The sequence below is a fragment of the Pristiophorus japonicus genome, chromosome Y (assembly GCF_044704955.1).
Source record: "Pristiophorus japonicus isolate sPriJap1 chromosome Y, sPriJap1.hap1, whole genome shotgun sequence".
Taxonomy (NCBI): domain Eukaryota; kingdom Metazoa; phylum Chordata; class Chondrichthyes; family Pristiophoridae; genus Pristiophorus; species Pristiophorus japonicus.
Window position 1 is genome coordinate 25,573,447 of NC_092011.1, and position 144,179 is coordinate 25,717,625.

Below are 144,179 nucleotides of genomic sequence, written 5' to 3' on the forward strand. Positions count from 1 at the left end.
CACTGTGAAACTCTTTCCACATTCCATACATTTATATGGCCTCTCTCTTGTGTGGATCCGCTGGTGTCTATGGAGGCTCCCTGAATCTGTGAAACTCTTTCCACATTCTGTATCTTTATACGGCCTCTCTCCTGTGTGGATCCGCTGGTGTCTATGGAGGGTCCCTGCCCGTGTGAAACTCTTTCCTCATTCCGTACATTTATACGGCCTCTCTCCTGTGTGGATCTGCTGATGTCGGTGAAGATGCTGAGTTTTTTATATTCTCTGCTTTGGACAGATTGTGTAAACGATCGCTGCCCACTTTCCCGTTGCAAAAGATATTTTGTGCTCGGTGGAGAAGATTGTCCGGCTGAAATCTGCCCACCGGATTCAGGATGTCTTCTGATGTGCTTCTGGAGAAAATGTTCAGAAGTAAATGCAACATTGCAATGAGGTCAAGGATGGCACTCATCTCTGTGCACTTGTTGCCCTGCAGGAGAAGGAAGACAGAGAAATTGTCAGTGTATTGAAACATCTAGAAATTTCTTTTGGAAGTACAAATGCTGATTATTTCAGTATTAAAAGCAGGGCTCTTAAGATGTTAATTTTTTGAATTAAGAGCCACCTCCTGTAGAAGAAGTGGTGGAGGATCATCAATAGGGCGTGTCCATTTAAAGATTACTGTCTAATGTTTCACGGTTCATACATTCAGTCTGTGAAATCCTCCAAGGAACAAGGTGTACATCAATACCTTTTTAAGTATTTTTATAAACCAGTGTGCAAATCAGCTTTGTTAAAACAGTGGAAAGAAAATTAAACAGCAAATATTGAATAAAAGAGCAGGGGAGATGGTTGGAAGTTGCCAGTGACCCCAACAGTGCAATGATGCTCATTGTATCTTTATAAATGCTCAATTATTCAGCTTTCTGCTAACATCAATATTTAAAAAATATTTATATTTACAAAACCCATAAAATGGATAGTAACTATATAATAAGTAGTCGATTTTCCCTGGCATTGGGCAGTCTCAGGTCAAGCAAGGTTAGAGAATGGGGGAATGACAGGACCAAGGTGTGGAAGGGAGAATGAGCGAGAGGGACAGATACAGAAAATGCTGCAAACACTCAGCAGGCCAGGCAGCATCTGTGGTGAGAGAAACAGTTTACGTTTCAGGCCTGAGACCCTTTGTCAGAACTGGAAATGTCAGAGATGTAACAGGTTTGAAGCAGGTGCAGAGGCAGCGAAAGGGGGGAGGGAAGGAATGAAAAAAAGGGACGGTCTGTGATCGGGTGGAAGGCAGGAACGATTAAATGTTGCAAATGGGGATGGCAGAATCATAAACAGCTGCCTCCTGAAACAATAGGGGCAGAAGTTTCAGACATTTGCAACATTTGCTGTACTGAGGGAGTGCGGCACTGTCAGAGATGTTATCTTTCAAACCGTGCTAAACTTTGACCTTGTGTCCTGGCCAATATTTATCCCTCAATCACATAACAAAAACAGATTATCTGGTCATTATCACATTGCTGTTTGTGGGAGCTTGCTGTGCGCAAGTGCGGCGGCCACATTACAGCAGTGACTAAACTCCAAAATAATTCATTGGCTGAAAAGTGCTTTGAGATGTCTGCTGGTCGTGAAAGGCACTATATAAATGAAAGTCTTTCTTTTTTGTCTGCCTGTTAAATTGGACAAGAACAATCCCATCACCAGACCATTTATCTCATTGCTGTTTGTTGGATCTTGCTGTGTGCCAACTGTGCTGCTGAATTTGCCTACATAACCAGTGATTGAACTTCTAAATTCATTGCCTTGAAAGAACTTTGGGATATCCCGAGCACATCAAAAGGGTGATATTATGCAATTGTTTCTTAAGCTGAAAAGTAGCAGGATGACATTTAAGGGAGCAGTTCCTGACCTCAGTGCCTATTCTCTGGGAACAACCTTTGTCTCAGAGCGGCAGTTGCTGAGAGGCGGGAGCAGCGTTGGAGCGGCCTATAAAAGCCTACCAGTGCAGCTGCAGCAGGAGAGAAAGCAAAAAAGAAGTAGAAAGTAATCAAAAGGTGACGTCACAGCCAAGGGGGTAAGTGATTGGCTGGTGATTGGTGATTAGCTTTTCTTTTTATTTTTTATATCAGTAAATAAACTGTAACATTGTTGTTACCAATTTAAGGGTATCTAAGGGTTAAGTCATGGCAGGAGAGTCGGTCACGTGATATGCTCCTCCTGTACCATGTGGGAACTCAGGGACACTTCCGGTGTCCCTGGCGACGACGTGTGCGGGAAGTGAATCCTCCTCCAGGGGCGTCAGTATCTTGTGTTGTCTGCTGTCTGCTGACCAATGAAGTTTGGACTTGGCTCTCTGCACGTATAAACGGGGAAATGCTTTGTTGCAGAGACACCTCATTGTCATTGTGGAGAAAGCCATGGCCGAGCAGCCAAGAGAAACAGCAAGTAGATTTTCTGAGGCTGCTGGTTCGGTTGCAGGAGGCGGCAGAGTTCTGTGACCACCTCCTCGGTGAAGCCAAGCCTCCTAATACTCTGCTCCTGCCGAAGCGCAGGTAGGAGGAGTGCTCTTTGACAACTCTAAGTGGGTAAGGGGGTGTTAATGCGAGCGTTAGAGTTTAGCTTCTGGGTGCGTAGCTTTTAGTGCCCCGACGGGGGCACAAACCATTAGTGCCTGGCTGCTGACGATCACTCCGATCATGCCATATTCTTGGTACAACATGCATGCTTGCACCCCAATCAGTAAATTCAGTCACTGAGTGCCCGGCAATAACAATGTCTGGAAAAACAGTCGGTACAGTCTTGCAGAGTCGTTAACTGGTGGCTACTTAAACGGATGAACATAAGAACATAAGAGCTAGGAACAGGAGTAGGCCATCGAGCCCCTCAAGCCTGCTCAGCCATTCAACAAGATCATGGCTGATCTGGCCGTGGACTTAGCTCCACTTACCCGCCCGCTCCTCGTAACGCTTAATTCCCTTATTGGTTAAAAATCTATCTGCGCTTCCCTCAGAAGACACAGTCAGTGCAAAGTTTACACAAAGCATGGTGCATGAGGCTTGTTATTTGCTGCAGCTCAGAAATATAATGGTCGAGGTTGAAACTAAGTAATTATGAAAATTTAATGGGTGCATTACTGCGCCGTGCCTTTAGGGATCGTCTTTTCCTAGGATCTGATTTGCAGTTCTGCGCTTGCGCATTGGGTCTGCAAGATGTATGGTCCAAACTTTTGTTTTCGGCCTCCGAGCTCTGGTATGCAACGGCTGATTTATCGCCCCTGTCAGCTCGGGAATGATTCTGTCGAATTTCTGGGCGAGAGACACAAACTTTTTCTAGGCGTTAAAAGTACCGCAAAAGAGGCGTTTCCGATTTCTCCCCCTTGTCTAATGTTTATCTCCATAAGTTCTTGTAGCATATATCTGAAACAAAGCTACCCGACTATCCATTGGAGAAAAGCAGTCGCTCCCCAGTGTAGGACTGAGTAACACGTATCAGAAAGTTTCCATGTTTGATACAGGACTTCTGTGTTGAGTTCTCTGATCTTATCTTCTTAAAAACAGTGGAGTTTGATAGAGACTTGGGAGTTCAGGTAAATACATTATTAATTTGTCATGAACAGTCACAGAAAATAATTAAAAAGGCAAATTGAATCCTGGCCTTTATCTCGAGGACTAGAATTCTAAGGGGGTAGAAGTTACGTTGCAGCTATACAGAACCCTGGTTAAATCATATCTGGATTGCAGTGAGCAGTTCTGTGCAAGACACCTCAGGAAGGATATATTGGCCTTGGAAGCAGTGTAGTGTAGGTTTACCAAAATGATATCCGGACTTCAAGGGTTAAGTTGCAAGGAGAGATTACACAAATTAGGTTTGTATTCCCTCGAATTTAAAGGTTAAGGGGTGATACGATCGATATTTTCAAGGTATTAAGGGGAAGAGATCAGGTAGATAGAGAGAAACTAGGATTCTGGGATCGGGGTGCATCGTCTAAAGGTACAGCAGTTATAATGAGTGACTTTAATATGCACATAGATTGGGCTAGCCAAACGGGAAGCAATACAGTGGAGGAGGATTTCCTGGATTGCATAAGGGTTGGTTTTCCAGACCAATATATCGAGGAAGCAACTAGGGGGAGGCCATCTTAGACTGGGTGTTGTGTAATGAGAGAGGATTAATTAGCAATCTCGTTGTGCGAGGCCCCTTGGGGAAGAGTGACCATAATATGGTGGAATTCTGCATTATGATGGAGAATGAAAGTTAATTCAGAGACCATGGTCCAGAAATTAAAGAAGGGTAACTTTGAAGGTATGAGGCGTGAATTTGCTTGGATAGATTGGCGAATGATACTTAAGGGGTTGACTGTGGATGGGCAATGGCAGACATTTAGAGACCGCATGGATGAACTACAACAATTGTACATTCCTGTCTGTCGTAAATATAAAAAAGGGAAGGTGGCTCAACCGTGGCTATCAAGGGAAATCAGGGATAGTATTAAAGCCAAGAAAGTGGCATACAAATTGGGCACAAATAGCAGCGAACCTGAGGACTGGGAGAAATTTAGAACTCAGCAGAGGAGGACAAAGGGTTTGATTAGGGCAAGGAAAATGGAGTACGAGAAGAAGCTTGCAGGGAACATTAAGGCGGATTGCAAAAGTTTCGATAGATATGTAAAGAGAAAAAGGTTAGTAAAGACAAACGTAGGTCCCCTGCAGTCAGAATCAGGAGAAGTCATAACGGGGAACAAAGAAATGGCAGACCAATTGAAAAAGTAATTTGGTTTGGTATTCACTAAGGAGGAAACAAACAACCTTCCGGATATAAACGGGGTCAGAGGGTCTAGTAAGGAGGAGGAACTGATTAAAATCTTTATTAGTCGGGAAATTGTGTTGAGGAAATTGATGGGATTGAAGGCCGATAAATCCCCAGGGCCTGATGGACTGCATCCCAGAGTACTTAAGGAGATGGCCTTGGAAATAGCGGATGCATTGACAGTCATTTTCCAACATTCCATTGACTCTGGATCAGTTCCTATCGAGTGGAGGGTAGCCAATGTAACTCCACTTTTTAAAAAAGTAGGGAGAGAAAACAAGGAATTACAGACTGGTCAGCCTGATCTCAGTAGTGGGTAAAATGATGGAATCAATTATTAAGGATTTCAAAGCAACGCATTTGGAAAGAGGTGACATGATAGCTCGAAGTCAGCATGGATTTGTGACAGGGAAATCATGCTTGACAAATCTTCTGAAATTTTTTGAGGTTATTTCCAGTCAAGTGGACAAGGGAGAACCATTTGGTGTGGTATATTTGGACTTTCAGAAGGCTTTCGACAAGGTCCCACACAAGAGATTAATGTGCAAATTTAAAGCACATGGGATTGGGGGTAGTGTGCTGCCGTGGATTGAGAACTGGTTGTCAGACATGAAGCAAAGAGCAGGAGTAAATGGGTACATTTCAGAATGGCAGGTAATGGCCAGTGGGTTAACGCAAAGTTCTGTGCTGGGGCCCCAGCTATTTACATTGTACATTAATGTTTTAGACGAGGGGATTAAATGTAGTATCTCCAAATTTGCGGATGACACTAAGTTGGTTGGCAGTGTGAGCTGCGAGGAGGATTCTATGAGGCTGCAGAGTGACGTGGATAGATAAGATGAGTGGGCAAATGCATTGCAGATGAAGTATAATGTGGATAAATGTGAGGTTATCCACTTTGGTGGTAAAAACAGAGAGACAGACTATTATCTGAATGGTGACAGATTAGGAAAAGGGAAGGTGCAACGAGACCTGGGTGTCATGGTACATCAGTCATTAAGGTTGGCATGCAGGTACAGCAGGCGGTTAAGAAAGCAAATGGCAAGTTGGCCTTCATAGCGAGGGAATTTAAGTACAGGGGCAGGGAGGTGTTGCGACAGTTGTACAGGGCCTTGGTGAGGCCACACCTGGAGTATTGTGTACAGTTTTGGTCTCCTAACTTGAGGAAGGACATTCTTGCTTTTGAGGGAGTGCAGTGAAGATTCACCAGACTGATTCCCGGGATGGTGGGACTGACCTATCAAGAAAGATTGGATCAACTGGGCTTGTATTCACTGGAGTTCAGAAGAGTGAGAGGGGACCTCATAGAAATGTTTAAAATTCTGACGGGTTTAGACAGATTAGATGGAGGAAGAATGTTCCCAATGTTGGGGAAGTCCAGAACCAGGGGTCACAGTCGAAGGATAAGGGGTAAGCCATTTAGCACCGAGGTGAGGAGAAACTTCTTCACCCAGAGAGTGGTGAACCTGTGGAATTCTCTACCACAGAAAGTAGTTGAGGCCAATTCACTAAATATATTCAAAAGGGAGTTAGATGAAGTCCTTACTACTAGGGGGATCAACGGGTATGGCGAGAAAGCAGAAAGGGGCTACTGAAGTTACATGTTCAGCCATGAACTTATTGAAGGGCAGTGCAGGCTAGAAGGGCCGAATCGCCTACTCCTGCACCTATTTTCTATGTTTCTATGTTTCTCTGTTTCTAAAATTAGAGTCAGACCTTTCAGGAGTGAAATTAGGAAAGACACTACACACAAAGGGTGGTAGAAGTTTGGAGCTCTCTTCCGCAAAGGGCTATTGATGCGAGATCAGTTGTTAACTTTGCATTAGAGTTTGCTGGCATTTTGTAAGTTAAAGGTATTAAGGGATCGCGGCCAAAAGACTGGTATACGGAGACAGGTCGTATAGCAGCCAAGGTCTCATTGAATGGAGGAACACTCTTGCTCCGATATTGCCAAACAATTATATACGGTGCCCACAAAGCTACGTGCATGCAGTCGATGGCACCCTGCGCCATGGGGAAATCCACTCTTGTGGCAAAGTCACATGCACACTTCGTCTGCTTCTCTCTGGTCAGTGAGTTGTTTACCTATGTAATTCCCGACCGCAGAGAGCTGTTGATGCCAGTTCATTGGATATATTCAAGAGGGAGTTAGATATGGCCCTTAAGGCTAAGGGGATCAGGGCTATGGAGAGAAAGCAGGAAAGGGATACTGAAGGAAATATCAGCCATGATCTTATCGAATGGCGGTGCAGGCTCAAAGGGCCGAATGGCCTACTCCTGCACCTATTTTCTATGTTTCTATGTTTAAGACAATGAAGTCCCCTTTCCTGCCATTAAGAGCTTCTGTCACCTCTCTTATGCAGCAGTGGACAGCGAACTGTGACATGTTAAAGATGTTACCTGCTCAAGCCTGGGAGGTTCCTGACACTAAAAGTGAGGGCCATGGTCACCTGCACATCAACTGGTAGCACTATCTTTGCCCTGGAGTGAGGCTGCAGCTCTAGTTGTAAGAGGTGGAAGAGTTCTGTGAGAATCTCCTTTGTAAACTGTAGATGCAATTGACACTGCTCCTGGCTCAGGTTGAGGTAAGAGAATTTCAGTCGGAAGGCCCTAAGTGGGTACAGCCACCTGCTGAGAGCTCTCCCTCTGTGAGCAGCTTGTTCTCTTCTTCACTGCCTCTGCTCCATCTCACTGTCATGTGGCAGGGGGATGACAATTACAGCAAGCATGACTGGGAGAAAGTGGTCTGACCAGCACCCATGATTTCAGAAGCAAGGCCTTCTCCAATTGCAACTCAACAACTTTGAAAAATGCTCCCAACAGTTCTCCAAACTTACACCAGGCAGCAGAAATCAAAAAGCTAGTTACCTAAAAATTGTTGATGATCCTTTTAAATATTGCTGGTGGGGGATCCTTCCTGCTGCTGAACACATGTTTAGCTGTGCGAGGTTAAGAGAGGGAGAATGCTTCAGTGAAGATGATGAAAATGGCAGCGTGGCATCACATCAGCGTCACATGGCGCGTCCTCCTCAGTTTCGGCTGCCCCAAAAAGTTTGTCACCATCGTCCTCCTGCTCCAGGACAACATGCTAGCTGTGATCCTGATCAATGGATCCACTACAGACCCAATCAATTTCCGGACCAGGGTCAAGCAGGGCTGCGTCATTGTGCCAACGCTCTTCTCGATCTTCCTTGCTGCAATAATCCATCTCATGCTCAATAAGCTCCCCGCTGGAGTGGAACTAAACTATGGAACCAATGGGAACCTGTTCAACCTTGGTCACCTCCAGGCTAGATCCAAGGTCGTCCCATCCTCAGTCATCGGACTACAGTAAGCAGACGACGCTTGCGTCTGCGCACATTCAGAGGCTGAACACCAAGCCATTGCCAACAGCTCCAGCGAGGCGTACGAAAGCATGGGCCTTACACTAAACATCCATGAGAGAAAGGTCCTCCGCCAACCTGACCCTGCCACAGAGCACTGTCCCTCGGTCATCAAAATCGATAGCGTGTCCTTGCACAATGTGGACCATTTTCCATACCTCGGAAACCGAATATCAGCAAGGTCAGACATAGACAACGAGGTCCAACACCGCCTCCAGTGTGCCAGTGCAGCCTTCGGTCGCCTGAGGAAGCGAGTATTCCAAACCAGCACCTCAAATCTGGCACCAGGCTTAAGGTCTACAGGGCTGAAGTGATACCCATCCACAGAGATGTGGACCATGTGCAGTTGATACCTCGAAGTGCTGGAGAAATATCACCAGGCTGCTTGCACAAGATCCTGCAAATCCACTGGGAAGATAGATGCATCAATGTCAGTGTTCTCGATCAGACCAACATCCCCAGCATTGAAGCACTGACCACATTCGAACAGCTCCATTGGGTGGGCCACACCATCCACATGCCCGGCACGAGATTCCCAAAGCAAGCGCTCTATTCGGAACTCCGACACAGCAGATGAGCCCGAGGTGGGCAGAGGAAACGTTTTAGGGACACCCTCAAAGCCTCCTTGATAAAGTGTAACATCCCCACCGAAACCTGTGAATCCCTGGCCCAAGTCCACCCTAAGTGGAATAAGAGAATCTGGAAGGGCGCTGAGCACCTCGAGTCTCGTCGCAGAGAGCATGCAGAAAACAAGTGCAGACAGCAGAAGGAGCGTGTGGCAAACCAGACTCACCACCCACCCTTTCATTCAACGACTGTCTGTCCCACCTGTGACAGAGACAGTAATTCCGTATTGGACTGTGCAGTCACCTGAGAACTCACTTTTAGAGTGGAAGCAAGTGTTCCTCGACTTCGAGGGACTGCCTATGAGGATGAGAATATCTACCAGTTTGTTACCATCTCGACATATTAGTCTGATAGTTTATATTCACACTGAATTACCTTTCTGGTAATCTCTTTCTTAGGCTTCTTGGCATCTTCATTCTTCAAGGAAGGCTTAAGCATTCTCACCGCTTTAAAAAAAAGTAATAAGTCAGTGCCTATTTAGATAATCTCAGAATTGAGTTTATTTATTATCTTAACAGAATGACAACTTTAAAAATATCGAGCGTATTCCAGGCTAAAGAAGAATCAACACATTATGCTGATGAAATTTAAAAAAAGAAATCTTCCATTAAATATATATTCCACTCAGGAAAATATCAAACAATTTACTTTTTTATCCAGCTCTCCAAAATTTCAAAGTAACTGCTTACTGACAGCAAATATGTACTAATTGCTGGGCAAACTTGTTGTAATCTGGATTTTAAAACACATTTAATATTTTAACAAAGAAAACACTATCAATTTACGTGGTGGGTTTTTCACAAGAACTATAGGCGTCCAGTCCTCATCTGAATCACTTAATTCATACACACAGGGTTGACGTCCCCTGCTACATCTCGACATGAATGCTGGTTTTGGTACATTCAATCCTGTGAAAATTAAAATATTGCAATTATCTGCAGCTGATCATTGCTTATTTCATTTGGCTTAACTTCCTGAGCAATACAGAGGCTTTTCTTCCATCTGTCGATCCTGAACTTAGTCAGCCCAGACTAATCAGATGAAAAGGAGCTTTTATGTTTTGCTGGGGTGTTGGGAGCACAGCACTCAGGCCCAGGATTTCGAAGAGTCTTCTTCTCACAGTTTTTCTTTAGTAGTATGTCACTGATCCCTATTGCATCCATTGGAAAGTCCAAAGGAAGGAGATTTAAATTTGTGACAGCTGATGATCACTTTGAGGACCAAGGGAACGGCAGGCTAGTGATGGCCTCTGAGATCCTGAATTTACTTCCCTTATCTAATATTCATTGCTTTTATTCATGATTTAATATTTAATGATAATAATTTGGTGGTTTAGCACAACGAATGGGGGGAAAGCCACAATGGATAGCGACCAGTCAAGATTTTTAAAGGGAACAAAAATGCAATCACTATTTTCCTTCCAGTTTCATTCATTTCTACATAAAGTAAAATAGAACAGTACCTTTCTCTCCACCGCTGTTGGTTTAACACAATAACTCTGTTTTTGCTAACTTCAGTGACAGTGTCACTTTGTACAATGATATTGTAAATACATTGAACATCAATGTGCTTATGATGCCACTGCATAGAGCAAACTTTTTTTTTCATTGACGGGATGTGGGTGTCGCTGACAATGCCCGCCTGTTTTGCCCTTCAGAAGGTGGGGGTGAGTTAGCATTTCAGAGGGCAATTAAGAGTCAACCACGTTGCTGTGGGTCTGGAATCACATATCGGCCAGACCAGGTAAGGATGGCAGATTTCCTTCCCTGAAGAACATTAATGAACCAGATGGGTGTTTATAACAATCTGGTAGATTCATGGTCACTGTTACTGACACTATCTTTTTAATCCAGATTTATTTAATGAACTGAATTTAAATTCCACAGCTACCAATGTGTGATTTGAAATCATGTGTCTGAATCATTAGTCCAGGCCTCTCGATTACTGCTCCAGTAACAGAACCGCGATGCTATCATTACCCTAACCAGGTCAATCCTTCCCTTTGTGTATGGGAGCATTGAGTTGTCGATCCAGGGTCCGAAATTCAGAGTCTCAGAGACCTGTTAATGACTGTTTGCGATGGCCATTCCTAAAAATCGAATGTCTGCTGCTTTGGGGTCAACAGGCTGCCCCAATCAAAATTAAGGTCGGGATTTGTTTTCCTGGACCCCATTCTGCCCAAGCAGATGAACCTCCCAATTAAAATCTGATACTCACCGATCCATTTTAGCTCGCTCCAGTGATTCGCCGCCGCACGGTGCCCCGCTGCCCCCAACAGGTTTATCTGGGCAGCGTGGCTGCCCTTAAATGGAGGAGCCAATGCCACAGCCGCAATGGAAGATATTTGCTGGTCGATTTGCCAATCGGCTGATAAAATACTGGCCTGGTTTCAACCAACGGGCAAGCTTGGCACCCCCTCTTGGGTGTCAGGCCACTGGTCCGGCGGAGAACCCTTCCTCGTGAACCAGTGGCCAAAGTTAAAAAACAATTGAAACTCTCCCCTTTAACAGACGGGGGAGAGCGTGGTGACACACATGCTCCAAATAGCTTATTTGGTAAAATGTACAATCTAACAAAGGAACAGGATCATACAGACCAGAAAGACCCATACCGATGACTGGTCTGTGCAGTTAGCTCATCTCAGCCACAGTGACAACAGAAATGTTGTAACTCGTCTCATTCAAGTTACCAAGAGGTAAAAATATCGGTCAACAATTTCACTCTTGGTCACTATCCAGTCTTTTTGCTGAAAAATACTCATGTTCATCAGATAAAGGCAGGTTCAGGACCAGCTCCGCTGTCCACATCGCAAGCCTACTAACACTCAGACAGGATTTTTTGCTTTATCACTCCTGACCCTCACAAGCAGCGCATATTGGGAAATTCTGAACCTCAGCCTGTAACTTCACAGCCATTCATTTAATCTTCCGAGTATCACAGCCGAAGGATACTGACGTTCCTGATATGCATTCCTAATGTGTGCCAGGTGGTGAAATGGAAAATCCAGCCCAAATGTCTGACCTCATATGAGAATATCCACTTGAGTGTAATATTGGAAGCAATGTATGCCAGTACGTACCAAAGGTTTCAAGAGAGGAAGGGAAAATGTAGAAGGGATGAAATAAAATGATTTTGTACAAACCTATTGCAAGCATGGCTTCATAGTTCCGCTTCATATTCTTATAGCGGATCTTTTCCCATTCACATAGCTCTGCCCATTCATCTTTGGAAGAATGAATGGTAGTGTCTTAAAACACGTCTGTCATCTGAAAAACAAATGAATGTGATTCCTGATACATCTAGGCATTAACATATGTCATCTTTACAATCTACAGTTCTACAAATATTGGATTAACTACTTTATCAGATCTGCCATTCTTTATAGGAATATCCTCTATGTGACGAGAATTGGCTGATACTAATCGCTGGTTGAAAATTATATAAAAGACAGCCTCACTACAAAACACTTCAATGTCATGATGGTGTGATTGTTGTCCATATGATCTTTGTACTATAGCGCACTAAAAGTAAAGCTGGACTAGCACAAATGTTGACTTGTTTTACCAAGAAAACTACCTGGTACAGAAGAATATTCTATGCTTCTTTCATGCAAGTCCCTGAGAAAATATCTGAGTAGAGGCTGTCTCATAGACGAACAGGACTCTTCAGTAGTCATCATCTAAAGGGAAGCATCTGTTACCAGCTATATTTGAGAAGGAAGTAGCTATCGCAGAAATCATGAGAGAAGATTTTGTTCCTCCAACGAACTCCAATTCAAGAGCAGAGGCTGAACACATCTCTACCAGTTGGAACTTTGGAGAGACCACTGGCAACACAGGTTCTGGTGAAGGGGTATCACAACAAGAACAAAAACCTGTATTTAAATCGTTTCTTTAACGTAGTAAGATATCCCAAGGAGAGGAGCAACATGAATCAACATTTTACACCGAGCCCCATGAGCAGATATGAAAGACAGGAAGACAGACTTGGCTTTATGTCGTGCCTTTCACGTCGATCGGATGGCTCAAAGCGCTTTACAGCCAATGAAGTATTTTTGGAGTGTAGTCACTGTTGTAATGGGGGCAGAACTCAGTCAAAGAGATAGGTTTTAAGGAGTGTATTAAAGGAGGAAAGAGAATTAGAGAAGTGGAGAGGGTTAGGAAAGGAATTCCAGAGCTCAGGGTCTTGGCAGCTGAAAGAACGACCGCCAATGGAAGTATCATGTATCCCACACGGTTACTGCTTGTACTATTACTATGTGTGCCACCAGAGGGCACCACAGTGGAAGACTTGCAGGGTACCTGTACAGGTGTGCCAGGCCTAGTGTAAAAGGCCGGCCACCAGGTGTGATCCTCACTCTGGAGTTATCAATAAAGGACTTAGGTCACGACAGTTCAAGTGCAACACATTGCCTCGTGGAGTCATTATCAGAGCATCCAATGACATAACAATTAGTGATGAGATTACGAACCGCCATGTGAAAATGGCTAACCTTGGTACGTTGCAGCAGTTCGCCGATGGTGTTGATTAGAACGCCTTGGTGGAGAGGCTCGACCATTTCTTCATAGCAAATGACCTGGCAAGCAACAGTCCGGCCACACTGGCAGCTGAGCGCAGAGTTATCCTGGTAACCACTGTCTACGGCCTCGTCAGGGACTTACTGGCACCAGCGAAGACAATGACCAAGACATGCGAGGAGCTTGTAACACTAATCGAAGAACAATTCAAGCCCAAAGAGAGCATTCTCATAACCAGACACTGGTTTTACACACACCGATGGCCGAAAGACTAGGGAATTGCGAAATATGCTTCAGACCTCAATATGCTGCGGCACCGTATGATTTCAGCGATCACCTCACCGAAGCGCTCCGGGATATCTTTGTCATTGGAATCGGCCATTAGGGCCTTCTTCATGAGCTACTGTCTGTGGATACACAGTCACACAGCAGAAGGCCATCTCCGTGAGCCAGGCATTCATGACCTCGATCTGCAGCTCTAGGCAGATGACTCATCCTTCTGACTCAAGCCCGGCAAGTAATGTGCACAGAGTGGCACCTTTTAGAGGCTGGACTGTAGAATGTGACCCTTCTCAGGGAAGAGGGAATAGGCCCCCGAGTCCCTTAACTCAAGAGTCCGCCGAGGGGGGCAGATGAACCGAGGCCGGGGCGATGCTCCAAAGTTGGAAATAGGCGGTCTTAGTGATAAAGTGGATATTTGGGAGGAACCTTATCTCGGGGTCAAATATGACTCATGATTGTTAACAGTCTGATTCAGCCTCAGGCAATTGCCAGTTTTCGGGCTGGAGTAGATGGCTCGAGAATGGAGTTTGTTGTGTGGACTGAAGATAATGGTTTTGGTTTTCCTAATATTTAGTTGCAGGAAAGTTCTGCTCATCTGGCACTGGATGTTGGATGAGCAATCTGACAAGTTAGACAATGGAGGGGTTGAGAAAGGTTGTGGTGAGGTAGAGCAGGGTGTCGTCAAACTACATGTGGAACCTGACATTGTGACTTTGGATGATGTCGCACAGCAGCAGCTTGCAGATGAGAAATCGGAGTTGGCCAAGGCTGAATCCTTTGGGAACCCCAGAGGTAATGTTGTCAGAGCAGGAAGAGAAGTCATTGCATGCGATTCTCTAGCTACGATTAGATATATACGAGTGGAACCAGGCAAGTGCAGTCCCACCCAGTTGGACGATGGTGGAGAGGCACCGGAGGAGGATAGTATGGTCAACTGTGTCAAAGGCTGGAAACACGTCTGGAAAAACGATTTGAGATAGTTTACTTTTGTCATAGTCAGACAGAATGTCACAAATAACAAAGTACTTAGAATGACAAACAGAACACCTTCAGTCCAAGATCACAAATGGGAACCCTGGTGTAATCTGAGTCGCTTCATGCAAATGGAACATTAGTGTCTAAGGAACTGGTAGTTATCGAGACAATAACTTTCCTGGGGCTGTCCGCTACAAGGCACCTAGAAATGTTAAGGTCGGTTTTAGTTCGAAGGTGTTTCATAATTAATAGGGACTCAGAAATTCTTGGAACCTGTTCATAATGTGAAGATAACCCATTGACAAATTGCAGCTAAGAGCCACAGCTTTATAAGGACTACAGCCAGACCCTCATTTCACACATGCATAGCCAAGTAAAGGCAAAAACATGGCATTGTGTACTGGTATCTTGGACCCTTAAAACTAACGCTGAGGTAGCTGTAACTGGCAAAGCGAAATGGTATTCAAATTAATGCTTTAGACCAACAGTGTCTCCACCTGCATTATAAATCTGCTCCCTAAAGATGTCCTTCATAAGTTGAAGATGTAAGATTGGGCAGAAAAATTCTGGGGCTCCTTTTTATGGTAGGGAGTAAGGGGAGGGCGTAACAATGTGACTGAGTCGAGCCCACTTGCTTCTTGATTGAGCAAACCTCCTCGATTTCACAGTTGACGGAAGACTGTAACTTGGCCAGTAGTATTGTCATAGCAAATGCTCCCTCAGAGAGGTTTGAAATTAGTTCAGAATTGGAACAAGGTTAAAAATCCTTGCTGCACTCAAACGTGTTGATAGAATAAATTACCCCACCAATCAAAATCTGCTCCCGTTATTTAGAACATAATATGAGAGCACTCAATTACCCCCAGACTCTCGATCAAGAAAGCACAGATGCCCCTCAGCAGTCGCAAAGAGCAGACTGATTAAAAAGTGCCCACAAAATGGCAACACAAGACACAGAAAGGAAGTAAGCTTGTGAAGATCCTGCACTGCAACCGTAGAAGAAACCAGTCTGTAGGGTCTGAGAGTTGAACTGGATGTGCTTCCAAGTCACAAGCTTTTACTGGGATCCAATGACCCAACATTGGTCAGTTTGCCAATGTGGAGCCCTCTAAGGGCAATCAAAGGCCCCACCTTCAATATCTATGGCACCGGGAAGAATTGTTTTGAGTCAAGACTTGCAGATATGGCCTCCTCAGGATGAAAGTAAAATGTGATGGTTTATTTAAGGCATCTGTCTTGATGGAAGATCTACTGGGGTCGAAGTCCTTGTTCACTTCTTTCATTCTTTGAGCCTGGTTCCTGAAGACATCATTAACAACAAATCCACTAGTCTATTTGGTCCAGTGAAGAAAATGACATTTGCTGAGGGCATAGCCAGCCTTTATTAGGAGCAGAGTAATCGTTATTCTGGCACTATGATGTTGAAATATCTTGAAGGGAAGTTGTCTTACAAGACCTTATGTAAACAGTTTTGATGTTAACATGATCCAGAGGATGTCTCGAGAGGTGAAACAAAATGGCTAAAAATGGTTTTACTCACCACTACATTTAAACCATTCTTTCTCTCCTTCTTCATATGTGCACACACATTGCATAGGCAATTGTGATTAAATAACCCATAGCAGGATTTTTGTACTTCTCTTTTTGAGCGAGTTCAAGGACACCCATCGTGAATGCCTGCGATTCCTCACAGCTCAGTCTGACATTATTCACACTCACCTGAATGTCACGGTGAAGATCAGTCTGGTTCCTTCAAGGAACACTGGAACAGGAATAGGTCATGGAGCTATTCACATTATTCATATTCTGGCACTTTAATTATTCACTTAATTTCCATACAACCTAATATCGATCCCCTTTTAAATACCTGAATTAAAGTTACATCAATGACTTCCTGTGGTAATGAATTTCACATTCCTACAGCATTTTGCAATAAGAATGTTTTCCTCGTTAACTGTAGAACTGCTTTGTTTCAATTTTAAATTGATGTCCCTTTATTAGAGATTCTTCAATGAGAAAATGAGTCTTGGAAATCGTTTCCCTGTTGAATTTTACTCAGGACCATCTTTAATGTCCATCCATACTTGCCTAGAGAAGATGGTGCTGGACCTTTTTAAACACCTGGATCAGATCACTCCTCATGTTTTGGGACGTTTGCTCAGTCTCTGATCAGACCTAAGGTACTAAATGGAACAGGATAGGCAAATCCACATCAGCACTTTAAGATCAATTGTAACTACAAGACCAGGATAAACCTGGGAAAAGATAAGTTCAGAATTAAGGTCACAGAATGAATGAACAGTTCCTGAAATGGTCGCCTGGGGAGGGGAGTAGAGGCAAAAAGACAATTGAATGAATTTGAACAGTTAGATATTGTGAAAGGGAATCTTAAGTTTCTACTGGAGGATAAGTTCTCGGTTTCCATTTCAAACGTCCCAGCACCTTGCCTCCGATTTGCTCTTCTCAGACATGGCCTTGCCCTCTTCAGTACCTTCCCTGTCACTCTTAGTTTGCCCTCCCTTCCTGAGCTTGGCCACCTTATTCACTCAACTTTGCCCCCAATGTTTGTGCCCTTGTCGAGCCCTGAGTCTGTTCAATGGTTGTGCCCCAGGTCTGTTATTTGTGACTTTTGTGTGAGGTGCCGGACTAAAGTGAAGCGCAATGTGAGTGAAATCATTTGCTCTTAGCAGCAGTGTTTAGTTTGGATGCACGAATATGTGAAGTGCTCTTTTGTTGTGACTTTCCCTCAGACTAAGACGACCCGAGTCTGTGACTAAATGTAACCCTGCCAGCTCCTGTCTCTCCTCAGGATATTTTCATTTTCTTGTCAGAAATAAATTATTGACCCAATGTCTAAACTATGAAATACAATTTATGAACTGAATTTCCCTCATACGGTTGACAATCCGTGCAGCCTTGCTCCTCGCACCTCGCGCCTCCTTCCCCCTCCTGCAGCCTCTCGCTTTCTGCCCATTGCCCGGCGACGCCGCCTCTATTTATAGCGCCCGCCTCCCCCCCGGGGCGGGGCCGTTGGAAGGGCGACACGTGAGCGGCGCGGCGGCAGATCAGAGCGCTGCAGCTGAGTGTTCAGCGGGGCCCCATCCCCCGCGAGCGTCGGGGGGAGGAGCCAGCCCACATCACGCGCCCAGGGAGGCAGAGCGCGAGCCCTTTGAAACAAGGTGCCAAAGTGGCGCGTGTACCCCAAGGAGCGGGGCCACAAGAGGTTCAACGGCAAAAGATGGAGACAGGCTGCACAGCACTCTGGGAGCTCCCTGCCCGCCCGGAAATATAGCTCGCGTGGCCGCGCGTGTGTCTCTTTCTGTGTACATTTTGGTAGATAGATATCGAGATATATATATATAGAGAGAGAGGTGTGTGTGTGTGTGTATAGCGGGAGGGGGAGGGGAGTGTGTGGGGTGTGTGTGTCTCTTTACGCCTGGTAAAAGCAAGCGCTTCTATGCTGTGTTTTGGTGATTTAGGGTTTTTTCTCATTGATAGTGATGGGATCCCGCACAAATGGAGTTCCCATTCCAGGAGGACTCTGGTTGGGGCAATGTCATGCAGTGACTGTGGAGTAGGGTTGGGACAATGTCATGCAGTGACTGTGGAGTAGGGTTGGGAAAATGTCATGCAGTGACTGTGGAGTAGGGTTGGGACAGAGTCATGCAGTGACTGTGGAGTAGGGTTGGGACAATGTGATGCAGTGACTGTGGAGTAGGGTTGGGACAATGTCAATGCAGTTTATGTGGAGTAAGTTTGGGACAATGTCAAGCACTATATGTGGAGTAGGGTTGGGACAATATGATGCAGTCTCTGTGGAGTAGGATTGGGACAATGTCAAGCAGTGTATGTGGAGTAGGGTTGGGACAATGTCATGCAGTGTATGTGGAGTAGGGTGGGGACAATGTCATGCAGTGTATGTGGAGTAGGGTGTGGACAATGTCATGCAGTGTATGTGGAGTTGGGTTGGGACAATGTGAGGCAGTCTCTGTGGAGTACTGTTGGGACAATGTCATGCAGTGCATGTGGAGTAGGGTTGGGACAATGTGATGCAGTACATGTGGAGTAGAGTTGGGACAATGTGATGCAATGACTGTGGAGTAGGGTTGGGACAATGTGACGCAGTGACTGTGGAGTATGGTTCGGACAATGTCATGCAGTGTATGTGGAGTAAGGTTGGGACAATGTGATGCAGTGTATGTGGAGTAAGTTTGGGACAATGTGATGCAGTGACTGGAGTAGGGTTGAGACAATGTCATGCAGTGCATGTGGAGTAGAGTTGGGACAATGTCATGCAGTGACTGTGGAGTAGGTTTGGGACAATGTGATGCAGTGACTGTCGAGTAGGGTTGGTACAATATGATGCAGTGACTGTGGAGTAGGGTTGGGACAATGTCATGCAGTCTCTGTGGAGTAGGGTTGGGTAACTTTGAAGGTATGAGGCATGAATTGGCTAAGATAGATTGGCTAATGATACTTAAGGGGTTGACTGTGGATGGGCAATGGCAGACATTTAGAGACCGCATGGATGAATTACAACAATTGTACATTCCTGTCTGGCGTAAAAATAAAAAAGGGAAAGTGGCTCAACCGTGGCTATCTAGGGAAATCAGCGATAGTATTAAAGCCAAGGAAATGGCATACAAATTGGCCAGAAATAGCAGCGAACCTGGGGACTGGGAGAAATTTAGAACTCAGCAGAGGAGTACAAAGGGTTTGATTAGGGCAGGGAAAATGGAGTACAACAAGAAGCTTGCAGGGAACATTAAGGTGGATTGCAAAAGTTTCTATAGGTATGTAAAGAGAAAAAGATTAGTAAAGACAAACGTAGGTCCCCTGCAGTCAGAATCAGGGGAAGTCATAACGGGGAACAAAGAAATGGCAGACCAATTGAACAAGTACTTTGGTCAGTATTCACTAAGGAGGACACAAACAACGTTCCGGATATAAAAGTAGTCAGAGGGTCTATTAAGGAGGAGGAACTGAGAGAAATCTTTATTAGTCGGGAAATTGTGTTGGGGAAATTGATGGGATTGAAGGCCGATAAATCCCCAGGGCCTGATGGACTGCATCCCAGAGTACTTAAGGAGGTGGCCTTGGAAATAGCGGATGCATTGACAGTCATTTTCCAACATTCCATTGACTCTGGATCAGTGGAGGGTAGCCAATGTAACCCCACTTTTTAAAAAAGGAGGGAGACAGAAAGCAGGGAATTATAGACCGGTCAGCCTGACCTCAGTAGTGGGTAAAATGATGGAATCAATTATTAATGATGTCATAGCAGCGCATTTGGAAAATGGTGACATGATAGGTCCAAGTCAGCATGGATTTGTGAAAGTGAGATCATGCTTGACAAATCTTCTGGAATTTTTTGAGGATGTTTCCAATAAAGTGCACACAGGAGTACCAGTTGATGAGGTATATTTGGACTTTCAGAAGGCTTTCGACAAGCTCCCACACAGAAGATTAATGTGCAAAGTTAAAGCACATGAGATTGGGGGTAGTGTGCTGACGTGGATTGAGAACTGGTTGTCAGACAGGAAGCAAAGAGTAGGAGTAAATGGGTACTTTTCGGAATGGCAGGCAGTGACTTGTGGGGTACCGCAGGGTTATGTGCTGGGGCCCCAGCTGTTTACATTGTACATTAATGATTTAGACGAGTGGATTAAATGTAGTATCTCCAAATTTGCGGATGACACTAAGTTGGGTGGCAGTGTGAGCTGCGAGGAGGATGCTATGAGGCTACAGAGTGACTTGGATAGGTTAGGTGAGTGGGCAAATGCGTGGCAGATGAAGTATAATGTGGATAAATGTGAGGTTATCCACTTTGGTGGTAAAAACAGAGAGACAGACTATTATCTGAATGGTGACAGATTAGGAAAAGGGAAGGTGCAACGAGACCTGGGTGTCATGGTACATCAGTCATTGAAGGTTGGCATGCAGGTACAGCATGCAGTTAAGAAAGCAAATGGCATGTTGGCCTTCATAGCGAGGGGATTTGAGTACAGGAGCAGGGAGGTGTTGCTACAGTTGTACAGGGCCTTGGTGAGGCCACACCTGGAGTATTGTGTACAGTTTTGGTCTCCTAACTTGAGGAAGGACATTCTTGCTATTGAGGGAGTGCAGCGAAGATTCACCAGACTGATTCCCGGGATGGTGGGACTGACCTATCAAGAAAGACTGGATCAACTGGGCTTGTATTCACTGGAGTTCAGAAGAGTGAGAGGGGACCTCATAGAAACGTTTAAAATTCTGACGGGTTTGGACAGGTTGGATGCAGGAAGAATGTTCCCAATGTTGGGGAAGTCCAGAACCAGGGGTCACAGTCTAAGGATAAGGGGTAAGCCATTTAGGACCGAGATAAGGAGAAACTTCTTCACCCAGAGAGTGATGAACCTGTGGAATTCTCTACCACAGAAAGTAGTTGAGGCCAATTCACTAAATATATTCAAAAGGGAGTTAGATGAAGTCCTTACTACTCGGGGGATCAAGGGGTATGGCGTGAAAGCAGGAAGTGGGTACTTAAGTTTCATGTTCAGCCATGAACTCATTGAATGGCGGTGCAGGCTAGAAGGGCTGAATGGCCTGCTCCTGCACCTATTTTCTATGTTTCTATGCAGTGACTGGGGAGTAGGGTTGGGGCAAAGTCATGCAGTTTCTGTGCAGTAGTATTGGGGCAATGTCATGCAGTGTCTGTGGACGAGATATAATGGAGCAGCGGCAGTCCTTCAAATGAGCCTGTGTTATGTGACCTTCCTCATGTTACCCTGCCCCCTCCCCTGCTGCTAACCACTCGTCTGTTGCTTTCTACTTCTAGATAACCAGCCAGAGGCTCAGCAACCCTCAGATCAACCCTCCATGTCAGGCCATCATGTGGAGGAGTGGGAGGAAGAGGAGTTAACAGATCAACTGACTCCGAGGGGGCAGATGCACTCTACTTTTTTAAAGATGTTTTATTCATTATGCTATATTTTGGTGGTTTTGGGTTTTTTCTCATTGATAGTAATGGGAGCCTGTAAAAACTGAGTTCCCATTTTTATCAGTGACAATATTGCATCGTGATTGGTGGTCCAGACTCATGTGACTCCAGCATGTACTTACGTGAAAGACATTTCTCCGTGCACTGCAAAGCGAATCTTGGTCTCCAACCAGAATATTCTACTTTCCTCCAGATCCACCAGGTACTTTCATAGATTTTTTTCAGGTTGGAGGCGTTCGTATGAAGGAAGCCTCCAACCACAATTCCTCCCCCCCGCCTCACCCCCCATCCTCCACCTCCGGCCGTTGTGTTTTCTTTGTTGGAACATTCAAAGTTCCTTTTTTAAACCCTGGTTATAAACAGTTTCTCTTCTATTCATATTACTGATTTGCTTGCTTGTCCTATTTGAATTTGGTTGCCTGCAGATTTAGAAAGGGCTCTTCTTAGTGCTGTTGGTGGATCAATCCTCCATCAGCATCCCAAACTCTGAATATCAGCAACTTGCAATCTCTGCTAATTCAACAGATAATGGATTAATGTTATATGTTGCATAGAAACGTAGCAAATAGGTGCAGGAGTAGGCCATTTGGCCCTTCAAGCCTGCACCGCCATTCAATAAGATCATGGCTGATCATCCCTTCAGGACCACTTTCCTGCTTTCTCTCCATACCCCTTGATCCCCTTAACCGCAAGAGCCATATCTAACTCCCTCTTGAATATGTCCAATGAACTGGCATCACCAACTCTCTGCGGCAGAGAATTCCAAAGGTTCACAACTCTCGAAGTGAAGAAGTTTCTCCTCACCTCAGTCCTTATCCTAAGACTATGTCCCCTGGTTCTAGACTTCCCCAACATGGGGAACATTCTTCCCGCATCTAATCTGTCCAGTCCCGTCAGAATCTTACATGTTTTTAGGAGATCCCCTCTCATCCTTCTAAACTCCAGTGAATAAAGGCCCAGTTGATCCCGTCTATCCTCATATGAAAGCCCAGCTATCCCTGGAATCTGTCTGCTGAACCTTCGCTGCACTCACTCAATAGCAAGAATGTCCTTCCTCAGACTCGGAGACCAAAAGAAAACAATATTCCAGGTGAGGCCTCACTGAGGCCCTGTACAACTGCATTAGGACCTCCCTGCTCCTATCTTCAAATCCCTTAGCTATGAAGGCCAATATACCATTTGCCTTCTTTACCACCTGCTGTACCTGCGTGACCACTTTCAGTGACTGTGAACCATGACACCCAAGTCTCGTTGCACCTCCCCTTTTCCTAATGTGCTACCATTCAGCTAATATTCTGCCTTTTTGTTTTTGCCCCCAAAATGTATAACTTCACATTTATCCACATTATACTGCATCTGCCATGCATTTGCCCACTCACCTAACCTGTCCAAGTCACCCTGCAGCCTCTTAGCGTCCCCGCCGCCCAGTTTAGTGTCATCCGCAAACTTGGAGATATTACATTCTCTTCCTTCATCTAAATGTATACTGTAAAGAGCTGGGGTCCCAGCACTGAGCCCTGTGGCACTCCACCAGTCACTGCCTGCCATTCTGAAAAGGACCAGTTTATCCGACTCTCTGCTTCCTGTCTGCGAACCAGTTCTTTATCCACGCCATTACATTACCCCCAATAACATGCACTTTCATTTTGCACACCAATCTCTTGTGCGGGATATTGTCAACACCCATAATATGGATCTAGTGGGTTCACATAGACAAAACTCTTTGGGCACTGCTGATTAAGATCTCAAGGTTCCAAGATGTCCCTGTAGTTATAGTCACGAATTTCAATTCTCATGTTCGAGACTGGACGTAGAAGAATAATTGAATCATAGAATGTTTACAGCACAGGAGGAGGCTATTCGGCCCCTGAAAGCCATGCCGGCTCTCTGCCCGAGCACTTCAGCTAGTCCCACACCCCACCCTTACCCCATAGCCCTGCAAAAATCTTTCTTTCAGGCATTTAACCAATTCTCTTTTGAAAGCCACAATTGAATCTGCCTCCACCATCCTCTCAGGCAGTGCATTCCAGATCCTAACTACCCGCTGTGGAAAAAGGATTTTCCTCATGTCACCTTTCGTTCTGCCAATCACCTTAAATCTGTGTCCTCTGGTTCTTGACCCTTCCACCAATAGGAACAGTTTCTCTCTATCTACTGTGTCCAGACCCCTCATGATTTTGAACACCTCTATCAAGTCTCCTCTTAAGTTTCTCTGCTCTCAGGAGAACAACCCCAGCTTCTTTAGTCTATCCACAGAACTGAAGTCCATCATCCCTGGAACCATTCTTGTAAATCTTTTCTGCATCCTCTCTAAGGCCTCACATCCTTCCTAAAATGTGCCCAGAATTGGATCCAATACTCCAGTTGAAGTCGCATTAGTGTTTTATAAAGGTTCATCATAACTTCCGTGCTTTTGTACACAATGCCTCGATGAAGACCAGGATCCTGTATGCTTTTTTACCCACTTTCTCAACCTGTCCTGCCACCTTCAATGATTTTTGCACATATACCCCCAGGACTCACTGTTCCTGCACACGCTTTACAATTGTACCCTTTTGTTTATATTGCCTCTCCTTACACTTCCTACCAAAATGTATCACTTTGCTCTTTTCTGCATTAAATTTCATCTGCAACATCCCTGCCTATTTCACCAGCCTGTCTTTGACCTCTTGAAGTCTATCACTATCTTCCTCATTGTTCAGTATACTTCCAAGTTTGGTGTCATCTGCAAATTTTGAAATTGTGCCCTGTACAACCAAATGTAAGTCATTAATATATCTGAGGGTGAGAATTTTAAATGACCTGGGCTGAAGAAAGATTCATTCTAATTTTAGTCACACACAAGGTAGATACATTAAAGGAAATTGTATCTGCTTCTTGATCCTCCATTTATTTCCTCTCGTGGCTCTCGTCCCTGACCAACCTCCCAGAGCTATGATGCTTCATGAATGAACAGTTAGCTTTTACTTTTATTCTGTGCAAAGAGGCCTCACAGGCTGGAGATCTGTAATAAAGGACTACGGTCATACCTTACTTTGAGCTTGCAGTATTTAGTCTGACTCTTTATTCAAGACATAACAACTGGCGACGAGATACAGATGACGAACCCCACCACAACAATGCAGAGAACCATGGGCTTCCTGGAGAAGTTTTCGGAGGGAGATTATTGGGAAACCTTCGTGGAGCGACTCGACCAACACTTCGTAGCCAACGAGCTGGAAAGAGCAGCGAATGCCAAACAAAAGGCGATCCTCCTCACCATTTGCGGGGCACCAAGAAATGGCCTCATGGAAATCTGCTCGTTCCAGTGAAACCCACAGCCAAGTCGTACGATAAATTGTGCACACTGGTCCGGGTGCATCTAAACCCGAAGGAAAGCGTTCTGATGGCGAGGTATCGGTTCTGCATGTGCAAGACGTCTGAAGGCCAGGAAGTGGCAAGCTACGTTGCCGAGCTAAGGTACCTTGCAGGACATTGTGAATTGGAAGGATACTTGGAGCACATGGACTTCTTTGTACTTGGCAGTGGCCATGAAGTAATACTTCGCAAACTTTTGACTACTGTAGAGACCCCAACCTTGAGTAAAGTCATAGCGATAGCCCAGGCATTTATCGCCACCAGTGACCATACCAAACAAATTTCTCAGCATACTAGTGATGCTGCAAGTAATGAACAAAGTAACATTGTTTTCGAATCGAAATGTGCAGCTGCATGTCTGCAGATGACTGAGTCCACCATCAAGGGTGGTGAATACACGGCCATTATCACCTGGTTGGTGCTGCGGGGGTGATCATCGTTTCCATTCATGCCGCTTCAAAGGTTACATTTGTAAGGTCTGTGGAACAATTGGACACCTACAATGCATGTGCAGATGAGCTGCAAACCCTGCTAATCCTGCAAACCACCATGTTGCAGAGGAGGACAGATCCACGGTGGATAACGACGAACCGGAGCCTCAGACCGAGGAGGCAGAGGTATATGGGTGCACACATTTACCACAACGTTTCCTCTGATAGTGCTGAAGGTTGAATTGAATAGACTCCCGTTGTCCATGGATCTGAGAGTCAGGACTGGCCACGAGGCCTTGCTACACCACAATTTATTGAAAGTATTTTTGCTCATTATGGAATTGAAAGTATTTTTGCTCATTATGGACTGTCAGTCCATAATGAGCAAAAATACTTTCAATAAATTGTGGTGTAGCAAGGCCTCGTGGCCAGTCCTGACTCTCATTCGTACTAAACTGAGAACGTGCACAAAGGAACTGATTCCCGTAATCGGCAGTGCTACTGCAAAGGTCTCCTACAATGGAGTGGTGCATGAGTTACCACTCTGGGTGGTGCCGGGCGATGGCCCCATGCTGTTCAACAGGAGCTGGCTGGGAACGATATGCTGGAACTGGGACGACGTCCGAGCGCTTTCGTCCATCGACGACACCTCATGTGCCCAGGTTGCAAACAATTTCCCCTCACTGTTCGACCCAGGCATTGGGATGTTCCAAGGAGCAAAAATACCGATCCATTTGATTTCGGGGGCACGATCCATCCATCACAAGGTGAGAGCGGTACTGTACATGATGAGAGAGAGGGTGGAGATCAAGCTGGACAGGCTGCAACATGCGGGCATCATTTCGTCGATCGAATACAATGAGTGGGCCAGTCCGATTGTTCCAGTCTACAAGGGAGACGGCACCGTCAGAATCTCTGGTGATTACAAAATAACTATCAGTTGTTTCTCACTGCAGGATCTGTGATGTATGTAGCACACAAATCACTGACTCCACACGGTCTGTGTTGTCGTAACTGCTGTGACCTCGGTCCTTTATTGTGTAACTCCAGAATGCCCCTCAGGTGTGGTGGGCAGCCGTTTATACTCTGTCTTGCAGTTACTGTCAGGTCTCCCACCACAGGTGTGGTGGGCAGCCTTTTATACTCTGTCTTGCAGTTACTGTCAGGTCTCCCACCACAGCACCCTCTGTGATGCACCATTGTACGTATACATTTAATGTACCTGGACAATACATAACATCTCAGTCCGCCCACCCACCCCGCAGTTCCAAAAGCCATTGCCGGTAACCTCGGCGTTTTTCGTCCTGGTTGGTTTGTGAGTTTGAGTCCATGACCATCCACTTCCCTCTTTCCCCCGCTCCCCCGCCCCCCCCACCATGCAGAGATTTTGCTTGCGCTCCAGTTCAAGCATGTGGTATTTGCAGTCCTTGCATGGGTGATGAAGTACATGAGTATAACCTCCAACAGAAAACAGGTATACATAGACAATACATTTGTATGGTAGATAACATCTGTGCCATATATTATATGTCAAAAGGTTGCAGGTGCACTGAACAGTTATTTAATCCCAGCTCCACTGGGTGAGGTACGGTTGTGGTATACTGCCTCTTTTTTGCCCAAGGTAATGGGCTGCACTTATAGAGGGTATCGCAACTAGTGCATTGCATCTGTTCGCAGTAGTCTCCTTAGCAGCTCATCTGAAGCCGCTGAACCATTGCCTGAATCACATAAAATCGAAAATCGCATTGGGCCCTTAGGCATGTTAGTCACGGATCCATTTACCCTTTTACTTGTACCTCGTGGTATTGACTCTTTTTTCGTAAATCATTTATATACATCATTTTAAACACAGTAACCATTCAGCATTGTCAATCATTCACATCCCTCATTTTAAACACAGGATATTTTGATGCTGAATGTTTACTATCAGGTCACCATACAAATCGCATTACTCATTTAGACTCGCTCTTGCCTTACAAAAGTCTCTTTGTGGGAACCGCCAACAGTGTAAGGCCCTTTTTTTCGGCGCCCGGGTGCATTTCACTTTTAAGACGTCATCTTATGGTTCCCACCAGGCTTCCCTTGGGCGCCGGCATTTTAGGTGTTCTGCTTGCCTTTCTCTGCAGCCACGAGGCTCACCACCATCCCGATGCCCGCCGGTCCGACTCTCCGCTCTCCTCGTGCAGATGTGGATGGAGTCCAAAAAAAGGGACAGAAGGAACAGAGAAGAAAAACAAGGAGAACAACGGCCAAGAACGACCTGGTCAAACATAGTTCCTGTGGCCTCCGTACTTGCCGTGATTGCTGCCGTATTCGCCGCTCTGGCTCCTGCATCCTCCCAAGCAGCCGCCATGCTCTCCCGAGACACGCCGGCCGCCGCGCTAGCCTCCTCTGCTGCGGTTGCCTCCTCTGCTGCTGTACCAGTAACTGCCGCCTCTCCTGTAGCCGCCACCGTAGCCACGACCGCCGCCTGACTTTTACTCCGCGTGGGCCCCCCCTGATTTGTCGGCCGTCGATGTGTTTCCCGTTCAATGCCTGCTCTTCCAGGGTCTGCTCGTCTGTGTGGGGATTCAGACTGCTGATGAACAGCTTCTTTCTTCTCCTCCTGCTCTGTTGGCGCTGCTCTTTCGGTACCCTGGGGACAGCGGTCTTTGGAGGAATGAAGTGTTCCCAGCTCCCACGGACCTTCCCCATCCATCTTCTGCCGAGTAACGTCGGTCCCTCGCCTGCAATGACCCACAAAGGTAAACCGTGCGTCTCGCCCCCGTGAGAGACCTACACATCTGCTCTGCCAAGAAGAGGTATCAGTTCCCTGGTGTTGGTGCGCAGCTTCACCGTCACCGGGACCAGCTTGGGTCTAGCAGCTGAGTTGATACACAGTTTCTCAAAAGTTCTCTGGCTCATCAACGACAGACCCGATCCAGTATCCACTTCTAGACTCACTGGAACACCGTTAATCTTGACATCCATAATCACTGGAGCCAAATCGTCGGTACACAGATACAGTCCAAGTGCCTCATCATCTTCTACCTGCTCCTCACTGGATAGTGGATCATCCACCATCTCCTCAGCCACAAGGTGAGTCAGCTTTCTTTTGCACATACGCTGTAGGTGTCATTTCGTGTGGCAGGAATTGCACTTATACTCCGCAAACCTGCACCGGTGAGCCCCATGGCTTCCTCCACAGCGCCAGCATGGTGCTACTCGATTAACCCCCCTCGGCGGACTCTGAGTTCCAGGACCCCGATGTCCGTGCTCTCTGCCCTGGGCAGAGCCACGTTCTGCAATTTTGTCTGTGGTGGGTGCTATCCTGTTGACAGTACCTGCCGGGTTCGAGACTGTGCGGATCATCTGCTTGGTGCTGCAAGTCAAAGTCAAATATGCCCGGCTGATGGTGATGGCTTGCTTCAGGGTGACTGCAGGTTCATTGGCTAACAGCTTGTGAAGGAGACCCTCATGGCCAATCCCCATAACAAAAACGTCTCGCAACGACTCGTCAAGGTGTGTGCCAAAATCACACGGCGCAGCGAGTCTCCTGAGGTCCGCAGCATATTTGCTGACATCCTGGCCCTCAGGTCTGCTGTGGTGGTAGAATTTGTGCCTGGCTAAGAATGCGTTCCTTCGGTTTCAGCTGCTCACGAATGAGTTCAATCAGTTCCTCATATGACTTGTCGCTGGTCCTCGCGGGTGCCAGCAAATCCCTGACGAGACAGTAAACCTCATTGCCACAACTGGAAATCAATATCAACTTACGTTTCTCTCTCAGTGCCTCCGTGTCCCCCGTCAGATCGTTTGCTTTGAAGTAATACTCGAGCCTTTCTGTAAAGGCCACCCAATAATTGCTCCCCATAAAATCCTTTTGCGAGCCCAGAGTAGCCATGGTTGTGTGAAGCTAGCCCGTGTCCTTGTCGCCAATGTGATGTATGTAGCACACAAATCACTGACTCCACACGGTCTGTGTTGTAGTAACTGCTGTGACCTCGGTCCTTTATTATGTAACTCCAGAGTGCCTCTCAGGTATGGTGGGCAGCCTTTTATACTCCGTCTTGCAGTTATATTATTTTCAGGTCTCTCACCACAGCGCCCACCATTGTACTTATGTATTGTCCAGGTACATTAAATGTATAACAGGATCAATAACCACTGCCAAAGGCAGACGACCTATTTGCGACGCTGGTGGGAGGGAAAACGTTCACGAAGCTACAACTGACCTCGGCCTACATGACACAGGAGCTGGAGGAATCATCGAAAGGCCTCACCTGCAGCAACATGCACAAAGGTCTCTTCATTTACAACAGATGCCCGTTTGGGATTAGATTGGCTGCAGCGATATTCCAGAGAAACATGGAAAGCTTGCTGAAGTCGGTCCTGCACAATGTGGTCTTCGAGGACGACATCTTGGTTACAGATCGGGACAACATCGAGCACATGCAGAACCTGGAGGAGGTTCTTAGTCGTGGGGCACAGGCTAAAACGCTTGACATGCAACTGCCTGGTGCCTGAAGTAGAGTTCCTGGGGAGAAGAATTGCGGTGGTTGTCGTCAGGCCCATCAATTCGAAGATGGAGGCAATCAAGAACGCACCGAGACCACACAACGTGACGGAACTGCGGTCGTTTCTAGGACTCCTGAACTATTTTGGTAACTTCTTACCGGGTTTTAGTACATTGTTATAACCCCTGCACTCTTTACTGCAAAAGGAGATGAAAGGGTATGGGGTGAAAGCCAAGAAAATGCCTTTGAGAAAGCTTGGAAGCTGTTATGTTCAAACAAATTGCTTGTGGTGTCCAATCCATGTAAGCGTTTGGTACTAGCGTGTGATACGTCATCGTACGGGTTCAGGTGTGTATTGCAACAAGCTAATGAATTTGTGAAATTGCAACCAGTTGCTTATGCATCCAGAAGTCTGTCTAAGGTTGAGAGGGCCTACAGTATGATAGAAAAAGGAGCGATGGCCTGTATTTACGGGTAAAGAAAATGCATCAATATCTGTTCGGGCTCAAATTTGAATTGGAAACCGACGATAAGCCACTTATATCCTTCTTTCTAAAAGTAAGAGGAGAAATACGAATGTATCGGCCTGCACCCAGAGATGGGCGTTCACGTTGTCCGCATAGAACTACACCATCCGCCACAGACCAGGCACAGAAAACTGTGCCGATGATCTCAATAGGCTGCCATTGAGAGTGAGCTGTTGCCACCTGACAGATTTGAACCTGGACAAGCAAGGACCACTTACTGTCCTTGGTAAAAAAAACTGTGTGCTCCACGGGAGTTGGCCTGGTGTCCCGTTAGAGATGCAGGAAGAAATAAAGCCGTACCAGCTGCACAGAGATGAAATGTCTATGCAGGCAAACTGCCTCCTATGGGGTAATCGGGTACAGGTGCTAAAATCGGGTAGGGACACCTTCATTAATCTCCACAGCACCTACCCAGGCATTGTACTGATGAAAGTGATAGCCAGATCCCATGTACGGTGGCCCGGTATTGAGGCAGACTTGCAGCCCTGCGTGTACAAATGTAATACATGTTCACAGTTAAGCAATGCACCAGGGAGGCACGACGATGTTTATGGTCCTGGCCCTCCAAACCGCGGTTCAGGGTCCATGTAGACTATGCAGTCCCATTCTTGGTAAAAATGTTATTAGTGGTTGTAGATGCATACTTCAAATGGCTTGAATGTCTGATAATGTTAGCAACCACATCCGCTGCCACCATTGAAAGCCTACGGGCCATGTTTGCTACGGCACGGTCTGCTTGATGTCCTTGTAAGTGACAATGGGCCTTGCTTTACCATTGCCGAGTTCAAGGAGTTCATGATTTTCAATGGGATCAAACATGTTGCATCTGCTCCGTTTAACCCAGCGTCCAAATGTCAGGTAGAAGAAGCAGTTCAAACAATCAAGCAGAGCTTGAAAAGGGTAACTGAAAGCTCACTGCAGACTCGCTTATCCTAAGTCCTGCTTATTTACTGCACAAGTCCCCACTCGCTCACTGGGGTCCCTCCAGCTGAACTGCTCATGAAAAGGGCACTCAAGCAAAGGCTCTCGTTAGTACACCCTGACCCACACGAACACGTAGAGAGCAGGCAGCTTCAGCGGAATGCATGTGTTCGCGCAAATGTGTCACGCAAAATTGAGATAAATGATCCTGTATTGGAGATGAACTATGGACAAGGTCCCAAGTGGCTTCCTGGCACTGTTTTGGCCCAAGAGAGGAGTAGGGTGTTTGTGGTCAAACTCTCAAATGGACTCCCCTGCAGGAAACATTTGGACCAAACCAAACTCAGATTTGCGGCTATCTAGAACAACCCACAATAGACTCTACCATTTTCGACTCTCCAACACACACACAACTGGCAATCGCCCCCGCAGTTGACCATGAAGCAGAACCCAGCAGCCCACCAAAGCTAGCTGTGCAGCAGCGCAGCGAGGACCCAACAAACGACTCGCCAAAACCAGCATTTGCACCGAGATGATCAACCAGGGAAAGGAAGGCTCCAGATCGACTCACATTGTTAATAGTTACACTATTGACGTTGGGGGGAGGGGACGGGGAATGTTATGTATGTAAACCTGTAAATATGTCTAACCAGAAGAAGGTTTATCCCATGGAGTCCCAAGGGATCCCACAATCCCTTTGAGCATCTGTATATAAGGAGGCCTCACAGGCTGGAGAGACACTCTGAGCTCTGTAATAAAGGACTATGGTCACACCTTACTTTGAGCTTGCAGTATCTAGTCTGACTCTTGAATAAAGACATAACAGGATTGCTCTTGATTGTTGTTTTGAGCTCTGCTGAAAAGGTACGTGTGTGTGGTGTTGGAGGAGACCATGATCAAACTGGGCTTTGGTGCCTCATGAAACTTGAGTTCACCTTCCAAAATTTGCTGTCCAGATACTTGGACAAGGCACTCGAGGACAATTAGCTCCTGTAGAGTTGTACTTCAATTCCTTCAGGAGAGCAAGGAGAAAATAGGGAAAGCAAGTATGGTGGCTGAGAGGTACTTACTCAGACAGTTAATGCCTTGGGCTGAATTTTTGGATTTTTGCAATTTTGCCCGTTTACGGACGCAAATTGTGGCAAAATCACAATTTTAGTGTTGGATTAGCATTAGCGCCAGAGTGCGCAACTTTTGCCAAATGAAAGTTCACGACAAGCATTAGCGCTAACTCCGGCCAGGTACCCCAGAATGTGTTCACTGGAGCCAAAAAATCCAGCCCTAAAAAAATCATGTGTTCTGTACACACGCAATATTTTTTCTTCTTCCCGCGCTTCTGGTTTGCTCTGCCGATCGCAAATACTAATGCAGGGCACGGCCGCACACATGCACAGTGCACATGGGGCAGTGTCATGCAGTGTCTGTAGAGTAGGTTTGGTGCAATGCCAAGCAGTGTCTGTGGACTAGATATAATGGAGCAACAGCAGTCCTTCAAATGAGCCTGTGCTGTTGTGGAAAACATATTTGGGAGAAGTGTAAGAGACCCCTGTCTCTGAACCAGCTTCTCAATTTGATATCTCCAGTGAGGTTCTTTTATCTTACAAATTACGTCACATTACATCACGTGCTTTAGCACTAGTCCTTAAGTCCAATCATCGCATTACAATGTTTACAAAGCTTTTCATACAATAATCGTTCAGGCTCTTGATATAAACCAGCCTCGCATTGTGACAGGACATTATGCACATCCAAGAGGGCTAATTCCCCTTTTATCAACAGAAAAATAAGTGCAGGCCTCTTGGCGCTAGTTTAGACAAACATACCCCCACTTATCTCTCCAGTCGTTCATTATCTCACTTTCCTATCTCCTTAACTCAAGGCCAGCATACATTGAAGTCTAACTGGTTTTTTTATAAAAGCATAATGCATCAGTATTGTCCCTTACACAATTCATTCAAGGGGAAAATAAATCAAGTGTTTGATCCCGTATACTAGTCAAGTATATGTCCAAAAATCCGCTCCAACAGTATTCCCCCTTTTGGTCCTGGAGGATGTTCACGAAATCCAGATGACCACAATGATGGTAGCATGGTGTCATATATTCGTTTATTGGGGTATATTACTTCCCTGATGTTCCGTATGTCCACCTTGCCTGTAGCTCTCGGCTACCCTTCAAAGATAATGGTTGGTATCAACGTCGTCTGTTTCTTCATCCTTGGTGTCTTCAGGGATTTCCATCAGGTGTGCTTCTTCTTTTTCGGCGATTACACTGGCAACTGGCATCAGTCGGGCCATCATAACTTACAGCAGATATTAAAACACCCGATAATCAGACAGCAAGTAATAATTATTACAACCAGAATAATTACTCCATGCATAAGATAGGACTGCAAGGATTCCGCTAACAGCCAGTCAAACCAGCCAGATCATCCTTCTGTCGTGGATAACTTATTTACCTCCCTTCTTATGTGATCAGCGAGGTTAGTTATATTTTCTGAATTATCGGGAATGTAAGTGCAACATTCAGCTCCTATTAAGTCACATGTCCCCCCACTTTGTGCTAGTATATAATCTAGGGCCATTCGCTTCTGGAGTACCATTGTGCGTATGGCTACCATTTCATCCGTTATGCCCTCGATTGCTTCAGCAGTGTCGTTAGCTATCCGTTCAGTACCCTCTCGAGGTTACATAATTCAGTCATGGTGTGTCCCATCCCGAATGGGAGCATCATGACCTCAAATAGCCTCTCTACCGGGGTAAGATCTCGTCTTAGTCGACCTGGTGTCTGTACTTCTGCTAAAGTACGTACCCATCTGACAAAAGGGGACCACATATCCCAAATAACAGGAACACCTCCAGTCCTGCGGCAACCAGGGGTAGGCCTTATGCCAGCACACAAAATAAGTGCCATTGTATGCTGTTCGATTCGATCCCAATCTCTCTTGCAGCCCCCCCGTTGCCACCTAATCTTAGGGTCCCAGTCCTGGCTACTTGTCTAATTCTTTAAACCCTCTATTTCAAAGAACCCCTGGTTTGTTGTTTCGCTGGCTATTATGCTCCAGCTGGTGAGGTTAAAGTATTGCATGCAATTGCTATTTGCTGCTACAAAACCTGTTTTCTCACCAGTCAGGTTTCTAGTGAAACAAATGTCAGCGGTTGGCCTTCCAACTCCTGAGGTGTTGATCAAAACCAGTAATGTGGGTCGTACCGACCTATTGTATTCCGGGTGGTACCATCCCTCAAATGCATCCAAAAGGTTACACCCCCCCCGATCTCCATGTTTCTTGATTACCAACTCTGCTACTTCCGAAATACTAAGGGAGATTGACCTCAAAGGGATTCCTCCTTTTCTATGTATGGGGATGTGCGAACATACCCAGCAACTAGAAAAGTTCCCATTTTGTGCATAAACATAAGACATGTACAAAATATTCACATGTAACTCTCGTTTCGGTCTAGCTAGCAGGCCGGACCTAACATGAACTATGATAATCGCACCGATCGCAACATATAGTTTCATCTTATTACTCTATAATTAACAAATAGTGAAAGGCAAAATGGCCAAATGGCTTGCTTGAAGAATCTCTCGCTTTCAATCTGTAAATAGACAAACAACAACAACTAATACGTGTGCTAAACGGCTGGTTCAAACACCTTAAGCTGTCACCAATGCTTCCATTGTCCGTTCCCTTTAACATTGATGCAGGCACAAGTGTCCCCGCTGATTATAACCTCATACGGTCCTATCCATTTTGGGGCAAACCTCGGTTTTCCCGGGAGGACCCTGACCATAACGCGACTTCCCGTCAACAGGACTTCAGGGAACTTTGTAAGCTCTGCTTCCTCATCTCTTTCCTCCAGATTGTCCCTAACTAATTTACGCATCCCTTTTAATGGAGTACTTAGTTCCAAAACATACCGTTTTATTTTGTCTTTTAATGGGCCTACATCAGCCCCACCTGTTATGATGTTCTCTGGTAATTGCATCGCTCTTCATGTCATTAGTTCATGACGGGTTAATCCGGTTGTCCGGTTTGTCGTGGCTCTTAACTTGATCAATATAATGGGTAATACTTCTGACCACGTTTTTCCGGACATTTGCATGACCTTTGCCAGGGCCTTCTTGAGGGTACGGTTCATGCGCTCTACCATTCCACAACTCTGCGGGTGGTAGGGGATGTGGAATTTCTGTTTTATGCCCATCAGCTGGCATATTATTTTTATAATCTTCCTGGTGAAGTGGATGCCTTGATCAGAATATCCTTGCCACTGTTGAGGCAGTGCAATCACGTGTGGGGAAAGCTAATACCCACTGGGTAAATTGATCTATAATCACTCGGCAATATCTTTTTTCCATGGGATGGGGGCAAAGGACTTGTAAAATCAATTTGTACGTGTTCCCATGGCGCCAGTGGACGCGGTTGGTGTCCCATTTTAATTTTAATGGTCCTGCCTGGATTATATTGAGCGCACGTAACACATCGATGGTTATGTTTGGCGATATCTGTCCCCATCCCTTTCCACCTCCAATCTCTCCCAAGATTCCCGGTCATAATGCAACTCCAATAAGGTATTCTGTATGTATTCAGGCGCCATTACCTTGTTGTTTCGTCTCCAAACGTTATCCTTCCCATGCGTTGCGCCCTACTTTGTCCACATACCTATTTCCTCCTCAGATGTGTCCTGGTCTAGTTTCTCAATACTTATCTGTTCGTCTCGGGCCCCAGCGGCACTGACTTAATTTTAATAATCGCTCCATTTTGGAAATCTTTCAAACTGCAGTGAAACTTTCTCGTAATTTAAAATCAATATCAATGGAGAGTGTCTTTTACCTCTTCATGTTATTTTTTTTTCCAATTAAACCAATATATCTTTCACAGCCGATATCAATTGGTATTTAGTACGTTATGTCTTTATCCATTGCAAACACCCCTTTTTTTCCCCAGCACCTAATTAGTGCATTACGTCTTTTTTTTAGATCACCTTTCTTCAAATTAGGTTTTGTATTTAAAATCATCAGACAATCGAAGGCACTTTTTCTTTCCAATCGTTCAATTTGTTTACTTTCAAAGTTGCGTCTTTATCTTTTTCTTTTCTAAACTGCTAAAGCTTACTGTTTTAGCCTTTTTCAAATGTCCCTATTACATCTTCACAGATAGCTCACCACTCGCCCAGGAGTTTGACCTGATCCCTGAAGGTATTTCTAGATTTAAAACTCTTTTTTTTTTACTGAGCTAGAAGCTTTCGTGTCAAGGTTTTACACAAAGGAAAATGGGAACGATTTAAAAGGCATTCTTTATCTCATTCCGAGACTAAATTTATGTCTTTCAACCCAATTGCATATTTTCTTTCGACAAGTAAGTAAGCGTGCCAAAAAATTCTTTTTTTTTTAACTACCTGGACCATGTATTTTTTATCTTTTACTCAACAAACCTATCCTTTGTGCATTTCCTATCTCCATACCTTATCATCCGAATATATCCAAACCTGCGTTTCTAACTTAAAATGTAATACCATAAGGTTCACACTTTCTTAAACTTCCCACATACAGGACAACACTACGAAGGGTTAAAAAAACTTTCACTCTGTTTGGAAAAAGTGGGTGGAGCTAAAACAGGCAGCCAACTCCACACCTTCTCAAACAGGCTTTTCATTCATTCCGCAGTCAAAATCACTCAAATAATCTCATTCAAAATAGACATTCGCAAAAGTCTCTCTTCATTCCACAAAGCTTAAGTCTGGCCAGTTCCATTTTTGGATCCATATGTCACTTAAGATAGTCACTACCAGCTTTTTTATGCCATTATATATTACGCAAGTTACAATTAATGATAGGAATTAATTAATGACTCGGGCAGCCCGCGGTTTACATTCCCTTCCTTAACTTCCATGTTCGCCAGTCTCAGAAGTTTCCCTTTGTTTCTGTAATACTCACGGCCACGATGACTCTGTGGCGACCCTTTGTCTTCGCAACAAAGCGAACGTGTTTCCTTACCACCGGAGTTTTGTCTCTAGGTTGGAATGATCAGCTCCCTTCCGCACCGAACTTATTTACTAAAGGGACAACTAAAACTGGTGAGTCAGCCTCCTCCTGCTATCTACTTACTCGTACCTTATACACTATCCCGCCATGCCCGTACGCCTCTCTTTCAGTCTCTCACACCAGATTCCAGATACTCTCTTAAGTGATCACGTCTGATCGGACAGTAGCCTGTTCGTGACGCCATTTTGTTGTGGAAAAATATTTCCGAGACTGTATAATATATAAAGAGAGGTTTATTAAATCGGAGACAAAGCTTTGGGAGAAGTGTTAGAGACTCCTGTCTCTGAATCAGCTTCTCAATTTGATATCTGCAGTGAGGTTCTTTTATCGTACAAATCACGTCACTTTACATCACGTGCTTTAGCACTAGTCTTTAAGTCCAATCATCGCATTACAAGGTTTACAAAGCTTTTCATACAATCATCGTTCAGGCTCTTGATATAAACCAGCCTCGCATTGTGACAGGACATTATGCACTTCCAAGAGGGCTAATTCCCCTTTTATCAATAGAAAAACAAGTGCAGTCATCTTGGCGCTAGTTTAGACAAACATACACCCACTTATCTCTCCAGTCGTTCATTATCTCACTTTTCTATCTCCTTAACTCAAGGCCAGCTTACTTTGAAGTCTAACTGTGTTTTTTTTATATAAAGCATAATGCATCAGTATTGTCCCTTACAAAATTCATTCAAGGGGAAAATAAAAACAAATGTTTGATGCCGTATACTGTCAAGTATATGTCCAAAAATCTGCTCCAACAGTGCTAGGTTACCTTCCTCATTTCACCCTGCACAGTCCTTGGCTGCTAACCACTCGTCTGTTGCTTTCTGCTTCCAGATGTGCAGTTACAGGTGCTGCATCGCTCAGATCAACCCTCCATGTCAGACCATCATGTGGGGGAGGAGGAGGAAAAGGAGTTCACAGATCAACTGACTCCAAGGGGGCAGATGCACTCTCCACCTCTTTTTCTACCGGCAAACACCTTGTTCGAGGATGATGTAACTTTCCCGGATTTTGAGACCACCGAGGCTCCTGGGACGAGTGGCGTGCAGTTCTGGGGTCGAATCCGGTATACCATCGCTCCAGAGGTTGAGTCGGTAAAGTTGGTCTGCTGACAGACAGGCAGGCGTGGAACTGGACATGGTGGGACTGTCCAGGGACAGCATCCACCTCACCCACCAGTTATTTGATGTCCTGGGTAAGAGTCCCGCGATCATCAAGCATCTCACTGTGACCATTCGGGAGTAGGGTCGCAGATTGTCGGTGCGAGCTGCGAAACCTGCGTGGCCATCAGTGCCCACATGAGGCTGGTAGCCTCCGCCAGTGACACTTGAGTCTCTGAGAGTTTGGCAAGAAGCCTTTTGGAACATGATGCATCACAGGCACAAGCTGTGCTTCAGCTTGGCCAGGTGTTGCAGTCCATAAACCCTTCCGCCATCCTCTCTGCGTTCGCTAGTGTGACACCCAGACCAACACACCTGTGACTGGTGAATCCGATGAAGAGGCTCACCAGTCAGAAGCCGCGCCTTCCACGAGCTGGTCCAGTCTCTCCCCCGCCGGCATCTCCATTGTCTGTCCCCCACACAGCAGCACTAACGTTGCTACACAAGCAGCAGGCAAGGGAGGGGGATAAACATAAGGGGGAGAAAGTCAGTGGTAATAGACAGTGGGGCAGGGGTTGCTGCATTATGTTCTGCATAGTCTCTCATTTGCAGAATAAGAGGGGGAATAATCTACATGGTGGGATGAAGAGGCCAGGCAACGGTCAAACATGCCATTCACTCGTCAAGCAAAGTGTTGAATTATGAGCTGCTGTCCTAAAGCTTTTGCAGTGGCAAAATTCCCATGATGCCGCCCGCACCTGTGATTGTGGTGGGGTTGTGGTTTCATGGGTTTCTCGCCAGGCTACTCTTTCTCATCCTCCTCCACCTCCTCCTCCCCCTCTCCTGAGGTGGTCCTGCAATCCCCATTGGCAATTCTTGTCCCCTCATGTAGGCTAAGTTGCATAGCATGCAGCACACCACAGTGAACTGAGAGACCTGTTCAGGGGACTATTGCAGGCAGCCCCCAGAGTGATCCAGGCATCGGAAGCATTGCTTGAGCACTTCAATTGTCTGTTCGATAATGTTGCATGAGGCTGCATGGCTCTCATTATAGCGATGCTCAGCTTCTGTCTGAGGGTTCCGGAGGAGGGTCATGAGCCAGGTGGCGAGGCCGTAACCTTTGTCCACCAGCATCCAGCTCTGGCCTTGCGGTTGACACTGGAACATGCCTGAGACAGTCTTCTCACGCAAAATGAAAGCATCATGGATGCTCCCTGGATATTGGGCATTGACTGCCATGGTGCGCTGAGTATGGTCACAGATGATCTGTATATTCATGGAGTGGAATCCCTTTCAGTTCAGTAAACCTCTGTATTCTGTAAAGGTGCTCGGAGGGTGATGTGCATACAGTCAAGGGCCCACTGAACCTTGGGGAAGCCAGCAAATCATCCGAAACCTACAACTCTCTCATTTTGGGTCTCCTTGGTCATTGGAATGTTTTTAAAGTCCATCCTGTGTGCGTACAGTGCAGTAGTCACCTGGTGAACGCAGCAATGTGTAGCGTGCTGTGGGATGGAATATATGTTCCCCACTATATCTGAAAGGAGCCGGAAGCTTAGAAGGCAAGTGCCGCAGTCACCTTCAACTCGACAGGAAGTGCAGTACTGTTGCCGCTGGTAGGCTGTAGGTCTGCCTGTACAACTGGCATATCTCTGTCTGCACTTCCTTTTGGAAGCAGAGCCTTAAGAACACAAGAGCATAAGATATAAGAGCAGGAATAGGCCATTTGGTCCCTCGAGCCTGCTCCGCCATTTAATAAGATCATGGCTGATCTGATCATGGGCTCAGCTCCACTTCCCTGTCCGCTCCCCATAACCATTCACACCCTTATCCCTCAAAAATCTGTCTATCTCCACCTTAAATATATTCAATGACCCAGCCTGCACTGCTCTCTGGGGTGCAGAGACTTCCAGAGAGTTACAACCCTCTGAGAGAAGAAATTCCTCCTCATAGTTTCAAATTGGCGACCTCTTATTCTGAAACTATGCCCCCTAGTTCTAGATTCCCCCATGAGTGAAAACATCCTCTCTGCATCCACCTTGTTGAGCCCCCTCAATATCATATGTTTCAATAAGATCACCTCTCATTCTTCTGAACTCCAATGAATACAGGCTCAAACTGCTCAATCTGTCTTCATAAGTCAAACACTTCATCTCAGCAATCAACCTAGTGAAACTTCTGTGAACTGCCTCCAATGGAAGTATATCCCTCCTTGAATAAGGAGACCAAAACATACGCAGTACTCCAGGTGTAGCCTCACCAATACCCTGTACAATTGTAGCAGGATTTCTCTGCTTTTGTACTCTATCCCTTTGCAATAAAGGCCAACTTTCCATTTGCCTTCCTGATTATTTGCTGTACCTGCATACTAACTTTTTGAGTTTCATGCATAAGGACCCCCAGGTCCCTCTGTACTGCAACATTTTATAATGTTTCTACATTTAAATAATAATTAGCTTTTTTATTTTTTCTGCCAAAGTGAATAACCTCATACTTTCCCACATTATACTCTATCTGCTAAATGTTTGCCCATCCGCTTATCCTGTCTATATCCCTTTGCAGTTTTTTTCTGTCATCTTCACAACTTGCTTTCTCACCCATCGTTGTAACATCAGCAAACTTGGTTACATTACACTCGGTCCATTCTTCCAATTCATTAATATAGATTATAAATAGTTCAGGTCTCACCACCGATCCCTGTGGCACCCCTCTAGTTATTGTTTGCCAACCGGAAAATGACCCATTTATCCCAACTCTCTGTTTTCTGTTAGCCAATCCTATATCCATGCTAATATCTTAACCCCAACCCTGTGAACTTTTATCTTGTGCAGTAACCTTTTTATGTGACACCTTATCGAATGTCTTTTGGAAATCCAACTACACTACATCCACTTGTTCCCCCTTGTCCACCTTAATCATTAGATCCTCAAAGAACTCCAGCAAATATGTCAAACATGATTTTCTTTTCATTAAACCATGCTGACTCTGCTTGGCTGAATTATGCTTTTACAAAAGTCCTGCTACTGCTTCCTTAATAATGGACTCCAGCATTTTCCTACGATGGATGTTAAGCTAACTGGTCTATAGTTGCCTGCTTTCTGTCTGCCTACTTTTTAAAATCAGCATTGAAATGAGGATGACTTGCTTCCATGCCGAAAAGGGATGCGTTCACAGCTGTTTCAATGAAGGACCTAATATTCCAGATCCTGAACTACATCTTGAAGGGTGGAAGATCCCTGTGCGTGGATTTTTTAACGTGTGGTGGCCGTTGCACACCAGCCACCACATGGGCTTGACAGAGCTAGGTCTTGGTCCAGTGGTAAGGATTATCCAAGATGACTGGAGACCTGCTCTGCTGTATGGGCCTCGTGCGTACACACATCACAGTGTGGGCTGGCCCATGCTGCCCCTAGGTCCTCGCCTCCTCTTTAGTGGAAGTGATTATTTTAAGTTCCTCCCTCTCTATCGCCCCTTGATTATCCATTATTGGGATATTTTTAGTGTCTTCTACGTAAAGACTGACACAAGAACCGGTCAGACGCTGGGTATTCTATGGCGAGTGTCACACCTCCTGATTCCCCAAAGCCTTTCCACTATCGACAGAGCACAAGTCGAGAGTGTGATGGTATACCCTCCACCTGCCTGGAAGAGTACACTTCCAACAACACTCCAAAAGCTAGACACCAAATGTAACATATACACCTGTGAATATGCTCACAGGTTCGTGGAGTTGTTGATTTGGGAGTGGCTTAGCCAGGCACATGATGTACACAAGACTGAATAAAACCCTTGCCAGATGGGTTCGGGGGATCACAGTTAGGCAGATGGTTGTGCGCCTGGTGGATGAATTGGTAAAGTGATTGTTAATCCTTTTGTTAATGAACCAACTGGTTCTTAATAGCAATGTGTTGTCTTGGTTTCGTAAGCAAAGGATCCATGAAGCATATACATTCCATCATCCAGGACAAAGCAGCCCATTGATTGGCACCTTAACTACCACCTTCAACATTCACTCCCTTCACCACCAGTGTACCATCTACACTGCAATGTGTACCATCTACAAGATGCACTGCAGCAACTCTCCCAAGGCTTCTTCGACCACAGCGCCCAAACCCACCACCTCTACCACCTAGAAGGACAAGGGCAGCAGGCGCAGGGGAGCACCATCATCTGCAAGGTTCCTCTTCAAGTTACTTACCATCCTGACTTGATAATATATCGCCGTTCCTTCATCGTTGCTGTGTCAAAATTCTGGAACTCCCAAACAGCACTGTGGGAGTTCCTTCACCACAAGGTGGCTCACCACCACCTTCTCAAGGGCAATTAGGGATGGGAAAAAATGCTGGCCTTACCAGCGACGCCCACATCCCGGAACGAATAAAAAATATATAAAACACGAATGAATAAAGTTCCTCCCAGCATGATAAAACTATACAACAACGGAATCACCCGCCCCCCGCCCCCACCCCGAGCCCTTTGCAGAAAGCCCATGAATGCAATAGATGGAGGTCTGAATGTTACAAACAGGACATCCCATTTCTTTCCAACATATAATGAATTTGACTATTTCTTTCAATGGATATTTCACCGCATTCTTCATCTCCTCTCTGAATTTATGTTTGGTCACGACATAAATACATGTGTTTGTGCAGCAGCTCAGAAGGAGAAGCATATCTCCGGCCTCTTGCAGGATAAACTCAGGGTCGCTGTAACCTGTGTAGACAGAAGTGCCTCTGATTCGGTAATAGATGTTGTGTATGACGTATGTTGCCCATAACATGAGGAAACTTCCCGATATACTGAAGAGCAAAACCATGGATTTTTTCCGGTTTTCCAACTCAGGATCAACATTATGTTGAGCAGTGTTGATGCCGCTCAGTGCCCGTCGGACTCGACTGGAGACTAATATATGTCTCACTGTCAGTACATTGAACAGTCCAATCAGAAGGAATGCAAGCCACGGGGTGAAAATGTGATGAATCCAGGAATATGCCATCCATGCAGCTATTGTATAAAAACTAGATTTGATGCTGCAGAACATTGGGACATTGTCAACAAAATACAAAGGTTCAAATGCAAAGTACAAGGGGATATTGTCGCACCAGCTCAGAACAAACATTGTGCCTACAACCACAGCTGCAGTTTTCTCAGTGCAATACGTTGTTTTCAGCTTCTGGCAACAGATGGCGACGAATCGATCGAAGGTGAAAGTGACTGTTGACCAGACTGAAAAGTTGCTGAATGTATAAACCAGGACCGTAATGAGACGGCAGGCTGGAGCAACGGACAAGGCGCTAACTGGAATGTAGATGCCAATGACCCGGTTCACTATCACGCAGGTGATAACGACCAGTAGATCTGCCACAGCCATGGCCAACATGTAGCGAGTGATGCATTTGGAGAGACACACTTGCCCCGGGGCAGGATCACAATCGCCATTATGTTCACTGCAAGAAAGAGGGAAATCATTGACTAGACTCCCAGCAGAAAGCATCAGGATTTTGTCTGAAATTCAAAGTCACATTCCTGCAACTGTAGATGGAGATTAATCCAGTCGCCTACACAACCCTTTTGTGGTGACTGAGCATATTTTTAACTAAACTGGACGGTGCGAAACTCGTGACATAGATTTTACAGCCGACTATTAACACTATTCATCTTAATGGGAAGTTAACCCAGTGTTGCCACCCGACCCCATCAGTGTTCCAACCAACTGGTTAGATTTGTTTCATAATGAAACTGAATAATCATTAAAATGTGTATTTAAAAACCCGTGACCTCTATAAGATGCACTGCAGCAACTCGCCAAGCCTTCTTCAGCAGCACCTCCCAAACCCGCGACCTGTACCTCCTCGAAGGGCAATGGCAGCAGGTGCATGGAAACAGCATAATCTCCACATTCCCATTCAAGTCACACACCATCCTGACTTGGAAATATATCGCTGTTCCTTCATCGTCGCTGGGACAAAATCGTGGAACTCCCTCCCTCACAGCACTGTGGAAACATCTTCGCCATACGGTACAGTTCAACAAGGTGGCTCAACTTAGATGCATTTAAGGGGAAGCGAGATAAACACATGGGGAAGAAACGAATATGATAGCCGTAACTGACCCAATTGCAAATTTCCACCTCGATTTCAATTAGTTTCATTGCATCCTTCCACCTAGAAGCTAGATACACACATGGGGGAGAAAAGAAGACAAAGTTATGTGGGTAGATTTAGATAAACAGAGATAGGAGGAGGCTCATGTGCAGCATAATCCCTGTCAGAGATCAGTTGGCCCAAATGGCCTGTCTGAGCTGGACAGTCCATGTATATAACACCTGCAGCAAGAGAGTTGAACGAGGCAAATACTAACATATATAATGAACAAAATGGCAATAAACTGAGTTACCCGGAACACCAACAGCCGCATGAGTTGTATAATAAATGGCATACACCACACCCTTAACTGGTTCGTTCATGTTTGGTTCAATTCAGGCTGTGACGACAGCAGTGTGGGGACATGCACCGCACTGTGCTGAAAACCACCCCTGATATATACTTGATGGAAGTCCCCAGTGAGATAACAATTATGCAGTGAGTGACATTCTTTGAAACAAACAAATTGCTTTCGCTTCACTGGATTTAATGCAGCCGAGCCAATACAGATGATGTCACATTGTGAACGACCCAATATTCTGAACTTCGTTTTGAAAGCTTTGGACATCATTGATATACACTTGACAGGGTTATGACCTTATTCCCTGTTTCGGTTAAATGGTGTACCTCAATTTTAATCACTTTAGTTCCATCTTTCACACTCCCTCCTGAGCTGTCACTTTAAACACCATGTTACATTTAGCAGTCTCCTGTGATGGGTTTCTTGTCATTTGTCATTTTAATGACCATTTAGTTTGGAATTCTCAGCCTAGATAGTCACAAGCATCAGCCAGTGAGACCACCCCTGATCACTATCCACTGGTCCTCGCTCAGGAGAGGGGGTGAGGGGTGAACACAGGGGAGCTCCCCCACCCGCAACCGGTCCCCCCACATACATGGAACTCCCACCCACATGAAGCCCCCCGACCCACATGGGGCCCCTACCCACATGGCGCCCCCACCCACACAGGGCTCCCACCCACACTGGGCACCCACCCACACGGGGCAATCTCAGATGCACACTGACAACCCAGCCCATACTGGGGAAATGGGGAGTTGGGTGAGATACTGCAATGTGTCAGGGCTCAGTGAAAAGGGACAGCAGCATCAGCGAACTCAAGAGCAGGCACAATGACTCGAATTAAATCGAAAGTATAGCAGAGAAACAGGCTCTTTGGATCAATGTGTCTGTGCCACGTGTACCACTGAGCCTCACACAGAGCAGGAAGCGTCCAGTTTCCATCCCGAGCCTGTGGTGTTAGCTCAGCTCACCTAGCATAGTATTGGGCCCTCTACAGAACTGGAGGCCACACGTTACAATCTCCGCCTGTGCTAAGCTAGCTTGTCCCAGCCAGAGTGGGCCTGAACCCCACATGGAGCAGGAAGGGACAAGTTTGCTTTCATGCCTGGGTAGGTCCTGTCTCACAAGAATGAAAGAGCCACCAGAGTAGGTGGGACAGTCGTATACAATCGGGAGGGAATGGCCCTGGGAATCTCAAACCTGGACCTCATGAAGTTTTTTGGCTACAGGTCAAAAATTGGCAAAGGAAACCTCCGACTGATTACCAACTGATGAATCAGTACTCCTCCCTGTTGAACACCACTTGGTGGAAGCACTACCAGTCGCAAAGGCACAGCATGTATTTTGGGTTCAATGTTTATTTATTAATTCATGAGATGTTGGCGTCACTGGCAATGCAGCATTTATTGCCCATCCCTAATTTTCCTTGAGAAAGTGTGGAGCCACTGTCTTGACAACTGTGTGACTCGCTTGACCATATCAGAGGGCAGATAAGAGCCAACCACTTGGCTGTGGGTCCAGAGCCACATATAATTTAACGGGTATTCGCTGGGCAGAAGTTGGGCAAATAGCCCGCTCTCTGCCCATGAAGGCTCTTCACTTCTGGAGGTGTGCGATCTGTTAAGGAGGTTCTTGACAGATTGCAAGTTCCATGTTTAAATGCATGCGCTTCGCATGATTAAACCCGGAACTTGTGGGGCACCCATGGTTGCGTGCACACCTCATACTCACCCGGAGGGGCTGTGAATTCAGGGCCAATGTTTTGCAGAATTAAAAATAATAATGTTGATATGCCCATTATAAATTGGCCGCACAAATCTGGGTTGTACCTGAATAATATACACTTTCAAAGCAGTTTATTCCTTATTGGCAATGAAGCATAAATATTCTCAATCTAAAACCTCCCCTGCAGTTGGCATCTTTACTGAGCTCCCACCATTTCCTCCTGTGAAGAGGATCATTCCCGAGCACTGGGACTTGATTGTGTTGTCTTTCCCCTTTTTAAATCCCTGCACTGGCAAGCCAGTGGTTCCACTGGATTTACGTGGACATGTTGCTCCTCTGACGGAGGCTTACACATTGCAATGTTGTTACACAATACAGGTAACAATGCAGAATTGCTTTCTATGCTAGTTCGGTAAAACGTTAAGACATTTATTTTAAGTGAGTGCATCATCATCATCATAGGCAGTCTCTCGGAATCGAGGAAGACTTGTTTCCACTCTAAAAATTAGTCCTTAGATGGCTGAACAGTCCAATATGAGAACCACAGTCCCGATCACAGGTAGTCGTTGAGGGAAGGCGTGGGTGGGACACGTTTGCCACACACTCTTTCCGCTGCCTGTGCTTCATTTCTGCATGCTCTCAGCGATGAGACACGAGGCACTCAGCGCCCTGCCGGATGCACTTCCTCCACTTAGGACGGTCTTTGGCCAGGGACTCCCAGGTGTCGGTGGGGATGTTGCACTTTATCAGGGAGGCTTTGTGGTTGTCCTTGCAACGTTTCCTCTGCGCACCTTGACTCGTTTTCCGTGAGGGAATTCTGAGTGGAGCGCTTGCTTTGGGAGTCTCGTGTCTGTCATGCGAGTAATGCGGCCTGCCCAGCGGAGCTCATCAAGTGTGGTCAGTGCTTCAATGCTGGGAATGTTGGCCTGGTCGAGGACGCTAACGTAGGTGTGTCTGTCCTCCCAAGGGATTTGCAGGATCTTGCGGAGACATCGTTGCTGGTATTTCTCCAGCAACCTGTGGTGTCTAATGTACATGGTCCATGTCTCTGAGCAATGCAGGAGGACGGGTATTACTACAGCCCTGTAGACCATGAACTTGGTGACAGATTTGCGGGCCTGGTCTTCGAAAACTCTTTTCCTCAGGCAGCCAAAGGCTGCATTGGCGCACTGGAGGCGGTGTTGAATCTCTTCGTCAATGTCTGCTCTTGCTCATAAGCGGCTCCCGATGTATGGGAAATGGTCCACGTTGTCCAGGGCCGCGCTGTGGAACTTGATGAATGGAGGGTGGGGCAGTGATGTGCGGTGGGAACAGGTTAGTGGAGGACCTTTGTCTTATAGATGTTTAGCGTGAGGCCCATGCTTTTGTATGCCTCAGTGAGTACGTTGACTATGACTTGGATTCAGCCTCTGTATGTATGCAGGCGCAGGCATCGTCTGCGTATTGTAGCTCGACGACAGAGGTTGTGGTTTTCTTGGATCTGGCCTGGAGACGACAAAGGTTGAATAGGTTCCCACTGGTTCTGTAGTTTAGTTCCACTCCAGTGGAGAGCTTCTTGAGTGTGAGGTGGAGCATGGCAGCGAGGAAGACTGAGAAGAGAATTGGGGCGATGACGTGATCCGGATGTGGATTGGATCTGTAATGGATCATTTGGTAAGGATCACGGCCTGCATGTCGCCATGGAACAGGCGGAAGATGTTGATGAACTTTTGGGGGCAGCCAAAATGTAAGAAGGATGCTCCATAGACCCTTACGGTTAACAGTGTCAAAGGCCTTTGTAAGGTCGAAGAAGATCATGTATAAGGGCCCGTGCTGTTCCCTGCATTTTTCTTGCAGCTGTCGTGCTGTAAAAATCATATCCGTTGTGCCCCGTAGAGGATGAAATCCACACTGTGACTCCGGGAGGAGCTCCTCAGCCACAGGGAGAAGACAGTTGAGGAGGATTCCAGTGACGACTTTCCCAGTACCTGATAACAGGGAGATTCCTCTGAAGTTGCCGCAGTCAGACTTGTCCCTTTTTTAAAATGGTCACGATCGCTGCATCTCTGAGATTCCCTGGCATGCTCTCCGGCTTCCAGATGAGAGAGAAAGAGTCGGACAACACTGCCTCTCCACCATACTTCAGTGCCTCAGTGGGAATTCCATCCGTTCCCGTAACCTTGTTGTCATTAAACTAACTTATAGCTTTTTCTACCTCGTGCAGTGTTGGGGGTTTTACTGAGATGGTGGCGGGACGCATGCTGCGGGATGGAGTCGAGGACACTCGAGTCAAAGGCAGAGTTTCGATTGAGGAGATCTTTGAAGTGCTCCTTCCAGTGGGCCCTGACTGCCTCGGTGTACTTGATGAGTGTTTCCCCGTTCTTGGCCAGCAGTGGGGTAGGATCTTGTGTGTTTGGGCCGTGGGTGGCCTTGACTGCGGTGAAGAATCCTCACACATCATGGCTGTCGGCCAGCTGCTGTATCTCCTGAGATTTTTCCATCCACCATCTGTTCTTTAGGTCCCGAGTTTTTTGTTGGACCTCAGCATTAAGCCGTCAGTGATGCTGCCTTGCTGATCCCAAGTTGCGTTGTTGTTTAAGGCTCAGAAATTTTCTGCGCTTGTCATCTATTAACTCTTGGATCTCCTGGTCATTCTCATCAAACCTGGTGTTTCCTGTTTGAGTGACCAAGTGTCTCTTTGCAGGCACTTGTTATGGAGGTCTGGTGGGCAGATCAAGTGCTGTGAGCATTCGGCATCCCGGGGTCATCAAAGCATGCCAGGTTAGCTGTGAAGTGTAGATTGTATAGTGCTCTCTTAGCTGGGTCTTTGTGTGCCCTCGCATTGGCTTTTATGTGGCACTGCCCTCGCCGCTTTGGGGCTATGTTGATGTCAATGATGAATTGGATTAGACGGTGGTCCGTCCAGCAGTCATCAGCTCCTGTCATTGCGCGGGTGATGTGCACATCCTTGCGATCCCTTGCTCGGACGATGACATAGTCGAGCATGTGCCATTTTGTCAGGAGTTGCAAATAATGATTTTTGTATGATCATGATAAAAATTCACCTGGAATGTTGGTTTTCCTTACTCACTCTCTGCCAATCATGCCTCCCCAGAGGGGTGTGACCTTGCCGATCCTGGTGTTGAAGTCACCGAAGAGGATCAGTTTGTCGTCCGCAGGGACGCGGGACAGGGATTTTTTTGAGGTTGGAGTAAAAACCCTCTTTGCTCTCATATGTCACATCGAGTGTAGGGGCGTACATACTGATGACTGTGGTGCATTGATTCTGGGATAGGGTGTGTCGGAGAATCATGAGACGTTTGTTAACCCCTCAGGGCAGTCTTTGAGGCGGTCGACCAACTTGTTTTTGATGGTGAAGCCTACTCCGTGGAGTTGCCGTTCTTCCTCTGGTTTCCCTTTCCAGAAGAAGCTGTAACCTCCACCTTGTTCCTTGAGCTGGCCTTGCTCTGCCTGCCAGGTCTCGCTTAGGGTGGCGATGTCTACATTGAAGCGTCTAAATTCCCGGGCAACTATGGCAGTGCGGCGTTCCGGCCTGTCACTGTTGGAGTTGTCATCAGAATCCTGACGTTCCATGCTGCACTTAAATACTGGATAAGAGATCTGTTGGGCGGCTCTATGCTAATATCTGTACGGCATTCTGCCTGTCATTAATCAGAATTCGAATTCAGAAGAGGAGTCTATTGCTGAACTGATAAAAATTTTCAACTGCCCCAGAGCAGCCATCCAGACAACAACTGTGAATGCCCCTTGCTTACCCTTTGATGGGTCACTATTATGGACATTGTTTGGTACAGACTGGCGTGTGCTGGACACTGGGCAAAGCACGGAACACACAAACAAAGTAATATTCTAGCGGACAGAAACAAAACATTGACCCGATTAATCTGGGGTGCGTTGTGAGTCAGTCTTCACACCTGACAAGACACAATAGCAACTTAACAAATTGTTTTATCTCATCGTCTATCTCCCTCAGGAAATAAACATAACACCATTTTATTCCTTATTGTTTAAGTAGATTAAGTATGGGTGGAGACTTGGACATATTACATTCAATTCCTTCATCTAAATCATTCATGTATATTGTAAATAGCTGGGCTCCCAGAACTGAACCCTGCGGCACCCCACTAGTCACTGCCTGCCATTCTGAAAAGGACCCATTTACTCTGACTCTCTGCTTCTCTATCCACGCCAATACATTATACTCAATACCATATGCTTTAATGTTGCACAGTAATCCCTTTTTTGGAACCTTGTCAAAAGCCTTTTCAAAGTCCAAATACATCACATCCACTGGTTCTCCCTTGTCCACGCTATTAGTTACATGCTCAAAAATTCTTGAAGATTTCTCATGCATGATTTCCCTTTCATAAATCCATGCTGAAGTGGACCGATTCTGTCATTGCTTTACAAATGCTCTGCTATTTCATCTTTAATAATTGATTCCAACATTTTCCCCACCACCAATGTCAGGCTAATTGGTCTATAATTCTCTGTTTTCTCTCTCTCCTTTTTTAAAAAGTGGTATTACATTTAGGTACCCTCCAGTCCACATGAACTGATCCTGAGTCAATAGAATGTTGGAAATGATCACTAATGCATCCACTATTTCTAGGGCCACCTCCTTAAATAATCTGGGATGCAGCCGATCAGGCCCTGAGGATTCATCGGCCTTCAATCCCATCAATTTCCCTAACACAATTTTCCTACTAATGAGGATTCCCTTCAGTTTCTACTTCTCGCTAGACCCTCGGACCCTTAGTATTTCCGGAAGGTTATTTGTGTCTTCCTTAGTGAATACAGAACCAAAGTATGTGTTCAATTGGTCTGCCATTTCTTTGTTCCCCATTGTCGGGACAAATGGTTAGTTTTACAGTTGGCAAACAGTGAAAAGTGGAATGTCAGAGGTATCAATACTGGGTCGTCAACTATTTACTATCTATATTAATGACTTGGATGAAGGAACCGAGTGTAATGTTGCCAAGTTTGCTGGTGATACAAAGATGGATGGGAAAGCAAATTTTGAAGAGGACAGAAAACACCTGCAAAGGGATATAGACAGGCTAAATTATTTGGGAAATCAATCGCAGATGGAGTATAATGTGAGAAAACGTGAGGTCATCCACTTTCACAGAAATAACAGAAAAGCAAATTATAAATTAAATGGAGAAAAATTGCAAAGTGCTGCAGTATAAAAACACCTGGGAATCCTTTTGTATGAAACACAAAAATGTATTGAGCTGGTAAAGCAAATAATCACGAAGGCAAATGGAATGTTGGTCTTTATTGCAAGGGGGTTAGAGAATAAAAGCAGAGATGTCCTGCTGCAACTGTACAGGGTATTGGTGAGGCCGCACCTGGAGTACTGCGTGCAGTTTTGGTCTCCGTATTTAAAGAAGGATATACTTGCATTGGAGGCTCTTCACAGAAGGTTCACTAGGTTGATTTCTGAGATGAGCGGATTGACTTATGAACATAAGAACATAAGACTTAGAAACAGGAGTCGGCCATCCAGCCCCTCGAGCCTGCACCGCCATTCAAAAAGATCAAGGCTGATCTGGCCGTGGACTCAGCTCCACTTACCCGCCCGCTCCCCATAACCCTTAATTCGCTTATTGGTTAAACATCTATCTATCTGTGATTTGAATACATTCAATGAGCTAGCCTCAGCTGCTTCCTTGGCAGAGAATTCCACAGATTCACAACCCTCTGGGAGAAGAAATTCCTTCTCAACTCGGTTTTAAATTGGCTCCCCCGTATTTTGAGGCTGTGCCCCCTAGTTCTAGTCTCCCCGACCAGTGGAAACAACCTCTCTGCCTCTATCTTGTCTATCCCTTTCATTATTTTAAATGTTTCTATAAGATCACCCCTCATCCTTCTGAACTCCAAAGAGTAATGACCCAGTCTACTCAATCTATCATCATATGGTAACCCCCTCATCTCCGGAATCAGCCTAGTGAATCGTCTCTGTACCCCCTCCAAGGCTAGTATATCCATCCTTAGGTAAGGTGACCAAACCTGCACGCAGTACTCCAGGTGCGGCATCACCAATATCCTGTACAGCTGCAGCAGGACTTCCCTGCTTTTGTACTCCATCTGTCTCGCAATGAAGGCCAACAGTCCATTCGCCTTCCTGATTACCTGCTGCACCTGCAAACTAACGTTTTGGGATTCATGCACAAGGAACCTAAAAGAGTTAATGCACAAGGAGCCCCAGGTCCCTCTGCACCGCAGCATGTTATAATTTCTCCCCGTTCAAATAATATTCCCTTTTACTGTTATTTTTTTCCATGGTGGATGACCTCACATTATCCAACATTGTATTCCATCTGCCAAACCTTAGCCCATTCGCTTAACCTATCTAAATCTCTTTGCAGCCTCTCTGTGTCCTCTACACAACCCGCTTTCCCACTAATGTTCGTGTCATCTGCAAATTGTGTTTCACTACACTCTGTCTCCTCTTCCAGGTCATCGATGTATATTGTAAACATATGAAGAAAGGTTGGGCCAAAAATCAATGGAGTTCAGAAGAATGAGAGGTGAAGTTATTTAAAGATATAAGATACTGAGGGGGCTCGACAAAGTCGAGACAGTGAGAATATTTCCACTCAAAGTGGAAACAAAAACTAGGGGACATAGTCTCAGAATAAGAGGCCGTCCATTTAAAATTAAGATGATGAGAAATTTCTTCTCTCAGATGGTTGTAAATATTTGAATTCCCTACCCCAGAAAGCTGTAGAGGCTGTATCATTGAATATATTTCAGTGGCAGAGAGACAGATTTTTGATCGATAAGGGAATAATCTTTATGGGGAGCAGTAGGGTAGTGGAGCCGAGTTGAAGATCAGATCAGCCATGATCTTATTGAATGGAGCAGCAGGCCCACGGCGGTGGGTGAGGGGAGGGGGGGAGGTGTGGCGGGTGGGTGTGTCAAGTGTCCCACTACAGCTCCTAATTCTTATTATTGCTGTAGCTGCAAGCTAAATGTTTGTGTTTCATGTACAAAGACAGCCACATCCCTCTGTACTGCAGCATTATAAAATCACTCACAATTTAAATAATAATTAGCTTTTCTATTTTTCTTAACAAAGAGGAAATCTTCACATTTTTACACATAATAGTCCATCTGCCACATTTTTGCCCACTCACTTCACCTATCTATATCCCTTTGCAGATTATTTGCATCGTCCTCGCAACTTGCTTTCCCGCCAATCTTTGTATCATCAGCATATTTGGTTAAATTGCACTCAATCTGTTCATCAGAGTCATTAATATCGATTGTAAATAGTTGAGGCCGCAGCACTGATCCTAGTTACAGTTTGCCAAATTGAAAATGATCTATTTATCGCGACTCTCTGTTTTCTGTAAGTTAGCCAATCTGCTTTCTGGCTATCCAAGTACACTAAATCTGCTGGATCGTATTTATCAACCAATTTTGTTACATCCTCAAAACACACGGCAAGTTTGACTAACATAATTTCCCTTTCATAAAACCATGTTGACTGTGCTTGACTCTATTATGATTTTCTAAATGTCCTGCAGCTACTTCCTTAATAATGAACGCCGTCCTTGGTTAAACAGGGGCATTATATTTGTTGTTTTCCAATCCGCTGCAACTTCCCCAGAATCCACGTAATTTTGGTAGATTACAAACAATGTGTCCATTTTCTCTGCAGCCACTTGTTTTAAGACCCTCGGATGCAGGCCTAACTCACTGGTGCGAAAATTACTGGAAACAATCCTTGAAGACATTTGGAAAGACAAGGATTAATTAGCGACAGTTAGCACGGATTTGTTAAGGGAAGATCGTGTTTGACTAACCTGATTGAATTTTTTGTGGAGGTAACCAAGAAGGTCCATGTGAGTAGTGGTAACGATGTAGTATATATGGACTATTAGCAAGGTTTTTGATAAGGTCCCACAAGGTAGACTGGTCATGAAGGTTAAAGCACTTGAGATACAGGGCAAAGTGTCAAGCTGGTCCAAAATGTGTTTGGAGGTAGGAAGCAAAGGATGATGATTGATGTATGTTTTTGTGACTGGAAGGATGTTTCCAGAGGGGTTCTGCAGGGCTCAGTACTGGTCACTTGCTTTGTGTGGTATATATCAACGATTTAGATTTGAATATAGCGAGTATGATTAAGATGTTTGCAGATGACACTAAAATTGACTGTGTGGTTGATAATGAAGAGAAATTCATGCCATGCAGGAGGATATCAATCGACTGGTCTGGTGGGCAGAACAGTGTTAAATGGAATTTAATTCAGAAAAGTGTGAGGTGATGCACTTTGGGAGGAATAATAAGGAAAGGATATATACATTAAACGGTCGGCCACTTATTAGTGTAGATGAAGAAAGGGACCTTGGAGTGCTTGTTCACAGATCCCTGAAAGTAGCAGACAAGGTGGATAAGGTGGCTAAGAAGGCATATGCAATGTTTGCACTTATTGGCCGAGGCATAGAAGATAAAGCAAGGTGGTTATGCTTTAATTGTATAATACTTTGGTTAGGCAACAGCTGGAATAGTGTGTGGAGTTCTGGTTGCCATATTATGGGAACGATATGATTGCACAAGAGAGGGTGCAAAGGAGGTTTACTAGGATGCAGCCTGGAATAGAGAATCTTAGTTATGAGGACAGATTAGATAGGCTGGGTTTCTTCTCTTTGGAACAGAGGAGTTTGAGAGGAGACCTCATTGACGTGTATAAAATATTGAGCGGGCTAGATACAGTGGATAATAAGGGCCTATTTCCTTTGGCGGAGGGGTCTATTCCGAGGGGGCATAGTTTTAAGGTGGTTGTTGGAAGGTTTAGAGTGGATTTGATGGGGGGTTCTTTAAGCAGAGGGTTGTGGGGATCTGGAACTCATTTCCTGGAAGACTGGTGGATGCAGAAACCCACACCACTTATAAGAGATGGTTGATGGGCACCAAAAGTGCAGTAACCTGCAGGGTTACGGACCTAGAGCTGGTAATTGGGAGTAGACTGGCTGCTCTTTTGCTGGACGGTGCAGATATAATGGTAAGTACTGCAGGGAACAGAATATGGCCAGCGTGACCTCGTGGACTAGTTTCAATCACCTGGATGGGTTTCAGCGGAATTTTCCCAGCTTTGTCTCTCTAAATTGGCCTGGGTTTTTATCTGGTTTTTGCCTCTCCCAGGAGATCACATGGCTCCGGTTGGGGTGGAGTGTAGATTGTTTCAATATAAGGGGTGCCGCAGTTGTGTGAGGTGGATTGTTTGGGCTTGGTGCTCCTTGCCTTTCCGTCATTGTCCATAAGTTTAGATTTAACCATTAGGGCTGCTGACCAAGGGCCGTGCGGCTCTTTGTTGGCTGGTGTGGACACGCTGGACCGAAATGGCCTCCTTCTGCGCTGTAACTTTCTATGTTTCTATGTTTCTAGCTTTAGACTCATTATTTTATCAATACTTTTACTCCAGCGGTAGTGGTTGTTTGAATTTACCCTCCCTATAGCCCCTCAATTTTCAATTAATGGGATACTTTTAGTGTCTTCTACCGCAAAGACACATACAACATATTTGTTCGAGCCTTCTGCCATTTCCCTGTTAACATCATTAATTCCCCAGTCTCATCCTCTAAGAGACCTACGTTTATTTTAGCTATTTACTCCAGAAGGGATCTACAGTTAATTTTCCGGCAGGTAGGCTGCAACTACTTGGGTGCCACAAGGACCAGTGCTGGGGCGTCAGCTATTTACAATCTATATCAAACAATTCGCTGAGGGCACCGACTGCAATCTTTCAAAGTTTGATGATGATACAAAGCCAGCTTGGAAAGGAATCCGTGACGTGGACACAATGAGCCTGCAAAGGGATATAGGCAGATTAATTAAATAAAAATAATGTGAGGAAACGTGAGGTTATGATATTTGGTAACAAAAATGAAAACAAGCAATATTTTTAAATCATGAGAGACTACTAAATGTTGGTGTTCAGAGAGATTTAGGTGTCATCATACAGGAAACACATACAGCTCGCATGCAAGTACAGTAGACAGTTAGACTAGCAAGTGCAATTCAAGGGCTTTCATTGCAAGGGGTTTGGTGTGAAAGTGTAAGGATGTCTTACTACATTTGTATAGGGCTTTGGGGAAACCACTCTTGGAGTAGTGTGCACAGTTTTGATCTACGTATCTGCAAAAGGACATACATGCATTTTAGGTGCTGCAAAAAAGCCTCACTAGAGTGACACTTGCGATGAAAATGTTTTCCTATGATGAGAAAGTTAGCTGATTAGGCCTATCATTTATGGTGTGTAGATAAATGAGAGGTGATATAATTGAAACATATAGGTGTCTGAGGGAGATTGACAGGTTAGGTTCAGAGAGTTTAATTTGCCTGGCTGCAATGCTTACGACCAGGTGGCACAGTTTCAAGATAAGGGATTGGCCGAGTAAATCTGAGCTGAAGATGAATTTCTTTACTCAGCTGGTTTTGAATAATTGGAATTCTCTACCCCAAAGGTCAGCGGGTGCTGAATTGTTGAGAATATTCATGGCTGAGTTAAATATATTCTTGGACTCTATGGGGAATATGGGTGTCGGGCTGGAAAGTGGAGTTGAGCTCGCAGATCAGCCATGATCGTATCCAATCATGAAGGAGGCATGAAAGGCCATATGGCCTACTCCTTCTCCTATTTCTTCTGTTCTTATGTTTATATGCATTCTATTGCTTTTGATTGTAGACCACTATATTATTAATTTTGTTGATTGCTGTTTTGCCTTGGTTGGACTTGTTCAAAGACCACCCTATGAGCTCGATAAACCTGTTCATATCTTACATGCACTTATCATTTCCCTTACTATCTGTAGTATTTTACAAGCACCTGCACAATGTTGCACCATTATGTTTCATGCTTCAATATTTTGCCCAAAACGTTTTGTTTCTAAGCATTTTTCTGCCCTCCATAATTTGGCAACTTCTGTGACATTGATAATATATTTGAACCTACTTGCATTTATTGTTGAGGTAAATTCCCAATAACGATCCACGGGAAGCGTAGTTAGTTATTCCCCTACCCTAAGCTAACATCTACAACATTTACCCGTGGTTTTCTACCATTCAGCCTGTTTGTTATGCAGTTAATCAAAGATAATATTGCAATGACTGACGTGTCACTTTGAAAATGTTATTGCTATAACAGTATTAACCTGGAAATAAAGCAAGTGAAGCAACCTGTTTGTTCAAATTGCTGCAAATAATACAAGTTGCCAGGGAACAGGACAGTACACTGGAGATTTCCCTGCTACATAAATGAGGACTGCCTTGAGAATATCACTTCATTGTTTCCACCGCACCTGCTCTATCCATCTCATCAAGGATCATTGCTTCACACGATTAATGGGTGACCCAGTGCTTCATCAGATAGCAGCTATTTACTACCCTGTTCTTGCAGCCATTGGTGTTTCTGGAAAGTTGTTATGCACAGGTAATAAACGTATTAATCTCTGTTACATGAGCTCTCTTGCAGCGTGTCTGACAAAGCATCAGATTTATGACGTGCCTTGTTTAATTAACATGGTGTCTTCATGCACATTAGCCTCGAGTGATGTTACTGTGAACTGAATGTCATCCAATCGGGTCTCTGAATCCAACCCCATTATCAGATGAAATCTAAGGTCGCCGTATTTCAACTAGGTAGTTTGTTAATAACTACAGTGACCTGAATAATGTTGTATCCCTCGCTTTCTCCAAAAGGTCACTTTGAAATGATTGAAAATGTATATTAATTATTCTCCTGGTTTTGAAAGGAAAGGAGGTGCCACATAATCGCTTTCTTTATATTTCAGTGAAATATCTTTTGAATGGTCTGCAGTGAGCACATCGGGGTTAGTTGCAAAAAAAATGCATAAGTTTACAAAATTCAAAGGTCTGATTTTCTTTACATTTGGAAGCAATAATCAATGATGTAGTCACCTTGAGCTCTTTGTGGATTGCATTATTCAACTCAGTCCAATGTTGTCCTACATTTCCTATTGTTGTGGTTTACTGCAATTCAAGGTTCTAACTATAACTGATTTACAGTGAAAAGCAAAGTGGATAGATGTTATTTCTCGTCAAGTTCGCGTGTATCATTGTGACTCCTGAATTTCCACGTTAGTTGCAGGCGATCAGCGCCATCCGCAGTTCTCTTCGTGTTCCTATATTTACCCAATTACTAATGGTGCATCGTTTTATTGCAGACAACTCTAGCTTTATTATTGAAACGGCTCCACCTGTTGTTAGAAGTTGTCTTTATAAGTTCCGATCTAATATATATGTTTCAGCTTGATTTGTTACCAATGCATCTAATTCAAAATGTTGTATGCTAAAGGATAATTATGTTATTGAAACCTGTAACATTTAGGTAATGATACTTTGTCAGATGTGTTAAAGCACGATTCCTATGTTCACCCAGATCTCTGTGTAGATGGCATTATTCTGCGAATTCTCTCAGTGCTGTGGCCCGCGTGCCTGCATTAAACCAGATAAATATAAATTGTTGTTCATCGGATCTCTCTTGGTTGTGCGGTTGCTCCAAATACAGTGTCAACAGTTCAGAAACACATTGGCACTTTGGAATGTTCTCAGAAAGTAAAGGGTGCCGTGGGAAAATCTATTCTGTGTTGCTATTGACAATGTATGTTGAAGTAAACCTGATGTAGATGGAGGTATTTCGTACAATCATTCTATGTGTTATCAAAGTATAGTATTACTATAATGATTCTTTGGGAACTGAAACGTATGCCTCTTGAATATGGTATTTTAACAGCCTGCCAATCAATAGGGTTCAGAAACAGGTTGTTGTATGAATGAACAGTAGATAATGCAGAGCGGAATTCGTGGATATTTGTGTTTAATTTTGTAGATAATTGTGCATCTAATTCTTTGAATATTTCAGTGTTTAATTTTTTGGAAGATTCAGCAAATAATTTGTTTAGTATTTTACTATTTAATTCGCTACATATTTGAGTAGCTATTGCATTGTATATTTTAGATAATTAGGTAAATGTTTGACTGTATACTCGGAATGACATGTCTTTGGAGATGTCAGTCCTTACTTCTGTAGATAATTGAACAGAGCATTCTTTGTCTATTTTAGTGTATATTTCGGTAGTAAATTGAGTGGATAATTATTGTCATATTTCATTGTTTAATTCAGTAAGTACTTGCATGGATTATTGAATGCAAAATGTAGTGGTTAATGTTTTGGGTATTTCAGTGTAAAATTCTGTGGATAAGTCATCAAATAATTATGTTGATAATTCACTTGACGATACTTTGGATATTTCAGTATTTAGTATGGTAAATTATTGTGTATTTTTCAGAGAACAATTCTTTGTATATTTCATTGCTTGATGGGCTGGATAATTCAACAACTAATTATGCTTATAATTTAGTGGATAGTTCTTTATATAATTATGCAGAATTAATTGCTCTAACTTGTAGAACCAATGTACATTTTCTCAAGGCAAATTCATGTCGTTGCAAGAATATGATGTTTAGCTTTGGTCGGTAAATTTTTCTTCAATTAAATATCGAACTTTCTTTTCTGAAAAACTTTTATTCGGTGCCTAGATGGTGGTAACCTTTGATTTTTACAATGCGTTATCCTTACTGAACACAATCTCTACTTTCAACAGCAGCAATTGAATTGATATCAGAGAGACAGCAGTAAGGAGCGCACACCAATAACATATTCAGTGACTGTGCACAGGTGAATGTAGAAAATCAATAGCACTGGCCACTCCCTTATGGGATCTTGTCTCTCCAATCCTCTGGCGTATGTGCTTTCTCATGCCTGCTTCCCTACAGGCGACGCTATTCAGATCATCTGGCTCCATCATATTTCCTATTGCTGCCAAATCTAACCAGATGATAATAATGCAACACATTCAGCAGTTCATTACAATCTCCGTTGGTCTTACAACATCCTCCCTTTAGTTTTTTAATCTCCTCTGCTTGCGACCCTGTCACAGAAATTCCCTTTTAATTCTTTCCTCCTCATCCCATTCCCTGACTCTGCATCTGCTTCAAACCTGATTAATTTTAACTTGTTCCAGTTCTCACGGAAGGTCATCGACCTGAATCGGTAATGATGCTTCTCTATCGGCAGATGCTGCCTGAATTGCTGTGCATTTCTGATATATTCTGTTTTTATTGAAAATTTCCAGCATGCACAGTAATTTGCTGTTGTATCCTATCCATTACCGCTACTGTAAATGTTGAAGCAAAGTAAGCATCCATGTCTGCATATTCCTAATTTCCATTGCCAATCTCTCGTAATCACTTTACAAGATGCTCCTGTCCACCCTCTTTTTTTTCCATTCTAACTGTAAAAAAATGTTTGTGTTGATTTTAAAATCACTTGCATGTTTCTTTTCAGACTCCGTTTTGTGGCTCTTAATGTTTTGAAACTTGAGTTGTCCTTGTATCTCTCCAATTCTCTGGGATCATTCCAATTTACTGTTTTTTGTTTTGTTTTATGGTGCCTCTTTTGTCATCCATGGCTTTGTTGTCAAGACAGCTCTGGCTTCTTCGGATTATAAACTAGTTCTGTGTCGTCAGCAGGCCGGATCAGCAGCAAGCCGGGGCCATTACGGGAGCAGTGTGCGGTGTCCCGGCCCGGAAATTGGCACGCTCCCAGCCTGTGGGACCATCGGCAGGCCGGGGCCATTGGAGGGAGCAGCGCGTGCTGCTGCAGGAGGGCGATGGCTACGATGCCAGGTCACTGATTGCAATGTGGGCAGGCACAGCAGAAGGGGCGAAGGAGCGGCAAGAGCCCATAGAAGGAAGTGACCGGGACCCAAGAGAGGCGTGAATCTGGGGCCCAGAAGAGGCGAGGGCCCAGGGGCTGCACGGGCCAGCCCACACTACGATATGTGTGCGCACTCGGTCCATGCAGCAGAGCTGGTCTCCAATTAGTCTTGCTTAACCCTTGCCACTGGACCAAGACCTAACTCTGTCAAGCCCGTATGGTGGCTGGTGTGCAACGGCCACCACACGTTACAAAAATCCAAGCACAGGCATCTTCCACCCATCACGATGTAGTTCAGGATGTAGAATATTAGGTCCTTCATTCAAATACCTGTGAACGCATCCCTTTTTGGCGTGGAAGCAAGTCATCCTTGCTTCGAGGGACTGCCTATGATGAGTTCTGTGCCATGTTAAAATATATCTGAACACGTCCCACTGATCGTCTGCCTTCATAACCAAAAACAGATGTGCACAGTGTCTTGTCGCCAGTCTCTGTCTCAACCGACTGAAGTCGATCTCACCTAAATCTACAATCTTAGTTGCTGTTTCAAGCTTCTCCATTCAAACCCGATGTTTAATTCGATCATATAATGAAATTAGATACATTTTCAGGTTAGGCTATTAATTAACTCTCGCATTTTTAAATATAATATGGTCTATCCCTTTATTGGCTCTAGGAAATATAAGCGCAGAGAACTATTCTGAACATAATCCATCCTCTGCATTTCTGACATGAGCTAGTTTGTTTATCCCGATCTGTCTGAAAATTGAAATCTCCCATTCAAACCACTCTGTATTTCAGACATGCTTGTCTATTTTCTGCATATATACACTGTGTGCATTCACGGCTACAACCTATATACAGCTCCTTCTAAAATCCTAACTCATTTTGTTCAGGGAAGATATGCTAGCATTGTATACAACACTAATTAGGTCACAGCGTGAGCACCGCATGCAGCACTGATCAGCATATTACAGAAAGGATGTGACTGCACTAGAACGGGTGCAGAGCAGGTTTACGAGGCTGTTTCAAGGTCTGGAAAAATTTAGCTGTGAGAAATATTGAATAGGCTGGGGTTGATTTCCTTGGAACAGAGGAGGCTTAGTGCAGATTTGTTTGAGTTGCATAAAATTGTGATGTGCATCGAGAGAATGGATAGGAAGGACGTATTTCCCTTAGCAGTCGGATCAATATTCAGGGGTCACAGATTTAAATACGTTGGTAGAAGGATTAGAGGGGAGATGAGGAAAAATGTCTTGAACTAGAGCGTGGTTGGGGTCCGGGAGTTCACTGCCTATAACTGTAGGAGAGGAAGAAGCACTCAACGCATTTAAAAGCAACTTGGATGAGTACATAAAGAGCAGAAATATACAGGGCCTAGTGCTGGAACGGGGATTCGGCTGGGTAGCTCTTTTTCGGACGGCATGGACACGACGGGCCGAATGGCCTTCTTCTGTATTGTAATTGTTCTGTGATTCTATGATTTTCTATTGCTTAACTCTACCAATAAGCTCCCTATTGTCTGCTTACCTTGCGCTATAACCTTCCTTATTCTGCATGTAATTTAATCTTTTATCACAAAGGTTACTCTTCCCCTGTACCATTTTCCCTATCCTACCTATTGAAATTATTACCCAGTTCCCTGTCCTGACCGTCTTTCAGCCATGTTGCAGTGATGGCTAACCTGTCGTACCTATATAGCCTACAATTCATTCAATGTGGTCCTTCTATTCTGTGCAATTGCAAAAAAAAACCCTTATTGGGCCACACACCCTAGCCTGCTCTGCTGTTGTTTTTCTAACACGTCAATTTATTTTATTCGCTCAAGGGATGTAGGCGACGCTGTCATGGCCAGCCTTTCTTGCCCATCCAAAATTGTCCTTGAGAAAGTGATGGTGAGCCGCCTTTTTCAACCGCTGCAGTCCGTGTGTTGAAGGTTCTCCCACTTTAATGTTACGGAGGAAGTTACAAGCTTTTGACTGAACTTTGATGAAGGAACAGCCGTACATTTCCAAGTCAGTTAGCTGCGTGAATTGGAGGGAAATTTGCAGCTGATGATCTTCAATCACCGCCAAACTTTTAGTTTTCTCTTCATCTACAATGCTAGAAGCACAATATCTGAGTATTCATCTACGATCTTCACTTTCATTCAGTTTAAACCGTTAGTTTTCCATTATCTGTTCCACTAAGACTCTCTCTCCGCTCCCTCACCTGCAGCATTTTATAATTTAAAGTCCGTGTGACTACAATGTCCATCCTTTCTGCTCGGATACTTATCCCAGACCAGCTCAGCTGGAATGCATCCCAAATGTAAAGTTCGGTCCTGTGCCAGTACTGGTGCCAATGTCCCTCTTTCCCACACGACTAGTTCAGCCACGCATTCACCTACCTATTCTGTTTATTCCTATGCCATATTACGCGTGGCTCGGGTGATAATCCAGATATTGTTTTTGATTTCACTCCTGGTGCTCTCGGAACACCTCGCCAGTTCAAATTGCACCTTCACCGTGTCCCGTACCCTTTCCTCCACGACACGATGGGCCGAATGGCCTCCTTCTGTGCTGTAATTTTCTATGATTTAAAATCAAACAGTCCAGTCCCCCATTAATCCTTCACTCTCACCTGTCCCATTGTACATTCACCCTGGCCAGTTTCCATCACATCTTGACCACGCCTAGTCCGGATCGCTCCATCAACTAACACAGTCCTCACTGCACATTCCCCATTCCCCACCGTCAAGGTGGATAAGGTCGTTCAGAAAGCATACGGAATGATTGCCTTTATTGGCCAAGGCATATAATACAAGAGCAGGGAGGTTATGATTAAGTTTATTAATACTCTGATTATGACACAGCTGGAGTATTGCGTGCAGTTCTCGTCGCCTATTATATGAAGGACGTGATTGTATTAGAGAGGGTGCAGAGGAGATTTACTAGCATGCTGCCTGGAACGAAGAATCTTAGGTATGAGGACAGATTAGATCGGCTGGGTTTGTTCTCATTGGAACAGAAGAAGTTGAGAGGAGACCGAATTGAGGTGTACAAAATGTTGATGGGCCTGTATGTGGTGGATACCAAGGGCCTATTTCCATTGGTGGATGGGTCAATTACGAGTAGGCATATTTTTAAGGTGGCTGGTGGATGGTTCAGAGGGGATTTGAGGGGGGCGTGGCTTCTTCATGCAGAGAGTTGTGGAGGTCGGGAACTCACTGCCTGGAAGGGTGGTGGATGCAGAAACCCTCAGCACATATAAAAGGTGCTTGGATGGGCATTTAAAGTGTCATAACCTGCAGGGTTACGGACCTCGAACTGGTAATTTGGATGAGACTGGATGACCTCTTGTTGCCTGGCGCAGTTACAATGGTAGCTATTTCCGGGAATCGAATATGGCCAGGGTGATGTCCTGGATGGGTTGGAGAGGAATTTTCTCAGATTTCTTTACCCCAGTTTGCCTGGGTTTTTATCTGTTTTTTGCCTCTCCCAGGAGATCACATGGCTCCGGTTGGGGTGCAGTGTGGAATGTTTCGGTGCAAGGCGTGTCGCAGTTTTGTGGAGTGGACTGGTTGTGCCGGGTGCTCGTTACCTTTCCGCCATTGTTCATTTTTCATAGGTTTATACGTAACCTTCAGGGCTGCTGACCGAGGGCCATGCTGCTCTTTGTCGGTCGGTGTGGACATGATGGCCTCCTTCTGCGCTGTAAATTTCTTTGTTTCTATGTTTCTATCTTTCTAACTTCACCTGCTTAGTCCCAATCTCTTCTTCAACTAGTTCAGTCGCCATTTTTCATTCTCCCTGCCCAGATCTCATTGCAACATCCATCCGCCCAGTACCTATTGCACCTTCAGACTGCCCAGCCTGAATAAAATTACATCGCATCCACTCTCCATTTCATATTAACTCTGCCCATTTCACATTAGACGTTCAAGATGCTCAACCTTCATCCAACTCACCCCCATTGCTCCTTCACCATATTCTCTCCTCATGACAACTTTATGCTCCTCAATCATACAGCATCACACTGCCAGAACTTCACCCTGTCTGATCGCTGTTGCACCCTAACCAACCATTGTTTCCATTTCACTGCCCAGTTCCAGATTTAGCTTCAGGCTGCCCGATCAGCATTGCATCTGAATACATCGTTCTTGCCATTGCAGCTTCACTCTGCCCAAAGCCCGATTTAACTTGACCCGCAAAACTCCCATCGAACCTTCAACCTCTCCAGTCCCTCTTTCAACAACACCAGTGCAATTTACCCGCCCAGTCGCCATTGCTCCTTCCCCCCAAGTATTCCTCAATGTTCTTCACGCTGCCCAGATCCTTTTATATCTTTAATCCGCCCAGCCCCCATTCTAACTTCATCCAACCGAATTCCCATTACAATTTACTCCTGCCAAATCATTATTGCAACTTCAGCCTGCTCATTCTTCATTGCATATTAAATTTGCTAAATCCGCATTATACGTTCGCTCTACCCATTCCCCATTTCTACACCACGCTTCCAGTCCCCATTGTAACTCTAGCGCCCAGCCGCCATTGCACCTTCACATTGCCCAGGTCCCATTTTAGATGTATTCTGCCCAATCGGCATTTTGCAGTAGCCTTTCCCTGTTCCCTTTGTACCTCCAACGTAGCCCCTACTCGTCGGGCTTTGACCCCGCCCAAACCCCATTGAATCTGAACCCACCCAGTCCCCCTTGAATGTTCACCCCCTCCATTCACCATTCAACCTTCACCCCGGCCAGTCCCATTATAACCGCTAATTGCGTAATCCTTATTTGATCTTGCCACTGCCCAGTCTATTTTCAAAATTCTTTGAAAGTCTCATTGCACTTTCATCCAGCACAGCAAACATTGAACTTTTGTCCGGACCAGTGCGCATTGCAACATTACCATGCACAATGCCCTTGCACGTTCGTCCTGCCCAGTCCATATTGACACGTATCGCTTTTATGCTCCAATTTAACCTACTCTCCGTGCAGTCCAGTGTCCAGTTGTCCTTCACCCCTGCCATTCCTCATTGAATCTTCACCCGGACACACCCTATTGCTACTATGTACCAACTGCATCCTATCGCATCCTAGTCACCATTTCAACTTCACCACACTTAGCTGAATTCGGCCTTCATCTTGGCCAGTCGCCATAGCATCTTCACCCGGACAAATCCCTCAATTTCGAGTCACAAGCCCATCTGCCGTTCATATTGAGCTCACCCAGTCCAATCTCCATTGAACAGTCATTGCCGCCAACCACAATTGAGCGTTCTTTCTCGCCAGTCCCCATTGCACCGTGATCCTGCATACTCCGCTATGAACCTGTTACCGGTCCACTCCCAATTGATCCTTCATACAGTCCGGTCCCATCGAATGTTCGCCGAGGGCTGTCCCCATAAATACTTCTTCCCCTAAGGCCCCATTTTCAATCACTCTGGCCAATTCACGTTGCATTGAAACTATACGTTGCCCTGTCGCCATTTCACCTTCAAGACGCCCAGTCCCGATTGCACCTTCTCCTTTCCAAGTCCCTCTTTTATGTTCACTATGCTCAGTCCACATTGAACCATCATTCTGCCCAGTCAACAATCTAATTCCAACCTGTACTGCATTTGTGCTTCCTTTACCATGCCCAGCCTCCCTTAAACCTTCAGCCTTTCACTTCTCCATGAAACGTTCATTACTCCCAGTCGAGTTGCCATTGAAATTTCACTCTGCCAAGTCCCGAATGAACCTTGCTTCTGCCCAATCCACATTCCAACTTGACCTCGCCCTGTCCCCGTTGAACCTTCACAGTACATTTCCTAGTTCAGCTTCATTGCGTCCAGTCCTCATTGACACATCAAGCTTCCAAGACCTTATTTAACATTCATCAGCCCAATCCACATTGATTCCTGGGATGATGGACCTGTATCAGCGGAAAAGTTGAGTAGATTAAGACCATAAGTACTAGAGTTCAGGAATTCGAGAGTTCGGGAGTTTGGGAGGTTGGGTAGATCTGTAGTTCGAGAAGTCGAGAGGTCCAAGATTTCGGTAGGTCGAGAGCTGTGAGGAGCAGGAGGCGCGAAGGTCAGCGAGGATTTGAACTCTGACGAATATCTCACAGCCCTGGTCTCGGCAGGTAAGTGGTTGGCTGTTTGATAGGTTAGTATCTTTTTTTCCTTACCTTTGCTTTTTAATGAGATAAGTCTAACTAGAGGGATGGCAGGGCAGCTCAGTCCTGTGCAGTGCATATCCTACTGCATGTTGAAGTCTTGGATGCTTCACGCGGCCTAGACATCCATGTGTTCAGTAGGTGTCTGCAGCTTGAACTACTCGAGCTCTGCATTTTGGAGCTTGAGCAGCGGCTCGAGTCAACGCGGTGAATCCGCGAGGCTCAGAGCTATGTGCTAGTACTTTTCAGGAGGTGTTCAACTCGCAGCTTAAAGGCGTGCAGGTGGCGGGAAGTGGGTGACCACCAGACGGAGCACGAAAGCTTGGCAGGTCGTGCTGACGTCTCCCTGTGGTCCACCTTGCTTTCAAACAGATATTCACTTCGGAGTCTCTGGGGAGTGCCGTCAGAGCCAATTCCAATGCACCACGGGAGGCTCAGCTGCATAGTGGTGGTGGGGTTGGGGTGGGGGAGCGTAGAATAAAAGTGCTCTAATGATAGGGGTTGCTATAATTAGGGGAAAAGACAGGCGTTTCTGCGGCCGCAGACGTGACTCCAGAAAGGCATGGTGCCTCCCTGGTATCAGCTTCAAGGTTGTCACAGTACGAACGCAGGGAATTCTGGGGGCGAGGGTAAACAGCTGGAGGTCGTGGTCCATATCAGGACCAAATACATCGGTAGAAAGAGGGATGAGGTCTTACAAGCAGAATTTAAGGAGTTAGGAAGAAAATTAAAGGGGAGGACTTCAAAGGTAGCAATCTCCGCGTTACTACAATGCCACGTGCTAATGAGTAGAAGAATAGAAGGTTAGAGAGAATGAACACATGGCTGGAGAGTTGGTGTAGGAGGGAGGGCTGTAAATTCTTGAGGCATTGGGAGTGCAACTGGGGGAGATGGGACCTGTACAAACCGGATGGGTTGCAGCTCAACAGCGCCGGGACCAATATCCTCACGGGAAGTTTTGCTGTTGCTGTTGCGAAGAGTTTAAACTAGCTTGGGAGGGTTATGGAAACCTGAGAATAGATTCAATAGGGAACGAAGTAAAACAGAAATTGTATGGCAACAACTTCGAAAGCGAATCTTTAAGACAGAGTTCGTAGCGTTAGTAAATCGTATTCAAGGAGGTCTTCCTATGCTAAATGACATACACTTTCATGAAAGGAGTATAGCGAATGAACTAAGATCGGAGGTAGATTCTTGGGAGTATGAAATTATAGACATGACAAATACATGGCTGAAAGAGGGGCAGGTTTGGCAGATTAATATTCCTGGTTCCAGGATGTTTAGACAAGACAGAGAGGGCTGTAAATCGGTGGTGGGTCGTATTGAAAAAAATAAACTATTGCAGCGCTGAGGAGAGATGATATGTTAGAGGGATCAACAAATGATGCCAGATGGGTCAAATTGAAATCTAAAAAAGGGGCGATCACACTGCCGGGCGTGTATTATAGACCCCCAAACAGTGGGAGGGAGATAGAGGAACAGATATGTAGGCAAATTGCTGTGAATTCCAAAAACCATCGGGTTGTAATTGTATGGGATTTTAACTATCCTAATATTGATTGGGACAAATTTAGTGTGAAGGGTATAGAGAATGCAGAATTCTTGAAATGCACTCAAGAGGAATTATTTAGTCAGTATGTAACAAGCCCAACACGAGAGGGGGCGGTCTTGGATTCAGTTTTGCGGAATGAAGCTGGGCAGGTTGATGGGGTTTTAGTGGGGAGAGCACTTGGGAAACAGTGATCATAATTCAGTCAGATGCAAGTTAGTTATAGATAAGGACAAGTATAGGCCAGGAATAAAAGTTCTAAATTGGGCAAAAGCTAACTTTGCAAAGTTGAGAAGTTATTTGGCAACAGTGGACTGGAGACATCTATTGTGTGGGTAAATCAGTGTCGGAACAGTGGCAGGCATTCAACGAGGAGATCCGGAATGATCATGCCAAACATGTGCCTTTAAAGAAAAAGGGTGGGAATAATAATCCTGCAGCCCCTGGATGTCTAGCGACTTACAGGGGAGGATAAAGGAAAAAAGGGAAGCTTATGTCATGTACCGACAGCTGAATGCTACAGAATCTTTGGAGGAATGTAGAAGGTTAAGAGGTATAATTAAAACAGAATATTAGGAATGCAGAGAGAGAGCATGAAAAATTATTGGCTAATAAAATTAAGGAAAACCCAAAGATAAATACATTAAGTGCAAGAGGGTAAATAAAGAAAGGGTAGAGCCTATTACCGACCATGAGGGTATGCTATGTGTGGAGGCAGAAGACGTTGGTAAGGTTCTTAATGAATACTTTGCGTCTGTTTTCTAAAAGGAGAGGGGCAATGCAGATTCTGCTATTGACGAGTGTGAAATTCTGGATGAAATAAACATAATGAGAAAGGAGGTGGTGAGGGTTTTGGCAACTTTGAAAGTAGATAATTCCCCACGCCCGGATGAAATGCATCCCAGGCTGTTGAGCGAACTAAAAGAGGAAATAACAGAGACCTTGACGATCATTTTCCAGTCTCTTTGGATTTTGGCATGGTGCCGGTGGAGTGGAGGAATGCTAATGTGGTACCCTTGTTTAAAAACGGAAAAAGGAATAGGCCGAGTAATTACATGCCTGTCAGCCTAACCTCAGTGGTGGGAATATTAGTGGAAAAAGTCCTGAAAGACAGGATAAATCGACATTTGGAAAGGCAAGGATTAATTAGGGACAATCAGCTCAGATTTGTTCAGGGAAGTTCGTGTTGGAGTAAACTGATTGAAATTTTTGAGGAAGTTACCAAGAGGATCGATGAGGGTAGTGAGTATGATTTTGTGTATCGTCATCATAGGCAGTCCCTTGAAGCAAGGATTACTTGCTTCCAAAACAAAAAGGGATGAGTTCACAGGTGTTTCAATGAAGGATCCTGACCTACATCTTGGAGGGTGGAAAATGCCTGTGCTTAGATTTTTTTAACGTGTGGCGGTCATTGCTCACCAGTCACCACACGGGCTTGACAGAGCTCAGTCTTGGTCCAATGGCAAGGATTACCCAAGACGACTGGATACCAGCTCTGCTGCATGGACCGAGTGCGCACATCTATCGCAGTGTGGGTTGGTCTGTGCTGCCCCTGGGCCCCTGGCCTCTTCTAGGTCCCAGACTGCGAATCCTGGGCCCCACTCGCTTCCAGCTAGAAACTCTTGCTTCTCCTTCGCCTCTCCTGCTTGTGCCTGCCTGCACCCAAGTAAAGGCACTGGAGTCGGGATGGATATTTTGCCAGACGTCCACCAAGTCGAAGGACCCGACCAGGTCCCTCATCGCCGTCATGCTCTGCGGGGCACCGTAGTGGTCCCTCGCCTCGAGGGTGCAGTTAAAATTCCCCCTCGAGGACAATGCAGTCGCCGACGTCGACGGAGCCAAGTAGAGCGGACACTTCTTCGAAGAAGCGCGTTTGCTGCGGGCCGGGCTGTGGGGCGTACACGCTCACGAGATGGAGTGGCACGTCCCCCAGGCAAACCGTCACGTGCAGCAAGCGGCCTCTGCATGGGCTCCTCAACCCCCAAGATCTCCGGCTGAAAATGCGGGGCCAACAAGATGGCCACCCCACAAGAAGTGGTAGTGAGATGGCTCATGCTGACCTCTCCTTGCCTTTCCAGGAGCCACGTGGCTTCGATCGCGGAACGGTGTGGGTTTCTTGCAGGAAGCACACCGCATATTTCCCCTCCCGCAGGAGTGAAAAATTGTTAAATCTACAGTGTGCCTCTCTGCCACTGTTGATATTGAGGCTGGCTATGGTTATCTTCATGACAAAAGCATAGTGCAACGTCTACCTAACCTATTGTGAGGGGGAAGTGGAATCGTTTGTTGACCTCCACTCCTTCAGCAGCCCAGCGAGGAACCTTTTGAGCCCACGCAGCTCAAGGCCTTGCGCCTTTGATAAGGGCCCGCCCACGGCCATGGTTTTAGCGGCGGCGCGGACGGACGCGATGAGCAGCCCCGGCTCGGAGCATCTTTCCAGGGCCAGATGGGCTCGGTTGTGGCGACCCTGGCTCTGGAACAAAAAATCCCAGAGTTCATTTGCAGAAATTAGGGGGGACTCAGCGGCTGGTTAGAGGAGATCCACCGCCTCACTGGCGAAGGACTCGAGATCTTCTCCCTCGTCCCCCACCGAGTCCCCGTCCCCCTCTGGGTGGTCGCCACCAGCAGCCGGCCCATCGACCGCACGAGGTACGGCAAACAACCTGGCCGCTCCATCCGCCCCGGGTTTTGCCCCGAACCCACCCCCAGGATCAGCGGCAGAGGAGTCCCCACTGGGCTCTTTTAAAAACGGAGCTGGGTCAGGAAGCGACAGCGGAAGGGGTTCCTCCTCCGCCCCAGAGCTGGGGCACCCAGAGAGAACCGGCCAAAGAAATTCTCCAGGTTCTCCAAGTACCCAGCTCCAAAGTAGGAGGCAAGGGTTGTTGTTCTGCCCCCTCCGCGCCGCCACCCCCCGGCCCAGCGTGTAAAAATCGTTAAAAGTGTTCATATTTTCTGTTTCTCCCAGGCCGAGCGACTCCCGGGGGAAGTTGGTTAATAGCTGGGCGGGCTCAGGTTCGGCCTTTTCGGCCCCGCCCGCCTCAGTCCCCGAAACGCTCGACCCGGCGGCAACACATTCCTCCGCTGGCACCGCGCCCCCCACGACAGGCAGATCCTCCATGCCATCCCCGGGAGGCAGAGGCTGGGCAGTCTCGACTGTCTCACCCTCCCCGGGGACAGATTCCTCCTGCGTATGGTGCAGTTTGGGGGCGCTGGTGGGGGACGCGGGACACGCCGTGGGCACCGACTCCTCCGCGGAAGGATGTTGTTCCCCCTCCGGCTCATTGGAGCGGCGTCTCCTTTAGTTCCTGGGGGGGCGCGGAGGCAGGGAAACCTCCATGACTGCCGAAACCTCCCGCTCCACTCCCCACTTTTTCTTATCTTGCCCGCGCCCGAGCCCCTCTGTGATATTGGTCAAGGGCTCGGGCACGGGCTCAGGGCACCCCGCGCTCGCAGGTGACGGGGTTGGGCTGAGCGCGGTAAACAATTTGTCTGGCGCACTGAGGGGACCCGCCTTGTGATGTTTCGCCTTCTTCCGCGCCTTCCTTCCGATCGGACGCTCTTCCTCCCCCCTGCCGGAGGCCGTGAAAACAAAGTCCCCCGACGATGCCGGCACACCCACAGCTCCCGCCACACGGACGCTACTCGGGGGAGGGGCGTCGGCGGTGCCAGCCTTCGCCGCCCTCTGTGGTTTGGCGGCCTTGGAGGCGGGGCAGTTCTTACAAACATGTCCCACCTCCCTACAGGCATGGGACCGCGCGCCATCCGACGTCCAAAGACGTGGTCGGCAGTCCCCTCGTGCACCACATTAAAATTGCCCTCTGTTGTCTCCTCCCGCGCCAGCAGGACAAAAAGCTGGCAGAGGACGGAGAACACATGGCACAGGCTGTTCTCCCTGAGGCCGAGCAGTATGGGCTTGATCCCCGACCTCACCTCCCCCAGTTGCTGCAGGTGAGGGAGGAGGAGCCCAGCGGGAAAAAAGGGCGGGACGTTAGAAATTATGACCCTATGCGCGGTGGCCTCAAGAGGGTCCACCGGCAAGAACGTCCCGCCCACCGTGAGCCCCTTTTCGAGTGCCAGGGACACCGCCCGCTCTGACCCCAGGAAGAATACAGCCTTCCCAGACTTCTTGGAGGCCGCGACAATGGCCGAGGGGCCGACTACCCCAGCCATCGCCCGCACGCACTTCTCGATGCTCATTGTGGGGTGTGTGTAGCTCTTGACCCCGTGTTTTTTTGTTATCAGTCTAAATGGTGGCAGGGCAGCAGGAGGTGGAGGAGGCGCCGTGGATGTGGACGCCGCCTGCACGTACGTCTTAGCTGGTCCTGCCACCGGTGTGGATGGGGTCGCCATTAAGGGCTACACCCACCCCAAAGTCACAGGCATTAATATTATTTAATTGGCCTCGTTGGTGTTTTGAGCAGTGGGAGCTCTTAATGTGGCACAACTCTCCCCTAGTTAACAAATGGGGAAGGCCTTGCTCCCTCTGCTCAGTTGTCTTAATTAACTTTAATTTAAGGAGGAAAGGGCTCTCAGAGAGTGAGGGGAGAGACAGAGAGAGTGACAGAGAGAGAGCGATGGGGGTGGGAAAGAGGGAAGCAGCGAGGGCAGGTCTCCCCTCACAGCGATGGGTGGGCGTTTTTCTGTGATGCACTCCCCAGATGATGGAAAAAAACAAGACGCTGTCCTTGCAGATGGTCTTCGTGTGGGGGGAGAAGATGTCTTCACCTTGGGCAGCTGGAGCCACCTAGGCACACACTCCCAACGATTTTAAATAGGGTGATTAATAATAATTCAGCCAGGTAGCTCCAGCTATCCCAGGCTAGGCAATGGGGGAGGGGTGCTTATGTGGTGTGTTGGACCTAGCTGTAAGCAAGACCCCCACACACACTTCCACACACACACACCCCCCGCGATGTTCCGGCCCTCGAGATGGTCTTCTTTCCTCCCCCCAACGATACAACAAAGTCTTTCGGGGAATGCACCAAAACATACCCACCTGTCGAAGATTGTAGAAATGGCTCTCCTTCCTTCCACACTGGATGGTGTTTTCTCAGATTGTTCTTTTCCCTCTCTCTCCAACTCTCTGTAGTAGTTATAAATTGATAAATTTTCTGCTCTCCTCCTCTCCCTCTGCAAGTTGAATTGTAGTAAGCCAGCCCCTTCCTCCTCTTCCTGGGCTGGTCTCAGGTTTCACTCTCGGCCTTCCAGGCAAGAGCAAAGCAGGGAGTTCCTTCTCTCACAGCAACAGAGCTCCAACTGTATAGGCCACGCCTCCAAAGCTCCACCATTGGTCCACAGATCCCCTGAAAGTAATAGGCCAGGTGGATAAGATGGTAAAGAACGCAGACGGAATGCTTGCCGTTATTGGTCAAGGTAGAGAATGCTTAAATTGTATAATACTCTTGTTAGGCCACAGCTTGAGTACTATGTGCAGTTCTGGTCGCCATATTATAGAAAGAACGTGATTGCACTCGAGAGGGTGCAGAGGAGGTTGACTAGGATACTGTCTGGAATGGAGAATCTTAGCTATGAGCACAGATTGGATAGGCTGTGTTTGTTCTCGTTGCAACAGGAGAGTTTGATAGGAGGTTGAGGTGTACAAATTTACGAGTAGCCTGGAATATGTGGATACCAAGGGCTTTTTTCCATTGGTGAAGGGGTCAATTACGAGGGGGCATTGATTTAAGATAATTGGTTGGAAGGTTCAACGGCAATTTGAGGGGGTTGGGGTAGGCGTCTTCACGCATAGGGTTGTTTGTTTCTGGACCTCACTGGCTGGAAGTGCGGTGGATGCAGAAATCCTCACCACATTTGAAAAGTGCTAGGATCCGGACTGGTTGTGCTTGGTGCTCTTTACCATTCCACCATTGTTCATTGTTTGCAGGTTTATATGCAACCTTCAGCACTGTTGACCAAGGGTCGTGTGTCTCCTTGCCGGCCGGCGTGGACATGAAAGGGCGAATTGGCCTCCTTCTGTGCTGTAAATGTCTAGGTTTCTATAGTCTATCGAGTTAAGAAGAATGAGAGGTGATGTTGTTGAAAAATATACGTCCAAGAGGAGCGTTGAAACGGTAGATGCTGATAGGTTGTTTTCACTGACTGGATAGTCTCGAATTAGGGGACATTATCTGTGGATAAGTAGTCACTCATTTTTGACCGAGATGTGCAGCAATTTCTGCATGCAGAGCATTGTGAATCTTAGTAATTTTCTACCTGAAATGGCTATCAATCAGGAATCGTTGAATATAATCACGGCTGAGATAAATAGGTTTTTGGCTGACAGTGGAATCAAGGGATTCGTTGGTCGGACGGGACAGTGCAGTGATTGTCGAAGATCAGTCATGAACTTATTAAGTAGAGTAGCAAACTCGAGGGGAGGTATGGGGTACCTATGCTATTAATTATTATGAACTTATGGTTTTGTAGTCACCAACGTAAATCAATTTTTATCGATCTTTCAATCCTCACGTTTTCTATTGGATTTTAACCCGGCCTGGTCCCCATTGTTACTCATGCTGGCCTTACACCATTTCACTGTCATCTTGCCCCTTTACGCTACCCAACACCATTGCTCATTCAGCCTTCCCCATCTCCATGAAAACATCATTCTCCCCAATCTGATACACATTAAACATGCACCCCGACAAGTCCCCATTAAACCTAGTCCAAGCCGACCAATGTCTCTGTTGAACCCATCCCAGGTCGCACTGTAAATTCTCCCCACCTCACCCGCATTTTACCTTCATCCTGCAATGTCCTCATTACATCTTCACCCTGCCCAGTCCCAATGTATCATCATCCACATTCTCGATTTATCCTTCTCCCTGCACATTCCCCATTGTATCTTCAACCTGCCCATTCCCAATTGTATCTTCAACCTGCCCATTCCCCATTGTATCTTCACCCTGTGCATTCCCCATTGTATCTTCACCCTGCCACATTCCGCATTGAACCTTCTTCCCTGCCCATTCCCCATTGTATCTTCACCTGCCACATTCCCCATTGAACCATCTTCCCTGCCCATTCCCCATTGTATCTTCATCTGCCACATTCCCCATTGTATCTTCACCCTGCCCATTCCCCATTGTATCTTCAACTGCCAAAATCTCCATTGTATCTTCACCCTGCCACATTCCCCATTGAACCTTCTTCATTGCTCATTCCCCATTGTATCTTCAACTGCCACATTCCCCATTTTATCTTCACCCTGCCCATTCCCCATTGTATCTTCACCCTGCCCATTCCCCATTGTATCTTCACCCTGCGCATTCCCAATTGTACCTTCACCCTGCCACATTCCCGATTGAACCTTCTTCCCTGCCCATTCCCCATTGTATCTTCACTCTGCACATTCCCCTTGAACCTTCTTCCCTGCCACATTCCCCATTGTAACTTCACCCTGCCCATTCCCCATTGTATCTTCTTCCTGCCGATTCACGATTGTATCTTCTCGCTGCCACATTCCCCATTGTATCTTAACCCTGCCCATTCCCCATTGTATCTTTACCCTGCCCATTCTCCATTGTATCTTCACCCTGCCACATACCCCATTGTAACTTCTCCCTGCCACATTCCCCATTGTATCTTCACCCTGCCACATTCCCCATTGTATCTTCTCCCTGCCACATTCCCCATTGTATCTTCACCCTGCCCCTTTCCCCATTGTATCTTCAGCCTGCCCATTCCCCATTGTACCTTCACCCTGCCCATTCCCCATTGTATCTTCACCCTGCCCATTCCCCATTGTAACTTCATCCTGCCCATTCCCCATTGTATCTTCTCCCTGCCACATTCCCCATTGTATTTTCACCTGTCACATTCCTCATTTTATCTTCACCCTGCCCATTCCCCATTGTATCTTCACCCTGCCCATTCCCCATTGTATCTTCACCCTGCCACGTTCCCCATGGTATCTTCTCCCTGCCACATTCCCCATTGTACTTGCACATTGTCCAGTCCCCATTGCATCTTATTCCTGCACGTTCCCATTGTACCTGCACGTGGCAAGCTCTCAATATATAGTCAACTTGAATATTCCCATTTTCGTCTGCACATTCTCGATGCTGCACTTCACCATCCCACTACCCGGTCCCATTGCACATTCATCTAGCCAGTCGATCACCCATTGAACCGTGACCTGGTGCAGTTCCAATTAAACTTTCACAACACACAGTTCACCTTGAACATTCAGTCGCCCAACTCACATTGAACCTACACTCTGCCCAGTATCCATTGCATCTGCACTCTGACCTTTCCTCATTCGGCCTTCATACTTACTGTTCCCCTTTGTAACTGCACACTGTCCAAGCCCCATTTCATCTTCACCCTGCCAATTCCCATATAAATCTGCAATCTGTACAGAGGCTATTTCAACGTCACAGTACCCTGCACACATTGCATCATCAGCCATCATAATCCCTATTGAATCTTCTACCCACCCTGACTATCCGCCATTGAACCATCACCTCGCCGAGTCCCACGGCACATTCTTACTGACCAAACCCATTGCAACTTTGAACGGCACACAGTCTAATTGAATCTTCACCCCGCCCAGTCACATTTGAAACATCTCTCATACACATTGCCCTGTGAGCCTACACCCATCCTAGTCCCACCGCCATTGCAAATTCTCCTCGCCGTGTTTACATTGCACTTACATCCTGCCCAGTTTCATTAAAAGCTCACCATGCACAGCCCCATTGCACCTTCACTCTGTCCAGTCCCAATTGCATCTGCTGTCTGCCCAGTTTTCTTTGCATCTTCATTCCACAAAATCCTGATCGAATGGTCAAATCTCCGAGCCAGCACTGAACCTTCACTCTGCCCAATCCTCATTGAACGATTATTCCCCAAAGTGCACACTGAAGCTTCACCCGCCGACGTCTCGTTAATCCTTATCTCCCCAAATTCCACTTTGAAACTTCACTCTGACTGGCGAACAATCAATTTCCAGTCCTAATTGAAAAATTAACGCTGCAATGCTACTGAAACTTCACTCTGTGCAGTTCCCATTGAAACTTTATGCCACAAAATACACCAACCAGGACCTACAGAATCTGTGCTTTGCCCATCCCATATTGTATATTGATTCGGCTGAGTTTCCATTGAACTTTCACCCTGTCCAGTGTGCATTGAACCGTCTCCTTGCCCAGTGTGCAATGCAGCCTCAGTTTCCTTTCTGAAGTTTTGAACATGTTGTGCCCATTCCAGTTTATTGCTTTATTTTGATTCTCGGATTGGCTGCTCAATTATTGTGCTTAATTTGCTCTTATCTGTTTCGGGTCGGAAATCCCTTTGTTGCCCCAGCTGAGTCTCTGTTCTGATCATTTAACTTCATTGCATATTATCTCATTTAATCTTCCTAATCAAATTATGCTAATATATTTCTAACTCGAAAAACATTGCACAGATAAAGCAATCAATTCGTATTATCCCATAAAGCAACGGCAAAAAATCACCCAAAATCCCTTTCAAACCAAGGTTTTTGTGTAATTCTCATGAATAACGTCTTATTTATTTCTCTCTCTTACAGTTAACGCGGTGGCGATTGTGATCCTGACCCGAGTTAAATGCGCTCTTTCCAGATGTATCACTCGCTACCTGGTGTCCATGGCAGTGGCCGATAGCCTGGTTATTGTCACCCACGTCATATTAACGTCAATTGTTGATACATATTTCCCACTTTCATTCTTGAACAATACCCCCGTGTGCTCTCTTAATACCGTCCTGCTTTGTGCAGCCACGGTGGCCTCTGTCTGACTCATGGTGGGTTTCACCTTCGATCGATTCTTGGTGATTTGTTGTCAGAAGCTGAAAGCAAAATATTGCACCGATAAAACGGCAGCTGTTGTCATCGGGGTGGTCAATGCGCTTTGCTGTTTAATAAGCTTTCCCAGGTACTTTATGTTTGAACCTGAATATGTAATGAACAATGTACCCCGGGGTTGCGCTATTAAACCAACGTTGTTGAACTCACCATCATGGGCTACATACGACTATATTGAACTTGCATTAACCCCTTGTGTCCCATTCTTCCTGCTGTTGTTGTTCAATTCTCTGACTGTAAGATACATTTTAGCGGCCAGTAGAGTCCGCAGGGAGCTGCGGGGCAGCAGCAATGGAGGGAATCACAAGGACCCAGAGATAGGGAACCGAAGGAATTCCATAATTTTACTCTTCAGTATATCCACCAGTTTTATATTGTTATGGAGTCCAGAACTTATATATTTGGTATCTGCATGTGTCACCCACACCATACTTTATGACCAATGAATTTGAATCAGTCGTAATCATGCTTCAACTTCTCAGTTTCTGCACAAACACGTTTATTTATGTTCTGACCCAGAAGAAATTCAGAGAGGAGCTGAAGAACGGCGTGAAATATCCACTCAATCTAATTGTGAACTTCTTAACATCATAGATAGAGCTGAAGATAATGACTTCTGAAATGAAATATAAACCTCAATTAGCGCAGATGCTCACTCCTTGCAGTAACATACAAAGGGCGGCTATGGATGGAGCACCCGTTACACAACCGGACCTATTTTACGATCCAGTGGCGTCAACGAGTTCACTAAAGTGACTGATATCTATCCAATATTCTAAATACGTTCGGGAATTTCTGAAATAAATTGCATTTTCCCCGTCATATGCCTTGTTGTGAAATTATACAAAATATGATTCAAACATAAACTGTTTTGTTGCCATTAACCTTGAAATATTGATTAATTAAAATCCATTTTCTGGCTGGTGAGTGTTTCCTGTCACACACAAAGGCCGGTAGGATGGACTAAGGCTGAGCTTCCAGAGTCACGCAGCTCCTGTTCATTGGAACATTTGCAATGATCAGAACATAATATTTGGACCAACACCAGGACCGCGTGTAACCGATAATATTTTAATGTAACTTCAAATGTCAGTCTGACGTTTTAGAAATCGCTTCCTCTCTGTGCTGCTGTGCAGCAATATGAACTCACTTCAGGAAGTTTAACAGGGCATGAGGATGGACCCGGTTACACAGATCTATAAGGAAATACCATGATCGAGCATGGTCGTGATTACCATACCACACTCTTGTATTAATTAAGATTTATCTTAAGTATTAAGTATTATGAAGCCGATTGGATCACCAGCAAATCTTATCCGTTTATTACCCTGCAATATTCCAAGTATAAAAAGGCAATTTCCACCTTTAAGATTCATAAAGTGTGATGGTAATTCTGAGCAAGGGCACATCCTGAGTCTGAGCTGTGGTTCCTTGGCGGCACAGTGGACTAAATTTCTCGAAACACACTCACCTGCCAAAGACCACGCGATGTGAGAATTCAGCCAAGCAGCCTGCAGCAGCAGAGATCCTTCCAACATCATTAGCCAAAGAGATGTGTTCATTATATGGTTGGTGTCACTTCCTGGGACATCTGCCTCACCACCTCCTGGGGAATAAACAACATAGAAACATAGACACATGGTGCAGGAGTAGGCCATTCGGCCCTTCGAGCCTGCACCGACATTCAATAAGGTCAAGGCTGATCATTCCCTAAGTACACCTTCCTGCTTTCTATCCATACCACTTGATCCCTTTAGCCGTCAGGGCCATATATAATCCCTCTTGAATATATCCAATGAACTGGCATCAACGACTCTCTGCGGTAGGGAATTCCACAGGTTAACAACTCTCTGAGTGAAGAAGTTTCTCCCCATTTCAGTCCTAAATGGCCTGCCCCTTATCCTAAGACTGTGTCCCCTGGATCTGGACTTCCCCAACACCGGGAACATTCTTCCCACATCTAACTTGTCCAGTCCCGTCAGAAACTTATACGTTTCCATGAGATTTCTTCTCATCCTTCTAAACGCCAGTGTATAAAGGCTCGGTTGTTCCAGTCTCTCCTCATATGTCAGTCCAACCATCCCGGGAATCAGTCTGCTGAACCTTCGCTGCACTCCCTCAATAGCAAGAACGTCCTTCCTCAGATTAGGAGATCAAAACTGAACACAATATTCCAGGGGAGGTCTCACCAAGGCCCTGTACAACTGCAGTAAGACCTCCCTACTCCTATACTCAAATCCCCTAGCTATAAAGGCCAACATACCATTTGCCTTTTTCACCGCCTGCTATACCTGCATGCCAACTTTCAATGACTGATGAACCATGACACCCAGGTCTCGTTCCACCTCCCGTTTTCTGAATCTGCCTTTGTGTTTTTACCCCCAAAGTGTATAACCTCACATTTATCCACATTATACTTCATCCACCATGCATTTACCCATTCACCTAACCTGTCCAATCACCCTGCAGCCTCTTAGCATCTTCCTCACAGTTCACACCTACACCCAGTTTAGTGTCATCTGCAACATGACTTGTTCACTGCAAGTGGGGGTTGGTGGGGGTGGAGAAGCTGCATCAGAACATGTTCATAGAAGGGCTTCACTTTACTAAATAAAATCCATCACTTCAGTGCGGATTGCTACTGCATAACACGCATTAGGCTTCCACGGGACCATCGTTATGATTATGGGAACAGCTGGAAGATAAAAATATCAAGGTCCATCTAGTTCGCCTTCTATATCCTGGTTCTATATTCTGGCAGTCACATGATCCAACGATAAATGAGTTAATTACTAATCATGGCATTCAATATCCAGCAAAACCCTCAGTGATGGAGATGTTGCGGCCCGTACATACAAAGATCAATTTTGTTCCCAACTATCTTACACTTATCACATGTCATGCGTAAATGTGTATGCTGAAGTCTTAGTTTTTGAAAAAAAAACTATCATTTTAAATTTAATGAATCAATACAAAGCGCTACCCGCAGATCTCTGGGGAGTTCTTTAGATCGACCATTCACTCTCAGAAATAATGTTAAAGCAAATAAATTTCCTAATGCAAGCAGGCTTTTGCTGGGATTTACCACAAGTGGAATTGTCACAAACTCTGACGCATACAGGTCACCTCGCCACACAATATGCAACTTGATTCAAGGATTGGAGACCAGCCTGAACAGATTTTGCAGCAAATTTAGTCTGGGAGACGATTTTTACTCGAGGATCCTTGAGCCTGACTTGCGCTCATTATTACCGGTATTACGGTCAAGCCCTTTCCGGTATCGGGTCTTATTACAGGCAGGTGGTCGGCTGCAGACTTGAAACTCATCTGGCCGGATGGGGAGATGGGAAAACTGCGAGCGCCAACGTGGAGATGCTGCCAGTTGGAGCAGGAGGAGTTGGGGGAGATGATCAGGGCCGGGAGAGTTTCCACAGGCGCGAAGGGCAAGGAAATGTAATCCTGCTTCTCCTTGCCCTGCAATTCTATCAGTTAAAAATGAAATGCTGCAGTTTTCTGGACCGCTCAATGCCCATAAAACATGCTGCCATCTCCATGTGTACGCCAAGACAGAGATGTCCAACATAAATCATAATAGTTTGATTTGCACATTACCCGCCACCTGATCAGAAACAGTTGGACGCTGTTTTCGCTGATCTTCTGAGACGCAACCCAAAGCAGCAAAGATTCTTCTCCTTAGATCAGACACGTTTAAGTGGAGACCTAACAGAACAATTCAACATAATGAGGGTTTCTGAATTATGCAGTAGGGAGGAAATATTTCCTCTGATAAATAGTTCGATAAACAAAGATCATAGATTTAAAATAACTGGCAACAGAACAACAGGTTAAGTGAGAAGGCATGGCTTCACCCAGAAGATTTTCAAGATTTGATAGGCACTACCTGGAATAATTTTGTGATCAGATTCCATAGCAACATTTAAAATGTGGCATGTATGAGGAAAGTACAGATTTTCAGAGCAATGGATAAAGCTTAGATGTGCAACTAAGTTCTTCAGGCCTTTCAATGACCCACACAAGCATTACTAGCTGAATGGATTCCTTCTTTATTGGAAGATACTATGATTATATACTATGATTCATTTATGCTGGAGCCGGAGAATTGTAAACTTTGTGTGATGCCAATCTATTTAGAACTTGCTCGCTCTCTATTTTTGCCATATCCAATATCTTTACATCCACTTCCTTTACTACAGCATTAATGTAATCCTCATTTTTCTGTGAAGTTATTTGCAATGTAGTCATTCAACAGCTATGTCATGCCTGCACGTTTGCCCCTAATCTGCCCCGACATTCACTTAACTCTCCCGTAAAATATGATGTTTATTAAATACTTTACGACCATTTTATGGTGCACGACAAACATTTCTCATACTCGCTCTTTTCCCTTACATTCTTTTCAATCCGCCGTGCGTTTTTTTGTTCTGCAAGGTTTTCTGCTGTGTCCTGTACCTCACATTTATCTTACTCAGCCCTTTTTGCTTTTATAAAAAGAGAAACATAGAAACATAGACATTTACAGCGCAGGAAGAGGCAATTTTGGCCCATCGTGTCCGTGACGGCTGACAAAGAGCCGAACGTCACTCGGTTAGCAGCTATGAAGGTTACAAATGAAACTATGAAACGTATGAAGAATGAACAAGTGCAGAACGGTAAAGATCATCTGGCTCAACCTCTCCGCCTCATACAACTGCGACACCCCTTACACCTAGCATTCTACATTCCACCCCAACCGGAGCTGGGACAGGCAAAAAAATACCAGATTAAAACCCAGGTCAATTGAGTGGAAAAAATCTGGGAAAATTCCTCTCCGACCTATCCAGGAGATCGAAACAAGTCCAGGAGATCACACTGGCTGTATTCGATTCAATGCAGTACTAACTATTGTATATGACCAGCGCCAACAAGAGGTTATCCAGTCGAATCCCATTTACCAGCTCGAGGTCCATATCCCTGCAAGTTACGGCACTTCAACTGCCTATCCGAGTAACTTTTTTAATGTGGTGAGATTTTATGCATCCACCCCCTTCCATACAGTGAGTTCCTGATCCCCACAACTGTCTGCGTGAAGAGGCTCCCCTCAAAACCCCTCTGAACCTTCCATCAACCACCTTACACCTATGACCACTCGTAATTGACCCCGCCAGCAATGGAAATAGGATCTTGCTATCAACTAAATCCAGTTTATCTAGGGGTTAAGTCATGGGCGGAGAGCTTGGACACGTGTTATGCTTCTCCTGTACTACGTGGGAAGTCAGGGACGTTTCTGGTGTCCCTGACGGCTACGTGTGCGGGAAGTGTATCCGGCCGCAGCTCCTAATGGATCGCATTGTGGCACTGGCGTTGCGGGTCGATTCACTCTGGAGTATGCACGATGCTGATAATGACGTGAATAGCACGTTTAGTGAGTTGGTTTTAGCGCAGGAAAAAGGTATACAGCCAGATAGGGAATGGATGACCAACAGGAAGAACAGGAATATAGTGCAGGGCTCCCGCTCCCCTGCGGTCATCCCCCTGTAAAACAGATACACCGCTTTGGGGACTGTTGAGAGGGATGTCCCATCAGAGGAGGGTAGCAGCAGCCAAGTTCATGGCACCGTGGGTGGCTCTGCTGCACAGGAAGGCAGGAAAAATAGTGGGAGAGCTATAGTGATAGGGGATTCAACTGTAAGGGGAGTAGATAGGCATTTCTGTGGCCGCAACCAAGACTCCAGGATGGTATGTTGCCTCCCTGGTGCAAGGCTCAGGGATGTCTCAGAGTGGGTGCAGGGCATTCTGAAAAGGGAGGGTGAACAGCCAGTTGTCGTAGTGGATATAGGTACCAGCGATATAGTTAAAAAAAAGATGATGTCCTACAAGATGAATTTAAGGAGCTAAATTAAAAAGTAGTAATCTCAGGATTGCTACCAGTGCCATGTGCTAGTCAGAGTAGTAATCGCAGGATAGGTCAGATGAATACTTGGCTTGAGGAGTGGTGCAGAAGGGAGGGATTCAAATTCCTGGGATATTGGAACCGGTTCAGTTGGAGGTGGGATCAGTACAAACCGGATGGTCTGCACCTGGACAACACCAGAACCAATGTCCTAGGGGGAATGTCTGCTAGTTCTTTTGGAGAGGAGTTAAACTAATATGGCAGAGGGATGGGAACCTATGCAGGGAGACAAAGGGAAGTAGAAATGGGGCAGAAGCAAAAGATAGAAAGAAGGAAGTGGAGGGCAGAGAAACCCAAGGCAAAAAACAAAAAGGGCCACATTACAGCAAATTTCTAAAGGGGAAAAGTGTGTTCGAAAGACAAGCCTGAAGGCTCTGTGCCTCAATGCGAGGATTAATAAGAATAAGGTGGATGAATTAACTGCGCAGGTATGATGTAATTGGCATCACAGAGACATGGCACCAGGGTGACCTAGGCTGGGGTATTCAACATACAGGAGTATTCAACATTTAGGAAAGATAAAGAGAAAGGAAAGGGAGGCGGTGTGGCATTGCTGTTTAAAGAGTAAATTAATGCAATAGTAAGAATGGACATTAGCTTGGATGATGTGGAATCGTTATGGGTGGAGCTGCTGAATACCAAGGGGCAGAAAACGCTAATGAGAGTTGTGTACAGACCACCAAACAGTAGTAGTAAGGTTGGGGACAGCATCAAACAAGAAATTAGTGATGCATGCAATAAAGGTACAGCAGTTATCATGAGTGACTTTAATCTACATATTGATTGGGCTAAACAAACTGGTAGTAATGCGCTGGAGGAAGATTTCATTTGGTGTATTAGGGATGGTTTTCGAAAACAATATGTTGATGAACCAACCCGGGAGCTGGCCATCCTCGACCGAGTGATGTGTAATGAGAAAGGACTAATTAGTAAACTTGTTGTGCGAGACCCCTTGGGGAAGAGTGACAATAACATGGTAGAATTCTTTATTAGGATGGAGAGTGACACAGTTCATTCAGAAATTAGGGTCATGAATTTAAGGAAAGGTAACTTCGATGGTTTGAGGTGTGAATTGTCGAGAATAGAATGGTATATTATACGTAAAGGGTTGACAGCGGATAGGCAATGGCAAACATTTAAAGATCACATGGATGATCTTCAGCAATTGTACATCCCTCATCTGGAGTAAAAATAAAACGGGGAAGGTGGCTAAACCGTGGCTAACAAGGGAAATTAAAGATAGTGTTAAATCCAAGGAAGACGCATATAAATTGGCCAGAAAAAGCAGCAACCCGGAGGACTGGGAGAAATTTAGAATTGAGCAGAGGAGGACAAAGGGTTTAATTCGGAGGGGGAAAATAGAGTACGAGAAGAAGCTTGTCGGGAACATAAAAACTGACTGCAAAAGCTTCTATAGATATGTGAAGGAGGAACTGAAGGCTATCCTTATTAGTTGGGAAATTGTGTTCTGGAAATCGATGGGATTGAAGGCCGACAAATCCCTGGGGCCTGATAGTCTGCATCCCAGAGTACTTTAGGAAGTAGCTCTAGAAATAGTGGATGCATTGGTGATCATTTTCCAACAGTCTATCACCTCTGGATCAGTTCCTATGGACTGGAGGGTAGCTAATGTAACACCACTTTTTAAAAAAGGAGGGAGAGAGAAAACGGGTAATTATAGACCGGTTAGCCTGACATCAGTAGTGGGGAAAATGTTGGAATCTATTAAGGATGATATAGCAGCACATTTGGAAAGCGGTGACAGGATCGGTCGCAGTCATCATTGATTTATGAAAGGGAAATCATGCTTGGCAAATCTTCTGGAATTTTTTGAGGATGTATTAATAGATTGGACAAGCGAGAACCAGTGGATGTGGTATATTTGACCTTTCAAAATGCTTTTGACAAGGTCCCACACAGGAGATTGGTGTGCAAAATCAAAGCACATGGTATTGGCGGCAATGTGCTGATGTGGATAGAAAACTGGTTGGCACACAGGAAGCAGTGAGTCGGAATAAACGGGTCCTTTTTAGAATGGCAGGCAGTGACTACTGGTGTGTCTCAGGGCTTAGTGCTGGGACCCCAGCTCTTTACAATATACATCAATGATTTGGATGAAGGAATTGGGTGTAATATCTCCAAGTTTGCAGATGACACTAAACTGTGTGGCCGTCTGAGATGTGAGGGGGACGCTAAGAGGCTGCAGGATGACATAGATAGGTTAGGTGAGTGGGCAAATGCATAGCAGATGCAGTATAATGTGGATAAATGTGAGGTTATCCACTTTGGGGGCTAAAACGCAAAGACAGAATATTATTTGAATGGTGGCAGATTAGGAAAAGAGGAGTTGCACAAGACCTGGGTATCATGGTTCATCAGTAATTGAAAGTTGGCATGCAGGTATCGCAGGCAATGAAGAAGGCAAATGGTATGTTAGCCTTCATAGCTAGGGGATTTGGGTATAGGAGCAGGGCGGTATTACTGCAGTTGTGCAGGGCCTTGGTGAGGCCTCACCTGGTATATTGTTTTCAGTTTTGGTCTCCTAATCTGAGGAATTACGTTCTTGCTATTGAGGGAGTGCAGCGAAGGTTCACCAGATTTATTCCCGGGATGGCTGGATTGAAATATGAGGAGAGATTGGATCAACTGGGCGTTTATACATTGGAATTTAGAAGGATGAGAGGGGATCTCATAGAAACTTACAAAATTCTGATTGGACGGGACAGGTTAGATGTGGATAGATTGTTTCCGATTTGGGGAAGTCCAGAACCAGGGGACACAGCCTTAGGAAAAGGTGTCGGTCATTTAGGACTGAGATAAGGAGAAACTTCTTGACTCAGAGAGTTGTTAACTTGTGGACTTCCTTGCCACAGAGAGTTGTTGATGCCAATTCATTGGATATATTCAAGATATGGCCCTTATGGCTAAGGGGATCAAGGGGTATGGAGGGAAAGAAGGAAAGGGGTACTGAGGAAATGATCAGCCATGATCTTATCGATTGGTGGTGCAGGCTTGAAGGATCGAATGGCCTACTCCTGCACCGATTTCCTATATTTCTATATTTCTATGTTGGCCTCTCAACATTTTGTGTAGCTCAATGATGTCTCCTCTCAACCTCTTCTTTTACAATGAGAACAAATCCAGCCAATTCAATCAGTCCTCATAGCTATGATTCTCTATTCCAGGCAGCATCCTTGTAAATCTCCTCTGCACCCTCTCCAGTGCAATCACATCCTTCCGATAATACGGCGACAAGAACTGCACACAATACTCCACAGCTGTGGCATAAGGAGAGTATTATACAATTTAAGCATAACCTTTGATGATGAAGTCTTTAAATCTATGCCTTGGCCAATAAAGGCAAGCATTCAATTTCATTTCTTAACCACCTTATCCACCTGGCCTGCTACTTTCAGGATCTGTAGACCAATGGTGGAGATTTGCAGGCGTGGCCTGAACACTTGGAGCCTGGAGCTGTGAGAGAAGGAGACCCTGCTGTTGCTCCTGCCTGGAAGGCCTTTGTGAGACATGTGAAACAGCCCAGGAAGAGGAGGAAGGGGCTTACTACAATTCCAATTCATCCAGAGGGAGAGGAGAAGAGCAGAAAATTCATCAACTTTATTACTTTTACAAAGAGTTGGAGAGAGGGGGAAAAGAACAACAACAATGCAGTGTGGAAGGAGGGAAAGACTTCATCATCAAAAGGTGGGTGTATTTTGGTGCATTCCCCTAAAGACTTTGTTGTATCGGTGGGGGGAGGAAAGAAGACCATTTCGAGGGCCCGAACATCGCGGGGGGTGTGTGAGTGTGGATGTGTGTGTGGGGGTCTTGCCCACAACTAGGCCCCACATCCCACTGAAGCACCCCTCCCCCATTGCCTAGCCTGGGATAGTTGGAGCTACCTGGCTGAAGAATCATTAATCACCCTTTTTAAACATCGTTGGGATTGTGTGCCTGGGTGGCTCCAGCTGCCCCAGGTGAAGACATCTTCTCCCCCCACCCGAAGACCATCTACAAAGACTGTGTTTTTTGCCATCTGGGGAGTGCACCCCAAGAAACACCCACCCATCGCTGTGAGTGGAGACCTGCCCTCGCAGCTTCACTCTTTCCCACCCCCATCCCTCTTTATCTGTCACATCTCTCTCTCTGAGAGCCCTTTCCTCCTAATTGAAAAAAAACAATTAAGGCAACTGAGCAGAGGGAGCAAGGCCCCTCCCCAATTGTCAACTAGCGGAGAGGTGTGCCTCATTGTGAGCTCCTCTGCTCATACACTTAAACGAGGCCAATTTAAGAACATTAAGGCCTGTGACTTTGGGGTGGGTGTAGCCTTTAAAGGGACCCCGTCATGGCGACCCCAACCACGCCGGTGGCAGGGCCAGCTAAAATGGACGCGCAGGCGGCGTCCACATCCACGGCGCCTCCTGCGCCTCCTGCTGCCCTGCCACCGTTCAGACTTATAACAAAAAAACACGGGTCCAGTGCTACACTCACCCCACAATGAGCATTGAGGAGTGCGTGCAGGCAATGGCTGGGGTAGTCGCCCCTCGGCCATTGTCGCGGCCTCCAAAATGTCTGGGAAGGCGGTGTTCTTCCTGTGGTTGGAGCGGGCGTTGTCCCTGGCCAAGGAAAAGGGGCTCACGGTGGGCGGGACGTTCCTGCCGGTGTACCCTCTCGAGACCACCAAGCAGAGGGTCATCCTTTCTAACGTCCCGCCCTTTGTTCCCGCTGGGCTCCTCCTCCCTCACCTACACCAACTGCGGGAGGTAAGGTCAGGGATGAACCCCATACCGCTCGGCCGCAGGGAGAACAGACTGCGCAATGTCTTATTCTTCCGCTGCCAGCTCTTTGTCCAGCTGGCGTGGGAGGAGACGACAGAGGGTGGTTTTAATGTTGTGCAGGATGGGACTGCCTACCGCATCTTCTGTACGTCGGGCGGCATGCGGTGCCATGCCTGTAGGGAGGTGGGGCATGTTCGTAAGAACTGCCCCGCCTCCAAGGCCGCCAAACCACCGAGGGCGGCCAAGGCTGGCGCCGCCGCCACCCCTCCCCCTAGTTGCGTCCACGTGCCGGGAGCTGTGGGTGTGCGGGCATCGTCGGGGGCCTTTGTTTTCACGGCCTCCGGCGGGGGGGAGGGAGAGCGTCCGATCGGAATGAAGGCGCGGAGGAAGGCGAAACATCTCGAGGCGGGTCCCCTCAGTGCGCCAGACAGTTTGATCACCGCGCTCAGCCCAACCCAGTCATCGGCCAGCACGGGGTGCCCTGAGCCCGTGCCCGAGCACTTGACCAATACCGCAGTGGGGCTCGGGCGCAGGCAAGATAAGGAAACGTGGGGGGTTGGAGCTGGAGGTTTCGGCAGACATGGAGTTCTCCCTGCCTCCTCGACAGACCAGGAACAAAAGGAGGCGCCGCTCCAATGAGGCGGAGGGGGAACAACATCCCCCCGCGGAGGAGTCGGTGCCTGCCGCGTGTCCCGTGTCCCCCACCAGCGCCCCCAATCTGTGCTGTAGGCGAGAGGAATCTGTCCCCTGGGAAGGTGAGACAGTCGACGCTGCCCGGCCTCTGCCTCCCGGGGATGGCGTGGAAGATCTGCCTGTCGTGGGGGGAGCGGGGCGAGTGGAGGAATGAATTGCCGCCGGGTCGAGCGTCCCAGGGACTGAGGCGGGCGGGGCCGAAAAGGCCGAACCTGAACCCGCCCAGCCCTTATCCAACTTCCCCCGGCACTTGCTTGACTCGGTAGAAAATGAAAATTTCAAAAATGTGAACATACATCCACACGCAGGGCCGGGGGCTGGCGGCGTGGAGAGGGAAGCACACCAACCCTAGCCCCCTTCATTGGAGCTGGGGGACTGGGTAGACCTGGGGAATTTCCGAAACCAGGTTTCTCCGTGTTCCCCAGTTCCTGGGGTGGAGGAGGAACGAACCCCTTCCGCTGTCGCTTCCCGACCCAGCACCGCTTTTAAAAGAGCCCAGTGGGGACTCTTCTGCCGACGATCCTGGGGGTGGGATTGGGGCAGAGCCAGGGCCGGATGGAGCGGCCGGGCCGTTTGCCATACCTCGTACGGTCGATGGGCCGGCTGCTGGTGGCGACCTCCCAGAGGGGGATGGGGACTCGGTGGGGGACGAGGGAGAAGATGTCGAGTCCATCGCCAGTGAGGCGGTGGATCTCCTCGTGCCCGCCACTGAGTTCCCCGTCAATCCTGTAAAGGAATTCTGGGACTTTGTGGCCATCTGGCTCTGGAATGATGGTCCGAGCCGGGGTTGCTCATCGCGTCCCTCCGCGCCGCCGCTAAAACCATGGCCGCAGGCGGGCCGTTATCAAAGGCGCAATGCCTTTTGCTGCGCCAGCTCAAAAAGTTCCTCGCTGGGCTGCTGAAGGAGTGGAGGTAAACAAACGATTCCACTCCCCCCCCCCACAATAGGTTAGGTAGAGGTAGAGGTTGCACTCTGCTTTTGTCATGAAGATAACCATAGCCAGCCTCAACCTCATCGCCACTTCTTGTGGGGTGGCCATCTTGCTGGCCCCGCATTTTCAGCCGGAGATCTTGGGGGTCGAGGAGCCCGTGCCAGGTCGCTTGCTGCACGTCACGGTTCGCCTGGGGGACGTGCCGCTCCATCTCGTGAACGTGTACGCCCCTCAGGCCGGCCCGCAGCAAACGCGCTTCTTCGAAGAAGTTTCTGCTCTTCTTGGCTCCGTCGACGTCGGCGACTGCATTGTCCTCGGGGGGGATTTTAACTGCACCCTAGAGGCGAGCGACCGCTCCGGTGCCCAGCAGAACATGACGGCGATGGAGAAGTTGAGGGACCTGGTCGGGTCCTTCGACTTGGTGGACGTCTGATGAAATCTCCATCCCGACTCCACCGCCTTTACTTGGGTGAGGCCTGGAGTAGGATGGTCCAGAGTCGACCGCCTTTACGTGTCTCGGGCGTACGTTTCCTGCATCCCGGCGGCCTCCATGCGGCCGGTTCTGTGTTGGGACCACAACCTGATGTGGCTGGAGCTCGCTTCGCTCCGCGCGAGGACGGGGTCCATGTACTGACATTTTAACAATTAGCTGCTGGAGGAATTGCGGTTCCAAGTCTCGTTCCGTCGTTTCTGGGCCGACTGGAGAAGGAAGCAGGGGGCAGTCCCCTCCTTGAGGCTATGGTGGAACGTGGTCAAGGCTCACGTCCACGTCTTCTGTCAAGAGTACGCGAGGGGGTCGACCAAGAGGTGAGCGACCAGGGTCGGGCGCCTACAAAAAGAGGTGCTCGACCTAGAGTCCCGTCCCACTCAAGTCGTCGAGGACCCAGCCCTGCGGATGGTGTAGGAAGAGAAGAAGGCCGCGCAGAAGGACCTGCAGCTCGTCGGATCCCGAGACGCGTTCGTGAGTCTGCGGATTTGGTTCCTGCGGGATCTGGACCGCGGCTCCCCCTTCTTCTACTCGCTGGAAAAAAACAGAGTGTCCGTTAGCAGCTCTTGACGCTGCTTGCCGACGACGGCTCTCTCCTCTTGGATCCGGAGAACGTCAACAACAGGGCCCGTGAATATTACGCGGCTCTGTTCTCTCCGGAGCCGTGCAGCGAGCAAGTGTGTAGAGCTTTGTGGGAGAACCTGCTGTAAGTCAGACCGGAGGGCGCCGGAAATCTGGAAGCTCTGCTAAGCCTGGCGGAGCTGACCGGCGCCCTCGACCCGCTCTCGAGGGGAAAAGCCCCGGGGCTGGACGGGCTGACCGTGGAGTTCCACAGGGCATTCCGGGACGTCCTGGGGGGCGACTACACGAGGGTCCTGGGGGAAAGTCTGGCGACCGGGGAGATGCCACTCTCTTTGCGCAGGGCAGTCATCGTCCTGCTGCCTAAGAAGGGCGATCTCCGCCTCCTTAAGAACTGGTGCCCGGTCTCCCTCCTCAGCACGGACTACAAAATCTTTGCCAGGGCGATGTCTGTTCACCTTGGGGCCGTGCTGGACCACATGATCCACCCCGACCAGTCCTACACGATCCCGGACCAGACAATCCACGATATCATCCATCTGGTCCGGGACCTCATCCATAAGTCCCAGGAGGCTGGTTTTTCGGTCGCCTTCCTATCTCTCGACCAAGAGAAGGCGTTCGACAGGGTGGATCACGACTATCTGCTCGGGACTCTGCGTCTTTTCGGGTTTTGGACGCATTTCGTCGCACGGATCCGACTTTTGTACGCCGCCGCGGAGTGTCTGATTAAGTTTAACGGGTCCTTGACGGTGCCCCTTCACTTTGGGAGAGGGTTGCGCCAGGGATGCCCCATGTCCGGCCAGTTATATGCCATCTGCGTGGAGCCTTTCCTGTGCCTCCTGCGGATGAGGTTGACAGGACTAGCTTTGCAAGGGCCGGGCGTGCAGGTCGTCCTCTTGGCTTACGCCGATGACATGCTCCTCGCGGTAGAGGATCCCACTGACCTGCGGAGCATGCGTGAGCGCCAGGAGATTTACTCGGCCGCATCCTCCACCAGAATCAACTGGGAGAAATGTTCCGGACTCCTGGTGGGTCAGTGGCGGGTGGACTCCCTGCCGGAGGAGCTCAGCCCTTTTGCCTGGAGCACGAGCCATCTCCTCTATCTGGGAGTCGACCTGAGCCCCGACGAGGAAGCCTGGCCAGCAAACTGGCAAGAGCTGGAGGCCAAGGTCACCGCTCGCCTAGGGCGCTGGACAGGACTGCTCTGAGTGCTGTCCTACAGCGGTCGAGCGCTAGTCATAATCCAGCTGGTGGCCGCCATGCCGTGGAGCGGCTGGTCACTTTGACCCCACCCCCTGCGGTTGTCACCAAGGTACAGAAGGAGCTGGTGGACCTCTTCTTGAACAACAGTAAGCACTGGGTCTCTGCCGCGGTCTTGAGTCTCCGGCTTGGGGAGGGCGGTCAGTCATTGGTATGCGTCAGCACCCAGCTCGCGACTTTCCATCTTCAGACCCTGCAGAGATACCTTTACGTCAAGCCCCCTCCGAGGCAGCATGCTCTGGCGATGTCGTTCTTCCGCCAGCAGCACGGCCTCAACTACGACATGCAGCTCCGGTTTGTGAGCATGGGGGACGTCAGGACCGCCGTCCAGGAGCTGCCTGTCTTTTACAAGGAACTCACCAAGGTCTGGAACAAAGTCTCCACCAAGCGCAGCTCTCCACCGGTTGGAGTGGCGGCTGTTTTGCAGGAGCCACTGCTCGGGAATCTGTACCTCCACGACCGAGGTTTTAGGTGGCAGTCGGACGAGAGGGCTGTGGCTGGTGAGGTGACCAGGGTCAGGGACCAGCTCGATGGCGGAGAAGCGGGCTGGATGGCGCCAGACACGCTGGCGCAGCACCTAAATTCGGCCGACGTCTGCCGCGTGGCCGATGCCATCGAGTCGCTAAAAACCGCTCTGGGCCCTGACTCTGTTAGGTGCATCGAGGAGGCTCAAGCACGTGGGGAGATCCCGTCCGAACTGACCCACGTCCGGATGGAATTCCTCATCGGCGCCAAACACCGGAACCTCCATCGGGAGCCGGCGCCTCACAACTTAAGCCACCTCAGGGAAATCCCCTCCGTGCCTTTCAGTTCCACGCAGAGGGGTTTCCTGTATGGGCTGCTCCTGTACACTCTCAACTTTGCCATCCTCGCCTGCCATCCAGACACGCCATGGCGTACCATCTTGCCATCTGGAGGAGGCGGGGGTCCCCGATGGAGGGCACTCGACGCGGGAGTCCTCCCACTATTTATCAGGGACATGGCCTGGAGGGTGGTGCACGGAGCAGTGCCGTGAAATACGTTTTTCAATCGGTTCACGGGCTCCCAGGCCGCATGCAATTTCTGCAGTCTGGAAGAGTCCGTGTTCCATGTTTTTATCGAATGCACGAGGTTGCAGCCCCTGTTTTATTATTTAAAGAAGCTGGTCCTGAAATTCTGGGTGCACTTCAGTCCCACACTCCTGATCTTTGGGCACCCTGTGCGGAGGGGAGCAGGTAGGTCCGAGGGCCTCCTCGTAGGACTGCTCCTGGGCACGGCCAAGGGTGCCATCAGCCGGTCCAGGCAGCAGGCGGTCGAGGGGGTCGTTCAGCCTGACTGCCTGCCTCGCTTCCGCACGTACATCCGCGCCAGAGTGTCCTTGGAGATGGAGCACGCGGTGTCCACCAGTACGCTCGCGGCCTTCTGCGAGAGTTGGGCACCGGAGGGACTGGAGTGCATCATCACGTCCGGCAACCAAATTTTAATTTGATTTTATGTTTTAAAGTTTAATTTGTTTTAATTGCCGGTGTTTTTTTGTGTCCCCCTCCCCTTTTATAGGGGGCACTTGGAGAAAAAAAAATATGATTTTAGTGCCCCAAAAAAAACTAAAAAAAAACAAAAACACAAAATAAAAGGGACTTGAAAATGTTTGGTGTGTCCCCCAGAGCGCGGGGGGGGGGGGGGGGGCACGATTTAATGTTTTAGTCTCCTCCCAAAAAGAGTTCTGTGGACCAATGGTGGAGCTGTTGGAGGCGTGGCTTGATCAGTTGCTGCTGTGCTGCAGTGAGAGAAGGAGCTCCCTGCTGTTGCTCCTGCCTGAAGGACCTTTGTGAGCCCTGTGAAACAGCCCAGGAAGAGGAGGAAGGGGCTTACTTCATAACAATCCATCCAGAGGGAGAGGAAGAGTGCAGAACATTCAACAACTTCATTTCTTCTAAAGAGATTGGAGAGAGGGGGAAAGAACAACAACCTGTGTGGAAGGAGGGAGACGCTCCAACATTCTACAGGTGGGTGTTGGTGAATTCCCCTAAAGACATTGTTTTATTGGTGGGGGGAGAAAAGAAGATCTCTTCAAGGCCCGGAACATAGCGGGGTGTGTGTGTGTGTGTGTGTGTGGATGTGTGTGTGGGTGTCTTGCTTACAGCTAGGCCCCACACACGACTGAAGCACACCTCCCCCATTGCCTATCCTGGGATAGCTGGAGCTACCTGGCTGAAAAATCATTAATAACCCTATTTAAATATCGTTGGGAGTGTGTGCCTGGGTGGCTCCAGCTGCCCCAGGTGAAGACATCTTCTCCTCCCACCCGAAGACCATCCTCTAAGACTGTGCCTTGTTCTTTTTTTTCCAACATCTGCGGAGTGCACCCCAGAAAAACACGCAACCACCACTGTGAGGGGAGACCTGCCCTCACAGCATCGCTCTTTCCCACCCCCCACTCTCTCTCACTGTCACTCTCCCTGTCTCTCCCCTCTCTCTCTGAGAGCCCCTTTCCTCCATTAATTAAAATTAAATTAAGACAACTGACTAGAGGGAGCAAGGCCCCTCCTCAATCGTTAACTAGGGGAGATGTGTGCCCCATTAAGAGCTCCCTCTGCTCAAAACACCAACGAGGCCAATTAAAGACCATTGAGGGCTGTGACTTTGGGGTGGGTGTAGCCCTTAAAGAGACCCCGTCATGGCGACCACATCCACGCCGGTGGCAGGGCCAGCTAAAAGTTACACGCAGGCAGCGTCCACATCCACGGCGCCTCCTGCTGCCGTGCCACCATTTAAACTAATTACAAAAAAACACGGGGTCAAGAGCTACACTCACCCCAAAATGAACATTGAGGAGTGCGTGCGGGCGATGGCTGGGGTAATCGGCCCCTGGGCCATTGTCGCGCACTCCAAAATGTCTGGGAAGGCCGTGTTCTTCCTGGGATTGCGGCGGGCCGTGTCCCTGGCCATTGAAAAGGGCCTCACGGTGGATGGGACGACCCTCTCGAGGCCACCGCGCAGAGGGACATCATTTCAAACGTCCCGCCCTTTGTTCCCGCTGAGCTCGTCCTCCCTCACCTACACCAAAATGGGGGAGGTAAGTTTATGGATCAACCCCATACCGCTCGGCCTCAGGGAGAACAGCCTGCGCCATGTGTTCTCCTTCCGTCGCCAGCTCTTTGTCCGGCTGGCGCGGGAGGAGATGACAGAGGGCAGTTTTAATTTGCCGCACGAGGGGATTGCCTACCGCGTCTTTTGGACGTCAGACGGCGTACGGTGCCATGCCTGTAGGGAGGTGGGGCACGTTCGCAAGAATTGCCCCGCCTCCAGGGCCGCCAAACCACCGAAGGCGGCCAAGACTGGCGCCGCCACCACCCCTCCCGCTAGTTGCGTCCGCGTACCGGGAGCCATAGGTGCCCGGGTATCGTCGGAGGCCTTTGTTTTCAGGGCCTCCGGCGGCGGGGGGATTGAGAGCATCCGACCGGAAAGAAGGCGCGGAGGAAGGCGAAACATCTCGAGGCAGGTCCCATCAGGGCGCCAGACAGTCTGATCACCGCGCTCAGCCCAACCCTGTCACTGGCGAGCATGGGGTGCCCTGATCCCATGCCCGAGACCTTGACCAATATCGCAGAGAGGCTTGGGCGTGAGCAAGAAAAGAAAAAGTGGGGAGTGGAGCGGGAGACATCGGCAGACATGGAGGTCTCCCTGCCTCCATGCCCACCCCTGGAACAAAAGGAGGCACCGCTCCAATGAGGCGGAGGGAGAACAACATCCCTCTGCGGAGGAGTCGGTGCCTGCCGCTTGTCCCGCGTCCCCAAACAGCGCCCCCAAACTGCGCCGTAGGCGAGAGGAATCTGTACCCGGGAAGGGTGAGACAGTCGAGGCTGCCAAGCCTCTGCCTCCTGGGGATGGCGTGAAAGATCTGCCTGTCGTGGGGGGCGTGGGGCCAGCGGAGGAATGCGTTGCCGCCGGCTCGAGCGTCCCGGGGACTGAGCCGGGCGGGGCCGAAAAGGCCGAATCTGAGCTCGCCTAGCTTTTAACCAACTTCCCCCTGGATTTGCTCGGCCCGGAAGAAATACAAAGTGTTAACAATTTTAATGATTCTGCACACGCTGGGCTGTGGGATGGCGGCAGGGAGGGGGAGGAGCACCAACCCTCGCCCCCTACTTTGGAGCTGGGGTACATGGAGGACCTGGAGAATTTCCTATACCAGGTCTCTCCGTGTTCCCCGCTTCCTGGGGCGGAGGAGGAACCCCTTCCGCTGTCGCTTCCTGACCCAGCATCACTTTTAAAAGAGCCCAGTGAGGACTTCTCTGCCGAAGAACCTAGGGGTGGGATCGGGGCAGAACCAGAGCCGGATGGAGCGGCCGGGCCGGTTGCCGTACCTCGTGCGGTCGACGGGCCGGCTGCTGGCGGCGACCTCACGGAGGGGGACGGGGACTCGGTGGGGGACGCGGAGAAGATCTCGAGTCCATCACCAGTGAGGTGGTGGGTCTCCACGTGCCCGCCGCTGAGTCCCCCCTCATTCCTGGAAAGGAACTCCAGGACTTTTTGATCCACAGCCAGGTTCGCCGCAACCGAGCACAACTGGCCCTTGAAAAATGCTCCGAGCCGGGGCTGCTCATCACGTCCGTCCGCGCCGCCGCTAAAAACATGGCTGCAGGCGGGCCCATATCAAAGGCGCAAGGCCTTGAGCTGCGCTGACTCAATGGGTTCCTCGCTGGGCTGCTGAGGGAGTGGAGGTCAACAAATGACTCCACTCCTCCCCCCACAATAGGTTAGGTAGAGTTTGCAGTAATATTTTGTCATGAAGATAACCATAGCCAGCCTCAACATCAACGGCGGCAGAGAGACACGCTGTAGATTTAGCAATTTTTCGCTCCTGCCGGAGGGGAAATATGCGGTGTGCTTCCTGCAAGAAACACACACCGTTCCGGGAGACGAAGCCACGTGGCTCCTGGAATGGCAAGGAGAGGTCCGCATGAGCCACCTCACCGTCACTTCTTGTGGGGTGGCCATCTTGCTGGCCCCGCAATTTCAGCCGGAGATCTTGGGGGTCGAGGAGCACGTGCCAGGCCACTTGCTGCACGTCACGGTTCGCCTAGGGGACGTGCCGCTCCATCTCATGAATGTGTACGCCACTCAGCCCGGCCCGCAGCAAACGCGCTTCTTCGAAGAAGTGTCCGCTCTTCTTAGCTCCGTCGACGTCGGCAACTGCATTGTCCTCGGGGGGGATTTTAACTCCACCCTCGAGGCGAGGGACCGCTCCAGTGACCCGCAGAGCATGACGGCGATCGAGAAGTTCAGGGACCTGGTCGGGTCCTTCGACTTGCTGGACGTCTGGCGAAATCTCCACCCCGACTCCAGCGCCTTTACTTGGGTGAGGCCTGGAGTAGGATGGTACAGAATCGACCGCATTTACGTGTCTCGGTCGTACGTTTCCTGCATCCCGGCGGCCTCCATGCGGCCGGTGCCGTGCTCGGACCACCGCCTGGTGTGTGCGGAGCTCGCTTCGCTCCGCGTGAGGACGGGGTCCGCGTACTGGCAATTTTACAACCAGCTGCTGGAGCACGTGTGGTTCCGGGACTCGTTCCGTCGTTTCTGGGCCGACTGGTGAAGGAAGCAGGGGGGCTTCCCCTCCTTGAGGCTATGGTGGCACGTGGGCAAGGCTCACGTCCGCGGCTTCTGTCAAGCGTATGTGAGGGTGTCCACCAAGAGGCAGGCGGCCAGGTTCGGGCGCCTAGAAAAAGAGGTGCTCGAACTGGAATCCCGTCTCGGTCAAGTCGTCGAGGACCTGGCCCTGCGGATGGTGTACGAAGCAAAGAACCCCTGCATCTCGTCGGGTCCCGTGGTGCATTCGTAAGGTCGCGGATCCGGTTCCTGCGGGATCTGGACCGTGGCTCCCTCTTCTTCTACTCACTGGAAAAAAGACAGAGTGTCCGTAAGGAGCTCTTGACGCTGCTGGCCGACGACGGATCTGTCGTCTTGGATCCGGAGGGCATCAATAACAGGGCCCATGAACATTACGTGGCTCAGTGCTCTCCGGATTCAACAATGAGTAAACGCGTAGAGTTTTGTGGGAGGACTTGCCGAAGGTCAGCCCGGAGGGCGCCGAAAATCTCGAAGCTCCGCTAAGCCTGGCGGAGCTGACCGGTGCACTCAACTGGCTTTCGAGGGGAAAAGCCCCGGGGCTGGACGGGCTGACCGTGGAGTTCCACAGGTCGTTCTGGGACGTTTTGGGGGGCGACTACGCGCGGGTCCTGGGCGAAAGACTGGCGACCGGGGAGCTGCCCCTCCCTTGGCGCAGGGCAGTCATCATCCTGCTGCCTAAGAAGGGCGAACTCCGCCTCTTTAAGAAGTGGCGCCCGGTCTCTCTCCTCAGCACGGACTACAAAATCTTCGCCAGGGCGATGTCTGCTCGCCTTGGTGCTGTGTCGGACCACATGATCCACCCCGACCAGTCCTCCACGGTCCCGGGCCGGACAATCCACAATAACATCCATCTCGTCCGGGACATCATCATCATTCCCAGGAGGCTGGTCTGTCGGTCGCCTTCCTATCTCTCGACCAAGAGAAGGCGTTCGACAGGGTGGATCACGCCTGTGTGTTCAGGACTCTGCGTGTTTTCGGGTTCGGGACGCATTTCGTGGCACGGATCTGACTTTTGTACGCCGCCGTGGAGTGTCTGATTAAGATTAACGTATCCTTGACGGCGCCCCTTCGCTTTGGGAGAGGGGTGCGCCAGGGATGCCCCATGTCCGGCCAGTTATATGCCATCTGCGTGGAGCCTTTCCTGCGCCTCCTGCGGACGAGGTTTGTGGGACTGGCTCTGCAAGGGCCGGGTGTGGAGGGCGTCCTCTCGGCTTACGCCGATGACGTGCTCCTCGCGGTCGAGGATCCCGCTGACCTGCGGAGGATGCGTGAGTGCCAGGAGATTTACTCGGCCGCATCCTCCGCCATGATCAACTGGGAGAAATGTTCCGGACTCCTGGTGGGTCAGCGGCCTGTGGACTCCCTGCCGGAGGAGCTCAGGCCTTTTGCCTGGAGCACGACACATCTCCTCTATCTGGGAGTCTACCTTAGCCCCGACGAGGAAGCCTGGCCAGCGAACTGGTCGCCGCTCGCCTTGGGCGCTGGACAGGACTGCTCTGAGTGCTGTCCTGCAAGGGTCGAGCGCTCGTCATAAACCAGCTGTTGGCCGCCATGCTGTGGTACCGTCTGGTCACTTTGACCCCTCCACCTGCGTTTTTCACCAAGATATAGAAGAAGCTGGTGGACTTTTTGTGGAACAACAGGAAGCACTGGGTCTCTGCCGTGGTCTTGAGTCTCCCGCTTAGGGAGGGCGGTCAGTCGTTGGTGTGCGTCAGCACCCAGCTCGCGACTTTTCATCTTCAGACCTTGCAGATACCTTTATGTCGAGCCTCCTCCTAGGTGGCGTGCTCGAGCGATGTATTTATTCTGCCAGCAGCATGGCCTCAACTACGACACGCAGCTCCTGTTTTTGAGCATGGGGGGCGTCAGGACCGCCGTCCAGGAGCTGCCTGGAACTCACCAGGGTCTGGAACAAAGTCTCCACCAAGTGTAGCTCTCCACCGGCTGGAGTGGCGGACTTCCTGCAGGAGCCACTGCTCGGGAATCCGTACCTCCACGACCGAGGTTTTAGGTGGCAGTCGGACGAGAGTGCTGTGGCTGGTGAGGTGCCCAGTGTCAGGGACCTGCTCGATGGCGGAGGAGCGGGCTGGATGGTGTCAGACACGTTGGCGCGGCGCCTAACTTCGGCCGACGTCCGCCGCTCGGCCGATGCCATTGAGTCGCTAAAAACAGCTCTGGGCCATGACTCCGTTAGGTGCATCGAGGAGGCTCAATCACGTGGGGGGATCCCGTCCGAACTGACCCCCGTCCGGACGAAATTCCTCATCGGCGCCAAACCGCGGAACCTCCCTCGGGAGCCGGCGCCTCACAACTTCAGTCGCCTCGGGGATATCCCCTCGGTGCCTTTCAGTTCCGCGCGGAGGGGTTTCCTGTACGGGCTGCTCCTGCACACTCTCAACTTTGCCATCCTCGCAGCCGTCCGGACACGCCATGGCGTACCATTTTGCCGTCCGGAGGAGGTGGGGGTCCCCGATGGAGGGCACTCTAGGTGGGAGTCCTCCCAATATTTATCGGGGACTTGCCCTGGAGTGTGGTGCACGGAGCAGTGCCGTGCAATAAATTTTTAAGCCGGTTCACGGGCTTCCAGGCCGCCTGCAATTTCTGCAGTCTGGAAGAGTCCGTGTTCCATGTTTTTATCGAATGCACGAGGTTGCAGCCCCTGTTTTATTATTTAAAGAAGCTGCTCCTGAAATTCTGGGTGCACTTCAGTCCCACACTCCTGATCTTTGGGCACCCTGTGCAGAGGTGAGCGGGTTGGTCTGAAGGCCTCCTCGTAGGTCTGCTCCTGGGCACGGCCAAGGATGCCATCAGCTGGTCCAGGCAGCTGGCGGTCGAGGGGGTCGTTCGGCCTGACTGCCTGCCTCTCTTCTGCGTGTACATCCGCGCCAGGGTGTCCTTGGACATGGAGCACGCGGTATCCACCGGTACGCTCGCGGCCTTCCGCGAGAGTTGGGCACCGGAGGGAATGGAGTGCATCATCACGCCCGGCAACCAAATTTTAATTTGATTTTATGTTTTAAAGTTTAATTTGTTTTAATTGCCAGTGTTTTTAGTGTCCCCCTCCCCTTTTATAGGGGGCACGTGGAGAAAAAAAAATGATTTTAGTGCCCAAAAAAAAACTAAAAATAAAACAAAAACACAAATAAAAAGCAAAGAAAGGGCCTTTAAAATGTTTGGTGAGTCCCCCAGTTCGGGGGGACACGATTTAATATTTTAGTTTCCTCCAAAAAAGTGTTCAGTAGACAAGCACTCCAAGGCCCCTTTGTTCATCTACACTCCTAAGTGGCCTGCTGCTTAATATGTATAAACGTTCCTTATTATACACCCAAACTGCATTACCCTATACTTCTCCGAATTCAATTCTAGTTGCCACTCCTTTGCCCACCTGCACAGTATATTTGCATCCTCCTGCAGTCCATGACTTTCCTCTTCATTTTCAACGACATAACTAATTTTAGTGTCAAAATCTAAATCATTGATATATACATCAAAAAGCAAGGTACCAAGTACTGAGCCCTGTGAAACCCCACTGGAAACATCCTTCCAGTCACAAAAACATCCATCAATTATTATCCTTTGCTTCCCATGGAGGTCCCAGCGGATTGCAAAACTGCAATTGTAACGCCCCTATTTAAAAAAGGAGGCTACTGCATCTTTAATAATGGTCCCCAACATTTTCTCAAACACAAATGTTAGGCTAACTGGTCCATAGTTTCCTACATTTTATCAGCCTCCTTTTTTGCATTTGCTGTTTTCCAATCTGCTGCGATCTCCCCAGATTCTGGTGAATTTTGGTAATTACAGGCAATTCATCCACTATCCCTGTCAGCACATCTCTTAAGATCCTACGATGAAAGCCATCAGGTCCAGGGGATTTATCCACCTTTTGTGGTATTATTGTACTGAGTAACACCTCCTTAGTGATTGTGATTGTGTTAAGTTCCTCTCCCCCTGTAGCCCATTGACTATCCACTGTTGGGATATTTTTATTGTCCTCTACAGTAAAGACTGATACAAAATATATACTCAGCATTTCTGCCATCTCTATGTTCCACCTCACTAATTATCCAGTCTCGTCCTCTCAGGGACCAACATTAACTTTAGCCATTCTTTTCCTTTTCATATACCTGTAGAAAATATTGCTATCTGTTTTTACATTTTGTGCTAGTTTACGTTCATAGTCTATCTTCTTTTTCTTAATCGTTTTGTTTTTGTCGTTCTTTGCTGACTTTAAAAAGTTTCCCAATCTTCTGTCCTCCCTCTAGTTTTGACCACGTTGTTTGCCCTTGTTTTTAATTGGATGTCATTCTTTATTTATTTTGTTAGTACAGATGGATGTATTAAGTTTTCCACTTTTTCCTCCTCACTGGAAGATGTCTTTCTTGAAAGTTACGAAATATCTCCTGAAATGTACGCCTCTGTCCTTCAACCGTCCTACACTTTAATCGATTTCCCCAGACCACTTTAGCCAAATCTTCCCTCATACCTTTGTAGTCTCCTTTATGTAAGCTTATTACATTGGTTTGAGATGGAACTTTCTCGCCCTCCATCTGAATTTGAATTTCAATCATTCTCTGAATACTGATTCCAAGAGGATCATTTACTAGTAGATTGTTTATTAATCCTGATTATGCCCAGTCACTTCCCAATGGTTTATCTCAATTCACTCTCTCAATCCATTTGTTGTTTTGCTCCATTCTGTCTTCCAATCCATTGATGGTATCTGCCCATTCACTTTCCCAAGTCATTGATTGTTTAACTCCATACACCTTTCCACTCCATTGATCATATCAGCTAATGCACTTACCCAACACATGACGGTATCTGAACATTCACATTCCAAATTCATGGATGATATCTAACAATCAACTTTCCCAATCCAATGGTGTATGTCAATTCACTTTCCAAATCAATTGATGGTTTAACTCCATTCATTTTCCCAATTCATTGATGGTACCTGTCAATTGTCTTTCTCAATACATTGATGATTTTACTCCATTCAATTTCCCAATGCATGAGTGGTTTATTTCCTTTCCTTCTTCCAATCCATTGATGCTATCCATCCATTCACTTTCCCAATCTATTGCTAATATCTCTCCATTCACTTTCCGAATCCATGGATGCTAACGGCCATTCACCTTCCCAATCCATTGAAGCATTTGTTCATTTACATTCTCAATTAATTTACGGTTCAACTCCATTCAGTTCCCAATTCATTGATGCTCTCTCTCAATTCTTTTTCCCAATCCATTGACGGTTTAACTTCATTCACTTTCCCTGTTCATTGATGGTAACTCTCCATGCACTTTCCCAATCTATTAATGGTATCTCTCCAATCACTTTCCCAATATCTTGATGGTGTCTGCCCAGTCACTTTCTAAACAATTGATGGTTTAACTTGATTCCTTTTGCCAATCAATTGATGGTTTAACTACAGTCAATTTCGCAATCCATTGATGGTACATGTCCATTCAATTTTGCAATCCAGTGATCAGGTTAGTGATTTGACTTCCGATTGCGAAAAAATGTCAAAATAGCAGCAGGATATCAGTGGCGGCTGGATAAGTAGCACAGCATAGGTGTGAAATACAAAATAGCAATGGTTCGACTCCACTTTGGGTCTTCACGTGACTCGATCTTTTAATGTTGAGCTTTTGTGTCAGCAGCCCAGCTGACCTGTATGTATAATGCTCGCTTGGTTTAAGATGGAGACTTGTGTTCCAGATCTAGCCGTGCCATTTGTCAAGCTGTTCCAGTAGAACTACAACACTGGTATCTACCCAACAATGTGCAAAAGTACCCAGGTATATTCTGTCCACAAAAACAAGGGCAATCTCATCTGGCTAATTACTGACCCTGCAGTCCACTCTCAATCATCAGCAAAGAGAGGTAATGTGTCATCCTTTCCCAATTAATGTACAATGCATGGGCAGCAGCCATCAATGGATAGGGAAAGTTCATGGGACAGTGCTATCAATTAGCATATATTCAGCAATATGCTGCTCACCGGTGCTCAGTTTGGCTGCCACCAGGACTAATCGGCTCCAGACCTCATTACAGCCTTGGTCCAAACATTGACAGAATAATTGAATTCCAGAGATGAGGTGAGTGTGACTGCCCTTGACATCAAGGACACTTTTGACCGAGTTTGACATCAAAGTGTCCTGGTTGAATTGAAGTCAATGGGAATCAGGGGGGAAACTTTCCACTGGCTCGAGTCATACCTAGCATAAAGTTAGATGTTTGTGATTGGTGAAGGCCAAACATCATAGCAGCAGGACATTTCTGCAGTGTTTCCTCAGGACAGTGTCCTGGGCCAAACCATCTTCAGCCTCATCATCACTGACCTGCCCTCCATCATAAGCTGTGTATATTCGCTGATGATTGCAAAGTGTTCAGTTCCATTCACAACTGCTGAGACAATCAAGTAGTCTGTTCTTGCACACAGCAAAACCTGGACAATATTGAGGCGTACGGTGATAAGTGGCAAGTAACATTATCGCCAAAGTGTACTGGTCAATTTACATCTCCAACAAGCGAGAGTCTAACCACCACCCCTTGCTATTTAACATTACCATCGCCGAAACCTAACCAGAATCTTACTTGGACCAGCCACAGCAATAGAGTGCCTGCAAGTGCAGGGCACAGGCTGGGTATTCTATGGCGAGTGAATCACCTCCTGACTCCCCATATACCTTCCACCGTCTCGAAGTCACAAGTCAGGAGTGTAAGGGAAGACTTTCCATTTGTCTGGATGAATGCATCTCAAGCAACATTCAAGAAGCTCGGCACCATCCAGGACAAAGCAGCCCAAATGACTGTCACCCCATCAAACATCTTAAAAATTCAGCTTCTCCACTTATCGGCGTGCCATGTCTGCAGTGTGTATCGTCGACTGAGAAATATAATTAACATTTCAGGTGGATGATCTGCACCACAGCAAGTACAGAGGCAGGGAGATTGTGCGGGAACAAAAGGGGATGTCTGTGATTGAGAGAAATGCAGGCATGCTCCGATTGTGTCCCATTTAACACGCTTGTCATACCACACAACACTGTGGACTGTGTTCTCAGAGTGAAGATGCGATTTTGTCCCCACAAACAATGCGGTGTTCACCCTTAACAAATCTGTCATGGCGAATTGCATTGGGACAAGTAGATGGTTAGTAAGAGTTCAAGTGATTCTTTCACTCGTGTTGTTTCTCTCGCAACCTGCCGCAATCTCAGTCTGACAGCTATGTCCTTGAGTATTCGGCCAGCTTGTTCTGTAGAGGTGTTGCTGAGTAACTCTAGATGATAGATATTGAAGTTCCCCTCCCAAAGTACATGCTATACCCTTGTTACTCTCACTGCCTGTGCCAAGTGGTGTTCAACATGGAGTAATACTGGTTCATCAGCTGAGTTAAAATGATAGGTGGAAATCAGAAAGAGTTACCCTTCGTGATGGAGGAGTCTAGGACGTTGAATGATAGGCATGATTCTGTGGGTATGAATCTGTTACGCTTTTGCTTGACTGGTCTTCAGATAATGAGGAGGATTTTACAGAATTGAACACAGTGGTTGTGCCTTTATAATGTCCTATTCCAATGCCTGGTTCGATGGCGGATTGTCCGTCCAGTTTTATGGCTTTTTGCAGCGCCTTGATACAACTAAGTGGTTTGTTTAATCATTTCTGAGGCTAAATAATATAGAATCTTTAGATGAATATAGAAAATTAAGATGCAAAATTAAAAAGGATATTAGGAATGCTAAGGAGCGCATGAGAAATTATTGGACAGTAACATTATGGAAAATCCTAAGGTGTTCTGTAAATATATTAAGAGTAAGAGGGTAACTAAAGAATGGGTAGGGTCTATTAAAGACCACGAGGGTAATCTTTGTGTGGAGGTGGAAGATGTTGGTGGGGTTCTTAACGAATACTTTGCATCTGTTTTCACAAAGGAGATGGGCAATGCAGATATTGCTGTCGAGGAGGAGTGTGATATTCGGGATGAATTACATATAGTGAGAGAGGAAGTATTAAGAGGTTTAACAGCTTTGAACGTAGATAAGTCCCCAGGCCCGGAAGCTTTTGAACGGAGTATAAGAAGAAATTGCAGAGGCCTTGAACATCATTCTCCAGTCCTAATTGGATCTGGGCATGGTGCCTGTAGATTGGAGGACTGCTAATGCAGTAACCTTCTTTAAGAAGGGAGAAAGGGATAGGCCGAGTAATTACAGGCCTGTCAGTCTAACTTTAGTGGTGGGAAAATTATTGGAAAAATCCTGAATGAGAGGATAAATCTTCATTTGGATAGGCAAGGATTAATTCGGGATAGGCACGGATTTGTTTAGGGAAGATCGTGTTTGACTAACCTGATTTAAATTTTTGTGGAGATAACCAACAGGGTCCATGAGGGTAGTGCATACGATGTAGTATATATGGACTTTAGCGCGGCTTCTGATAAGGTCCCACATGGCAGACTGGTCATAAAGCCCTTGGGATCCGGGGAAAAGTGGCAAGTTGGATCGAAAATTGGATGGAGTTATGAAACAAAGGTTAATGATTGATGGATTTTTTTTGTTACAGGAAGGATGTTTCCAGTAGGGTTTTTCAGGGCTTAGTATTGGTATATATCAACGATTTTGTGGTATATATCAACGATTTAGATTTGAATATAGGGAGTATGATTCAGAAGTTTGAAGACGACACTAAAATTGGCTGTGTGGTTGATAATGAAGTTGAAAGTCATGGGCTGCAGGAAGACATTAATCTACTGGTCAGGTGGGCAGAGCAGTGGCAAATGGAATTTAATTAAGAGAAGTGTGAGGTGTTGCACTTTGGCAGACCTAATAATAAAAAGGTATATACATTAAGCGGTAGGCCACTTAATAGTGTAGATGAGCAAAAAGACCTTGTGGTTCTTGTCCACAGATCCCTGAAAGTAGCAGGCCAGTTGGATAAGTTGGTTAAGAAGGCATACGGAATGCTTGCCTTTATTGGCCAAGGCATTGGTTACGATTAAATTGTATAATACTTTGTTTAGGCCACAGCTGGAGCATTGCATGCAGTTCTGGTTGCCGTATTATTGGACAGACTAGATTGTACTAGAAAGGGTGAAGAGAATATTTACTAGAATGTTGCTTGGAATGGAGAATCTGAGTTAAGAAGACAGATTGAATAGGCTGGGTTTGATCTCATTGGAACAGAGTAGTTTGCGAGGAGACCTCTTTGAGATGCACAAAATATTGAGGGGCCTGGGCATTGCGGACAGTAAGATCCTATTTCCATTGCTGGAGGCGTCTATTACGAGGGGGCATAGTTTTAAGGTATTTGGTGGAATATTAAGAGGGGATTTGTTGGGGGGCCTCTTTATGAAGAGGGTTGTGGGGATCTGGAACTCGCTGCCTGGAAGACTAGTGGATGCAGAATCCCTCACCACTTTTAAGATATAGTTGGATGGGCACTTAAAGTGCAGTGACCTGCTGGTTTACGGACCTGGAGCTGGTAATTGGGATTAGACTGGAGGACCTTCTGTTGGATGGCGCAGATATAATGGTAGGTACTGCAGGGAATATAATACGGCCAGGGTGATCTCCTGGACAAGTCACGATTGCCTGGATGGGTCGCAGAGGTATTTTCCCCGATTTTTTCTCCCTAAATTGGCCTGGTTTTTATTTGGTTTTTGTCTCTCCTAGGCGATCACATGGCTCCGGTTGGGTTGGAGTGTAAAATGATTCAGTATAAGGAGTGTCGCAGTTGTGTGAGGCGGACTGATTGGTCTGGGTACTGTTTGCTTTTCTCTCATTGTTCATAGTTTAATATGTAACATTTAGGGCTGCTGACCAGGAGCAGTGAGGCTCTTTTTCGGCCGGCGTGGACACGATAGCCGAAATGGCCTCCTTCTGCGCTGTAAGTTTCTATGTTTCTATGTTTCTATGTAGGGCCCCGCAATCCAACGGAGTCTGGGACTCCTCGCCGACTGTGGTCAACATCTCAAGCAGGACTAGCCGCATTTAAGCGGAGAGAAACTCGGGCAGTGTTTCAAATAAAGTTTCTGGGATGTAACTCTTTTCGAATTACACTATTTTCCAGATACTGATGGATCTGCTGTATATTATATTAGCTGCTTTAATTTAAAGTCACCACCATGTGCACTCTATGGCCTTCTCTCCTCGTCCCCCCATAATAAATATTGAAGTGTCACTGTATTCATAAGTCATCAAAGATCAAAGAATGAGAACCAATAAGCCATTGTAATCAGCAATGAGCAATGTGAAATAACAAACACACCCAAGGGTAATGGCCCAGTGTGAGATATCAGCTGCGCCACAGACTGACAGAGGGAGAGGCCGAGGGACCAAACTGTATGGTTTTATGTAAATATCACCACTCAGAATTCAGAATCCTGCCAGAAAATTTAAAGCAAATAGGAGTTTTAAATGAAAACATATTTCACTAAAACTGGTGAATAATCCGGTCAATATATGGTAGAATTGATTACCATCCTCAAAATATTAAATATTAACACCGATTATCAATTACTAATAAAAATCTTTTCATCGTTGACACGTTTCCTACTTAAGGGGAAATGTCCTTGTTTGAGAGGAGAGACTCAGCCAAAGAACTGCAGAAACCCACGGCCTACCTTGGCATTAAACGTTAAAAAAGGCTCCAAATATATTCGCGTAGCTGTCAATTTTACAAGAACAATCCTTATCCAATAGTTCCCAGAGAGAACACCAGTCTAAGCTGGATCACGATCTATAACGCATGTGTAATGTCACAAGCAAAGCTTTAGTTTGGTTTTCTTTCATGTTGAACCAATATACGAATCAGTGTCCAGGGAGATTTCAGGACCTTATTCAGCTCTTCTTTGAATTTCCTCTGGGTCACGAAATACACGTGTTCGGACAGGAACTCTAATGCTTCAGAATAGCTCCGGCTTCAGTGGCGATATATGGCAGGTTTGTGCTGTCGCCTCTGTAATAAGTGGTGTTTGACATCCTGGCAATTAAAAAATTCAGGGCAGCTGTCAGCCACAACAGCATAAATCTGCCCGAGAGAGCAAATATCAATATTATGGATTTCCTTCGGCTCTCCTTCTCTGGATTGCTGTGATTCTCACCACCCTGAAGGAAGAGTCCCATTCGAGCTCGGCTAGCCATTAAAATTCGTCTCGCGGTGAAATAATTAAAGAAGGCCATTATCGTAAAAGGAAGCCAAACGAACCATATGACGTGAACCCAGGAGTAAGGGCCGAGGCTCACTCGGGTTTGTAATTTGAAGTACAAACCAACAGAAACTATGTCATAGACACGTTGCAGTCCTGGATCACCATTTTGGAGTTCAAAACTGCAGAGATTTTAAAATCAATAGCAGACCCTAAAATATCGAATAAAAATATAAAACATGCAAACAAATAAATAATTCAGATGCAAACAGCAGCATTCAAAAAATGTTGCTGCTGTATGAATGCATAAATATTATATATAAATATAAATAAATACATATATATAGATATATATATATACAAATATAAATATATATATTATATATAGATAAATATATAGATAGAGAGAGAGAGAGAGTTGGAGAGAGAGAAACTGGAGAGGAATATCCTGGAAAGATTAGACCAAACCACAGCAGAAGAACGACATAATAACAAACTTCAGCGCAACGACAGATGCCAAAACGGTGACTTAATGTTTCCTTGATCTTTTGCACCACTTCAACGAATCCTTCGCTGAAACCTTTCATCATTCATTAACACAGCTCCTTCGCCATTGAAAAGAGCAGTTCGCCCAAATTTCCTCAGTTTACAATGGCTGTGGTTACAGTGAAAAATCCGGGTGCAGCAGGTCCTGAGGTTACCAATCACCAGTGCCTCTTAGGCTTCAAGTCTCCAAACTTTGCAGCTGCATCTGTGGAGTTCTGCAGGAATTGTATCCATGAATTTACATGGTGATGACAGGATTGGAGCTTTCACAAAGCACAAACTAGATGGGAAAGAAGGTGCAGTAGCTGTCGGGTGTAGACACAATGATACAGCATTTACATTCCAGTGATATAGTTTAGCTGCCGAAATATGTAGTGCTAAAGAAGAAAATCTATAGATGTATTGCTAATCACCAAGTCTATATTAAGATAGAAACCTATTTTACCAAATAATAAATGGTATAGAAACATAGAAACATTGAAAATAGGTCCAGGAGTAGGTCATCCGGCCCTTCGAGCCTGCACCACTATTCAATAAGATCATGGCTGATCATTCCTTCAGTACTCCTTTCCCGCTTTCTCTCCATACTCCTTGATCCCTTTCGCTGTAAGAGCCATATCTGACTCCCTCTTCAATATCTCCAATGAACTGGCATCAACAACTCTCTGCGATAGGGAATTCCACAGATTAACAACTCTCTGAGTGAAGAAGTTTCTCCTCATCTCAGTCCCAAATGACCTGTCCCTTATCCTGTGCCCCTGGTTCTGGACTTCACCAACATCGACAACATTCTTCCCGCATCTAACCTGTGCAGTCCAGTCAGAATTTCATGTTTCTATGAGATCCCCTCTCATCCATCTAAACTCCAATGTATCAAGGCCCATTTCTCCTCGTATGTCAGTCCAGCCATCCCTGGAATCAGTCTGGTGAATCTTCGCTACACTCCCTCAATAGCAATAACAGCCTTCCTCAGATTAGGAGACTAAAACAGAACACAATATTCCAGATGGGGATTCAGCAAGGCCCTGTACAACTGCAATAAGACTTCCCTGCTCCTATACTCAAATCCCCTTGCTATGAAGACCAACATACCATTTGCCTTCTTCACCGCCTGCTGTACCTGCATGCCAACCTTCAATGACTGATGAACCATGACACCAAAGTCTCATTGCACCTCCCCTTTTCCAAATCTGCCACCATTCAGATAATATTCTGCCTTCGTGTTCTTGCCCCCAAAGTGGATAACCTCACATTTATCCATGTTATACTGCATCTGCCATGTATTTGCCCACTCACCTAAGCTATCCAAGTCACCCTGCAGCCTGTTAGCGTCCTCCTCACAGCTCACACCACCACCCAGTTTAGTGTCATCTGCAAACTTGGAGAAATTACACTCAATGGCATAATCTAAATCATTAATATATATTGTAAACAGCTGGGGTATCAGCACTGAGCCCTGTGGCACTCCACTTGTCACTGCCTGCCATTCTGAAAAGGACCCGTTAATCCCAACTCTCTGCTTCCTGCCTGACAAACAGTTCCGTATCCACATCAGTACATTACCCCCAATAGCATATGCTTTGATCTTGCACACCAATCTCTTGTGTGGGACCTTGTCAAAAGCCTTTTGAAAGTACAAATACAACACATCCACTGGTTCTCCCCTGTCTACTCTGCTACTTACATCCTCATAAAATTCCAGAAGATTTGTCAAGCATGATTTCGCCTTCATAAATCCATGCTAACTTGGACCAATCCTGTCACTGCTTTTCAAATTCGCTGCAATATCATCCTTAATGATTGATTCCAACATTTTACCCACAACTGATGTCAGGCTAACCGGTCTACAATTACCCGTTTTCTCTCTCCCTCCTTTTTTAAAAAGTGGTGTTACATTAGCTACCCTCCAGTCCATAGGAACTGATCCAGAGTCGATAGACTGTTGGAAAATGATCACCAATGCATCCACAATTTCTAGGGCCATTTCCTTAAGTACTCTGGGATGTAGACTATCAGGCCCTGGGAATTATCAGCCTTCAATCCCGTCAATTTCCCGAACACAATTACCTGCCAAATAAGGATATCCTTCAGTTCCTCCTTTTCACTCGACCTTCGGTTCCCTCGTACATCCGGAAGGTTATTTGTGTCCTCCTTTGTGAAGGCAGAACCACAGTATTTGTTCAATTGGTCTGCCATTTCTTTGTTCCCCATTATAAATTCACCCTAATCAGAGTGCAAGGGCGTTTCGTTTGTCTTTACTAATCTTTTTCTCATCACATATCAATAGAAGCTTTTGCCGTCATGTTTTATGTTTCCGACAAGCTTCGTCTCGTACTCTATTTTTCCCCTCTTAATTAAACCCTTTGTCCTACTCTGCTGTATTCTAAATTTCTCCCACTCCTCTGGTTTGCTGCTTTTTCTGGCTAATTTGTATGCCTTTTCCTTGGATTTAACACTATCCTTAATTTCCCTTGTTAGCCACGGTTGAGCCACCTTCCCCATTTTATTCTACTCCAGACAGGGATGTACAATTGTTGGAGTTCGTCCACATGATCTGTAAAGGTTTGCCATTGCCTATCCACCGTCAACACTTTAAGTATCATTTGCCAGTATAATCTAGCCAAATCGCACTTCATACCATCAAAGTTACCTTTCCTTTAGTTCAGGACCCTAGTTTCTGAATTAACTTTGTCACTCTCCATTTTAATAAAAAATTCTACCATATTATGGTCACTGTTCCCCAAGGGGCCTCGCACAACAAGATTGCTTATTAGTCCCTTCTCATTACACATCACCAGTCTAGGATGGCCAGCTCTGGTCGATAAAACCATCCCTTAAACACTCCAGGAAATCCTCCTCCACCACATTTCTACCAATTAGGTTAGCCCAGTCAATATATAGATTAAAGTCTCCCATGATTACTGCTGTACCTTTATTGCACACATCCCTTATTTCTTGTTTGATGCTGTCCCCAACCTCACTACCACTAATTGGTGGCCTGTACACAACTCCCACTAGCGTTTTCTGCCCTTTGGTATTTCGTAGCTCCATCCAAACCGATTCCACATCTTCCAAGCTAATGTCCTTCTTTACAATTGCATTAATTTTCTCTTTAACCAACAATGCCACCCCGCCTCCTTTTCCTTTCTGTCTATCCTTCCTAAATGTTGAATACCCTTGGATGTTCAGTTCCCAGCCTTGGTAACCCTGGAGCCATGTCTCCGTGATGCCAATCACATCGTATCCGTTAACTGCTATCTGCACAGTTAATTCGTCCAACTTGTTCTGAATACTCATCGCATTGAGGCACAGAGCTTTCAAGCTTGTCTTTTTAACACACTTGGACCCTTTAGAATTCTGCTGTATATTGGCCCTTTTTGTTTTTTGCCTTGGATTTCTCTGCCCTCCACTTTTACTATTCTCCTTTCGATCTTTCGCTTCTGTCTCCATTTTATTCCCCTCTGTCTCCCTGCATAGGTTCCCATCCCCCTGCCATATTAGTTTAATTCTTCCCAAACAGCACTAGCAAACACTCCCCCGAGGACATTGGTTCTGGTCCTGCCCAGGTACAGACCATCCGGTTTGTACTGGTCCCACCTCCCCCAGAACCGGTTCCAATGTCCCAGGAATTTTATCCCTCCCTTCTGTACCACTGCTCAAGCCAAGTATTCATCTGAGCTACCCTGCAATTCCTACTCTGACTAGCACGTGGCACTGGTAGCAATCCTGAGATTACTACTTTTGAGGTCCTACTTTTTAATTTAACTCCTAGCTCCCTAAATTCGTCTTGTAGGACCTCATCCCGTTTTTTACCTATATCGTTCGAACCTATATGTACCACGACAAATGGCTGTTCACCCTCCCTTTTTTAGAATGTCCTGCACCGCTCTGAGACATCCTTGATCCTTGCACCAGGGAGGCAACATACCAACCTTGAGTCTCGGTTGCGGCCGCAGTAACGTCTATCTATTCCCCTTGCATTTGAGTCCCCTATCACTATAGCTCTCCCACTCTTATTCCTGCCCTCCTGTGCAGCAGAGCCACCCACATCGCCATGGACTTGACTGCTGCTGCTCTCCCCTGATGAGTCATCCCCCTCAAACAGTAGCCAAAGTGGTGTATCTGTTTTGTAGGGGGATGACCGCAGGGGAACCCTGCGCTACCTTCCTTGCACTTCTCTTCCCGTTGGTCACCCATTTACTATCTGGCTGTGTACCCCTTACCGGCGGTGAGACCAACTCGCTAAACATGATATTCACATCATTCTCTGCATCGTGCATGCTCCAGAGTGAATCCACCCGTCGATCCAGTGTCGCAATGCGGTCCATCAGGAGCTGGAGGCGGACACACTTTCCGTAAACATAACAGATAGTCGTCAGGGACACCAGAGGCATCCCTGACTTCCCACATAGTACAGGAGAAGCATAACAGATGTCCGAGCTGTCCTGCCATGACTTAATCCTTAGATAAACTTAATTTGGCAACAACAATGCTAAATGTTACCGACTGGTTAAAAAAAAGAAAAAAGAAAAGATATACACCAATCACCAGCTAATCACTTACCCACTTGGCTGTGACGTCACCTTTCAATTTCTTTCTACTTCTTTTTTGCCTTCTCTCCCAGCTGCAGCTGCACACGCATGCCCCTCAACGCACCTCCCGCTGGGCCTCTCCGACTCACGCTGGCCTTTTGTAGGCCTGGGACGCTGCCGCTCCACCTCTCAACCTCCCGTATGTGCAAAGAGGCGTTCTTTAACCAACATGATAGAAATGAGGATGACTGACTATTCTAGAATTTCAGCCATTACTACGTTCTGACCCAGACTGGTCGGGATGCCAGAAGAGACAACTCTCCTCTCGACATAGCAAGTGACCCAGATAGCATATTGATGGTGGAAGTCATGACACCAACCATAACAGATTAAATTTGAAAGCTTTCCAGTTCATCCAGTGCTGCAAATCTGTGGTGCAAGTGTACAAATTTAAAAAGGCCAAACCAACGGAACGGGGGAGCGACTTAATTATATTGACTGGGGAGGGCTTCACTTGAGCACAAAAGTGATACATTTTAAGGACAATAAAGAAAGAGAGATAGTTTCCTTTTTATTGCACCTTTCATGGATTAAGGACATCCCAAAGTGCTTTACAGCCAGAGAAGTATTTTTGAGGTTAATGTCGGAAAAACAGCAGCCTATTTGTGCATAGCTTGGTCTCACAAAGGGCAATGTGATAATGACTAGATAATCTGTTTTACTGATGTTAGTTACGGGATAAATACTGATAAGGACACTGGGATAACTTCCCTGCTCTAGTGCTGTGGCATCATTTATATCAACCTTGGAAAGCATAGAGGCCTCATTTCTAACGTCTCATCCAAAAGACACCATGTGAAGCATTAATATAAAGAAGAGGACCACTGCACACAGTACAGGCCCTTTAGTGGTCGACTGGACCAGCAGCGAGCACCCAAAACCGCATACCAGCCGACATCATTTATGACTAGGAAGCCCGTTTGATGGACACCTCATTCAAACTGAACAGTAACTCGCTCCACCACTGGTGCAACGTGGCTTGCAGTGTCTACCATGTACAAGATGCAGTGCAGCAACTCGCCAAGGCATTTTCGAAAGCACCTCTCAAACACGCCAACTCTGCCATCGAGAAGGACAAGGGCAGCAGACGAACGGCTAAACCAACACCTCCAAGTTCCCCTCCAAATACACACATTGCTGACATATACCGCCGTTACTTCATCGTCACTGGGTCAAAATCCTGGATTTCCCTCCCTACAAGTTATGTGGGAGTATCGTACCACAAGGATTGCAGCGGTTCAAAAAAGCAGCTCACCACCACCATTGCAAAGACATTTAGGGGACGGCCATAAAAGCTGGCCTTGCCAGTGATGATCACATCACATGAAGTATATAAAATGTCGTGTTCCACCAGTACCAGAGGAGCGTGGCCACATCTAGTGGAAGTGCAGGGGTTGCACTAGAACTGCAGGAAAACAGTCACCTCTAATGTAACTTTAGTGGTGTGAATATGACCGGAGTAGGAATGTGATTTCTAATTTAACTGTAGCTACCACTAGCACCAGAGAAGCAGGATCACCTCTAGTATAACTGTAGCAGTGCGAGTAAGTATGGAGCAGCACTGTCATTTCTAATGTAAGTGTCGTAAACACTAGTACAGGAGTAGGTTTATAATCACTAGTTGTGAAGGAGGAGCACGTTCACAGCTCGTGTAATTGTAGGCACTGGCACCAGAGAAGCACCATCTACTCTATGGTAATTTTATGGGTGTGACGCGTATTAGTGCAGTGATACCACTATTACTATAGGAATGAGCACAGCTCTAGTCTCAGTGCAAGGAGAAGCTCGGTCACCACTAGTGTCCTTTTAGAGGTACCATTCTTACTGGCATAGTGCGATGAACTCTAGTGGATGTGTAGATTTCCCACTAGCACTGAAGGAGCACGGTCACATCTAGGTTAACTATAGACTACCAATAGTACTGAAGAAAATGGTCACCTCCAGTGTAAGTGTAGGGGAACCACTTGTGCAGGAGGAGACTGTGCACATCTAGTTTCAGTGGAGGGGTAGCACTACTACAAAAGAAGCACTGTTAGTTTACTGATACCGCTTTTACAATCGGAGCATGTTCAAATATAGGCATGCTGCTCGTACTTGAACAGCACAGACACTTCTAGGTAAGTGTATTGGTGCCAGTTGTTCAGGAGGATCATGGTCACATCTACTATAATTGTAGGGTAGGTGTTGTACTGGCAGAATAAGGACACCTCTAATCCGGCCGGACTGCTAAACAGCAGTTTTGCAGGACGTTTTTCACTGCTTGTTCTGGAGGGCATGCTGCACTAGGAGTGAATCATGGGCAGGGTCATGACGATTAGTACAAGGGGAGCTTCCCTCCCCAGGCCTGTGGTCAGCACTAGAACGGCGAGATTTCACTTTCCAATTGTAAATAACCTTTTAATGGTGCATTTGATAAACTCTCCAATAAAAGTTTCACATATTCTTCTTAAGGTGAAGTCTAAGACTAGAAAAACAACTTAATTGAGTCTATTTGTTAACTGACTGTAACTACTGCTAAACATGAGTTAACCTAATGAACTGACTGGAGGACCTGATGTGTGGATAAATATAAGATCCCTTGCATTGCCTCAGCCCTGCGCCAGTCAGAAGCTTTCAGCTCTGAAAGAGTTCATCGAATCTCACAGAAAATGGCGCAGCCATCTATTCTACTGTTAAAGAAGATTTACTACCCGATTGTCACAAATGGCAGTGCCCTTGGTGAGCCATTTAACCTGTTTGTTGTGAACCGGTGTTAACTGTCTCCCTCTGCATACTGCCTGTTCGATAAGGTAACGTGTATCCCGTATTTCAGCATTATACAGTCGGTAGTGACTGGAACCATCCTATGTCCCATGTGACTGCACTTTCCGCGGTTCCCTTATTCCAATAACTTTACTGAAGTTACAATGTTATTTGAAGGGTCAACACGAGGAATTAAGAAGATTTCCGGAGTGTCTTGTCACTCCATGCAGAGTGAGCGCTGCAGCAGCTCAGTAAAATGTGTGGTTTGGTTTCCAAGGTATTGGCTCCAACATCAATCCTGCTCTCACACTGATCCGTGTTGATAATCATACTGAATGGAGTAAAATGCTCCCAACTGCTAACTCCATTTATATTTCAATCAGACACTCCAATATTATTTCGCTCCTCTCTCTTACAGCGAACTTGGTCACAATTGTGATTCTCTCCCGAAAAAACTGCAGCCTTTCCTAATGTATCTCCGTCTACTTGGTTGCGCTGGCAACAGCAGATCTACTGATCATGATCATCAATGTAATGCTGTATTATATTTTCAGTTATCACTTCCCACTTTCATTCCTGGCGCACACTACCGTGTGTATGTTCGTACTATATGTGACTACTGTCACCCTCGATTTCTCTGTTTGGTTCACCATCTCCTTCACATTTGACCAATTTGAAGTTATCTGCTGCCATAAGTTTAAATAAACGTATTGCACCGAGAGAACTGAGGCCATGGTTATAACAACTTTCACGGTGCTATCCTTTTTAAGGAAAATCCCTGTGTTGCTTGCATTGGAACCTCAACATATAATTAACTAGGTGCAGTGGGACTGCCGGTCCAGTGTGTTCTTTTTTTACCTCCCATCCAGGTGCAGCGTTCGTCTGGTTTTATAGCACCTGGGACGTTGGCTTCCATTTACTTTAATTGCCTTGTTAAATTGTTTAACAGTCAGACGTATTTTAGGGGCGAACAGAGCCCGCAGGGGCCTCCGGGGCCACAGGATTGAGAATGAGTGTGATCCAGAGACGGAGAACAAAAGGAAATCCATCATTTTACTCTTCGCTATATCTGGCAGTTTTATAGTGTTGTGGCTTACAACTGCCGTGAGTTTGGTCACTACCAGACTGACAAACACAGGTTATTACCGAGGTGACCACAGCGACTCTGGATATATTGCCACTGAGACCGGAGCGATGTTGAAACTTTTGAGTTCCTGTCTGAACCCGTGTATTTATGCAGTGACCCAGAGGAAATTCAGAGAAGAGCTGAAGAAGGTGCTGACATCTCCCTGGGCACTGATTCTGAGATTAGTTAAAAAACTGAAATTAAAAGAATCAAGTTAAGTGCAGGCTTCTGCTTAGCTGAATCTCAGTTTCAACTCCTTTTCCACTGTAGAGCCTCATTCTTTCTGTTAATGTGAAATATGGGAGTGTTCTTGTGTAAACATGTCTTCCACTTCATAACATGTTTTTGATGCCTGCTTTATTTTTGCTTTGCACGCTTATGTCGCAAATAAACCCATCCTATTCCTGCAAATTTAGCACATTTCAATTTCAGGGATGAAAGATACCAATGATGAGTTGCAGCCGTGGAGACTGACACGTGGACAACAGAGGAATCCAACTTGCACTGCAGATACTGGGTTCAGGTATGCCACTTAAAAATCATCAGTCAAGTTTCATTCCATGCTGCAACAATCAAAGGTCTAGTGATCGCTGATATTAGAAACTTTCCTGGAAGTTTGATGAGAATATTGCAGATGCGGGTTCTCTATCAGACACCATTCCCATTGATATTAGAGCGAGTTCTTTACACGTGATCAGTTTTCCAATGGAGCAAACAGGCGGAACTCGGCTCATCGATGTGAACTTTCATCTCTTTTGTACCAAATACTGACTTAATATCCAGATTGTGCACTGACTGGTGTCTCTCACTCAGCACAAAGCTAACGTATGCTCCTGTATTGTGCTGTCGATAGAAGTGTCATGAGCAATAATTTTAATATCCTTTCTCAATCAATCTCTCAAATAAATTAGTAAAGAAATGTAAAATGAATGTTTGATTTAATGTTCTTAACTTTTAAAAATTTTGCAAGTTATCTGTAAAACGCTAGCAGAAATTCAGATAAAATAAAACTAATGCTTAATTATTCCTCTGTTTGGGTCAATATTTTCAGACGGTCCGAAGGAATCTTTGGTATTTATCGTCTTATTATGGACATAAGAACATAAGAATTAGGAGCAGCAGTAGCACTTGTAGCTGGCTCCGACTTTCAACAAGTTTGGTGCTGATCGTCGAGCTTAACTTAATTTTCCCACCTGATCTCCATACATTCGTTGCACCGCCTCTAAGACAAGTATTCCCTTGCTTAAATAAGGAGAACAAAACTGTGCACAGTCTGTGGTTTCATCAGATCCCGGTGCAATTGTAGAAAGATTGCCTAACTTTTGCTCTACAACCCTCTAGCAATAAATGCCAACATGCAGTTCGCCATCCTAATTGTCTGCTGTACTTGCATACTAAATCTCTGTGTATTAGGACACATACATCTTTCTGAATAACACAATTTAATAGTTTCTCAACATTTAATAAACATTCTGTTTTTCGACTATTCGTACCAACGTGAATAAATTCACCTTTGCACACATTATACTCGATCTGCCACCTCACTTCCGACTCACTTAATCTGTCGATCTCCTTCTGCAGGCTCATCGCGTAACCCTCACATCGTACTTGTCCACTTCACCTGTATCGGCAGCAGACTTCAATGCATTGGATTCAGTCCCTTCATCTAAATCATTGTAAATCACTGAGACCCAAACACTGATCGTTGTAGCACCCCACTGGTAACAGCAAGCCAGTCTGAAAATGACCAGCAATTCCTACTCCCTGTTTTCTCTCTTTTTAACCGATCCTTTAGAGAAACAATTACATTACTCACTACCCCATATGACGTTATCTTGCGTAACAGCCTTTTATCTGCCACCTTATCGAATTCTTTTGTTTTCAAATGTTAATAAATGTTTGCAAACATGAATTACTTTTTATAAAACGATGTTACCTCTGCATAATCATATTTTGATTTTGCAATTACCGTTTTATCGACGACTAATATTAGACTAACTGGCATGTCGTTCCCTGTTTTCTCTCTCCTTCCTTTCTTGAATAGCAGGGTTATATTTGCTACCTTCCAATTCGCTGGGATGGAGCTTATATCTAGGTATAAGGTCCATCCTAGTTATATCTAAGATCGCAACCAATTCATCCACTATCTCTGAAGGCACCTTCTTTTCGAATCCAAGGATGGAGGCCGTCAATTGAAGGAGCTTTTTCGGTGTTTAGTCCCAATTATATCTCGAGTACTTTTCCTCTACTGATATTAATTATGTTAAGCTCCACACTCTCATTAGCCCTGTGCTTCACCACCATGTTTGGTATACTTTTTGTGTCATCTACTGTGAAGCCATTTCAAAATATTTGGTCAATGTCTCTGCTATTTCCTTGTTCCCTAATACAATTCATTCCCAGTTACAATTTGTCCATTGGTGTTCTCTCCTCAATCTGCGAGAAATGCCAAGGAGTGGGAGGAGTCCCTCCTTAGACAGGAGCTGGCGTGTGTGGGTGAGCAACGAGAAGTAGAGATCCAAATACTTGATTCATAGAAAACGTGCTTGCAGATGGAGAAGTCTTGCAACAAACCCAACAGAAATATATATTGTATAGGCACACGAGTAGATCACAAGAATCAACAGGTGATGGTGAATCTTTACAAAGCTTTGCTGCGGGCTCCGTTAGAAAAGCAGGTACAGCTTCAAGACCGAAAAGTCACTAAATCCACAGAGAGGGGGCGTTATAGATGCACCATAATATTGAGATGGATCAGAACTATAGTGATGATGGAAGGCACAATATTTGGTCTATTCTTTCTGGAGCATCGAAAGCTTAGGGTTTAATAGAGGTTTTAAACATTTAGCAGAGTTAAGAGGGCCGGATCATTCCATCTAGGTGTTTTTTTCTGTGATAAAGTGTGATCATCTTACATTGGTGACAAGGGAATGCGCAGAGACGTTACCAGAAATTGTTTTGTGCAATGATATTCTGGAACTTGAAATGTTTTGCTTCAGGGAATAGTTAAGGGAAAATTGGATGAATATTTGAGGCAGAGAAAGTAAGTAGCTGTAGACAGAGAGGAGGACAGTGCGGGTTGAATTTGATTGCTGTATTGAAGAAACCAGCACAGAGAGAATGGGTCCAAATTCCGCCTCATGCAGTGTAAATGTCTGTGGTTTCATAATGCTTCTTCTGTTGGCTTCGTATTCCTTGTTTTCCGTTTCTACGATACCCTTATTCCCGTTGAGATTCTATTGATCTAGACCTGAAAAACAAACTGGTACAAAGGAGGGTCCCAGAAATTCAACAGTCACCCGTCCATCACAGGTTACCATTTGTCGGTAACCGATTTTCATTTTGCAACTCGCTTTCTGTGCAGTGTCAGATCTCCCACCCCATCCCATAATACCTCACCTTTTGTAGATGTGGAACCTTGTCCGCTGCTTCGTTAAAATCTGACTGGCTCAGTCCCAGTGCATTTCTTCGGTTCCGCGAGCCACTAATGTTGTTGAGAAACTTCAGCAGGGTAGTTAAAGATGACACACCATCCCTCAAACGAATATAATTCCTGTTGACATTGCTCCTTTCGCAGGTGCTCGCCCACTAGATCTCTCCGGGCCTCACTTTAAACACTGGATTTATTTCAGCCACTGTCGGAGCTTCACTCCTGTCAGGTCCCATTAATGTATCGCGGGAAGTCTGTGCCCCTGACTTCCAGATTCCCATTGTATGTGAAATAATTATATTTGAAATTGGCCTTATTGATGCCGTTCCAAAATGACTAATTCGATGATTCACCTGTGCTCTCCTCCAGACACTACTTAAGCACTCTTATTTAAACTTATAATTGCCTGCTAAATTTCTTGTAAGCTTAAGAACCTTTTTCTTTACCCATAACATTACACCGATATAATTATGGAACCTGTGGTCCCTCTCATACTGTTTTAAATGGATCAATAAATAGCACTTCCACTGCCAGAGTCACACAGGGATAGAGGGTGGTTTATTAGCAGATTGTGGGAGCGCTTCCACCGCTTTCGTTCCTTTGATAGGGATTTGTGGAAGATCACGCACAACACAAAATGCACAGAATCGTATAGCACAGCCGGAAGTCATTTGGCCTATCGTGCCTCTGTCGGATCTTTGAAATAGGCATCCAATTAGTCCATCTATCCTAATCTTCACCATACACCATCAAACATAGCAACATAGGAACAGGAGGAGGCCATTTAGCCCCTCAAAACTGTTCCACCATTCAATGAGATCATGGCTGCTAAAACTTTTATTATGCCAAATATATAACCAACACGCTTTTGAAAGTTACTATTTATAAAGCTGTCAGCAGTGGCCCGATGGTAGCAATCTTTCTGAGCCAGATGTCGTGCGTTAAAGTGCCTCCACAGAAATTGGAACCCAAAACCTATGCTGGCACCTCAGTGTAATACTGCGGGTGTGCTGCACTGTTGGACGTGCAGTATATTGGTTGTGACGTGACCGATTCCACTTCTGTCCTCGCTGGTATACATGAAAATGCTATGACATTATTTCAAACGTGGGCAGTGGAGTTCTCCGCAGCGTCCTGGCCAACATTTATCCATCAACCGATTGTTGGACCTGTTGTGCACAAAGTGACTGCCGCCTTTCCTACATCACACAATGGACACGACTTTAAAGGTATTTCATTGGCTGTAATGCATTATAGGGCGTCCTGATGTCGCGAAATACGTTACATCAACGGAAGTCTTTGTTTTTGTATGGAATCTAATTGCATGTAACCTTCAGGCAGTGCATTCCGTATCATGACAAATCACTGCTTTCAAAAAATCTACTAACTTGCCCCCTGGTTCTTTTGACAAATACCTTAAATCTATGTCCTCTGTCTAATGACGGGCTTCCTCTGGAAGCAATTTTACTCAAAGCCCGCATTATTTTGAACAGCATTATTAAATATTCCGGAACAGTCTGTGCTCGATGGAAAACTATTCCAGCTTCCGTTCATGTCGAGAAATTGCAGGTCATTCACAAGCTGACGTCGACGCCCTGCACGAATCCTCCCATCCGGAATACTCCAGTCTTACCTTGCTCAAAGTCTTGCTCAGTTTTTAAGATGATTCTTTATTTGTTATGTATGATCAACAAATCACTATTAAGCAAAACCCATTTTAAGTATGTTAACCAATTCAGCTTTGAATAGGAATCAATCGCTTCCTTTAACCCTTTTATCAATTCCCTGTTAATTTCATTTCAGCGATCGATATTTAATAGTTGAAAACAAAATATGATTGGTATTTTGATGAATTCAAAGTGGAGCTTTGATTTGCTCCAATCTTGCCGCTCTCCTTCTCACCATACCCTTCACTCCCCTGGTTCCCTGTCGGATGCCACATTCTGCCACATTACGGTCCCACAGCTATCCGCACTTTGCCGTTCCAGTTCTTCCCTTTGTTAGAGATTGGCTCCCTGAATATCAGAGGGACATAGCTCAAATCAAATGTATTGTTTCTGTTACAACAAGTGGTCTCACCCCATTTAGATTATGTGTTATTTCTGGTAAGCTATAATGGAACCAATACTTCTGCACTTTATATTTCACACATTTCAGCAAGAGACATTCCAGCGGGTTATAATTACAGTTTTGAATAAATTTCAGGAAATTATACTTTCCAACATCAGGAAAGAACATACCGACACGCCATTTAATGTCAGGTTTAAGGTTATGAGTCATTTATTCAAATTATTCACCGTTGCAATGACTTATAAAGATAAATATAAATAAAAATCATAAAGGTCTCCAAGTTCAAAATGTGAAATTCGGAGTTAGGAGGGAAGCAGACCGAACATTTCAGCTCAGTGGATAACTGCATTCTGTACGTAATTTATTGTATTACCATTGAGAACAAACCTATTATCTGCAACTGAAAATGAAAATTATATTGTCGAACGTTTATCAAATATCGCACATTGCAGTTTGAAAACATCGCACCCTACCCTGTTATAAGCAAACTGCAATCTCCATTGGTGCGTAACAAAGACAAACGTGGAGGTAAAATGATAAAGTCCGATGTTGGCAGTTTGACAAAAAAGATTTAAAAAAATGATAGCAAGCAAGTTATCTTTAATTCAGCGAAGAACATCACAAACAGACTGTTAAAAGGAATACTCATGTTAGTATGTAAACTTCAGCTTAGGAAGCAAGAATACAAATCTAATATTTAGCATTATTTTGTTCAGTTCCATATGTATCCTGACAGAATTTAAGTGGATAGTCTTTGGCGCCTGTCCCTAATTTAACAAAAATAAATGTGATGATCCAGTTATATGCATTCTCTTGAAGTACAAACAAAGGATTCTCCTTCTGTTGTGTTAAATGGACCCACAGACAGCATTAAATACACGGCAACTCACGTAATGTGAATCCAAATATCTTCCAAATTCCTGATGATTCATAATTGGAAAGTTGTGTTTTAGCATCTTCACAAAAAATACCCAGGAATCAGATGAATCCTTATTTCCCCTGCTTTATCTACTTACTGAGGAACTGTCCCGTTTTTTTTAAACGAGTGTAGGTCCAGGAATGAATAATGTGTGACTTGGTTCCCAAAATATCTTAGATTTAACCAAGTTCGTAACAAATTAATTAAATGTACTAACTGTTGACAAAGAATTCCTCAAGCTGCTGACTGAGTGCATTAACTCTTTCGTGCCAAACCAGCAAGGAAGAAGCCAGACCACACGCCATGTACCAAACGATGATTCACAGTAACCAACAACAGCCTAAAGTTAAAGTTGGCACGTGGGAGCTTAAAAAAACTGTGAAGAAATGGAATCAGAGTTATCTGTCCATCGAGTAGCACGGATAGAATTGCTTAGCGTGGTTATATAAAATAACGGTTGTGAAGCAAATTCCGAATTTCTCTGCAAATCAACACCAAAAGATTCTAGGTATTAAATATAACACTGAAAGCAGTCTGGGATTATAAAATGGTGATTAGTAATTTACTCGATTGCTAGCAAGTCAACCACTTTCGATTGCCAGTCTATTAAATAGCTCAAGACCACGTGTGAATAACTATATACATAGGTTGCAGGACCTCGTCTTTATCGATAGTGCTGTTGAATCAAAATCTTTCATTAGCTGTAACGCAGCTGTTACCTTCTTCAGAAATGAATCGTTGAGTCTCATTCAGCGGCGGCAATACTGGATCCCTACTCGCTGTGGGCCCTGGACATTAAATATCCCATTAAATCTGTTGGGTGGACTGAGATTCCTTGTTTGTAATTCTGCTGTAGCAACGTGTGCAAAGAATGTAGTAAATGCAATTAACAGATCAGGAAATTCGAGTCATAGTGCCGTTCACCTCATAATCACCCACATTCTATTGCTGAATCAAGCACTTAGCTGGACAATAGATACTCTCCTAAAATAGATCATATCCGGCAGCTTTATTATTCTAAAGAAATAACGATTATGTGTCAATTGGAGGTGAATTTCGAGGTGGTGGAAGAGGTCGGAATTTTGCGAGGTTCTGTCGTAGAAGCGTTGCTTAATTGCTGCAATGCATATTGTAGATGGCGCACACTGCAGCCACATTGTGCTGGTGGTGGAGGGAGTGAATGTTTAAGATGGTGGATGGAGCGCCAATCAAGCGGGTTGTTTGTCATCCATGGGGTCGAGCTTCTTGTTGTTTTTGGAGCTATACTCATCCAGGCAATTGAAGAGGACTCCATTACACTGCAGAATTGTGCCTTTTATCGGCTTTGGGGAGCAAGGATATGAGTTTCTCACCGTAGAATATACAGCATAAGTCCAGCTCAACAGTATTTATGTGGCAGGCCCAATTAAGATTCTGGTAAATGCTGACAGACAGGTTGTTGATTGTGCGGCATTGAGCTATGGTCAAACCGTTGAATTTCAAGGGGCGGTGGTTTGACACTCGTTTGTGGATCTAATCATTGCTTGGCACTTGTGTGGTGCGAATGTTACTTACCAATTATCAGCCCAAACCTGGATGTTTTCCAGGATTGTTGCATGCAGGTGTGACTGCTTCATTATCTGAGGCAATTCGAAAGGAACTTAACATTGTGCATTCATCAGCGAGCATCCTCATTTATCACTTAATGGTGGAAGGAAGGTAATTGGTGAAGCAGCTGAAGATGATTGGGACTAGGACACGGGTCTGAGGAATGCCTGCATCGATGTCCTGCGGCTGAGATGATTGCCCTCCCACAACCACAACCATCTGCCTTTGTGCTGTGTGTGACTCCACCCATTGTAGGTTTTCCCACTGTTTTCCATTGACTTCAGTGTTACTCAGGCGTCTTGATGCCACACTCGCTCAACTCTTGCTTTGAAGTCAATGGGCAGCCAAACTAATCGTTTCTCTCAAATTTAGTTCTTTTGTCGATATTTGAACCAAGGCTTTAATGATATTTGGAGCCAACAAGTGCTGGCAGAACCACAGCTGAACATCCATGAGCAGGTTATTGTTTGAGCAAGTGCTGCTTTATAGCACTATTGAAGAAACCTGACATCACATTGCTGATGCTTGAGAATAGCATTAATGGGCGGAAATTTGCCGGATTCAATTTGGTTTGCTTTAAGTGGGCATGTCATACCTGGTCAAGTTTTCATTTTTTGAATTAGATTCCGGTCTTTTGACTTTAGTCGAATAACTTAGCTGGAGACATGGGTAGTTCTGGAGCACAAGTCAGCCGAAGTGTTGTAGGAGCTGTATTTTTTACTGCATTTTAAATTTCGTGGTATCACGTGGTGTTGATTTTCTGGGTATGTGCCAATAACCACTTTCACACTTAAGTTCCAAAAGATTCGACTTGACCTTTATTGTTGACACCGATTATTCTTTCTTCAGTATAAGCAAGACATTACAGCACCTGAGCAGTAACTAACAGGGCACAATCAACTAGAACCCATTATGCCCTTGTAGAAAGTTTGCAATCTCTGCGAACAACATAAGAACATAAAAACATAAGAACATAAGAAATGGGAGCAGGATTAGCTCATTTTGCCGTTCGAGCCTGCTCCGCCATTCAATATCTTGGCTGATCAGACCCTGGCCTCAATTCCACTTCCCCACCCGCTCCCCGTTACCCTTGACTCCCTTATTATTCAAAAATCTATCTATCTTTACCTTGAATGTATTCAAAGACACAGCCCCCACAGCTCTCTGGGATAGAACATTCCAAAGATTCATAGAAACATAGAAACATGGAAAATAGGTGCAGGAGCAGACCATTCAGCCCTTCTAGCCTGCACCACCATTCAATGAGTTCATGGCTGAACATGAAACTTCAGTACGCCCTTCCTGATTTCTCGCCATACCCCTTGATCCCCCGAGTAGTAAGGACTTCATCTAACTCCCTTTTGAATATATTTAGTGAATTGGCCTCAACGACTTTCTGTGGTAGAGAATTCCACAGGTTCACCACTCTCCTCATCTCGGTCCTAAATGGCTTACCCCTTATCCTTAGACTGTGACCCCTGGTTCTGCACTTCCCCAACATTGGGAACATTCTTCCTGCATCTAACCTGTCTAAACCCGTCAGAATTTTAAACGTTTCTATGAGGTCCCCTTTCATTCTTCTGAACTCCAGTGAATACAAGCCCAATTGATCCAATCTTTCTTGATCGGTCAGTCTCACCATCCCGGGAATCAATCTGGTGAATCTTCGCTGCACTCCCTCAATAGCAAGAATGTCCTTCCTCAAGTTAGGAGACCAAAACTGTACACAATACTCCAGGTGTGGCCTCACCAAGGCGCTTTACAACTGTAGCAACAACTCCCTGCCCCTGTGCTCAAATCCCCTCGCTATGAAGGCCAACATGCCATTTGCTTTCTTAACCGCATGCTGTACCTGCATGCCAACCTTCAATGACTGATGTACCATGACACCCAGGTCTCGTTGCACCTTCCCTTTTCCTAATCTGTCACCATTCAGATAATAGTCTGTCTCTCTGTTTTTACCACCAAAGTGGATAACCTCACATTTATCCACATTATACTTCATCTGCCATTCATTTGCCCACTCACCTAACCTATCCAAGTCACTCTGCAGCCTCATAGCATCCACCTCGCTGCTCACACTGCCAGCCTACTTAGTGTCATCCGCAAATTTGGAGATATTGCATTTAATCCCCTCGTCTAAATCATTAATGTACAATGTAAATAGCTGTGGCCCAAGCACAGAACCTTGCGCTACCACACTAGTCACTGCCTGCCATTCTGGAAAGTACCCATTTACTCCTACTCTTTGCTTCCTGTCTGACAACCAGTTCTCAATCCACGTCAGCACACTACCCCCAATCCCATGTGCTTTAACTTTGCACATTAATCTCTTGTGTGGGACCTTGTCGGAAGCCTTCTGAAAGTCCAAATATACCAGATCAACTGGTTCTCCTTTGTCCACTTTACAGGAAACATCCTCAAAAAATTTGTCAAGCATGATTTCCCTTTCACAAATCCATGCTGACTTGGGCCTATCATGTCACCATTTTCCAAATGCGCTGCTATGACATCCTTAAGAATTGATTCCATCATTTTACCCACTACTGAGGTCAGGCTGACCGGTCTATAATTCCCTGTTTTCTCTCTCCCTCCTTTTTTAAAAAGTGGGGTTTCATTGGCTACCCTCCACTCGATAGGAACTGATCCAGAATCAATGGAATGTTGGAAAATGACTGTCAATGCAACCGCTATTTACAAGGCCACCTCCCTAAGTACTCTGGGATGCAGTCCATCAGGCGCTGGGAATTTATCGGCCTTCAATCCCATCAATTTCCCCAACAATTTCCCGACTAATAAAGATTTCCCTCAGTTCCTCCTCCTTACTAGACCCTCTGACCCCTTTGATATCTGGAAGGTTGTTTTTGTCCTCCTTAGTGAATACCGAACCAAAGTACTTGTTCAATTGGTCTGCCATTTCTTTGTTCCCCGTTATGACTTCCCCTGATTCTGACTGCAGGGGACCTACGTCATGACCTTCTGAGAGAAGAAATTCCTCCACATTTCTGCTAAATGGGCAACACCTTATTCTGAAACGATGCCCCCTAGTTCTAGATTCCACCAGGAGTGAGAACATCCTCTTTGTATCTATCCTGTCAAGTCCCCTCAGAATCTTATATGTTTCAATAAGATCACCGCTCATTCTTCTAAACTTCAGTGAGTGTAGACCCAAACTGCTCAACCTTTTTTCATACGATAACCCCTTTGTCTCAAGAATCAACGTCGTGAACCTGATCTAAACTGCATCCAATGCAAATATATCCTTCCTTAAATATGGAGACGATAACTGTACACAGTATTCAAGATGTTGTCTTACCAACGCCTTGTATATTTGGAGGAGGACTTCCTTACTTTTATAATCCTTCCCCCTTGCAATAAAGGCCAACATTCCATTTGCCTTCCTGATTATCTGCTGTACGTGCATGCTAACGTTTTGTGTTTCATGTAGAAGAACCCCAGATCCCTCCGTACTGCAGCATTTTGTAATCGCTCCACATCTAAATAATTACTTTATTTTTTATTTTTCCTACCAATGTAGAGAACGTAACATGTTCCCAACATTATACCTCATCTGCCAAAATGTTGCCAATTTACTGAACGTATCTATATCCCTTTGTAGATTATTTACATCCTCCTCACAATTTGTTTTCTACCTATCTTTGTACCATCAGCAAATTTCACGACGTTACACTCAGTCCCTTCATCTAAGTCATTAATATAAATTGTAAATATTTGAGGCCAGAGCACTGATCCCTGTGGCACCCCACTAGTTACAGTTTGCCAACCTGAAAATGACCCATTTATTCTGACTCGCTGTTTTCTGTTGGTTAGGCAATCTTCTATCCACGCTAATATAGTAATCCCAACGCCGTGCACCCTTATCTTGTGCAGCAAACCTTTGTGTGGTACCTTACCGAATGCGTTCTGGAAATTCACATACATGGCGTAAACTGGTTCCCCTCTATCCACTCTGTTTGTTACATCCTCAAAGAAATCCAGAAAAGTTGTCAAACATGATTTCCCCTTCATAAAACCATGCACTACCTGTTTAACAGCATTATGATTTTCTAACTGTCCTGTTGCTACTTCCTTAATGACGACTCCAGCATTTTACCAATGACAGATGTTAGCCTAACTGGTCTATAGTTTCCTGCTTTCTGTCTCCTTCTTTTCTTAAATCGGTGTGTTACTATCTCTAGTGGCAGTGATTGTTTGAACTCCCCCCGCCCCCGTCTCCCTATAGCTCCTTGGTTATCATATATTACTATGTTTTAGTGTCCTCTACCGTGAAAACGGATACAACATATTTGTTCAAAGTCTCCGCTATTTTCCTGTTTCCCATTATTAATTCTCCACTCTCGTCCTCAAATGGACCAAATTTTGCGTTTGCTACTCGCTTCTTTTTTATATACCTATCGATGTTCTTTCTGTATGTTTTTATATTTCTTGCCTGTTTACTCTGCTATGCTATCTTCTCTGTCTTTCTCATTTTTTTACAATTTTGCAATCCTCTGTCCTTCCACTGTCCTTCGCAGCATTGTATGCATCTGTTTTCAATTTGACACCATCCTTTACTTTCTTAGTTAGGCAGGGATGGTATATCCTTCACTTCGCATCTTTTTTCTCACTGGAATAAATCTTTGCTGAGAGTTATGAAATATCACCTTAAATGTTTGCCAATGCGCTTCTACAGTCTTACCCTTTAATATATTGCCCCAGTCCACTTCCACCAACTCCGCCTGCATATCTTTCTAATTACCTTTAATTGAGCAGAATCACCTATTATCTATGTCTGGATTATCAGAAACACACATTGTCAGGGTTTGTTTATCTGAAACACATAATCTCCTGGGCTGAGATATCACAAACGCCCACTATCTGGGTCTGATTTATCAGAAACACACAAATTTCTGTTTGTGATTTATGAAAAACACTGGCTAACTATGTCTGAATTATCAGAAACAACGACATTATGATTCTGAATTTTCAGAAACGCCACTATCTGGATCTGATATGCCTTAAACACCACTGTCTAGTTCTGCATTATCATAATCACCCATTGTATGAGTTTGTATTATCAGAAATACCCGCTATCTGTGTCAGAATTATCAGAACGCCCACTCACTGGGGCTGAATTATCAGAAGCACCCGCTATCTGGAACTAAATGATCAGAACCATCACACTGCCTGGGTCTAAAATATAAGAAACACCGACTATCTGGGTCTGAATTATAAGAAGGACAGAATGAATGGGTCTCAATAAACAGAAACACAAACTGTCTTGGTCCCTTTTAGCAATGACCCAGTGTCTGGGTCAGAATTATCAGATGCACCCACTTTCTGGGTCTGAATTATTCGAAACGCACACCCTCTGGGTCTAAATAGATACAGAGAAACATAGTAACTTACAATGCAGTAGGAGGCCGTTTCGGCCCATCGTGTCCACGCCAGCCGACGAAGTGTCACACGGCTCTTGGTCAGCAGCCCTAAAGTTTAAGGATAAACCATGAACAATGACCGCAAGGCAAAGAGCACCCAGCCCAACCAGTCCGCCTCACATAACTGCCAACTGCGACATACCTTATGCTGAAACGTTCCACACTCCACCCAACCAGAGCCATATGATCTCCTCGGGGAGGCAAAAAGCAGATAAAAATCCAGGCCAATTTAGGGAGAAAAAGTTTGGTAAACTTCCTCTCTGACCCATTCAGGCGATCGAAACGAGTCCAGGAGATCGCCTTGGCCGTATTCGATTCCCTGCAGTACTTACCATTATATCTGCGCTCTCCAACCAAGGTCATCCAGTCTAATCCCAATTACCAGCTCCAGGTCCGTAACCCTGCAGGTCACAAACATCACACTATGTGGGTCTGAATGATCAAAAACAACTACTGTCTACTTCTGAATTATCAGAAACTCCCTCTTTCTGTGTATGAATTTTCAGAAACGCCTCTGTCTGGGTCTGAATGATCAGAAACAACTACTTTCTCTGTCTGAATTATGAGAAACGCCCACAATCTTGGTATTAAACATGCGAAACAACCACTGGCTAGGTCTCATTTATTATAACCCCCCACTGTCTCGATCTGTTTATCAGAAACACCGACTGTTTGTCTCTTTATTATCATAAACACCCAGTCTCTGGGTCTGAATTATCATAATCACCTATTGGTTGTGTCTGAATTTTCAGGAACACGCACTTTTTTATCTGAATTGTCAGAAATACTACTCTCTGGATCTGGTATATCATAAACACACATTCTCTGTTTTTGTACCATCATTATCACCCAGTGTCTGGTTCTGAATTATCAGAAACACCCACTATCTGCGGCTAATTTGTTATAATCATCCACAGTCTGTTTCAGAATTATCAGAAGCTCACAAGACTGTCTAGGTCTGTTTAAAGAAACACACACTTTCTCTGTCTGAATTTTCAGAAACACCTTTGTCTGGATGTGATATATCTTAAACACCAACTATCGAGTTCTGTATTATCATAATCACCTACTACTGTCTGGCTGTGAATTATAAGAAACGGCCACTATCTGATCCGAATTATCATAACGGCCACTGACTGGGGCTGAATTATCAGAAGCACCCATGACTGGGTTTGAATTTTTCGAGCCACACACTCTCTGGATCTGACTGATCAGACACAACACACTGTCTGTGACTGAAACATAAAAATCACCCTCTGTCCGTGTCTGAATTAACACAAACACATGCTCTGTGTCAGATTTATCAGAAACGTCCACTGTCTAGGATTGATTCAACAGAAACAGACACTGGCTCAGTCTGTTTCTCGGAAGCACTCACAATCTGTGATGTATGAGAAATACCCATTGTCCATGTATGGATTTTCAGAAACACCCACTTTCATTGCCTGACTTTTCTGAAATGCCTCAGTATGATCTGAATTATTCGAACACACACACTCTGAGTCTGAATGATCAGAAATACCAAACTGTCTGGGTTTTTATAAGAATCACACAATGTGAGTGACTGATTTATCAGAAGCAGAAACTTTCTCCGTCTGTTTATCAGAAGCACCCATGGTCTGGGTCTGAATGATCAGAAACATTCAGGGCCTGTTTATCAGAAACACGTGCTGTCTGTACCTGAATTTTCAGAAGTACCCACTGTCTGGGTCTGAAATATTCAAAAGACAAACTGTCTGTGTCCGATTTTGTCAGGAAAGCCCACTGGCTGGGTCTGAATTATCAGAAACGTCCACTGTCTGGGTCTGAATCATTAGAAACAGACAGTGACGCGGTCTATTTATCAGAAACACCGATTGTCTGGGTCTAAAATATTGGAAAAGATGAAAGCCTGGGTCTGAGTTATGAAGAACAACCGATGTCCAGGTCTCATTTATTAACACCACCCATGCTGAGGTGTGTTTATCAGTAACGCCCACTGCCTGTTTCTGAATTATCAAAAACACACACTGTCTGTACGTGATTTATGACAAAAACTCACTGCCTGTGTCTGAATTATCAGAAACCCAAACTGATTATTTATGAATTATTATGAATAAACACTTTCAGGGTTTGACTTATCAGAATCACCCACTGTTTGTGTTTGAATTATCAGAAACTCCCACTTCTGCGTCTGTAATTTCAGACTGCCCAGTGACTGAGGCTGAAATATCAGAAGCATCCATGGTCTGGGTCTGAATTATTCGAATGAAACACTCCATGGCTCTGAATGATCAGAGTGCAGGATGAATTATCAGAATCATCCACTGTCTATATCTGAATTAGCAGAAACATACACTGTCTGTGTCTGATTTGCAGAAACACTCATTGTTTGTCATTTATGATAAACACCCATTGTGCATGTCTGAATTATCAGAAACTCCCTCTTTCTGTGTCTGAATTTTTAGAGGCGCCCATTGTCTCGTCTGATGTACCATAAAACATACTGTCTTCGTCTGAATTATAAGAAACGCCCAATGGCTGGGTCAGAATCAAGAAAAACACATTGACTGGCTCTGTTTATCAGAAACACTCACAGTCAGAATCTGAATTCTGAGCAATATCCACTTTCTGGGTCTCATTTAATGAAAATACCTATTGTCTAGTTCTTATCATCAGACAAAACGACTCTCTGCACCTGTATTACAATGACCACCCAATTTCTGATTCGGAATAATCATAATCACACCCTGTCTGGGTCTGTTTCTCAGAAACACCCATTTTCTCGGACTGATATATCATTAACACATACTGTCTGGGTGTAAATTATCTGAAACAGCTACTGTCTGGGTCTGAGCTATCAGAAACACACAATGTATATATCTAACATATAAGAAATGCTTAATGTCTTGCAATCAATTATGGAAACACACACTGTATGTTTGTGATTTATGATAAATATGCACGGTCTGTCTCTGAATTATCACAAACACCCACATTCTTCGCCTGACTTTTTATAAATGTCGCTGTCTGGATCTGATATATAATAAACACACATTGTCTGGGTCTGTATTATCATGATCACACAATATCTGTGTTTAAAGTACTGTTACGCATATTGGCTGGGGCTGAATTATCAGAAGCACCCACTGTCTGCATCTGAGTTGTTAGAAATTCCCACTCTCTGGGTCTCAAACAACAGAAACACGCACTCACTGGGTCTGTTTTACAGAAATACTCTCTGCCTGGGTCTGAATGGCCAGATGCACGCACAAACATTGATTCAATTATCAGAAACTACCAAAGACTGGGTCTTTTTACCTGAAACACCAATGGTCTGAGTTGAATAATGAGAAACACCCAAATTCTGGGTCTGAGTTATGAGAAGCACCCACAGCCTCGGACACAGTTATTAGAAACATCTGTTGGCTGTGCCTGAATTATAAGAGACACACAATTTCTGGGACTGAGGACCACTGTCTGTGTCTGAACCATTAGAAACAACTGCTCTCTGTGTTTGGGGTCTGATTAAAGAGAAACATACACTGACTGGGTCAGTTAATCAGAAGCACTCACTGTCTCGGTCTGAATTGTAAGAAATACCAACTGTCTGGATCAGTTGAGCAGAGACATGCACTCTCTGCCTCTGACGTATGAGAAACCCCCACTGTCAAGGTCCCATTTATTGTAAACACCTATGACTGATTATCAGAAGAAAATTACTGTATTCATCTATCTTATCATGAACACCGACATTCTGTGTTGGAATAATCATAATCAGCCACTGTCTGGGTCTGCTGCTCAGAAACAACCACTGTCTGAGTCAGGTATAATATTAACACACACTGTCTGGGTGTGAATTGTAACAAACGCCCACTGTTTGTGTCTCATTTATCAGAAATACGCAATGTCTGGGTTTGTTTATCATAAACACATACTCTCCTGGGATGAATTATCAGAAACTTAACACTGTCTGGGTCTGATTTTTCGAAATACACATTGCTGCTTGTGATTTATGATAAACACGCACTGTCTATGTCTGAATTATCAGAATCTCTCTCTTTCTGTGTCTGAATTTTCAGAAACGCCCACTCTGTGGTCACATATACTATAAAATCCACTGTTTGCATCTGAATTATCAGAACGACACATTGTCAGGGTTTATTTAACAGAAACTCAAACTGTCTGCATCTGAACTATCAGAAAATTCCACTCTTTGAGTCTGAATCATCAGAAACGCACATTGTCTGGGTCTGATTCAGGAGAAACACACACTGACTGGGTCTGTTGAACATAAATGCCCAATGTCGGGGTCTGAATTACCAGAAACGCCCCCTGTCTGGGTCTGAATTATCTGAAACGCCCACTGTCGGTGTTTGATTCAGGAGAAACACACACTGACTGGGTCTGTTGATCAGAAGCACTCACCGTCTGGATCTGCATTTTCACACATACCCACAGTCTGGGTCAGTTTATCAGAGACACACACCGCCTGAATTATGAGAAACACCCACTGCCAAGGTCTAATTTATGGTAAACAGCTAATACCTAGTTCTGATTATCAGAAAAAAAGTTCATCATTGTTAGTATGAACAACCACTTTATATGTCGGAATAATCATAATCACCCACTGCCTGGGTCTGAATTATCAGGCGCCCACTCACTGGGACCAAATTATCAGAAGCACCCGCTATCTAGGTCTGAATTATGAGAAGCATCACACTGCCTGGGTCTGATTTATCAGAAACACCCACTGTCCGGATCAGTTTATCAGAGACACCCACTGCCTCGGTCTCATTTATGGTAAACAGATACTGTCTAGCTCTGATTATCAGAAAAACCTGTGTCGGTGTTCGCATGAACAAGCGCTTTATATGTCGGAATCATCATAAGCACCCACTGTCTGGCCTTGAATTAGCACAAACACGCACTGTCTTTGCGTGAATTTTCAGAAATACCCAATGTCTGAGTCTGAGCTATCAGAAACACACAATGTATGTGTCTAAATTATCAGAAACGCTTACTGCCTTGGTCTGAATGATCAGAAACACACATTGTATGTGTCTAAATTATCAGAAATGCTTACTCTCTTGGTCTGAATGATCAGAAACACACATTGTATGTGTCTAAATTATCAGAAACGCTTACTGTCTTGGTCTGAATGATCAGAAACACACATTGTATGTGTCTAAATTATCAGAAATGTTACTGGGTCTGAATGATCAGAAACACACATTGCATGTGTCTAAATTATCAGAAACCCTTACTGTCTTGGTCTGAATGATCAGAAACACACACTGCACGTTTGTGACTTATGATAAACACAACATTCTGTGCCTCACTTATCAGAAACTATCAATGTCTGGGTGTGTATCAGAAGCACCGACTATCTGGCACTGTATTATCTTAAACACCCACTGTCAATGTTGAATTACAAGAAACAGCAAAGATCTGGGTCTGAAATATTGTAAACACACGATGTCTGTGTGAATGATCAGACGCACATACTGGCAGGGATGAGTCATGCAAAACACACACTCACTGGGTCTGTTTAACAGGATCACTCACTTTCTGTGTCTGAATTATCAGAATCACCCACTGTCTGTGTCTGAATGATCAGAACCACCCACTCTCTGTGTCGGAATTACAGAATCACGCACTGTCTGTGTCGGAATTATCAGAATCACCGAATATCTGGGTCCGAATTATGAGAACCATCCAGAGTCAGAGACTGACTGATAAGAAACACTCATTGTCGATCTGAATTATCAGAATCGCTCCACTCTCTGTGTCTGACTTATGAGAATCGCCCACAGTCAGAGCCTGACTGATGAGAAACACCTACTGTCGATCTGAATTGAAAGAAACGCTGAGTCGCTGTGTCTGAATTATCAGAAACGCACACAATATCTGTGTCTGAATTATGCGAAACGCTCAATGTATATTTTTGAATTATCACCCACTGTTTGTGTTTGAATTATAAGAAACACCCACTATCTGGGTCTGAATGATCTGAAACACACATGACTCGGTCTGTTTATCAGAAACACAGACTGTCTGATTCTGAATTGTCACAAACCCCACAGTCTCTGTCTCAAATTATCAGAAACTACCATAGTCTGGGTCTGAATTATGATGAACTGTCTGCCTCTGAATGATCAGGACCACCAAGTGTCTGCGTCTGAATTGTCCGAAAAACACTCTGTCTGGGTTTATTTAACAGCAGTCAGCATCATCATCGGCAGTCCTTCGAAATCGACGAAAACTTGCTTCCAGCCTAAAAAGGAGTTCTGAGGTGACTGAGCAGTCGGATACGGGAATTACAGTCACTGTCACAGGTTGGGCAGATATTCGTTGAAGGATAGCGTTGTTTGGACTAGTTTGCCGAACGCTACTTGTGCTTGGCTTCTGCATGCACTTGGCGATGAGACTCGAGGTGCTCAGCGCCCTCCCGAATGCACTTCCTCCAATTAGGGCGGTCTTTTGACAGGGACTCCCAGTTGTCGGTGGGGATGTTGCATTTTATCAAGGAGTTGGTGGTATTTCTCCAGCGAATTCTGGTGTCTGCTGTGTATGGTCCATACAGGAGGTATCACTGCTGCCCTGTAGACCATGAGCTTGGTGGCAGATTTGCGGTGCTGATCTTCGAACAATCTGTTCCTCAGTCGGCCGAAGGCTGCGCTGGCGCACTGGGGGTGATTTTGAATCTCGTTGTCGCTGTCTGCCCTTGCCATTAATAGGCTTCCGACGTATGGAAAACTCGTCCACGTTGTCCAGGGCCGCGCCAATGATCTTGCTGACTGAGGGGTAGTGTTGTGTGGTGAAGACAGGTTGCTGCAGGATCTTTGTCATTTGGATGTTTAGTGCAAGGCCTATGCTTTCATGCACCTCGGTGAAGATGTTGACTATGACAAGTTCAGTCTGCAAATGTGCACAGACGCATGCATCGTACATGTACTGTAGCTCGACGACAGAAGTTGGGATGTTCTTCGATCTGGCTTGGTGTTGAAGAAGGTTCAACAGGTTCCCACTGGTTCTGTAGTTTAGTTCCACTCCAGCGGGGAGCTTGTTGAGTGTGCGGTGGAGCATTGTAGCGAGGAAGAATGATAAGCGGGTTGGCGTGATGAGGCAGCCCTGTTTGACCATGGTCCCGACGTGGATTTGGTCTGTAATGGATCCGGTGGTCAATATCACGGCTTGCATGTCGTCCTGGAGCAGGAAGAGTATGGTGATGAACTTTTGGGGACAGCCAAAACGGCAGAGGACGCCTATAGCCCCTCACGGTTGACAGTGTCAAAGGCCTTTGTAAGGTTAAAGAAGGCCATTTACATGGTGGTACACTAACAGTAAAGGATAAAACTGAGCACTGTGTACAATGAGCAAGTGTGCCCTTAGCTCCTTTAAAACAACTCCAGAGTGCAGGTACTTCCTGCGTGGCCTGCTGATATACCGTGCTCCCAAGGGATGCTAGGATCCCTTGGGACTCCAAAAGGTGGGCCCTCTGGTGCTCAGGTGTGATACAAGCTACAAGGGGTTCAATACATAAGATAATTCCCCCCGTGAAGTCAATAGTACAATTATGTATACGGTGAGACAATCTGAGGCTTTTCGCTCGCTTGTCGATCGTCTCAATACAAATGCAGGTGTGGGTAAGTTGTTTAATTCTTCACTGGGCTGTTGGGCAGCCGGCCTTGCTAGGCTGCTGGGGATGATGAGCTCGACTTTGCGGTCAACCATGATGACAGTTGCCACTTGTGTGTGTGTTGGAGGGTCGAAGTTGGTGGTGTCTTCTTCGAGTTGCTCATAGCTGTTGGTGAACCGCAGTTTGATTTGGTCCAAATGTTTTCTGTACGTTTGTCCCTTGACCAATTTGACCTGAAACATCCTACTCGCCTCTTTGGCGGTGACCGTGCCAGCGAGCAATTTGGAACCATGTCCAAAATTGAGCACAAACACATGATCATTGATCTCAATATCGCGTGATAAATTTGCAGGTCATGGTACACTCTTTCTTGATGCCGCTTGCCCTCCATGTGATCACGGGGATCACTGTGGACAAGAGAAAGCATTGTTTTTAGCTCCATTTTCGTGAGCAACTCAGCTGGGGAGAACCCCGGTGAGTAAGTAGGATATGGTGTGGTAGCTGAGCAGCACTCGGGACAGCCGGGTCTGCATGGAGCCTTCTGACACTCGTTTCAAGTGTCGCTTGATGATCAGAACTGCCCGTTCTGCTTGGCCGTTCGATGCGGGCTTCAACGGGGCAGATGTGACGTGTTTGATCCCGTTGCAGGCAATGAATTCCTTGAATTCATCACTGGTGAAGCACGGCCCATTGTCACTGACTAGGACATCAGGCCAGCCGTGCGTGGCAAACATGGCTCGTATGCTTTCAACAGTGGACGTGGACATGCTCACAGAATTACTGCACATTCAATCCATTTTGAGTAAGCGTCCACAACAACCAAAAACATTTTGCCAAGAAATGGGCCCGCATAATCCACGTGGATCATCGACCACGGTTTGGAGGGCCATGACCACAAACTTAGCAGTGCCTCTCTGGGTGCATTGCTCAGCTGAGAGCAAGTGTTGCACTGGCGCACGCACGACTCTAAATCTGAGTCAATGCCAGGCCACCACACATGGGATCTGGCTGTGCCTTTCATCATTACAATGCCTGGGTGCATGCTGTGCAGTTCACATATGAACGTATCTCTGCTTTTGTTGGGCAAGACCACGCGATTGCCCCACAATCGACAGCCCGCCTGCAGGGACAACTCGTCTTTGTATCTGTGGAGTAACTTAATCGTCTCCTGCATCTCTGCTGGGACACCGGACCAGCTCCCATGGAGGACAACATTGATTTTTAACAAGGACAGTACAAGATCCTCGCTCGTCCAGGTCCTGATCTTGCGGGCCTTAACGGGGAACTTCTCGTTCTCGAATGCCTCCATGACCATGAGCAAGTCCGCTGACTGAGCCATTTCCACCCCGGTGGTGGGAAATGGGAGCCGACTGAGAGCATCTGCGCAGTTCTCTGTGCCCGGTCTGTGGTGGATTACATAGTTGCATCTGACAGCATGCGCGCCCAGCGTTGGATACGGGCAAAGGCTTTGGTATTAATCCCTTTGCTCTGAGAGAACAGCGATATGAGCGGCTTGTGCTCAGTTTCAAGCTCAAACTTGAAGCCAAATAAGTTCTGGTGCATTTTTTTCGCCCCGTAAATGCACGCTAGAGCCTCTGTTTCAATCATGCTTTCGGTCTTGGCCAAATACCGGAATACATAATCGACTGGTTGCAGAATCCCTGAATCGTTAGCCTCTTCCAGAATACACTCAAACCCGTATCACGACGCATCACAAGCTAGCACTAATTGTTTTCAACAGTTATAGAGGACAAGCAGTTTGTTTGAACACATCAGATTTCTGGCTTTCATAAAGGCAGCCTCTTGTGAATTCCCGCATACCTAGTCATCCCCCTTGGGCAGTAGCGCATGTAGGCGTTCTAGCAGGGTGCTTAACCTAGGTAGGAAATTACCGAAATAGTTAAGGAGTCCCAGGAACGATCACAGCTCCGTCACATTCTGTGGTCTCAGCGCCTTCTTGATGAATTCCCTCCTGGCGTTGGTGGGTCTGATGCCATCTGCCACGATTCTTCTTCCCAATAACTCGATGTACTGCACCAGGAAGACACACTTCGAGCATTTCAACCTGAGCCCCACGTGATCCAACCGACTAAGAACCTCTTCCAGATTATTCAAGTGCTCAACGGTGTCTCAACATGGAACCAGTATTTCATCTTGGAAAACCACGGTGCAAGGAACCGACTTTAGCAGGCTCTCCATGTTCCACTGGAAGATAGCCATGGCTGACAGAATCCCCAATGGGCACCGGTTATAGATGAACAGACCTTTGTGCGTGCTGATGCAGGTGAGGCCTTTCGAAGACTCCTCCAGCTCCTGCGTCATTTAGGCTGAGATCAATTCCTGCTTGGTGAATGTCTTCCCTCCAGCCAGGGTTGCAAATAAGTCGTCTTCCTTGGGGAGCGGGTACTGGTCCTGCAGCGAAAAATGGCTAATCATTAATTTATAGTACCCACAAATTCTAACCATTCCATCCTCCTTAAGTACAGGGACAATCGGAGGAGGCAAGTTGTTGAATTCCACCGGCGCAATGATGCCTTCTGACTGCAACCTGTCCTGCTCAATTTCCACTTTATCATGCATCATGTACACTACCACCAACGCTCCCCTCGGGAAGAAGAAGAGAAGGAGAAACAAAAGATCAAGGGGGTCTGCGGGCAGGGGTGAGAGGGGGGGCGTGGGGGGAAAAGGAAGTTTGCTGGCAGAGGTGTGCGATTGTCGCCCCGCTCCCCCTCTCCCCGCAAAGAGACCGGCGCGTGAGAAGCGACTCGACCGAGCGGCGACCAACAGCGACAAACGTGGGGCCCGGAACGGACGCCCCCCCCGGAGCAAGAAGCCTCGACCGACAATCCATCGACCCCCCCTCTGCCTCGGACTATTTATCTCGCCACTCGCGACCCTCTTACCGGCTGTGACGATCGCGAGGGAGAGCGAAGAGGGGCGGTAGACGTCGGTACTCCGTCGGAAGGCGGGAGGGAGAGGAGGGAGACGGTGCGGGCGGCTGGCGATGCGCGCGGTCGGGTAGCGTTCCCCCCCTCCCCCGCCCTGGGACGATGAAGCGCCGGGCCCCGCTCCGCCGGGGGAGGCCTGGCCCGCCTGCCCCCCCGCCGCCCCCACCGCTGCGGCGACTGCGGCAAGCGCTTCCCGGGCGCCTGGCCCCTCTGGCGCCACCGGGCCCTGCACCCGCCCCGCACGCCTTTCATCTGCTCCACCTGCGGGCGGGGCTTCGGCTACTTCCCGCTGCTGGCCCGCCACCGCTGCCGGCCGCCGCCGCCGCCGACGACGACGACGCCGCCCGCCGGCGCGCCGGACCCGCGCGGCGACCCGCAGCGTTGCCGCTCCTGCGGCCTGGACTTTGACCTGCCCGAGCTGCTGGCCCGCCACTCCTGCGAGCGCCAGCGCCCGTACCTGTGCCCGCTGTGCCCCAAGCGCTTCGCCACGCCCTGGTACCTCCAGAAGCACCGGCGCCATCACGGGTGGCCCTCGGCCTTCGCCTGCCCCCAGTGCGGCAAGTCCTTCAAGGAGCGCTACGAGCTGGCACGCCACGCCCTGGTCCACGACACCTCCCGCCCCTACCGCTGCGACGCCTGACCCGCCGCTTCGCCCGGCCCCAGGGCCTGGCCTGCCAACGCCGGGCCGAGCACGGGCCCCCGCCCTGCCGCCCCTTCCGCTGCCGGGCCTGCGGCAAGGGCTACAGCCGCTCGGCCCACCTCCTGCGGCACCAGTACTCGCACAGCGGCGAGCGGCCTTACCCATGCCCCGAGTGCCTGCGGGCCTTCCGCGACCCCAGCACGCTCCGCCG

General features: G+C 46.3%; 1 protein-coding gene across 1 annotated transcript in view; it reads left to right on the forward strand.

Moving 5' to 3' along the window:
* Positions 1-142,954: 142,954 nt before the first annotated feature.
* Positions 142,955-144,179, forward strand: part of LOC139241083 (zinc finger protein 11-like) — a 3,236-nt gene continuing 2,011 nt past the window's right edge. The window contains exons 1-3 of the mRNA XM_070869772.1: positions 142,955-143,040; positions 143,437-143,929; positions 143,992-144,179. The exon at positions 143,992-144,179 is cut by the window's right edge and continues 760 nt beyond it. Of these exons, the coding sequence (XP_070725873.1) occupies positions 142,955-143,040; positions 143,437-143,929; positions 143,992-144,179 (767 nt within the window). The remainder of the gene's footprint in view (positions 143,041-143,436; positions 143,930-143,991) is intronic.